The 144179-nt window shown below is 41.7% G+C and overlaps 1 non-coding gene across 1 annotated transcript; it reads right to left on the bottom strand.

Moving 5' to 3' along the window:
- Nucleotides 1–120845: 120845 nt before the first annotated feature.
- Nucleotides 120846–120952, bottom strand: LOC122063208. Its single transcript, XR_006135259.1, has one exon. It is a non-coding gene; the product is annotated as a small nucleolar RNA R71 (small nucleolar RNA).
- Nucleotides 120953–144179: the final 23227 nt, after the last annotated feature.

Genomic DNA, 144179 nt, shown 5'->3' with positions numbered 1-144179 from the left:
TAATTAGGGATTCTAAGAAGCATCAAGAAGAGAGGTGTATTAAGTAGAGAAAGAAACTCTTGCTTGTGCAAAAGTTGTCTCTTCCTCTAGAATTGGTAGGGCACATCAATGGTCTTGTTAAGAATACTTGTGAAAAGGAGTGTGACTCCTTCTGAAGGGTCGCTCACATGTATCAGTTGGATAAGCACTTTTGTCACCTCATGTTCTATGATCATGTGAACTACCTAGACGTAGAGGCAACAGAGAGTGACCCCACTCAACTCATTGCATCTCAGGACTGGTAGAATCATATGAATACCTGCACCTACAGGAAAGCCATAAGTCAAAGGGCTAAGGCCATGAGAACTCCCAAAAAAGAAGAGCCATCAGAAGAAGAATTAGAAAATCAAGCACTCACTATTCTTCCTCCTGCATCAACAGAAGCATCCACCTTACCACCATCACCATATTACCAGCCTTTGCCACATCATCAACCTCCACCATATCATCAACCTTACCACACCATCAAGGTGAAGGGACATCATCATCTTATCACCCCCTATCTTCCTTGTAATACCCTATTTGTTATGTTACATCACCTTCATATCACCCTGCCACATATCCCTCATCACCCTTATACCAATCCCATTCTCAAGGTTTGAAAAAGAAGGATTGATGGATGGGTACAACTCGAAGGATATGCTTGCATTACTAGATTCCCCAAAGATAACATCATCAACAGGATTGGTGAATGCTTTGGGAGAAGGCCAAGGTAATGACTCCACTTTAGTAATTCAGACAACCATATCTCCAAAGGATAATTCAAAGATAATTGTAGAGATCACAGATGATCTTCTCAGAGCAGTAACAACATTGGCAATAGGGGAGCAAGTCAAAGAACATACCTCCCTAATCCACATAGGGAGTGACACAGAAGATGATGAATCCAGTCTGGCTTCGGGCCAGGGAGGTCAAGTCTGACCCTATCGAAATTTTTCGATCCATACGCTCTAAATACTACGAGCATTTGGATGCAAGAGAATTTGATGGTCAAGAGGAATCTAATGAAGAACCAAGTGAGGGGGACATTAGTGAAGAAGAGGATGATGATGATGACGATGAGGATGAGAGTGAAGATGAGAATGATGAAGATGACTCTGAGTCTCATGGTGATGATGAGTACTTAGACTAGGATGACTACCAGGGGCCTTGGGACAATAATGAAGATGATGAATTAGGGCATTATTCACCCAGGGATCTAGGAGGATATTCGGTGTATGCAATCAGAGAGGATGACCCAATGGTTGATCCCACAGATGCTATTCAGTCGACACTCACAATCCACGTGGAAGGGGAAGATCCGGCATCCGATTCAGAAGATAGTGAAGGATATGATATAACTTTTGAAGGTGAAGGAAATCCTATAGCAGAACACATGGCTTATGTCTATAATCATTTGGTTGACATCAAACTCAAGGCTGACGAGATTGATCAAATGTTAGGTAAAGTAGCCATTACTGAACAATGCTATACCTAGCAGTTGAGAATCCTTAAAAAAATAGAGGGACATGCCACACTTGCAGAAATGGTAGATACAGCAGTTGCACGACTTTCCAATGTAGTTAAGAAGGTGCGAGCCAGGGCCCTTGACATTTGCGGAGGAGCTCAACTTCCCACCCCTAGAAAGGAAGAAGAATCAAAAGAGGACGATGATCCTATGGTAGGAATAATTACCATAACAAATAGTGATGATGAGGAGTGTTATCCTACGGAGATCATCGTGAAGAAACCTGTCAACGTGATGGAAAATTAAAGTGGAAGAGACTACAAGGGCAAGGCCCTAGCCATAGAATAGTCAAGGAAGAACGAGGCAGGAATTAGTGGCTTGAAAGAAAGAACCGGAGAATCCAGTCTTGGCTCAGCTCAAAAAGTCCCAAGCTAATATCTCGACTTAGGGATTGTTGATGGCCTCCCCACACACCATGAAGCAATCTTGAAGTCTCTCACCAATGTACAAGTGTAAATTAAGATAGATTCGGTACATCTCTCACACATAGTAGGGGTAACTTATGCGGTACACCCATTGATGTTCTCAGACTATGAACTCCCCAAAGGAGCCCAGCATAATGAAGCTCTACACATCAAGGTAGAATGTCTTAACAAGGTGGTTCCCCAGGTTCTCATTGACAACGGGTCTGCTTTGAAGGTTCTACCCTTGAGATCGATAAAGAGTATTGTCTTCAACCTTGAAGAGATGAGGCCATCAAACCAAACCATACGGGCATATAACAACACCAAGAGGAAAATCTGGCATCCTCACCATCATCGTAATGATTGGGCCGATGAAGTTTGATATTGATTTCTAGATCATTGATATATCGACATCTTTCGACATGCTCTTAGGAAGGCCTTGGTTACATCATGCGAAGGCAGTGTTCTCTACTCTTCATCAAAAAAATAAATTCATTCATTAGGGGAAGGTGATTACAATAGCCGGGGATCTCAAAGTTGTGAACACCTTAGCCAATATTGAAAATGGAGAAGAACAAGACCAGGAAGTTCAACTTAGTGATTTTGAAATAGAGAAAACTTGTGCAGTACTCACCAAGGAATTTCCAGATGAAAAGATTTTGGGTAACTATGAAGCTATATGGAGCCCTCCGGTGAATCAAATGATGATGAACATGCAATACTTTCCAGGGATGAGATTGGGAAAGTATCATCAGGGTATTTCAAAATTACCTACCCCGGTGGTTAGCAAAGGAAATAGTGGCCTTGGGTACATTCCTCAAACCCCCGGACCAAGGAACAATAATAGTAGCAAAGGGCAGAAGGTACTAGGATGACTAGGAAAATATCCGCCTCTTACTACCCCACTCTAAATGTATACTTCGAAAGGGAAGGAGAAGATTTTCTCTTTTGCAAAAATGTTGAACCATGGTTTGATGAAACAACTGAAAAGATGCAACCAGGATTTGTAGTATTATTTCAAGATGAGTTTGATTGGATAACTCATGAGGTAGAACAACAGAAAATGCTAGCCAAAGAAAATGATTAAGACAGTTGAATCATCGGAATAGTGGAAGTGGCACTGAATGAAGATGGGTTCTCCTCTAACAACCCCACAACACTAATCTGGTCAAAGGAATTGCCAAGTCCTCGAGTACTCTTGAAGAGGGAATTGGAAAAGAAGATAAGACTTTTCTAGAGTCTGCACTTCCTACAGATCTGAAAAGTCACATCTGTTCCCTTCTACGAAATCCACGAGCTCAGGAGTTACATAAGCTCAAGCCCAGGCCTTTCAGAGGAAGAAGCACTTATGCAAAGCAAAGGAGAGCACAAAGAATGATGGTTTGCATGCACTGTGCCTGAATCAACGGCAATGGGAAGACCTGTGATGGTGGTTAGAAATGTTACTGAGGAACAAGGATGGCTTCAATCAGTTGGCTTGAAAAATTGGACTTCATAGAAAGTGGATTGAGTAGTCTCTAGCAATCCTAACCCCTCAAGAAGTTTGGCTTTAGAGAATATGAATTGGATCATCTCATCTTTGTGAAGAAACAAGTGTGATGACAGCACCCATGAAGAGATAGCAGTGAATTTTCTAGAAGAAGAAGAAGAAGGTCCCTTGCCGCATTTGCTCATCCACCGAGCCATTGACTCACTCCTGAACTGGACAAGCATTGGAGAAGATTTCAAGTTTACTCATGCTACTAATTCAACCACCCTGAATGCCATTGATAAAAGCAATAAGCCAGTTATCGAGTCTGTAGTCGAGTCAATTGTTGAGTCTTTTGTTTATGATTGTGAGTCAGCCTTCCCTTTTGAGAAAAGTCCAGAGTCCATGTATGGCGAGTCTATTACTCCTTTTATGAATGAAATTACTGATTTTGATTATGACATGCGTCCTTTTTCTGATGATGATCTTAATAAATATCAAGAGTTAATAAAACAGTGCAAACCAAGGAAAGCCCAACCTATTTATAAGGATACTCAAGTTATTAATCTAGGAACCAACAAATGCCTACAAGAGGTAAAAATGGGTACCACCCTAGATGACAAAGAAGAAGAACAAATGATTAGTCTTCTGAAGGATTTTGCCAAAGTCTTTGCTTGGTCTTATGAGGATATACTAGGTATAGACCCCAACATTATACAACACCGTTTGCCGACCTACCATGGTGCAAAGCCGGTCAAGCAGAAGCTCAGAAGGATGAGTTCAGAATGGAGTGAAAAGATCAAGGAAGAAGTTGTGAAGCAATGGAATGCGAGGTTCCTACAAGTGGTAAAATACCCCCAATGATTGGCCAACATTGTACTGGTGCCAAAGAAAGATGGCAAGGTACGGATGTTTGTAGACTTCTGAGATCTTAACAAGGTAAGCCTTAAAGATGATTTCCTATTACCGCACGTTGATGTATTGGTGGACAACACAGCGGGGCATGCCTTGTTATCATTTATAAATGGACTCTTGGGATACAACCAAGTGAGCATGCACCCAGGGGATCAAGAGAAGATAACCTTCACCACTCCATAGGAAACCTATTATTACAAGGTGATGCCTTTTGGACTGAAGAACGCCAGGGCAACTTACCAAAGAGCAGCTACCACCATATTGCATGACATGATGAACAAGGCTATAGAAATCTATGTAGATGACATGATAGTAAAGTCAAAGGATCGACAGGGGCTCATTCCCACACTAAGGCGATTCTTTGAAAGAATCAAGAAGTATCAGTTGAAGTTGAATCCTCAAAAGTGTGTACTCGGGGCAACGACAGGAAAGTTGTTGGGAGTCTTAGTAAGTGAAAGGGGCATCGAAGTCGACCTTATCATAATCAAAGCAATCTAAGAAATGCCCATGCCTCGCACTGAGAAACAAATACTAGGATTTCTAGGTCACATTCAGTTTATCAGCAGGTTCATAGCTTAATTGACTAAGATCTGCGAACTGTTCTTCAAGTTACTAAAGAAGGTTCAACCCACAGAATGGAATGACCAATGCCAACAAACTTTTGATAAGATCAAAGGATATCTTATGAACCCGATAGTATTAACGTCACCGGTGGATGGAGAACTACTTTTGTTGTATTTATCAGTAGGAGAATATTCCACGGGCTCGTCGCTAGCACAAAAAGAGACAATAAAGGGGGTGGAACATGCCATATACTACCTCAGAAAGAAATTCTTGGAATATGACAAATGGTATACATTTTTGGGAAGAACTTATACTGCACTAATTTGGGCAACAAAAAGGTTGCGACACTATATGGTGGCTAATCAGGTACGTTTGATCTCAAGGATGGACCCAATCAAGTACCTCTTCGAGAAACCAACTCTAATAGGAAGGATGGCTCAATGGTTGCTGTTGTTATTAGAGTTTGACATCACCTATGTTACTCAAAAATCTATCAAGGGTCAAGCTATAGCCAATCATTTGGCTACCCACCCCATAGAAGATGGAAGAGCCCTGGATGATGCCTTGCCCGATGAAGAAATCACAGTAATAGAAGAAGAAGACATAGCTAATGAATGGCGGTTGTTCTTTGATGGAGCAGCTAATCAAAAGGGGTGTGGTGTGGGAATATTGCTTGTCACCCCTAATGGTCTTTATTTTCCTTTATCATTCCGCCTTGATTTCCCCTATACCAACAATATTATTGAATATGAAGCTTGTGCCTTGGGACTCGAAACTGCCTTGACCATTGGGGTAAAAAGGATTAAGGTATACGGTGATTCATCCATCATCATCTATTAGACGCAAGGAAAGTGGAAGACCAGAGATGAGAAATTGAAACCATATCAAGAACATCTAGAGGATGTGATTGGACACTTTGAGAAGATCTTGTTTGAATACTTCCAAAGGGATAACAATTGATTTGCCAATGCCCTTGCAACCTTGGCTTCCATGGTAGAGTGCAATCCCATGGCTAGGGTTCAACCATTCTTAATGGAAAAAAGAAGCAGACCCATTTATCAGAATTTGGTGAACTCTCTCACTATAGATGGTCGGTCTTGGTTTGCTCACATAGTAGATTTCATCAGGGAAAGGAAGTATTCAATTGAAGCAACTGAAAGAGAAAAAAATTCCTTAGGAGATATGCCACCCAATTTATCCTTCAAGGAGACTTGTTATACAAGAGATCCTATGATGGAATACAGTTGTTGTGTGTGGACGAGCAAGCTACAACCATTATGGAGGAAATTCATCAAGGCCTTTATAGACCCCACATGAATGCCAGGATACTAGTTAAAAAGATCCTCAAGCTAAGATATTATTGGAACACAATGGAAGCAAATTGCGTAAGCTTTATCAAGAAATGCCATAAATGTCAGATATTTGTCAATATCATACACATCCCGCCAATGAAGTGGCACTCACTTAGTTCTCCTTGGCCATTCTCTACCTGGGGCAATGTCATCATTGGGAAGATCAACCCCAAGGCATCCAATGGTCACGAATTCATTTTGGTTTAGCCATTGATTATTTCACCAAGTGGGTAGAAGCTCAGTCATATGTAGTCCTCACCTCTACTAAGGTGGCAAAATTCATCCAAAAAAATATCATTTCTCTATCACGTACAGGCCACAAACCAATAGGGCCCCTTGCCTTGTGGGCATATCAGACTTCTGTGTGATCCTCGATAGGGAAAAATCCTTTCTCTTTGGTGTATGGGGTTGAGGCAGTTCTACCAGTGGAAATACTAGTGCCATCCATAAGGGTGCTACCTGAAGGAGAATGGATGAAGGCTAGACATGATGAGCTCAACTTTCTCAATGAAAGTCGTATGAAGGCCATAGATAATCGGAAGAAGTATCAACTGAAAATGGTAAGGACCTTCAATAAGAATGTGAAGCCTCATCACATAGAGGAGGGTTAGCTTGTTCTTTGAGAACAAAGAGCCCCAATTCATGGCCCGAGAGGGAAATTCAGGCCCAGCTAGAGTGGCCCATTCACTATCAAAGAAATTCTACTATGCAAAGCTGTAAAACTCATAGACCACAATGGTGAAGAAATACCCAGACTAGTCAATATGGATCAACTCAAGAAATATTATGTCTGGAAGGGTGAATGTTCTTACTATGCTAGACCTGATTCCTCTTAAGGGATACATAGGCAACTTGATATGTGCAAATTCGGTCTCAACCATCTCAAGGTAATAAATTGGTTCCTAGATTAACAATCAAAGTATCCAAAAGATCATCATAGCTTGTGTCCCCCAAGAATTGCCATTTGGTATACAAGACCATTGGGTATCTATCATTCACCTATAGTCCTCCAAATACTTATCCAGAATTTCACACTCCAATAGTCACCACCTGGCACCAGTATGTCAAGGCCAGATCATTCCCCATCCTTGATTAGTTAATATATATATATATATATATATTTATATAAAAAGTGTTTGATGCAACAGTGGTAAAGGTTTGGTTGTGTCAATAGCTAATGAGTGATACTTAGTAAATCATTGCCTCCCCTTTTGTTTGTGATGGCTGTCGGAAAAGTCATGGACTTGCTGGATGAGACATTGAGAAAATGGACCTTGGACATAAACATGACGGCACCAGAACTACTGGAATCTATAAATATATCAATGCTTGGTCGAATCGGATGTGTAAAATTACATCACCATTTACTTTGGCAAGTGCTTCAACACTGGAATACCAATCTTAATGTGTTTTAGTTTAGATTAGTTGAGATCTTCCCAACTCTTGAAGAATTTCGAGTTTGTATGCTATCTCCACCCAAGGGCAAGTTAATACAACCATCTTTGAAGAAATATTATTCAGAGGAAATTCAGGATGTCTTCGGATGGAAGGAGGAGGAAGTGAAGCAATTCGTTAGATGTGGAAAGATTGACATTCTGAAAGGTGGCCAAGATCTTCACTTAGTATCTATCAATGGGAGGAATCCATCAACAAAGATCACAAGATGCTTATCTACTTTGTATGATAGCTCACTATGTTCTCTAAACTCCCGAACGTGGTGCACTACTCGTTCTGATAGAAGTGGAAAAGAAATTGAAGAAAGGAGGTGATATCATCCCTATGGTCATTGCAGAAATGCCCAAAGGATTTGATGACATGAGCCATAGCTATGGATTTGGATTTAATCAATATCAAGGAAGTCCTGTTATTTTTCAGATTTGGCTCCTCGAGAAACTGAAGTTGACTAGGCCAGTGAAAGAATGCCAACTCGGAGCTCTTTGCTACCAGGAAAGGAGGGAAGCCCTAAAATTCAAGCTCACTATTGATTGGAAAGAGTACCTACAAGAAATAACTACAAAGGATATTACTAGGAGATGCCCAGGGAAGTCACGAGAAGATTTTCTGATGAAGACCCCTGGATACAACTACGTCAGGTTAATGGCATTAACTCACATGTCATTTTACTTGCCTACGTATATTAGCCGATAGTATGGACTGAAAGCAGATGACCTAGAGGAGTTGGTGAACTTTTAACCACCCCAAGAATTGTCTCCCTATATTGTTACCTATCTATCTCATTTATGGTAGTAAAGTTATTTTCATGTATTTCACTTGGTAGTAAAATAAGGAAATATTTGGATTTTCGTGTTATCCTGATTATTCAAATAAAGACTTGAGTTGTGAAATTAATTTTACCTAAATGTTCCAAACCATAAACAAAAGGAGATTTTCTTTGTGCCAAAGATAGGTTTCCATTCATAAAATGCTAAAAAAAAAAAAAATGAACAAACAGGGTGAGGGAAAAAGAAAAAGAAAAAAGATATACATGTGTTTGTGCTTGCAGGAACTACAAGAACAGATCCCTAAGAGTCAAAGTCCTCATCTGAACCATACTCAGGATCACCATCATGGAATGGCGAGGAATCCATGGGTGCCAATCCTAAGTTTTCCAACCTCTGGATTAGATCCTAAATCTGTGCTTGCTGTTGGGAATTTTCCTACTGGTAGGAGCTAACTTGGCTCTCTGAGGCAACAAGCTTTCCATCCAAAGGAATATAAGAGATGGTCAAGAAAAAGAGTAATAAAAAAAAAAAACACAATAATAAATGAATGAGGAGAAATGAATAAAATACAAGGACTCACCCATTTTCCCCATACTAAGTTGCAAATATGATCTTAAGTCTCGTGAAGTATTTGTCCGGTACACCAATCCGCAGGACTCTCTTCTGCTTAAGAAGAATTCCTGCAACCATCCAGCGGGACCTCTCTGTAAGTCTTTCTCTTTCGTCTCTCAGCCATATTTCTCAAAATTACAAGAAACCCCAAGAAGTTTCACAATTTGTGAAAAACCCAAAAAGATGTTAAATTCTCCAAATGACTCCTTCCTCAAGAACTATGAAAATCTTCAAGAAGAAGATGAAGAACTTCAAGGGAAAACTTGAAGATCTTTGAACAAATTTGAAGAAAACTGAGAAAATGTAAAAAGCGTCGAATCTTTGAGAAGATTCAAAAACCCGAGCTCACTCGCTCACAAGTCATTCCCAACTCAGAAAAATCGGAATGGAGGATGAACAGGAAGGGAGGACCATTTTATGGGTAAAAAATTCGTTTTCTCAAAAAAAATAAAATTGTGATTCCAATTCCAAGGTGTAAATTAAAAGTTCTTACCACAAAATACCAAATTCAAAATTATTTCTTGTGGTAGATGAAAATTATATCACATGAAAGTGGAAGGTAAAAATTAAAGGGAAGGTGAAATATAAAGCAAATGGGTAGATAAAAAATTACATCACATGAAAAGGGAAGGTGAAATCCAAATCAAAATTTGTGTGGTAGATAAAAATTATATCATATGAAGAGGGAAGGTGAAAGTCAAATCCCATTGGCAGATGAAATTGAAGTACAAATCAAAAGCAAAAAAGTAAGATTCCAAAAGCAAAAAAGCAAGATTCCAAATAAAACGCAAGGAGCAAGAATCCAAATCAAAAGCAAAGAGCAAGATTCTAAATTAAAAAGGGTAAAATTCAAATCTCCAATCTCTGGGTTCAAAATTCAAGAATCCCAATCAAGGGACATGAAAGAAATCAAGAAAAGAAACAATCTCATTGACCCGGCCCCAGGTGGTCCAATTTCATTGAATAGGCCCCAAGTGACCTCATTTCATTGGACTGGCCCCAGGTGGCCCAATTTCATTGGGCTGGCCCTTAGTGGCCCAATTTTATTGATTCGGTCCCAAGTGTCCCAATCTCATTCAACCGGTCCCAGGTGGTGGCCCAATTTCATTGAATCGGCCCCAGGTAGCCTCATTTCATTGGACTAGCCCAGTGGCCCAATCATATTGACCTGGCCCCAGGTGGCCCAATTTCATTGGGCTGGCCCTTGGTGGCCCAATTTTATTGACCTGGTCCCAAGTGGCCCAATCTCATTGAACCGGCCCCAGGTGGACCAATCTCTTTGAATCGACGCCAAGTGGGCCGATCCCATTGATGAATTTCCTAGGATGGCACATGGAAGCCTGACCAAGGAAAAATCAGGAATCCAAATGTTTTTCTTTTGTAAGATTGAAAGAGCAGCGGATTTCTTTCTTGTAATTGACGGTCTCAGATAGCCTAGATTGTGTAAAAAGACCTAGCTTGGAGACCAAATCTCCTAGACTAGCACATGGAAGCTCAGCATAAGAAAAGACAAAGATCAAGTACTAATGACTTTAGTAAGATTGGAAGAGCAGTGAATTTCTTTCCGACAATCGGCAACCCAGGTAAGTCTCAAACTTTAAAGTAGCTAAAAGATATTACATGTTGCATTTTTCAACTCCGTCATTAATGAGCAAAATGATGGTAGTACATGCTCTGGGTGACAAAATGTGGTCATTCTTTTCTTTGCCCTTTGGCTATTGGCACAGGCCTCGGCCAAAGAGGGGCATTCTGTAGACACCCAATTTTTTCAACCCCCCTTCGGTTATGATGAATTATGGATCTTGGATGTGACTTCTTGCTTCTGATCGACAAAGATGATAATTGATTAAGGAAACCCAAAACATCCCCCGCTCAACCAAAACCCCAAAAATCCAATGCGGAAGGGAAGAGGGCCCAATTATGAATTTTCATTTATAAAGTAATCCAGTCAGAATGAACACATAGATGGATAATAATCAGAATCACAATTCTAACGATATATGGTATGTTAAAATCAGACCGTCGGATCTCCCACAATCTTTCCTGGAAAATTACATTTTTTACGTGTGTATAGCCATGCCTGCCTCATGCATGCAGCCATGCCTGCCTCGCGTGCACAACCCTGTGCATGTAATCCATTTAGCAGCATACAACCCTGTACATGTCAGCTAGCCAACCCCTGCACAGCCCCACCCATACCAGCCAGCCATCCCTACACACGGCACAGCGCACCCCCACCATCCTTCCCCATGTGCCCCCATACTCATGCCAGCCATGCCCACCAACTTCGTGTGCCCCAGCGTGCACACCACGTACCCCCGCTTACCAGCCTTGTGCCCCACCTTCCAGTCTTGAGCACCCGTTAGCCTAGCCCGTGCGCCCCTCATGCATATGTTGTGCATGCCAGCTAGCCTTCACAGGCCCCCGCATGCATGTCGTTCCCCACCTCCTGCCAGCCTCGCACCCTCACCTGCAAGCCTCATGCACCTACCAGCATACTCCTCGATTACCCACCAGATTTCTCTTACGCCCCTGCCAGTATACTCCTCGATTGCCCGCCGAATTTCTCTTACGCCCCTGCCAGCCCACCGTACAACCTTACCTGCTTGTCGTCGCACTATTCTTGCACCATGCGCCCCATACCACGTAGCGCTGCCTATCCCGTGGGCCATGTGTCGCACACCCCTGCCATCCTCCTTGCGCACACCCTACCTACCTACTGCACCCATGGCTACCCCAGCCACCCTTACCGAGCCTCGTGTGCTGCTGTCAATGGCCAGAATATGTGTTCCATTGACCTGTTGGGTGAAGAGATTTTCTCTCCACTGATTTATGAACTTTACACTACCCCTGCTAGCATACCTAACGCCGCAACCTTCCATTGGCCCAAAAGGTATCTTTTTACCTTATTGCCCCAAAAAAACTTACTTTTTTCCTATTAGCCAAAGAAAATCATCTTCCACCCATTGGGCCAAAATTCCATATTTTCATCTCATTGGTTTAGAAAAATCACTTTTTCTCCCTATTAGCTAGGAAATTTCCCCTTTCCACCCCATTGGTTTAAGAATCCTATAAATACCTCCCTCCCTTTGGTTTTTCACACCACAACAACCAAAGCCTCTTAGTGAGCATCCCTTTGTAGAGAAGCTCTGCCCTCTCTCCTTCCCTCCCCCCTTAAGGTTTTTCAAGTCTTTGGAGAGATCTTCATAAGATCCAAAGTGTTCTTCGGATCTTTGAAGTGTTTTTCAGGCCTTCGAAACTATTCAATCCATTGCCTTCTTTGAGTGATTTTTGGTAGGAAACATTTTCCCTTAGTCTCCCTCCTGCTTTTGAGGTTTGTCAAGCCTTTGAAGAGATCTTCATAAGATCTTAAAAGTGTTCTTCGGATCTTCGAAGTGTTCTTCGGGCCATCGAAGTTCCTCAATCCTAGAGAATAGCCTATTCCCAGCAGAAGCTCTACGGAGTGCCACCTTAGCCAGAGTCTAAAAATAGCTCATACTATCGAAAGCTATGTAGGAGTACTGTTTGAGATTTAAAATGTAACCGCAAGCGTACGGATCAGTGTAGCTACGGGTCGAACACAGGGAGAGCAGCCACTTTATTTTTTTTTTCTTTTAATAATGCGAAAGTGAACTGATTAATGGTTGTGATCTAATTCTAATTACCGTCCTAAAAATAACGTCCTAACCATTCGTCATCTAAGAATTTAAAGACGCAAGCCACGCAATTAAAATTAAATAAATAAATAACTGAAAATAAACAACCCACGCAATTAAAAAAAAAATAAATAAATAAAGGAAAAAAAATGCTGAAATAAAAATAAAGTAAAAGAAAGGGGATAAAGTTAGAGAGAGACTCACAAGTAGGTTTCTCTACTTAGCCCGAGGGATGCATCATAATATGAGCTTCCCTACTTGACCAGAGAGTCACTCTTACAAGGGTTTCTCTACTTGGCTTTAGGGAAAGGGAGACAATTAAAATAAAAGCAATAAATTGATGGTTCTATGGCTAGGAGGGGCAAAGCCAACACATACACTAGCCATGAACCTTGGGGGAAAGGGATAGCAATAATGTAACGACTGAAAATAAAAATCCTAAATTAAGAAAGAAAGGGTAGTCAGAAGAGGGAATGAGAGGGGAGAGAGAAGACTACTGAAGGAGCCTACTTACTTAAATCAATGCTTGAACTTGAAAAAAAATTGCTCCACGGCTCGTGATCTTGTCACCTAGATCTAAGCCTAGAACTATAACTTAAAAAATTACAACTCAATTGCATAAATCATAAACATAAAAAGAACTGAATAAAAATAAAAGAGTGCTTGCATTAATTGACATAAAAAAAAACTATTACAAAAGTGATTAAAGCAAAAATAGAGAAGAACTAGAACTAAAGAGAGAGCAAGAGAAAGAGAGAGCAACTAACAAAAAAACTAGAAGAAGAATGAATTGTGTCTCCTCCTCTTACATGAGTTGTATTTATAGGGAATGGAGAGGTAGGGTAACAATTTTCTCTTTCCTAAAAGAGAGAAACCCACAATTGATTGTGAGATCTTTTGAATCCAAAAGTGCTAAGATGGAGGAGAGAGAAGAGAGAAATAAATATTGAAAAATTTCCTATAATTTTTTGCTTATTTTCTTTCCTTTTTTTTCTAATTTATTTTTCTTCTTTTTTTTCTCTCTCCTAGGGACGATTTTTTTTTTCTTCCTTTGTGTGATTTGGACAATCTTTGGTGATGATGTGGAGGAGAGAGAAGATTTGGACAATCTTTGGTTCTCCCCTTTTTTTTCTTTCCTTTTTTTTTCTTCTCTTCTTGCTTCCACGATTTTGCTTTCCTTTTTTTTTTTCTTTTTCTTCTCTTCTTGCTTCCACGATTTTGCTTGCTTCTAATTTGATGTGGAAATCCCCTCCATGCCCTTAGTGCTTTAAGTGAGTGAAAAGCAGGAAATCTTCAACAAATTCTCTAAAAAAAAACAACCATGAGATTCGAACTTGAGACCTCTTGGTGAGCAAGGGAATTTTGTACACCATAGCTCACCAACTAAGCTAGGTAGTTGTTGTTATCAAAAACAAATCTTTAATCACTTAAAGATGTGGTCCATCGATCCTTGTTGGCTTTTGGAGTATTCCTTGTACCTCTGGGACAATTACAAACGGGCTGGTTCTGCATCTCGGTTAAGTTCTGATCCATTATTCTTTTTCTGACCCGAAAAGAATAATCATTTGTACAGGTGATCAAACGAATGTGTACTTTTAATTGAACACGACCATCTTGCTCAGAATTTCGTCCTCTTCGCAACCATGAAAAGAAATAGGACCTCTTTACGTGTAAAATTGAAGATATAGTGCTCGATAATCCTTAAGGCCTTGAAAATACAAAACTTGCAAAAAGAGAATAAAACCCAAGGTAGCTCCATTCTAAATATGTAAAATGCATGTTTTACTACCCTAGATTTCACACATAAATGTGCTCATCAAGTACCCAAAGCTTAACCCTCCCATAGCCTATCCCTAATGAAAGCTCTGCTAGAGTGCCACCTCAACTAAAACCCGGAAGTAGCCCATCCCTATCGGAAGCTCTGTCGAATCAATACCACAGTCAAAATCTAAAAGTAACCATTCCTATTCGGAACTCTATCCAATCAACATCTCTCAAGAAAGAAAGTTGGAGGTCAAGACCATCTTTCCCTGAGCCAGGAAAATCCAAAAGATAGTTCGTGCCGGCACTAATAGGGGTCCCATCCCTCTTGACCCGAAATAGGAGTCATGCTCAACTATAATTTTTCACCCGAATTAGCGTAATGTAGACTCTATATTGACTTTTTTATAGTGTACATAATCTTTTAAATTCTTCAATATACATGAGTGATAATTTAGCCATGCATGTGGAATAGGATCAATTGTGGAAAATGTTTGTTCTTATGCATCTAGTAGGAAGACCGATTGAACCGGGCAGATTGGGTGCCTAACACCTTCCCAATTCTGTAACCTAACACGTACCCTAAATCTCTGGACTAGACCAACTTCTGAACCCTCTTCTCAGGAATTGGGCCCACCCTTGGGTCCTAGGCCCATAATCCTAGGTGGAGACTCCAAACCCCTTTTCGCATGATCCTAATCCCCCTCATTGGACCATCATCAAACCCTGTCTCAATGATGAACTTTACACCCTTGCGAAATAGGCCTCCACGTATCTCCGAGCGGTGTTATGGTGGTGAGAGGCCCATAGAAAAGTACACATGACACAACCCTCCCTAACAAAGAGAAAGAGAGTAGAGAGGGCCAAATGAAAGTCCTTTCTCCCCCCCAAGGGGAAGAGAATTCTCCGACTGCTACCCTCACAGCGAGCTATCATGAAAAGTAGATAAGCATCCTGGGATCTTTATTGATGGATTCCTCCCAATGATAGATATTGAGTGATGATCTTGGCCACCTTTAGAATGTCAACCTTTCCATATCTAACGAATTGCTTCACTTCCTCTCTTTCCATCCAAAGAAGTCCTGAATTTCATCTGAGTAATCTTTCTTCAAAGATGGTTGGATTAACCTACCCTTGGGTGGAGATAGCATACAAACTCAAAATTCTTCAAGAGTTGGGTAGATCTCAACTAATCCAAAACAAAATACATAAAGATTGGTATCCCAGTGTTGAAGCACCAACCGGAGTAAATGGTGATGTAATTTTACACACCCGATCCGACTGAGCATTGACATATTCATAGATTCCAGCAGTCCTGGTGCCCTTATGTTAACATCTAAGGTCTATTTCTCAACATCTCTTCCAAAAATCCCATGATCTTTCCTGTAGTCATCACAAACAAAAGGAGTTGTGATGATTTGTCAAGTATCACTCATTAGCTATTGACATAACTAAGCCTCGACCACTGTTGCATGATTTGCATCAAACTCTTTTATATATATATATATATTTTTTTTTAACTAATCAAGGGTGGGGAATGAACTGGCCTTGATATACTGGTGCCGAGTGCTGACTATTGGGGGTGGAATTCTGGATAAGAATTTGGAGGACCATAGGTGAATGAAAGATACCTAATGGTCTTGCATGCCAAATGGCAATTCTTGAGGGACACAAACTATGATGATCTTTTAGATACCTTGATTATTAATCTAGGAACCAATTTTTTACTTTTCGATGGTTGAGACTATACTTGCACATGTCAAGTTGCCTATGTATCCCTTGAAAGGAATTAGGTCTAGCGTAGTTTGGGCTATTCACCCTTTCAGACATAATATCTCTTGAGTTGATCCATAATGACCTGTTTGGGTATTTCTTCACCGTTATGGTCTATGAGTTTCACAGGCTTACCTCATAGAATCTCTTTGATAGTTGGGATTCTTTGTTCTCAAAGAACAAGCTCACCCTCCTCTATGTGATGGGGCTTCACATTCTTATTGAAGGCCCTTGCCATTCTCAGTTGATACTTCTTTAGATTATCCATGGCCTTCATAAGCCTTTCATCGAGAAAGTTGAGCTCGTCATGTCTGGCCTTCACCCATTCTCCTTCAGGGAGCTGACTATCTAAGAGCACCCTTACGGATGGCACTAGGATTTTCACGAGTTGAATTGCTTCAACGCTATACACCAAATAGAAAAGAGTTGCCCCCGTCAAGGATCGCATAGAAGTCCGACATGCCCATAAGGTAAGGGGCAACTTTTCACCCAATCTTGGGTGTTTCAGCCATTTTTAGTAGGATGACCTTGATGTTTTTGTTAGCCACCTCTACTGTCCTGTTGGTCTGTGGCCTGTAAGTGGTAGAGCGATGCCTTTTGGTACTGAACTTTGTGCAGAGCTTATCAGTCTTACCCCAGAAATGGGATCCCTGATCCGATATCAACACTTGAGGCACTCCATATCGGCAAATAATGTTTTCTTGGATGAATTTTGCCACCTTCGCAGATGTAAGGATTGCATATGATTGAGCTTCTACTCACTTGGTAATATAATCAATGGCTACCAAGATGAACTCGTGACCATTGGATGCTTTAGGGTTGACCGTCCCTCTGATATCAATGCCCCAAGTGGAGAATGGCCAAGGAGAACTGAGCGAATGCAACTCTGTTGGCGGGATATGTATGATATTGGCAAATATATGGCATTTGTGGCATTTCTTAACAAAGTCCATGTAATTTGCTTCCATTATGTTCCAATAATATCCTGGAAATGGTCTATTTTTGATGGCATAGTTCTGGTGACATTGTTGTGTCCCAAATTTGATGAAACTTATGTTCTTGGGGCAACCCTTGTGGGTCCCCCTCAGGTGTTTTCGACACCTATTAACACCTGACTACTCTTGTACATAGGACAGGGATAACCATGTACAACGAAATCGATCGTGAGTTGATATTCGGTTAACACACTTGGACTTATTGTAGTCACCCAATTTTGTCACCCCTCCCTTAGCTATTATGACTTGCAGATCGTGGACGCAACCTCTCACTTCCAATCGACAGAGATGACAATTTACAGAGGTAACCTAACCCAGAAACATTCCGTACTCACCCAAAAACCCTAGAAATCCTGTGTGAGAGAAAAGAAGGGTCCAATTATGACTTCTCATATACAAAGGAATCCGGTCCAAAGTGATCGTATAGATGTATAGTATTCAGAATCACGATACAAACAATATAGAATACGTCAAAATCGGATCATCAGATCTCTCGTAATCATTCCCAGAAGTTACACCTTAAGCATCCAAACCCCGCCCATGCAAGCACCCACACCTTGTCATGAGCATCCAAACCCTGCCCATGCAAGCACCCACACCTTGCCAAGAGCATTCAAACCCCACCCATGCGAGCAACCACCCTGCAGCCTTGCCCGCCCTCGCGTGCACCAATCTTGCCTAGCCCTATGGGCCCTCGCATGCACCAATCGGGCTTGCACGCCCCTCATGCACTGGCCTAGCACCCCACACCCCCGCCCGTAGTCCAACGCTCCCGCCTGATGCTCAGCTCCCCAATTTAGAGTTCAACGCCATCGCTTGATGCCCAGTGCCCCTGCCTGATGCCCGATGCCCCCCATCGGTGACCAAAATCCTCATTCCAGTGAGGCTTTTTGTGAGGAGATTCCCTCTTCACCTGCTTGTGTATTCCACATTGCCCCGCTAGCGTACCCTACACTGTGACCTCCCATTGGGCCAAAAAAGTATCTTTTCATGCCATTGGCCAACAAAGCATATTTTTTCTCCATTGGCCAAAAAACTACCTCTTTCCTCCCATTGGCAAAAAAAAGCATCTTTTCACCTCATTGGCCCAAAAAGCATCTTTGCACCTCATTGGCCAAAGATATTCACCCTTTACCCCATTGACCCAAAATTTACTTTGTTACCCATTGGCTAAGAAAATCCACTTTTTAACCCCATTGGTCCAAAAAAATCTATAAATACCCCCCTCCCTTTGGTTTTTCACACTCAAGCCTCCTATTGAGCACCCCTTGTAGAGAAGCTATGTCCTCTCTCCTCGCCTGCCCCCCTTGAGGTTCTTTAAGTCTTCGGAGAGATCTTCATAAGATTTGAAATGTTCTTCGGGCCTTTAAAGATCTTGAATTACCCAAGTTTTTTTGAGTAAGCATTTTGTGTGGGAGAAACTTTGCCTTCATCCCCCCCTTTTGAGGTTCTTCAAGTCTTTGAAGCGATCTTCATAGATTCGAAGTGTTCTTCGGGCTTTTGAAGTTCCTCAATCATTCGAATTTTGTCAAGCCCTCCCGTAGCCTATTCCTAGCGGAAGCTCTGTCGGAGTTCCTTCTTAGCCTAGCCCTCCCATAGCCTATTCCTAGCGGAAGCCCTGCCAGAATGCCACCGCAGCCTAGCCCTCCCATAGCCCATCCCTAACGGAAGCTCTACCGGAGTGCCACTTTAGCCTAGCCCTCCTATAGCCAATCCCTAACGGAAGCTCTGCTAGAGTGCTATCTCAGCCTAGCCCTCCTATAGCCTATCCCTATCGAAAGCTCTGTTAGAGTGCCACCTCAACCAAAATTCAGAAGTAGCATGATGAGCACAATAATGTGTGAAATCTTAGGGATATAAGTGTACATTTTGCCCCACTTTGGATAGTACTACTTTTATTTTTCTTGTTTTTTTTTTAGTTTCCAAGTCTATAAGAGAACGTGATCAAAGTGAATCAAGAACCGGTCCAAGCATGAACTAACTTGTCCAAAGGTGGGACCCACTCATTGGTACCACATACTCCCTCCTACAAAATCCTGAAGATTATTCTCTCTCTTTGCCACCTCACAAGATTTTGAAGATGCTATCCAGAGATTCCTTTCTGATTTAATCAAGATTGTAAGATATTGGTTAATATTGCAGGGAAGGAATAGAATTTGTTAATTTTTGAAATAGATTCTCTCTTTCCTCACACAATATCTAAGAGAATAGGATTTTTACCAAGATTTAATTTAATTTTATTTTCTTTCTTTTCTTAAAGAAGACTTGTAGAAGGAAGGAGGCAAGACCAAAGCCCTATAAAAGCCCCTCTCTCCCCCCTCCTATTGATTATTATTCCCCTTAGTTTATTTTCTAGTTTATGCTTAGTTCTCTTCTCTCTCTCCCTCTCTCACTCTCTTTTTTTTTAGTTCTTCTCTATTTTTGCTTTAATCACTTTTGTAATAGCTTTCTATGTCAATTAATGCAAGCACTCTTTTATTCTTATTCAGCCTTTTATGTTTATGATTTATGCAGTTGAGTTGTAATTTTTAAAGTTATAGTTCTAGTCTTAGATCTAGGTGACAAGATCACGAGCCGTGGAGCATTTTTTTTTTTCAAGTTCAATTTTTTTTTCAAGATTTGTTTTCTCTAGTACTAGAGATTTCTGATTTGGTTTATTTCAGATCTGGTTTTTAGTACTGGTAGTATCTCAAATCACCCAACCTTTCAAGTTCAAGCATTGATTCAAGTAAGTAGGCTCCTTCAGTAATTTTCTCTCTCCCCTCTCATTCCCTTTTCTAACTACCCTTTATTTCTTAATTTAGGATTTTAATTTCAGTTGTTATATTATTCCTTTCCCTTTTCCCCAAGGTTCATGGCTAGTGTATGTGTTGGATTTGCCCCTCCTAGCCATAGAACCATCATTTTATTGTTTTTACTTTAATTGCCTCACTTTCCCTAAAGCCAAGTAGAGTAACCCTCGTAAGAGTGACTTTCTGGCCAAATAGGGAAGCTCATATTATGATGCATCCCTCAGGCTAAGTAGAGAAACCTACTTGTGAGTCTCTCTCTAGCTTTATCCCTTTTCTTTTACCTTATTTTTATTTCAGCATTTTTTTTCCTTCATTGCTTTTTAATTGTGTGGGGTGTTTATTTGTATCTTTTTATTTATTTAATTTTAATTGTGTGGCTTGTGTGTTTAAATTCTTAGATGACGAATGGTTAGGACGTTATTTTAGATAAATATGTTTAGGACGGTAATTAGAATTAGATCACAATCATTAATCGGTTCACTTTCGCATTATTAAAAGAAAAGCAAAAATATAAAGTGGCTGCTCTCCCTGTGTTCAACCCGTAGCTACACTGATCCGTACACTTGCGGTTATATCTTCAAATCTCAAACAAGTTTTTGGCGCCGTTGCTAAAGAAACAGTTCCATGTTATTTTTCGCTTTCTTTTGATAAATCGGAGTGCTTTGTTTGCTTTGTTTTGTTTTTTTTTTCTTTTATTTAATTCCTAAGAAGAATAACTTGCAATAGTAGTGTATCGGTGGAGGTCACCAAGCCTCACGGTATGATAAAGACAGGTTTTGCCCTGTAGCAGTACCTCAGGAATTGACCTGAGCAACCCCAGATCCCTGCTAGTAAGCTCTCAAAAAGCCAAAAAAAAAATCAAATAAAAAAAAGAGTTTTTCTTTCCACTCTTTTGAGTTTGTCTTACTCTAGTTGTGGGTAGTTTTCTGTTGTATGAGTGTGTGGACCCGTGATTCTACCAATCGTTTAGTAAGAGTACCTATTTTAAGAATGGCAGAACAATCTAAGCCTACTTTAAAGGATAGATTCTACTCAGCCAGGGCAGTCTAACCTTCTTGCATTAGATTACCAAGTGCCACAAGGAAAAATTATGAGCTTCAAACTCAATTCATCACTATGTTACCCCACTTCCATAGGCTATCCTTTGAAGATGCTTATTTGTTCTTGAGAGAATTTAAGGAGGTTTGTGTCCTCATTAAGATACAACAGCTCAGTGATGATGCTGTTAAACTTAGATGTATTACCTTTTCGCTCAAGGATGGAACAAAAAGATGGTTATATGGGCTTCCAACTAATTCCATTACCACATGGGATCAGTTTACGGTAGCGTTCTTAAGAAATTTTTTTCCCTTGCATAAAACAAACAAACTTAAGAGCGAGATCATGCAGTTCTGAAAAAAACCTCAAGAGTCATTTTCTAGACTCATGGAAAGGTTCCAAGACCTTCTCCAAGAGTGTCCCCATCGTGGGATTGACAAATGGCATCTTTGCCAAATAATTTATGAAGGGATAGACTACCATACCAAGCAGATGTTAGAGTCTATGTGTCCTACAGGCTTCACAGTTTATGCAGGCAAAAACGAAGCTTGAAACCTTTTGGTTGACCTAGCTGAAAAGACAAAAGAATGGGAGTCTACTCAGGAAAGTGAGAGAACTATAGGAGGTAAAGGGTACTATATCGATGGGATAGTAGCCAAGGAGGCCCATTTAGATAGCCTCATTAAGAGAATAGAAGCCCTTGTCCCTATAGCACATGCCCCAGTCCACCAAGTCCAAAATCAGGTCTCTATGTGCAATTGGTGTCACTCCCCTGGACATGTAATGGAAGAATGCCCCAACAGTTCTGGGGGCAATGAAAGTATTAATGTTCTTTACCTGAATAACCCATTTAGCAACACTTACAATCCAGGGTGGAGAAATCACCCTAATTTTTCATAGAGCCAAGGGAATCAAGGAGGTCCATCCAAATTTCATAACCAAGGGCAGCCTAGTCCCTAGAGGCCCAATTTTGCACCACTACCTAATTCTTTCCCTTGGCCTAATCTAGGTCTTCAGTTAAATTTTGCTGGGCCCCCTTTCTAAGCACCTTATCAACAAGCCCCAGGGTTTACATCCACCGAAGAGGCGACAAGAATTAGTGAGCTAGAGAAAAGCATGGCCCTTCTCATAAAAAGCCATAATAATGTGGAGAGGCAACTCATCCAACTTGTCACAATCATGCATGAGAAGGAGAAAGGAAAATTTCCTAGTCAGCCAGAGCCGAATCCTAGACATCAGGTGCTGACTCCACAAGGGCTACCTGCTCCTCAGCTCAATGTTGTACAGACTCAACAACACCAATGGCCCTCCAACCAATGTAATGCAGTATATGCCCTACGGAATGGTCGAGAGTATCTATAGAATCGTACCACTCATTCTCCACCATCTGACATTTCTGTTGACCCTCCGACTATCGAGGCTACTACTGTGCCTCCCATTCTAGGTTCGCCAGATGGACCTGAAGAGATTAAGAATGATTTGGTGGAAGCCATAAAAACTGATTCTATTAATGAGAGAACTTTTGACAGTGTTTATGTTCCTCCTGTCCCCGATCCTAGCCATTTGATGAATAAGAAGAAGACATCTTCAATAGAAAAATTTTTAGAAGTCTTCAAGAAGGTAGAGGTAAACATCCCTCTTTTAGATGTCATAACTCAAATCCCAGCCTATGCCAAAGTCCTCAAAGACTTATATACTCACAAGCGTACCATAAGTGTGCGTAAAAAGGCGTTCTTGGCAGCTAATATCAGTTCAATGATCACACAACCTATAGCAGCCAAGTATAAGGATCCCAGGTGTCTCACCATCTCTTGTGTCATTGGAAACACTCGTATTGATCATGCCTTACTTGACCTTGGTGCAAGTGTGAACCTTTTACCTTATCATGTTTATCAACAACTTGGATTAGGAGATTTGAAAGCTATAGGGACCACTCTCCAGTTGGTCGACCGTTCTGTCAAGATTCCAAAAGGGATGGTCGAAGATGTCCTACTTAAGGTAGGAGAATTTATTTTCCCAGTAGATTTTATTGTTTTGGATACCAAACCCTTCACCACTAGGGATAAGATCCCTATCATTCTTAGAAGACCATTTCTGGCTACCAGCAATGCATTAATCAATTTCCAGAATGGTCTACTAAGGATATCTTTTGGCAACCACACTATGGAGTTCAACATGTATAGGTTGGGTAAGAAACCCATAATTTCTTCTGATGATCTTGATGAAGAGGTCAATATGCTTGAGGATTTTTCTGATGATATTGTTAAAACTTTTGACATTGACTTTGATTCAGAATTCCAAGAGTGTATAAAAGAATTAGAGGATGATACTGAAAATTTCTTCTCTGATGTTTGAAGCCTTCATACACCCATGGAGCCCATTGGTCCTCTTTCAAATTCTCTTCATAAACCCTTAATTGTTGAGCCCCCTCAGCTTGATTTGAAAGAGTTGCCCTCTAACTTAAGGTATACCTTCTTAGGAGAAGATCAAACTCTATCAATTATTATCACCTCAGATTTAACTTCAAGTCAAGAGGAAGAGTTGATCAAAGTTTTAAAAGAAAATAAGGAAGCCTTAGGTTAGACCATAGAAAACATTATAAGAATTTGCCTCTCAATCGTTCAACATCATATTCACCTCATGGAGGATTCAAAACCTTCTAGGGAACCACAAAGAAGGGCTAATCCTATGATGCAAGAAGCTATCAAGAAAGAGATCCTAAAGTGCTTGGATCATGGTATCATCTACCCTATTTCTGATAGCGAGTGGGTAAGTCCAGTGCACGTGGTGCCAAAGAAGTCAGGGGTCACAGTAGTCCAAAATACTGAAAATGAGTTGATCCCTACCCGTGTCCAAACAGGATGGCGTGTGTGCATTGACTACAGGAAGTTAAATGCGGCAACTTGGAAAGACCACTTTCCTTTGCCTTTCATTGATCAATTGTTAGAGCGGTTAGCTAGACATGAGTATTATTGTTTCCTTGATGGTTATTCTGGCTATAACTAGATTCCAAATTGCCTTAGATGACCAACACAAGACCACCTTTTCATGCACCTATGGAACCTTTGCTTATCGGCGTATACCTTTTAGGCTTTGTAATGCCACTGCCACGTTCCAAAGATGCATGATGAGCATTTTCTCTGATATGGTGGAGCACTTTTTGGAAGTATTTATGGATGATTTTTTTATTCATGGCTCCTCATTTTCTAATTCTTTGCATCATCTTTCTTTAGTACTCAAATGATGCAAATCGACTAATTTAGTCCTCAATTGGGAGAAATGTCATTTCATGGTTACACAGGGCATAGTGTTGGGTCATGTCATTTCCAAAGAAGGGATCAAGGTCAATAGAGCTAAGGTGGACTCAATTTCTAATTTACCACCTCCCAAGTCAGTTAAGGACGTTCGTTCCTTCTTAAGTCATGCAGGGTTCTATTGTTGGTTCATTAAGAACTTCAATCACATGGTTAGACCTCTCACCAAACTTTTGGATAAAGAGTAACCCTTCAAATTTTCTAGTAAATGCCTCATGTGCTTTGAGCAATTAAAGAAGGTGTTGACTACAACCCCCATTATTTAAGCTCCCTTATGGATTGAGCCCTTTGAATTAATGCGTGATGCATCTGATTTTGCTATAGGGGTAGTCTTAGGGTAGAGAGTTGATAAACTTCCTCGTGTTATCTATTATACCAGTAGAACTCTCAATGATGTACAACTGAACTACACCACAACTGAAAAAGAATTTTTAGCTATTGTATTTGCATTAAAAAAGTTTTGTGCATATCTGATAGGATCTCATGTAATTATTTACACTGACCATGTAGCTATCAGATACCTTATTCAGAAAAAGGATGCTAAAGCATGTCTTATCAGATGGGTTTTCTTTTGCAGGAATTTGACTTAGAAATTAAGGATAAGAAAGGCAGTGAAAATTTGGTTATAGACCATTTGTCCTGATTACCCCAATTCTTTGACTGTGAATACTCCAATTAACTAGCATTTTCCCAATGAGCAACTCTTTGCAGCAACTAGTGAACTTTGGTTTGCAGATATTGTAAATTTTTTAGTTACAAATAAGACTTCGGATTATTGGTCTTCCTAAGAGAAGTACCGTTTTCACTTATAGGTTAAGTATTTCTTTTGGGATGATCCTTACCTTTTTAAATCATGCCCTAAACAAACTATCCAGAGATGTATCCCTAATCATGAGCACCATTCTATTCTTTCTTTTTGCCATGATCAGGCTTGTGGTGGCCATTTTGGGCCTACTAAGACTGTAGCCAAGGTATTGTAATGTGGATTTTATTGGCCCAGTCTCTTCAAGGATGCCTTTGCTTATTGTAAGATTTGTCCTTCTTGTCAGTCTTTAGGAAAAATCAGTAGAAGGAACATGATGCCTCACAACCCAATCCTCGTGGTTGAGGTTTTTGATATTTGGGGAATAGAGTTTATGGGCCCCTTCCTTAAGTTATGTGGATATGAATATATTTTATTGGCTATGGACGATGTGTCCAAATGGATTGAGGATCGTGCTTGTAAGACCAATGACCATAAGGTGGTCATTCAATTCTTAAGGAAAAACATTTTTTCACGATTTTGTACCCCTAGAACTATCATTAGTGATAGGGGAAAGCAGTTTTGTAATAAGCCTTTTGAGGCATTAGTGAAGAAGTATGGGATTACCCACAAGTTCGCTACCCCATACCACCCCCAAACCGGTTGGCAGGTAGAAGTGTCAAACAGACAGATCAAACAAATTCTAGAGAAGACAGTTAACCCAAATCGAAAGGATTAGTCTAACCATCTGTTGGATGCTTTGTGGCATATAGGACTGCTTATAAAGCCATACTTGGTCAATCCCAATACCGTTTGGTATACGGGAAAGCCTACCACCTTCCTGTTGAGTTAAAACATTGTGCCTTTTGGGCGATTAAGAAATTCAATTTTGATTTGTCTACCTCAGGAGCTCATAGAGATCTCCAACTATCGTAGTTGGAGGAATTGCGAAATGATGCCTATGATAGTGCAAAAATTTTCAAGGAAAAGACTAAAGCTTTTCATGATAGGCAACTTGTTAGGAAATCTTTTATGCCTGGTGATAAGGTTTTGTTGTACAATTCTAGATTGCATATCATTTCAGGAAAACTTTGTTCTCGGTGGGAAGGTCCTTACCTTGTGCAAACAGTATTCCTCCATGGTGTCATAGAGGTTATGAATCCATCCACTCGGGAAATTTTTAAAGTTAATGGGCACCGTTTGAAGCTAATCCTTGAGTTGCCTTCAATGCATAATACAGAGGTCATGATTCTCCATTAGCCTCTTTATGATGATATTTGATCCCATTTGATAATTTCCTCTCCTTTGTCCTTCTTGTTCTATTATCTTATCATTTTTTTTCTTTTTCTGCATTGTGGACATTGTACAATTTAAGTATGGAGGGAGGGTTTGACTGTTTAGAACTTGAGGTTACTTTTAAGAGTTTTCCGGTGCTTTATACACACCCTAAAAAAAAAAAACAAAAAAAGGAAATTGAGATCTAGGACCCATCTTGGTACTATGATCCCTATTGGGAGGATGGTAATGAATATATGTCTTAAAGTGGGACCTCACTTAAATGATTTAGAGATACTTGTCTTAAGGTGTAGGACCATTTGTTTGTTGTTGTCCTTGTTCTTAGTTTAGGAGTTGAGACCATATTCTTGGCATGGTATAAAAATATATGATATGGATATGCAAAGAAAGTGAAAATTGGTCAAAAAGTAAAAAGTAAGTATAAAATTTCTAGGAGCTAGACAGTACACTGCGCCTCATGAAGCGGGGTGTTTTGATCGAACCTCTTAGGAAAGAACACTTCCGAAAAGAACTTAGCATCACTGTCTTTGTTAGCATATGCATAAAGCGAAGCTACTTAGTAACTTAGGTTTCTGGTGTTTGCTCCACCATGTTATTCAGGCCAAATGTAGTGGAGTAGAATGAGCTCTCTACTAAAAAGAAAAAAAAAAAGATACCATTATGCCATGTTGTTTATGATTGGTAACGCTCCGAAACCCTAGTTCATGGTCCCTACCTTACAATGTGGTTTGCCTTAGGATTGGTCGTGCTTTAGAAGATACAAGGGTTGTCCCTATTTGAGATGTGTGATTATTCCTAAATCTAGATGGAGTATTAAAGTTCAAGTGTGGGGGTTCTTCAGTTGATGTGCTATAATTGAAAGAGGGTGTGTGTTTTGTAGTTATTGGAAACTTTAAATGGTAATTTTTCAAGTTAATTTGAATTTTGGGTGTATATTCACTGCAAACACCCATGAGACACAACTCGTCTACTAGGGTAACTTAGGGGTTTAAAGGCTTGTTGCACATGCTAAATGTAACAGTGATTCCTACGAAAGTGAGTTAGGCTTTTTCTTTCGTTTCTTTATTTATTTGTCTTACTCAAGGACGAGCAAAAATCAAGTATGGGGGAATTTGATGAGCACAATAATGTCTGAAATCTTAGGGATATAAGTGTACATTTTGCCCCATTTTGGATAGTACTACTTTTATTTTTCTTGTTTTTTTTCTAGTTTCCAAGTCTACAAGAGAAAGTGCTTAAAGTGAATCAAGAACCGGTCCAAGCTTGAACTAATTTGTCCAAAGGTGGGACCCACTCATAAGTACCACATCCTCTCTCCTATAAAATCCTGAAGATTATTCTCTCTCCTTGCTACCTCACAAGATCTTGAAGATGCTATGCAGAGATTCTTTTCTGATTTAATCAAGATTGCAAGATATTGGTTAATATTGCAGGGAAGGAATAGAATTTGTTAATTTTGAAAACAGATTCTCTCTTTCCTCACACAATATCTCAGAGAATGAGAATTTTTATCAAGATTCAATTTTATTTAATTTTCTTTCTTTTCTTAAAGAAGACTTGTAGAAGGAAGGAAGCAAGACCAAAGCCCTATAAAAGCCCCTTCCTCCCCTCTCTGATTGATTATTATTCCCCATAGTTTATTTTCTAGTTTATACTTAGTTCTCTTCTTTCTCTCCCTCTCTCCCTCTCTTTAGTTTATTTTCTAGTTTATGCTTAGTTCTCTTCTCTCTCTCCCTCTCTCCCTCTCTTTGGTTTTAGTTCTTTTTTATTTTTGCTTTAATCACTTTTGTAATAGCTTTTTATGTCAATTAATGCAAGCACTCTTTTATTCTTATTCAGTCTTTTATATTTATGATTTATGTAATTGAGTTATAATTTTTATAGTTATAGTTCTAGGCTTAGATCTAGGTGACAAGATCATGAGCCGTGGAGATTTTTTATTTTTTTTTCAAGCTCAGTTTTTTTTTTTCAAGATTTGTTTTCTCTAGTACTAGAAATTTCAGATTTGGTTTATTTCATATCTGGTTTTTAGTACTGGTAGTATCTCAAATCACCCAAGCTTTCAAGTTCAAGCATTGATTCAAGTAAGTAGGCTCCTTCAGTAATCTTCTCTCCCCCCTCTCTTTCCCTCTTCTAACTACCCTTTATTTCTTAATTTAGGATTTTAATTTCAGTTGTTATATTATTCCTTTCCCTCTCCCCCAAGGTTCATGGCTAGTGTATGTGTTGGCTTTGCCCCTCCTAGCCATAGAACCATCATTTTATTGTTTTTATTTTAATTGCCTCACTTTTCCTAAAGCCAAGTAGAGTAACCCTTCTAAGAGTGACTCTCTGGTCAAGTAGGGAAGCTCATATTATGATGCATCCCTTGGGCTAAGTACAGAAACCTACTTGTGAGTCTCTCTCTAGCTTTATCCCCTTTCTTTTACTTTATTTTTATTTCAGCATTTTTTTTCCTTCATTGCTTTTTAATTGCGTGGGGTGTTTATTTTCAGCTATTTATTTATTTAATTTTAATTACGTGGTTTGCATGTTTAAATTCTTAGATGACGAATGGTTGGGACGTTATTTTAGATACATATGTTTTGGATGGTAATTAGAATTAGATCACAATCATTAATCAGTTCACTTTCGCATTATTAAACGAACCAAAAAAATAAAGTGGTTGCTCTCCCTATGTTTGACCGTAGCTACACTAATCGTACGATTGCGGTTACATTTTAAAATCTCAAACATAGCCCATCCCTAGCGGAAGCTCTGCCGAATTGACACCTCAGTTTAAGCCCGAAAGTAATCGTTCCTAGCCAGAACTCTGTTCGAATATTATCACAATCAACATCTCTCAACAAAGGAAGTTGGAGGTCAAGACCATCTTCCACTGAGCTGGGAGAACCCACAAGAAAGTTCATGCCAGCACTAATCAGGGGTCCACCACTCTTGACCCGAAACAGGGGTCAAGCTGAGGTATAATTTCTCACCCAAATTAGCACAATGTTGACTTTGTATTGACCTTATTTTAGTGTACATAATTATTTAAATTCAGTTAATATATATATGTGTGATAACCTAGCCATGCATACGGAATAGGATTAATTGTGAAAAAATTTCTTTCTCAAGCATCTAGTAGGAAGACCGATTGAACTGGGTAGATTGGGTGCCTAACACCTTTCCAATTCAACAACCTAACATGTAACCTAAATCTCTAGACCAGACCAATTTTTTGGCCCTTTTCTTAGGAATTGGGCCCATCTCCGGGTCCTAGGTCCATAATCCTAGGTGGTAACTCCAAACCCTTTAGTATGATCCCAATCCCCTATAATTGACCATCATCAAATCCCCGTCTCAATGACGATCCTTATAATCCTCGAAATAGGCCCCCATGTATCTCTGAGTGGTGGTGCGGTGGTGCGGGGCCCATGGGTAAGCACACAAGACACACCTTCCCCAAGATAGAGAATGAGAGGAGAGGGGGATGAATGAAAGGACAAGTCTTTTTTCCCCTCCCAAAAGGGGGGAGAAGAGAGATCTCCGGCCGCTATCCTCATAGTGGTAACTCCACTTGGGACATGTCAAGCTTCCGACACTAGATGCTACCTCTAAATGCAAGAACATTTTCCACCACATCTATTTGAAAACATATTTAGCTAACCCCATGTTTGTAATTGTATTCGCTAACCACATCATGCATCGTGCTTGAAGTGAAATCATTTGGCGAGGGACTCCCTATCATGCCCGCACCCTCGGGGAGGTCAGTGCATGTCATGAAGAGTACTTTAAGAGAAAATGGTGGCCGCTTCCTGTACAAGGGTGTGGGGTATTGTTAAATGGTGAGGATATTCATAATTGTGCCAACACCCTCAGGGAGGTCCGTGCACTTTATGGCATTCTGAGATCGAATAATGATATTCCCTGCATTACACTTTTGCACACAATCACTCACGGTTCCACCACCCCCATAGCCAGTTGCTTAACCTCGTCTGTAGTCACGAATAATGGGCAAGGAAGTCACCCTTTGATCTCGTACCTACGTGTATATCAAAAGGATCACGTACCTTGCGTATATAGATCCTGTCAAGGAAGCCTTGTCAGTCCTATTTGCATCCACTTCATACTCGTATCATATCAGAAATAGATGGAGAATGCTAGGAATGCCACAAACTGATCTATAGAATTTGTTTGAGGTATTGAAAAGGAATCTTCCTATAATGCATTCTAATCATAAAAAAATGCTCTCCTAAGTGGGTTTCGGATAATAGGTGTTCTTCCTCCTTAAAAATAAGATATGGATGGTTTGGTATACGTGACTCTGGAGTGATTCCCGTCAAAGTCCCGTAAGATACCAAACTATCCAAAAGACCCAAGGATACTAGGAGGAAGGTCACCTAGTGGACTAAAATTAAGGAAAGTATGAATTTATTAGCAGATAATGTCTTATAGGAGTATTCTGGTCAAGCCATTTGTGTGAATCTCCCACTTATGACATTGAGTAGACTAGGGGCATCAACCCCTCTCCACTCCCTATCATTAAGTGGACTAACTTTGGATGAATCATTGGTTGAAAATTGTGTGAATGAATGAACAAAGGATGGGAATACAAGAATCCTAAAATAAACCACTTTTGGTTCAGGAACAATTCCAAATCTCAAGTATTCTCTGTAGTCCGTTTGGACATGTCAGGGTGACCGATTGACTCGCTTAAGTCTAATGTCACATCCATCGTCTCTCTGAGACTGTCTCATTCCAAGTGATTACAGTCTAGCTCACATGGATCCACTCAACACTGAATCACTTGAGCATGCATGGGTCCACCCGGTTGAGACCTTACAAGCCGAAATTGCTGAAGTCAAGCATGGATTAGCTCAAGTGTTGTATTTTTTATGAAACCTACTAGGACTGATCTTGGGGCTGACACAACTCCCCTTCCAGCAGAGCCAGAACCAACTAGGCCCATATGTCATCTAGAGGCTTCCACCAGGGATCCCCCTCAAGCTGTAACTGATGATAAGGATGAAGAGTTTGCGGCACATATTCAACAGGAACCTCTAAAGACGGAGAGGGAAAGGAAAATAAGAGAACAATTGGAGAAACTTAAGAATTTGATCCGAACAAGAAAAGTCCAGGAAAGTCAAGCAACATATTCAGATAAGATTTTTGGGGTAAGAATCCTAAAAAAATTCAAGTGTCAAATAGACAAATTTGATGGGTCAGGGGATCCTAACTCTCATTTAAGGGCATTCTTCAATATCGCGAAGATATGGCAAGTTGCTAATAAACAGATGGGGTAGGTATTCAGGTCAACACTATCGAGACCAGAATTAAGGTGGCTCACGTAGTTAGAACCCACACAGACACAGAGTTGGGTAGCAGTGGTGAAAGCCTTCACTAAACAATATCCCCACAACATTGAAGTAGATGTGGAACGTGGAGAGCTCGAAACCTTGAGACAGCAACTTAGGGAGGGGTTTACCACTTTCGTAATGAGGTTCAGGAACATGGCCACAAAAATGATAGATCAACCTTCTAAAGTAGAATATGTGGAGATGTTGATTAAAAAGTTGTCCAAACAATATTACGACATTCTCTACTATCAGCAGCCGCAGACCTTTGATCCATTGATAGCCATCGAGACATGTGTTGAGAACAATATTCTAAGGGATGCACAATATCAATGAAATTTTTAAGATATGGGAAAGAATACCAAAGTTAGGCGAGAAAAGAATCCTGAAACCAATTTGATAGGTGCGATTCAACAGTCGGTGTCACCTATCTCCTCTTCACAGTTGTTTATGGTACGATTAAATGCTCCTTCCCAAAAAGTTCCTCACCCAATAAGACAGTTTACAGAATTGGGAATGCCTTTGGCGGAAGTATAAGAAATGATGAAGAAGAAAGGACTGTTGTGAATAGTAACTCTGAGGGTACTCATTAATCCTCCCCCAGCTTGGTATAAGGATCATAACTATTGCGGTTATCACACTTAGAAGGGACATACTACTGAAAAGTGCATCACTTTACAGTATGCAATCCAAGATTAGGTAGACAATGAGACCATTGAAGTCGAGGCCAAATAGCCTCCCAATGCCATTACCAACCCACTTCCTAATCATGCAACAGTCAGTGTAATAGAGGATGAATCAACAGAAAGTAACCCCACTCAACTCATCAAGCTATGGGCTCAAAGAGATCACTTGAAGAAAACCCATGGGAAAGAAGATCCATCAAAAGAAGAGTAAGAAGATGAGGATCAGATACCCGCCTTCCCTCCTTTGTCAACGACCCTAGAAGAAGAACCCACTGCCTCATAGCATCTACTTTCACCATTGTCCTCCTTCTCACCATACCACCAGAAAGTAGAACTCCCTTTATCATCCTATCATCCACTACCTTCATCAGAATACCATACTTCCTACATCACATCCCCATCATATCACCCCACCCCATATCCCTCATCACCGTTACATCATTCCCATGGGTTAATAGACAAACCATCAAATTATAAGGGTAGCGGTCGGAGATGGATGGGATATGCATTCCCATCCTCTCTCCTCTCTCTCTCTCTCTCTCTCTTCACCTTCATGGTGAGGGGGAGGGGGCTCAAGTCATGTGTGCTTTGCTTGAGGGCCTCGCATGGCCGCATCGCTGCTTAGAGATATGTGGAGGCCTATTTCGCAAGAGTGTAAAATTCATCATTTGAGACAAGATTTTGATGATGGTCCAATTCAGGGATCGGGATCATGCAAATGGGGTTTGGAGTCACCACCCAGGATTATGGGCCTAGGACCTAGGGGTGGGCCCGATTCCTGAGAAAAGGACCCAAAATTTGGTCTAGTCCAGAGATTTGGGGTAAGTGCCAGGTTACAGAGTTGGGAAGGTGTTAAGCACCCAATCTGTCTGGTTAAATCGATCTTCTTGCTAGATGCTTGAGAACAAACATTTTCCACAATTATTACTATTTCACATGTATAGCTAAGTTATCACACATATATACATTAATTGAATTCAAATTATTATATACAGTAAAACAAGGCTTATTAGATATCTACATTATGCTTAAATGAGGAGAGAAATTATACCTGAATTTGACCCCTGTTAATGGTCAAGAGGGGTGGGCCCCTGATTGGTACTGGCTCGGACTGTCTTTCGGATTCTCTTAGCTTACGGGAAGATGGTCTTGACCTCCAACTTCCTTTCTCGAGAGATGCTGATTGTGATAGTATTTGGATAAAGTTTTGGCTAGGAACGGTCGCTTTCAAATTCAGATTCGGACAGAACTTTGGCTAGGGAAGGTTATTTTCGGGCTTGGGCTTGGGCTGAGGTGGCACTCTGGCAGAGCATCCGCTAGGGATAGGCTAAGGGAGGGCTAGGCTGAGGTGGCACTTTGGCAGAGCTTTCGTTGGGAATGGCTATTTTTAGAAATATTTCAGGGACACTTGGATAGAGGTTCGGCTGGGAAAGGCTATTTCTGGGCTTGGGATGAGGTGGCACTCCGACAGAGCTTCCGTTAGGGATAGGCTAAGGGAGGCCTAGGCTGAGGTGGAACTTTGGTAGAGCTTTCACTGGGAATGGCTATTCTAGAAATATTCCACGGACACTCGGACAGAGGTTCAACTAGGAAAGGCTATTTCTGAAAAGAAATGGGCTGACCTAAAAATGGATTGAAGAACTTTAAAGTCCCAAAGAACACTTTGAAGATCCAAATCAAGTTTCAAATCTTAACAAAGATTTCTTCGTAGACTCGAAGAACCTCAAATGGGGTGTTTGTATCTTAAGAAGGCTCAAGAATGCTTAAGAATGCTCAAGAACACTCAATAACACTTAAGACCACTCAAGGGAGGTGGCTTAAGAGCATGTTATTTTTGGCTAAAAACTGGATCTAACTAAGAATTTGGATTGAAGATCTTCAAGATCCCAAAGAACACTTCACATATCTGAATGAGTTTTTGGATCATGACGAAGATCACTCCGAAGATCAGAAGAAAATGAAGAGGGGGGGAGGGGAGGAAAATTTCACACTGAAAGGGGATTCTGGTCTATTGGTGTGTTTTATCTAAGGGAGGGGGGGTATTTATAGTCTTTTTCAACCAAATAGGAGAGAGAGAATCCCTTTATCCAGTGGACGAAAGGGGGGCTCTTGCCTAAAGTGAAGAGATAGGATTTTTGTCCAACGGGTAAAAGGGGTGGTTGAAGGAAAAAATGGGTGGGGAGGGTTTTTGTCCAGTAGGTAAAGGCAGTTTTTGGAAAAAATAGGAGGAGAGAGAAATTTTAGCTAGAAAAAGGTGATTTTCAGAAAATCCAGAGGAGAGAGAAAGTTTAGCTAGAAAAGGTAATTTTTAGAAAAGCGGGAAGAGAGAGAAAGTTTAGGCAGAAAAGATAGTTTTCAAAAAGCTGGAGGAGAGAGAAAGTTTGGTCGAAAAAGAAAGTTTTTGAACAAGTGGGAGGAGAGAAAAAGGTTAGCCAGAAAAGGTAATTTTTGGAAAAGGGGGAGGAGAGAGAAAGGTTAGCCAGAAAAGGTAGTTTTTAGAAAAGCGGGAGGAGAGAGAAGGTTTAGCTAGAAAAGGTAGTTTTTAGAAAAGTTAGAGGAGAGAGAAATTTTAGCCAAGGAGTGCGGGTGATGTCACTAGTGAGCGAATGCATGGCTATGCGGGCAAGGTGCACAATGGGTGCATGCATGATGGGTGTGCAGGCTATGTGCACGGCGTGCGACAGGGCTGCACATAGTGTGCGGCGAGGCTGTGCAAGTGTGTGGCAGGGCAGCGTAAAGTGTGCGGTGGGGCCATGCATAGTGTGTGGCTAGGCTGGCTGGGTGGCCGGTGTGCACGACATACGCGTGGAAAAAATGTGATTTTCTAGGGAAGGTTGCGGGAGATTCGTCGATCCAATTTTGGCGTACCATATATCATCGAAATCGTATTTTAGAGCACTATCTATCTGTACGATCATCTTGACTGGATTCCTTCGTATATAAAAAGCCAAAATTGGACCCCTTCCTTCCTGCTCGGGGAGTTCTAGGGTTTCAGACCCGGGGCTTTTTTGGGGTTATCTGGGTAGGTAGGAGATGAATTTTAGGGTGTTTAGGTTAGGTGAGGGATTTTTCTAGGTTTTTAGCAAGACAGTCTGTGTGCGCCGCATATGTGCTAGAAGGTATGATTTTTTGGGGATGATTACCGGAGATTCGTCAGTCCAATTTTGGCATATCATATATCGTCGAATTCGTATTTCTAAGCACTATTCATCTATATGGTCATCTTGACCAGATTCTTTCATATATGAAAAGTCAAAATTAGATCTTCCTCTCTCCCGTATGGGGATTCTAGGGTTTTGGGTAGAGGAATGTTTCCATCAGCATCTCTGTCGATCAGAAGCCAGAAGTCCAAGATCCATATTTCATCATAGCCAGCGGAGGGTGACAAAATTGGGTGTCGACACAAATCCAAGAGGATGGATTGGCAGGTATAGTTGGAAGAATATACTTGTATTGCCAGAGTCTCTAGAAATAATTCATCAACAAAGTCGATAAATGTTCTTAGGGAAAGTCAAAAGAATGATCCTACATCTTTGATTCATTCGAACACACCTCAAGAGAAGGTTCCCACAGAATTTGATCTGGAATAGTTACAAATCACAAAAGATGAGCAGGAGAGTTACGTCACTGGAATAGGAGAAATTGCATTGATTGTGAATGGGTCTTTCTCTAGCAACCCTATAAGCATTAATCTGGTCAAAGGAGGCACCAAGTCCTCGGATCCTCCTAAAGAGAGGATGGGAAAAGAAGATAGGCTCATCTGGAGTTTACAGCTTCCCACTTATTTGAAGAGCCACATTTGTTCCCTTCTATAAGAACCATGAGCTCAAGAGCTACATGAGTTCAAACCTAGGCCCTTCAGAGGAAGGAGCATGTACGCAAAGCAAAGGAGGGCACAAAGAATGATGGTTTGCATGTACTATGCCCGAATCAACTACAATGGAAAGGTCCGTGATGGTGGTCAGAGATGTGACCGAGCAGGAATAGCCTCCACCAATAGGCTTGAAAAATTGGACTTCATTGAAAGAGGATTGAACAGTCTCCACCGTCTCTCACCCCTCAGAAAGTTTAGCATCAGAGAGCATGAGGTTGATCAGCTCGTATTTGTGAAGAAGCAGGCACTTGTCTAAGAGAAAAATTGCACCACTGAAGAGAAAGGAGTGACCTTCTTGGAAGAAGAAAAAGGCCCTTTACCACATCTACTCATCCATCGAGCCATTGAGCTCCTGAACTGGACAAGCATTGGAGAGAACTTCAAGTTTACTCATGCTACTGAGTCAGTCAAATAGAATACCATTGATGAAAGCATCAAGTCAGTCATCAAGTTTGTTGTTGAGTCTTCTGTTTAGGATTATGTGTTAGTTTCCCCTCTTGAGGAAAGTCTAGAGTCTGTGTATGTCGAGTCTGTTACTCCTTCTTTCATGAATGAAATTATTGATTATGACTTGCCTCCTTTTTCCGATGATGATCTTAATAAATATCATGATCTAATAAAACAATGCAAACCAAATAAAGCCCAACCCATCCATGAGGATACCCCGATGATTAATTTAGGAACCGAACAATGCCCTCGAGAGGTAAAAATTGGTACTACACTAGATGATGACGAAGCAGAGCAAATGATTAGTCTTCTGAAGGAGTTCGCCGAAGTCTTTTCTTGGTCTTATAATGATATGCCTGGAATAGACCCAAACATTGTGCAACATCGTTTGCCAACCTACCCCGAGGCAAAACCTGTTAAGCAAAAACTCAGAAGAATGCGTCCAAAATGGAGTGAAAAGATCAGATAAGAAGTCATGAAACAATGGAATACAGGGTTTCTACAAGTGGTGGAATACCCCTAATGGTTGGCCAATATAGTATCGATGCCAAAGAAAGATGGCAGGGTATGAATATGCGTAGATTTTTGAGATCTTAACAAGGTAAGCCCTAAGGATGATTTCCCACTACCTCGCATTGATGTATTAGTTGACAATACAGGAGGGCATGCCTTGCTACCATTTATGGATGGATACTCGGGATACAATCAAGTGAGCATGCACCCAGACGATCGTAAAAAAACTGCCTTCACCACTCTGTGGGGAACTTATTGCTACAAGGTGATGCCCTTTGGGCTAAAGAATGCTGGGGCAACTTTTCAAAGAGTAGCTATAGCCATACTATATGACATGATGAACAAAGATGTGGAAGTCTATAGGGGAAACTACTTGCATAGTGGACTTCATCAAGGAAAGGAAGTATCCATTGAAGCTACAGAAGAAATTCCTAAGAAGGTATGCCACCCAGTTTATACTTCAAGGGGATTTGTTATACAAGAAATCCTATGATGGAATATAGTTGTTGTGTGTAGATGAAGACCAAGCTAGAACAATCATGGACGAAATCCATCAAGGTCTTTTTGGACCCAATATGAGTGCCAAGAGGCTAGAAGATTCTCAAACTAGGATACTATTGGAACATAATGGAAGCAAACTATGTGGGCTTTATCAAGAGATGCCACAAATATTAGATATTTGCCAATATCATGCACATCTCACAAACGGAATTGCACTCACTCAGTTCTCCTTGGCCATTCTTTACTTGGGGCATTGATGTCATAGGGAAGATCAACCCTAAAGCATCCAATGGTCACGAGTTCATCTTGGTAGCCATTGATTATTTCATCAAGTGTGTAGAAGCTCAGTCATATGTAGTCCTCACGTCTACTAAAGTGGCAAAATTCATCTAAGAAAATATCATTTGCCAATATGGAGTGCCCCAAAAGCTGATATCGGATCAAGGATCCCATTTATGGGGTAAAAATGACAAGATCTGCAGGGTGAGATTTTTCTTCGAGAACAAAGAGCCCCAATTCATGACCTAAAAGGAAAATTTAGGCCCAACTGGAGTGGCTCTTTCACTGTCAAAGAAATTCTACCAGACAAGGCAGTGAAACTTATGGATCTCAATGGTGAAGAAATACCCAGACTGGTCAACATGGATTAACTCAAGAGATATTATGTCTAAAAGGGTAAATAGCCTGAACTATGCTAGGCCTGATTCCTCTCAAGGGATACGTAGGCAACTTAACATATGCAAGTGCGATCTCGATAATCTCAAGGCAATAAATTGGTTCCTTGATTAATAATCAAGGTATCTAAAAAGATCATCATAGCTTGTATCCCCCAAGAATCGTCATTTGGCATACAAGGCCATTAGGTATCTGTCATTCACCTATGGTCCTCCAAATTCTTATCCATAATTCCATTCCCCAAAAGTCACCACTAGGCACTTGCAAATCAAGGCCAGTTGTTTCCCTATCCTTGATTAGTAAAAGAAAAAAGGGACTTTGATACAACAGTAGTAAAGGTTTGTTTGTGTCAGTAGCTAATGAGTGATATTTTGAAAAATCACATCTCCTCTTTGTTTATGATGGTTTTAGGAAAGGTCATGGACTCCTTGGATGAGACATTAAGAAAATGGACCATGGACATAAACATTAGGGCATTATGACTGCTAGAATCTATGAGTATATAGATGCTCAGCCGGATTGGGTGTATAGAGTTACAACACTGTCTACTCCGACAGGTACCTCAACACTAGCACACTGATCTTCACATTTTTTGGTTTGGGTTGGTTGAGATCTGCCCAACTTTATAAGAGTTATGAGTTTGTATGCTATCTCCACCTAGGTGCAGATTGATTTAACCATCTTTGAAGAAAGATTACTTCAAGAAAATTCAAGGTTTCTTTGGATGGCAAAAGGAGGAAATGAAGCAGTTTATTAGATATAGGAAGATTAACATTCTAAAGGTAGCTAGGATCTTCATTCGGTATCTACCAATGGGAGGAATCCATAGCAATGATCACAGGATGCTTGTATACTTTGTATGATAGCTCACTATGATCACCGGACTCCCATATGGGGTGCACCACTCGTTATGACAGAAGTGGTAAAGCTATTAACGGAAGGAGGTGATATCATCCCCACGGTCCTTGCAGAGGCACTTAAGGGATTTGAAGACATGAGCAACAGCTGTAATTTTGGAATTGATCATTATTAAGCAAGTCCTATTATCTTTCAACTTTGGCAGTTTGAGAAATTGAAATTGACTAGGCCATTAAATGGATGCCAAGTTGGAGTTCTTTCCTACTAAGACAAGAGCGAAGCTTTGGAATTCAAGCTCATCATTGATTGAAAGGAGTACCTACAAGGAAGAACTGCACAAGATATTGCATGCAGATGCCTAGGGTGTGTGCAAGATGATTTTATAATGAAGACCCTCGGATACAACTTACGTCAGGTTGATGGGTTTGACTCACACATCTTTTTACTTGCCCACTTACATCAACCGATAGTATGGACTGGAAGTAGAGGACCCAGAGGAATTGGTGAACTTCTACCCACCTCAAGAACTTTCTCCCCACATTGTTACCTACCTATCCTATCTATGGTAGGAAAGTTATTTCCATTCTCTGTAATTCATTTGGTAGTAAAGTGAGGAGATATTTGGATTTTCGCATTATTCTGATTATTCTAATACTTGAGTTGTGGAATTAATCGTGACCTAAAAATTCAAATTCATGAACTAAACAGATTTTCTTTATGCTAAACATAGATTTCCATTCATAAAATGCCAATCCTGGCAGTACAAAAGGTCAAAAAAAAAAAAAAATGAAGATGAATGAATATGGGGAGGGAAAAAGAAAATATACATATACATATGCTTGTGTTTGTAGGAACAACAAGAACAAGTCCCTAAGAATCAACATTTTCATCCACGCCGTACTCGAGGTCATCCTCAAGGAACATCGAGAAGTCATTAGGTGCCAATCCCGAGTTTGCCATCCTCCAGGTAAGATTCAGAATTTGAGGGTCCCGTCGGGCAAGCTCTTGTTGCTGAGAGCTGACTTGTCTCCTTAAAGAAGTATTCTCCCCGTCCTAGGAAATATAAGGAATGGTCAAAATAAGAGCAAATAAAGAAGAAGGACAAGGTTAAGGAAAGGATGATACCTTAAAAAGCACTACCTCACATAGACCCTGGTGCATTCACTTAAGGTCAGTGTAGGCCTCTGGAGACACTTGATGAAGAGCATGTCAGCCAAAAGAAGTTAAAGGACAATCAAATAAGAAGTGTTTGGACACACACACACATAGAGTCATAGGGGATGGGTAGTCCAAGGGAAGCATCTCTATCCAGTCTGCGTTTAAGGAGCTGTAGGATACCGGGGTTGGCTGCATTAGGATAAGACCAACCCAGGAAGCCATGAAACGGGATAGTGGCCATGTTATGAGATCCACCTACAGCAGTGGAAGGCCCAACAATGGAAAGGCCAGCAGCACCCACTTGCGGCCGAACAGAAGAAGCGGCCACACGGCGTGTCCTCCACTGAAAGAACATCAATAAGAAGGACTTGATATATGAAAAGGAAACTCAAGAAAGGAAACATCCATGGGGCCCGTAGGATCAAAAGGGATGCAGACTGTCTCCTCCTCAAGGAAGGTCTCATAACTCCCATTCATGTCTAGGAAGGAGGCATCCCATCCTCTTTTGGCCAACCCCTCGACCTAGTCCTCAGGGATGAGCTCTGGATGATGTATGGTAGGCAGAGGAAGACAAGGAGGAAAGTGTAAATCAGTATTAGACCATTAAAGAGTGACCTGCTCCCCCAAATACCAAGCATGGCCCCAAGGTCCCCTGAACAGAACCCTGTTCTTAGTCAAGTATCTAGCCCAAAAAATCTCCCCCATGAAAGGGAACTCAAAATGTCGATATGGTCTCCGGATAACTTGCACGTTCAGAAGAAGTAAGTACAACACAAGACAAAGGGAAACTCAACACCAAATATGACTTACCTCTATAAGCTCATTTAGGAGAGAACGAGCAGTGGTCCCTATAGGATAGCAGACACCCCTGAGTATCTAACCATTTCCCTATCTCGTGGGCACAGGGAAGAATGATGCCCGTGGGAGCCCTTCAGTATGGGGGCCATGATCCCCAAATGCTCATGGTATGGATGGGAAATTACCTGGAAATTACTAGGGATGATTTGAAAACTCAAAGTAAGGAAGTGCAACCAAATGAAGGGAAAGGTGTGTATGGATGGGAAATTACCTGGATAATGTAGCCTACTCCCTGGAGTCTCCATATGCTAGAAGGTTAATAGACTGCAACAGATACGCATAGGCTGCCCCACCCCAGTCTAAAGCATCTATCTACCAAAGATTCCAAAAAAGGCCACACGGATGTCAATCCCACCTTAGAGGTTGTTGAAAAGACACTGACCCATAGCATACAAAAGGAAAGAATAGGCCAATTGTGTCATTGTGTCAGGATTCACCCTCACACTGGGCCTCCACCAGCGAGCACTAATCTCACCTAGACGAATAGATTTCTGGTCAGCCAGAATGGCAACACCAATCAAGCTCGTGAAGTCCTCTGCCTCCAGGGTCTTAGGCAGTATTAGGGGCCTCCCCCCAAATGGTATACTTGTCAAGGCATAGAAGCATAAAGGCCTGATGGTGATCTTGCCTCTAGGGAGATGGAAAGAATGGGTACTCAGCTACCATCACTCAATCAGGCCTCCTACCAATCTCAGACTAAACTTTTTGGTTTCCAATGAGGCCAGTCTACTTAGATAAGATGCATCTACGGTTTGCTAACTCTATAGGGAAGTACCTTATACCAATCCCAGTTTGAATTTTGATGGCCATATCTGGCCAATGCGGGTGGTTCTTTCCCATGGGGCACCTAAAAAATAAAAAAATAAAAAATAAATAAAAAATAATAATAAAAAGTGAAAAAAAATGTATGATTTTTCAAAAATAAAGACTTACCCATGCACCCCATATGGAGTTACATATGTGACCCTGGGTCTTCTGAAGTGTCCATCCAACATACCAATCCACGAGACCCTCGTCTCATCGAGCTGAAGTACCACGACTCTCTATGCCATCTAATCAACACCTTCCAAGAGTCCTTTTCTTCTTTCTCTCGGCCATATATTCCGGGAGTCCTTCTCTTCTTTCTCTCAGCCATATTTTTTTTAAATTGCAAAGAGCCCCAAGAAATTCCAAAATTTATAAAAAAATCCCAAAAAGATTTCAAACTCTCCAAACAAATCCCTCCTCAAGAACATTGAAGATCTTCAAAGAAAAGATGAAGATCTTCAAAGAGCTTCAAGGAAAACTCAAAGATCTTCGAAGAAATTCAAAGAAAAATCAACCCAAATGCAAAGTACTTCAAATCTTCAAAGAAATACAAAACCTTGAACTCACCCACCCACCCACAACTTGCTCTCAACTCGAAAGAATCGGAAATGAGAAGTGAGTGGGGGGGACCATTTTATTGTTCAAAATTCGGATTTTAAAAAAAATCTTCAAGATTCCAATTCCAAGGTGTAATTCAAAGATTCTTACCACAAGATACAAAATGCAAATCAAATTCAAAGCACATTCAAATCAAATTCATATGGAAGGTAAAATTCAAAGCACATTCATGTGGAAGGTAAAATTAAATGCACATTCAAATCAAATTCATGAGGAAGGTAAAATTCAAACCACATTTATGTGAAAGGTAAAATTTAAATCACATTTATGTGAAATGTAAAATTCAAAGCATATACAAATCAATTTCAAAGCACATTCAAATCAATTTTATGTGAAAAGCAAAATTCAAATAAAATCCAAATCAAAAGCAAATCAAAGATTCTAATTCAAAGGTCCAAATTCAAGAATCCAAATCAAAAGGTCAAAAGACAAAAATCAAGAAAGAAAGAATTTCATTGAGCCGGCCCCAAGTGGCCCAATCCCATTGGTCAAATTCCATGGACTGACGGAACGAAGCCCAGCCTAGGAAAAGCCAAGAATCAAATACTAATGTCTATTGCAGGATTGAAAGAGCAATGAATTGCTTTCCTATAATCGACAGCCCCATTTACCATGGACTGGCGGAAGGAAGCCCAGCTTAGGAAACACCATAAATCAAATACTAATGTCTTTTGCAGGATTGAAGGAGCAACAAATTTCTTTTCTATAATCGACAGCCCCGAATTCCATGGATTGGTGGAAGGAAGCCCAGCCTAGGAAAAGCGAAGAATCAAATACTAATGTCTTTTGCAAGATTGAAAGAGCATCGAATTTCTTTCCTATAATTGACAGCCCTGGATTCCATAGACTGGCAGAAGGAAGCACAACCTAGGAAAAGCCAAGAATCAAAATACTAATGTCTTTTGTAGGATTGAAAGAGTAGCAAATTTCTTTCCTATAATCGATAGCCCTAGATTCCATGGACTAGCAGATGGAAGCCCAGCCTAGGAGAAGCCAAGAATCAAAATACTAATGTCTTTTGCAGGATTGAAAAAGTAGCGAATTTCTTTCCTATAATCGATAGCCCTGAATTCCATGGACTGGCAGAAGGAAGCCCAGCCTAGGAAAAACCAAGACTTAAAACACTAATGTCTTTTGCAGGATTGAAAGAGCAAAGAATTTCTTTCCTATAATTGACAACCCCGGATTCCATGGATTGGCAGAAGGAAGCCTAGCCTAGGAAAGCGAAGAATTAAAATACTAATGTCTATTGCAAGATTGAAACAACAACGAATTTCTTTCCTATAATCGATAGCCCTAGATCCCCTAGACTGGCACATAGATGCCCAGCTTAGGAAAGTCAATAGTCAAAGTACTAACATCTTTTGCAGGATTAAAAGAGCAGTGAATTTCTTTCCAAGAATTGATGATCCAAGTAAGATTCTAAACTGTGAGTAGTTAAAGATATTACCTGTTGCATTTTCAACTCTGTCATTGTCGAGCATGATGATGATTGTATATGCTCTGGGGCATTCTGTAGACACCCAATTTTGTCACCCTCCCCCGGCTATGATGACTTACGGATCATGGACACAGCCTCTCACTTCCAATCGACAGAGATGACAATTAACTAAGGTAACCCAACCCAGAAACATACTCACCCAAAAACCCTAGAAATCCCGTGTGAGAGAAAAGAAGGGTCCAATTATGACTTCTCATATACGAAGGAATCCGGCCCAAAGCGATCACATGGATGGATAGTACTTGAAATCATAGTTCCAACGATATATGGTACGTCAAAATCGGACCATCGGATCTTCTGTTATCATTCCCAAAAGTTACACCTTAAGCATACTAACCCCACCCATGCAAGCACCCACACCTTGTCATGAGCATCTAAATCCCGCCCATACAAGCACCCACACCTTTCCACCCCATAGCCTTGTGCACGGTGCATCAATCTTGCCCAGCCTTGCTTTCCCTCGCTCGCACTGATCGACCTTACACACCCTGCATGCACCAGCCTAGCACCCTGCACCCTCACCCAGTGCCCCCTCCTGTAGCCCGTTGCTCCCACCCTGATGTTCGGTGCGCCCACCTGTAGCCTGATGCCCGATGCCCCCACCTATAGCCCAACACCCCCGCCTATAGCTTGTGCAGCGCCCCCACCTGTAGCCCAGTGCCCCTGCCTATAGCCCGTTGCTCCCACCAACTACCCGATGCCACCATCTGATGCTCAGTGCCCCTGCCTGATGCCCAACACCCCGTTTGATGCCTAGCACCCCTGCCTGATGCCCAATGCCCCTACCTGCAGCCTGATGCCCCCGCTTGTCACCCAATGCCCCCACTGACGATCGAGATCCTCACTCTGATGATCGGATTTGTGAGGAGATTCCCTCTTCACCCGCTTATGTATTCTGCACTACCCCACTAGCGTACCCTACACTACAAACTCCCATTGGCCCAAAAAAGTATCTTTTCACACTATTAGCCAAAAATGCATCTTTTTTCTCCATTGGCCAAAAAATTACCTCTTTCCTCCCATTGGCCCAAAAATGCATCTTTGCATCTCATTGGCCAAAGAAACTCACCCCTTCACCCTACTGGCCCAAAAAATTACTTCGTTACCCCATTGGCCAACAAAATCCACTTTTTAACCACATTGGCTAAGGAAATTCCCATTTTCCCCCCATTGGTCCAAAAAATCTATTAATACCCCCCACCCTTTGGTTTTTCACACTTAAGCGTCCTAGTGAGCACCCTTTGTAGAGAAGCTCTGCCCTCTCTTCTCCCCTCCCCCTTGAGGTTCTTCAAGTCTTCGGAGAGAACTTTATAAGATTCAAAGTGTTCTTCGGGCCTTTTAGGTTTTCCAATCATCCGAGTGTTTTTGAGTGAGAATTTTGTGTAGGAGAAACTTTTCCTTTGTTCCCCCCTTAAAGTTCTTCAAGTCTTCAAAGCAATCTTCATAGAATCAAAGTGTTCTTTGGGCCTTCAAAGTTCTTCAATCATTCGAATTTTGTCAAGCCCTACCATAGCCTATTTTTGAACTTCATCAAGCGCTCCCATAGCTTATTTCTAGCGGAAGCTCTGCCAACGTGCCACCTCAGCCTAGCCTTCCCAAAGCCCATCCCTAGGGGAAGCTCTGCTGGAGTGCCACCTCAGCCTAGCCCTCCCATAGCCTATCCCCAGCGGAAGCTCTGCCGAAGTGCCACCACAGCCTAGCCCTCTCATAGCCCATCCCCAGCGGAAGCTCTACCGGAGTGCCACCTTAGCCTAGCCCTCCCATAGCCTATTCCAAGCAGAAGCTCTGCTAGAGTGCTGTAGGCACCCAATTTTGTCACCCACCTCTGGCTATGATGAAATATGGAACTTGGACGTGACTTTCAACCATCAGAGATGCTGATGGAAACATTCCCCTACCCAAAACCCTAAAAATTCCTACGCGGGAGAGAGGAAGGTCTAATTTTGAATTTTTATATATGAAGGAATCTGGTTAAGATGACCATACAGATGAATAGTGCTCAGAAATATGATTCCGACGACATATGAAATGCCAAAATTAGACCGACGGATCTTCGGCAATCATTCCCAAAAAATTACATTTTTTCGTGCGTATGTTGCGCACATCGGCCGGCTTAGCCAAGCCAACCAGCCCAGCCAGCCCTGACAGGCCGCACACCTATGCATGGGCCTGCTACACTCTATGCGCGAGTCTACTGCAAGTTGTGCATGGGCCTACCGTGCACTGTGCAGGGCCTGCTACATGCTATGCACAGGCTTACCGCATACTGTGCATGGGCCTACTGCATGCTGTGCACAGGCCTACTGCATGCTCTGCATGGGTCCACTGCACACTATGCCGGCACACCGTGCACACATGGCCGGAACAACGTGAACACATGGCCCACACACCATGAACACATGGCCCGCACAGCATGCACACTGTGCCCACACACCGTGCACATTGCCTGTACACCCATGTATTTGCGCACCCGTGATATCACTCATACCCCCGATAAAATTTTCTCTTTCCTCTCGCTTTTTCGAAAACCTTTTTTGGAAAAATTTTCTCTCCTCCCACTTTTTTGAAAATTACCTTTCCAAACTTTCTCTCTCCTCCAGCTTTTCTAAAAATTACCTTTTCTGGAAAAACTTTCTCTCTCCTCTCACTTTTCTGAAAACTACCTTTTCCAAAATTTCTCTCTCCTCTTGTTTTTTCAAAAATCACCTTTTTCTAAGCTAAAATTTCTCTCTCCTCCCATTTTTTTCTGAAAACCCCCTTTTACCCACTGGACAAAAGCCCTCCCCACCCATTTTTGCTTTTAACCCACATTTTACCCATTGGACAAAAATCCTATCTCCGCACTTTAGGCAAGAGCCCCCCTTTCGTCCACTGGATAAATGGAATGCCCTCTCCTACTTGGTTGAAAAAAACTATAAATACCCCCCTCTCCCTTAGAAAAAAATAATCAACAAACACCTGAATCCCCTTTCAGAGAGAAAATTTCCTCCCCTCCCCCCTCTTGATTTTCTTCTGATCTTCAGAGCGATCTTTATCAAGATCCAAAAACTCATTCGGATCTTTGAAGTGTTCTTCCGGATCTTGAAGATCTTCAATCCAAATTCCTAGTTAGATCCAGTTTTTAGCCAAAAATAGTATGTTCTTGAGCCACCTCCCTTAAGTGTTCTTGAGCATTCTTGAGCGTTCTTGAGATAGAAACCCCCCCTTTTTGAGGTTCTTCGGGTCTACGAAGAGATCTTTGTTAAGATCTGAAACTCTGTTTAGATCTTCAAAGTGTTCTTTGGGACTTTGGAGTTCTTCAATCCATTTTTAGGTCAGCCCATTTCTTTTTCAAAAATACCCTTTCCTAGTCAAACCTCTATCCGAGTGTCCTTAGAATCTTTCCAGGAATAACCATTCCCAGTGGAATCTCTGCCGAAGTGCCACCTTAGCCTAGCCCACCCTTAGCCTATCCCTAGCGGAAGCTCTGTCGGAGTGCCACCTCATCCCAAGCCTAGAAATAGCCATTCCTAGTGGAAGCTCTACCAGTGTGCCACCTCATCCCAAGCCTAGAAATAGCCTTTCCTAGTTAAACCTATGTCCAAGCGTCCCTGGAATCTTTTCACGAATAGCCATTCCCAGTGGAAGCTCTATCGAAGTTCCACCTCAACCTAGCCCTCCCCTAGCCTATCCCCAGCGGAAGCTTTGATGGAGTGCCCCCTCATCCCAAGCTTGGAAATAGCCTTCCCTAGCCAAAGCTCTATCCGAATCCAAAGCAGGAAATAGCCTTCCCTAGCCGAAGCTCTGTCTGAATCCAAATCCAAAAGTGATTGTTCCTAGCCAGAACTCTATCCAGATACCAACATAATCAGCATCTCTTGAGAAAGGAAGTTGGAGGTCAAGACCATCTTCCCCTGAGCCAAGAGAATGTGAGAAATAGTCTGAGCTAGTACCAGTAAGGGGCCCACCCTTCTTGCCCTGAAACAGGGGTCAAATTCAGGTATAATCTCTCTCCTCATTCAAGCATAATGTAGACATCTAATAAGCTTTATTTTAGTGTATATAATAGTTTGAATTCAATTAATGTATATATGTGTGATAACTTAGCCATATATGTGGAATAGTAATAATTGTAGAAAATGTTTGTTCTCAAGCATCTAGCAAGAAGACCAGTTGAACCCGACAGATTGGGTGCTTAACACCTTCCCAACTCTGCAACCTGACACTTACCCCAAATCTTTGGACTAGACCAAATTTTGGATCATTTTCTCAGGAATTGGACCCACCCCCAGGTCCTAGGCCCATAACCCTAGGTGGCAACTCCAAACCCCATTTGCATGATCTTGATCCCCAAATTGGACCATCATCAAAACCCCCATCTCAAATGATGATTTTACACCCTTGTGAAATAGGCCTCCACGTATCTCCAAGCGGCGATAAGCCAGTGCGAGGCCCACAAGCAAAGCACACATGACTCAAACCCCTCCCCCTCCATAGGTGAAGAGAGAGAGAGAGAGCAGAGAGGATGGGGATCCATCTCCGGCCGCTACCCTCACAGTGGCGACTCCACTTGGGACAAATGTCAAGCTTCCAATTCTAAATGCTACCTTTAAATGCAAGAACATTTTCGACCACATTTTTTTTAAAACATGTTTGGCTAACCCCATGTTTGTAATTTTATTTTCTAAACGCATCATGCATCGTGCTCGAAGTGAAATCATTTGGCGATGGACTCCCTGTCATGCCCACACCCTTAGGGAGATCAGCACATGTCATGGAGAGTACTCTAAAAGCAAATGATACCCACTTCCTATACAAGAATGAAAGGTATCATCAAATGGCGAGGATGTTGTATTTGTGCCAGCACCCTCGGGGGGGTCTGTGAACTTTATAGCATTCTGAGATTGAATGCGTCAGCAAACGATGAGGATATTTGTATTTGTGCCAGTACTCTGGAGGATGACCGAGCACTTTATGAAATTCTAAGATTGAACGATGGTTACCTTACGTTACACTTTTGCACACAATCACTCACGGTTCCACCACCCCGTGGCCAATTGCTTAACCTCGTGTGTAGTCACGAGTAATGGGCAAGGAAGTCACCCCCTTGATCTCGTACCTATGGGTATATCAAAAGGATCACATACCTTACATATATAGATCCTGTCAAGGAAGCCTTGTTGGTCTTATTCCATCCACTACATGCTCGCATCATATAGAAAATAGATGAAAAAGCTAGGAGCATCTTGTAGAACTTGTTTGTGATCTTGAAAAGGAATGTTCCTACACTATATTCCCATCATAAAGAATTGCTTTCCTAAAGTGGGTTTTGGATAAAAGGTGTCCCTCCTCCATAAGGAAAAAGTCCAGATACGTGACTCAGGGGCAATCCCGCCAGAGTCACGTCAAGTCCTGAGAAGTGCCGAGAAATTAGGAGGAAGGACACCTAGTGGGAAAAGAGCAAGGAAAGCATGACTTTATTACATGGAATGTCTTATGGGAATATTCTCGACAAGCCATTTGTATGAATCTCCCGCTTATGACATTGGGTGGACCAAGGGCATTGAACCATATCCACCCCCTATTATTAAGCGGACTAACTTTGGATGGATCATTGGTTAATAATCTAGTGAATGTGTGAACAAGGGGTTGGGAATTCAAGAATCCTAAAATAAACCACTTTTGGTTCAGGCACAATTCCACATCTCAAGTAGTCGTTGCGGTCCCTTCAGACATGTTAGGGTAATTAGTTGACCCACCTAAATCCAGAATCACCTCCGTCATCTCTTTGAGATTGTCTACTACCAGGTGATTACAGCCCAGTAAGCATGGATCCACCCAACATGGAAACACCCGAACAGGCCTAGGTCCATCTCGTGGAGACCTTATAGATAAAGATGGCTGAAGTCAAAAGAAGGATAGCTCAAATACTGCATACACTTTAAAACCCTCCCAGAGCTGATCCCATGAATTAGCCGACACCAGCAACAGGAGATGTAGATCAAAATGGAGCTACAAGTCATCGTGGGAATTCTTCCCAAGTCAACTTAGGGGAACCAGAGCATGTCCGGCCAACCATTCAGAGAGGATCTTCACCTACCCGTCCCAATGGTCAACGAGGGGCCTATTCCAAGGTCCCTACTCCTAGGGTAGCGATCGAAGATGAAGAAGAGGAATTCGTAGCACACATCCACTTTAAGCCTCCAGAGACAGAGAAGGAAAGGAAGCTCATAGAGTAGTTGGAGAAGTTAGAGAGCATGATTCGAGAGGAAAAAAACTCAGAAGGCTAAGCAGTGGATTCTGAGGAAATGATCTTCTTCTCTAGAGCGAGAATTCTAAAAAAATTTAAGTGGCAGACTGATAGATTTGACGGGTCAGGAGACCCCAAGGCTCATCTCAAGGTCTTCCACAGCATCACCAAGTCATGGTATCTTATAGATAACTAGATGGGGGCAAGCCTTCATGTTAACCCTATTAGGACTAGCACTGAGGTGGCTCACACAGTTAGAGTCATCACAAACTCAGAATTGGGTGATAGTAGTGAAGGCCTTTACCAAACAGTACCCATATAATACTGAGGTGGATGTGAAACGTCAGGAGCTTGAGACATTGAGACAATAGCCTAAGAAAGGATTCACCACCTTCTTGATGAGATTCAAAGACAAGGCCACCAAGATGGCAGATAGGCCTTCAGAAGTAGAGCCGGTAGAGATGTTAATAGAGAACTTGTCAAAGCCCTATTATGATGTTCTTTACTATCAGCATTTGTAAACTTTTGATGCCTTGATAGCCACCGGCACACGGGTGGAGAATAGAATTTTGAGAGAGGCCCAGTATCAAGGATCCTCCCAAGATGCAAGCAAGAACACCTGAGTCAGAAGGGAAAAGGGTCTAGAAACTAATATGGTAAGCGCAGTTTAGGAGTCAGTCTCACCAGCCACTTCTTCACAGCCCTTCATAGTACAAGCAGATGCACCCACCCAGAAGGCTCCTCACCCAAGAAGACAGCTTTCTCATCTAGGAATGCCCATAATGGCCGCATATGAGAAGTTAAAGAAGCAAGGATTGCTAGGGACAGTGGCTCCAAGAGTGATCAGCAACCCTCCTCCAGCTTGGTATAGGGATCATGAATATTGTGCCTACCTCGCTCAGAAGGGACACAATACTAAAAGATGTTTGGGTTTGAAGCATGTAATTTAAGACTTGGTACACAATGAAACCATTGAGGTCAAGATCAAACAACCTCCTAATGTCAATACCAATCCACTCCCCGATCATGTGAACAATCTGGATGAAGAAACTATAGAGAGTGACCCTACTCAACTCATTGTACCTAGAGCTTGAAAGAATCATATGAATGCCAGCGCTTATAGGAAAATCATGAGTCAAAGTGCTAGAGTCATAAGAACCCCCAGAAGAAGAGAATCATCAGAGGAAGAGTCAGAAGATCGGGTGCCTCCAGTCCATCCCACCTTATCAGAAGAATCCACTGCACCGCATTATTAGCCTTTGCCATATTATCAACCTCAGCCATATCATCAACCTTCCCCCCACCATCAAACTGGAGGACCCTCTTCATCCTATCACCCCCAATCTTCATATCCTAGTTCTCACATTACAGCATCTGCATACCATCCCACTTCATATCCGTCATCACCCTCATACCTATCCCATTCTCAAGTTTCGGTGTATAACCCAAAAGAAGGATGGTCAGATGGGTACTATTAGGAGGATATGCTTACACTACCAAATTCCCCAAAGATGACTTCATCAATAGGGTCAGTAAATGCATTAGGGGAAGACCAGGAGAGTGATCCCACTTCCCTAATTCAGCCTATTGTAACTTCAAAAGATAATCCAGAGGTAATTGAAGAGATTATAGCTGATCTTCTCAGAGCAGTAACCACATTGGCCATAGGGGAGCAGATCAAAGAATATACTTTCTTAATCCACATAGGGAGTGACATAGATAATGATGAGTCAAGACTGGTCCAAATTCGATCTAGTAATGATAGAACCAACCCTATGGAAATCTTTCGGTCCATACAATCTGAATACTATGAGCATTTGGATGCCAGAGAATTTGATGGTTCTATGGAATCTGATGAAGAATCAAGTGGGAGTGAAATTAGCAAAGAAGAGGATGATGACAATGATGATGAGGATAAAAATGAAGATGAGAAGGATGGAGATGACTCTGAGGATGATGGGTACCCAGACTGGGATGACTACCAAGGGCCTTGGTACAATTATTATGATGATGAGTCAGAATATTACTCACCAGAACATTCGACATGTTTCTCAGTCTACGCCATTGGAAATGATGACCTAATAGCCGATCCAACATATAGCATTTACCCTTCCTTGTGCATAGAGGGAGATGATTCTACATCAGATTCAGAAAATGAGGGGGAATCTGGAGAGCCGACATAATTTATATGGACGAACAATACTCCACATCTGAGTTGGAAGATAAATAGTGTGAAGTGCATTCCAACACATTGAGGATGCAGGAAAAGGTAAAAGAAATTGATAAAATGTTAGGGGAAGTAACCGTCAGTGATCTTTACTATCAGGAGCAATTGGATGATCTGGAGGAAATAGGACCAGTTGAAAAAATCTCAAAGGTGATAGATGCTACATTCCAACAGCTTTCTAATGCAGACAAGAAGCTACGAGCCAGGGTGGTGGAAATTTGTGGAGGTCCTTGGCTTCCCACCCCAAGCAGGGAAGGAGAACAAAAGAAGATGATTCTATGGTGGGGATAATCACCCTAACCAATAGTGATGATGAAGATAATTATCCCACAGAGATTATTGTGAAAAAACCAATCAATGTGATGGACTAGAAGTGGGAAAGACTACAAGGGCAAGGCTCTAGCAGTAGAGCAGTCAAGGGCTAATGAGGCCAGAACTAGCAGCGTGAAGAAAGAGCTAGAGAACCCAGTCTTAGCTCAACTCAAGAAGTCCCAGGCAAACATCTTCATTTGGGGATTGTTGATGGCCTCCCCTTCACACCGTGAAGCAGTCTTGAAGTCTCTCGCTAATGTGCAAGTGCCAATCGAGATAAATCCGACACACCTCGCATAAATAGTAGGAGCAACATATACAATGCAGTCCTAATGTTCTCAGATTCTGAGCTTCCTAAGGAAACCCAACACAATTAGGCTCTCTACATTACAATTGAATGCCTTGACAAAGTAGTTTCCCAAGTTCTTATCGACAATGGGTCCACTTTGAATGTGCTGCCATTGAGATCAGCAAAGAGTATCGGTGTCAACTTGGAAGAAATGAGGCCAACCACCCAAACTATAAGGACATATGATAATACAAAGAGGAAGATCCTTGGCATCATTACCCTTCCTGTAAAGATTGGCCTGGTGAAGTTTGATGTTGATTTCCAAGTCATTGATATACCGACAGCTTTCAACATGCTCTTGGGAAGGCCTTGGTTGCATCCTGCGAAGGCGGTGTCCTCTAGTCTCCATAAAAAAATGAAGTTCATTCATGAGGGGAAGGTGGTCTTAGTGGCCGAAGATCCTGAAGTGGTTAACACTTTGGCCAACATTGAAGATGGGGAAGTACAAGATCAGGAAGTCTAAGTGGCTTTGAAATAGAGAAGCTCCAAAGGAGAAAATCCCGGCTAACTATGACGCCATTTGGAGTCTGCCAGTGAATCAGATGATGAAGAACATGCAGTATTTTCTTGGCATGGGACTGGGGAAAAATCACCAAGGAGTTCCAAAGCAGCCTAGTTTGGCGATGAACAAGGGAAAGAATGGTCTCGGGTACACTCCTCCAACTGTCAAGGGGTAGAAAGTGCTGAGGATGACTAGAAAGATCTCAGTTTCTAACTACCCTGCTCTCAATGGGTATTTTGTGAAAAAAGGAGAGGATTTCCCCTTTTGTGGAAATGTGGAGCTATGGTTTGATGAAACCGCCGCTAAGATGCAACAAGGACTTGAAATTTTCTGCCAAGACATGTTCGATTGGGTGACTCATGAAGTGGAACAATAGAAAATGCTAGCCAAAGAAGGTGACCAAGACAGTTGCATCACTGGGATAACAGAAATTGCACTGATTGAGACTGGGTCTTCCTCTGATGATCCTACAACATTGATCCAATCAAAGGAGGCACCTAGTCCTCGAGTTCTCATGAAGAGATAATGGGAGAAGAAGATAAGGCTCACCTGGAGTCTGCCACTTCCCATTGATTTGAAAGGTTTTATTTGCTCTCTCCTACAAGAGCCAAGAGCCCGAGAGTTGCATGAGCTCAAGCCCCATCCTTTCAGAGGAAGAAGCGTATATGCAAAGCAGAGGAGAGCACAGAGGATGATGGTTTGTATATACTATGCCTGAACCAATTGTAATGGTAAGGCTCGTGAAGGTGGTCAAAGATGTGAACGAGGTATCACGATGGCATCCCTCGACAGGCTCGAAAAGATAGACTTCATAGAAAAAGGATTGAGCAGTCTCCATCAATCTTCACCCCTCAGAAAGTTCAGCTTCTGAGAGTACAAGATTGGTCAGTTGGTATTCATGAAGAAGCAGGCACCTATCCAGAGGAACCATTGCTCCACTAAAGAAATGGCAGTAACTTTCTCAGAAGGGGAGGAAGGCCCTTTGCCATATCTCCTCATCCATCAAGCCACTGAACCACTTCTGAACTGGACAAGCATTAAAGAAGATTTCAAGTTTGCTCATGCTATTGAGTTAACTAGCCTGATTACCCCTGGTGAAAGCTTTAAGCCAGTTATCAAGTCTATAGTCGAGTCTGTTGTTTATGATTCTGTGTCAATCTCCCCTTTTGAGAAGAGTCCAGAGTCCTTTTATGACAAGTCTGTTACTCCTTTCATGAATAAAATTTCTGATTCCGAGTATGACTTGCCTCCTTTTTTTGATGATGATCTTAATAAATATCAAGAATTAATAAAACAATGCAAATCAAAGAAAGCCCAGCCCATCAGTGAGGATACTCGGGTTATTAGTCTAGGAACCAACCAATGACTTCGAGAGGTAAAAATTACACTACCCTTGATGACAAAGAAGCAGAACGGATGAGTAATCTTCTGAAGGAATTCACCGAGGTCTTTGCTTGGTCCTATGTGGCATGCTTGGTATCGAACCCAACATTGTACAGCATCGATTACCGACTTACCCTGGGGCAAAGCCGGTCAAACAGAAGCTCCGAAGAATGCAGCCAAAATGGAGTGAGAAGATCAGAGAAGAAGTTGGGAGGCAATGGAATGTGGGTTTCTTATAAATGGTAAAGTATCCCTAATGGTTGGCCAATATTGTACCAGTACCGAAGAAAGATGGAAAGGTACGGATGTGCATAGACTACTGAGATCTTAACAAAGTAAGGCCTAAAGATGACTTTCCATTACCTCACATTGATGTATTGGTGGATAATATGGCAGGGCATGCATTATTATCAATCATGGATGGATTCTCAAAATACAACCAAATAAGCATGCACCTAAAGGATTGTGAGAAAACAGCCTTCACCACTCCATAAGGAACCTATTGTTACAAGGTGATGCCTTTTGGACTGAAGAACGCTGGGGCAACCTATCAAAGGGCAGCTACGACCATATTGCATGACATGATAAACAAAGATGTGGAAGTCTATGTGGACGACATGATAGTAAATTCTAAAGATCGACAAGGGCATATTCTCGCACTAAGGTGATTCTTTGAAAGAATCAAGAAGTATCAGCTGAAGTTGAACCCTCAGAAGTGTGTATTCGGGATAACGACGGGAAAGTTGTTAGGATTTTTGGTGAGTGAAAGAGGCATTGAAGTCGACCCTATCAAGATCAAGGCAATTTAGGATATGCCCACACCTCGGACTGAGAAGCAAATATGAGGATTTCTGGGTCACATCCAATATATTAACAGATTCATAGCTCAGTTGACTACAATCTGTGAATCAATTTTCAAGCTGCTGAAGAAAGATCAACCCACAGAACGGAATGACCAATGCCAACAAGCCTTTGACAAGATCAAGGAGTACCTTATGAACCCACCAGTATTGATACTGCCAGTGGAAGGAGAACCACTTCTGTTGTACTTGTCCGTAAGAGAGTATTCCATGGGCTCTTTGCTAACATAGAAGGAAAAGGAAAAGGGGGCAGAGTATGCCATATATTACCTCAACAAGAAGTTTTTGGAATATGAAACTTGGAACACATCTTTGGAAAGAACTTGTGCTGCATTGATTTGGGCAACTAAAAGGTTACAACACTACATGGTTTCCTATCTGATGCATTTGACCTCAAAGATGGATCCCATCAAATATCTCTTCGAGAAACCAGCCTTAATAGGAAGGATGGCCCGTTGGTTGCTCTTGCTATCAAAATTTGACATCATCTACGTTACTCAAAAATCTATTAAGGGGCAGGCCATAGCCGATCATTTAGCTGCTCACCCCACAAAAGATGGAAGGTCCTTGGATGATGCCTTTCTCGATGAAGGAATCGCAGTTGTAGAGGAAGAAGATACAGTTAATGAATGGCAGTTGTTCTTGATGGAGCAGCCAAACAGAAGGGATGTGGTGCAAGAATATTGCTTGTCACTCCTGACAGTCTTTATTTGCCTTTGTCATTCCACCTCGACTTCCCCTGTGCCAATAACATTGTTGAGTATGAAGCTTATGCTTTGGGGCTCAAAATTGCTTTAACCATTGGGGTGAAAAGGATCAAGGTTTATGGTGATTCATCCATTGTCATCTATCAGACACAGGGAAAGTGGAAAACTAAAGATGAAAAGCTGAAGCCATATCAAGAGCATCTGGAAGAGGTGATTGAATACTTTGAGAGGATCTCGTTCGAATACTTCCAGAGGGATAATAACAGGTTTGCTGATGCCCTTGCAACCTTGGCTTCTATGGTAAAGTTCCACCCTATGGCTAGAGTCTGACCATTCTTGGTAGAACAAAGAAGCAGGCCCATTTATCAAAATTTGGTGAACTCTCTCACTGTAAATGGTTGATCTTGGTTCGCTCACATAGTGGATTTCATCAGGGAAATGAAGTATCTAGTTGAAGCAACTGATAGAGAGAAGAAGTATCTAAGAAGATATGCCACCCAGTTTATTCTCCAAGAGGATCTGTAATACCCTACTTCTTAAACCCAGTCTGATTACACGGTTGACCCAGTTTAACCATGCAGGACCCAAACCGAAGAGAGTTAAAGCGGGTTCCTTATGGACTATGATGGCAAGGGTGACCTTAAACACCAGCTAGCCCGACAAGTCTGAGCCAGTGCCAGAAGAGACAGGAATACCTAAGCTGTGTACCTGCACCTATCATAAGGCCATGTATGGATAAAGCAGGTATGTAGTCGTATATTAAGGCGCATAAGTATATTACATCGTATGCCAAGAGTGAGATTCGTGCCGAGGGCCGAATTCTGTCAAAATCCCAAGTTTTGGCCCTCAGGTAGGCTTACAGGTGGGCGCATTCACCCACCTGAGTGACCCACCCATGTGAATACTTAATTATTTTAAGAAGTATATATAGCATTTATTTCCCTTTTTCTTTTCTCATTTATGACACTCATACGTTGGTGAGAAGAGTAAAGAGGAGAGAGAAAAGAAAAGGGAAGAAGAAGAGAAGAGAAGGAAGAGGAAAAAGAGATGGATTTCAGTGACACCGAGGCTTGATCTTCCCATTCCGACGCCAGAAGAGAGATCTCCAACATTAGATCTACGTTTGGAGGTGAGCAAAGGTTGGGTTACTTAAACCTTCACCATACCCAAGTAAAACCCTTGATTTGGGTAGGGTTTCTTGAGATCTTGTAAATTCCCCTTGAAATGATGAATCTAAGGTTTAATAGATGATTTATATGTTGATCTTGAAGGATTTGAAGAAGTATTTACAAGGTTGGAGAAGCATTGTGGGTTTGAGGTGATTTTTGGGGTTTGAAGGTGTTCTTGAGCAAAGAAGGTAAGATGGCTTTCCATTCCTTAAATCTAACCTAGATCTAGGTTAGAACCATTTTATGAGACCTTGAATGAGTGAAGAATGGGTTTGGAAAAGCCCCATTTGAATCCCTAAAGGTTGGAGGAAGTTTGGGAAGAAACAGCAATTTCCCACCAAGATCAGTGGGCCAGACTGATGGGCCACTTGGCCCACCTATGGGCACCCGCCTGAGAGGGCAGGGCCTTCGGGCCCAATCAACGGGCCAAACCGACGGGCCGATCGGTGGGCCACCCTGCCCACTGGTCTTAGCAGGACACTCTGACCCAACCGGCAGGCCAGACCGATGGGCCAACCGACGGGCCGACCTATCCACCGATCCAGACCGATGGGTCAGACTGGTGGGTCAGATAGGTGGGCTGTCCGACCCACCCGAGAGGCTCTGAAGGTGATTTTTACGTCCGATTGGACCCAAATCGGACGTGTGACCTTCTTTTAGGATTCTAAACATGATCTTGTCATTGGATCTTGTTAACCTTGATCCCAAAATGGTAAAATACTAACCCCGCTCACTTATGTTAGGTTCACCAAAGCATACGCTTCTCGCACCTGATCTCACCCATACCGAGCGTGAGTCCTTGTACACTACAGGTAAGTGGGGAGAGGACGTTTGGCCTTGTTTCAAGGCATTGTTTGGCATTCATTTAATCGTATCTAGTCTAGCCATGTCATCATGAAAATGCTATGTAGATTAGTCATCCTCACATGGTTATGCATGGGTGTTGTGTTTATTTTCTAAATGCCAAGTGATAATATGCTTCTGTGATGAATGTGGACATCATTGTGCATGATGCATTAATAGACTAGATGCCGTAGTTGGCTTGGAAATGAGTGCATTGGTGGCCGTGGTATAGGACACGGTGGCACTATGTAATTGTACTATGTCATATAGGAGCATGCGGTTTAGGATAATCATCTACCCGTGCTACGACCCTTCCCAGCAGGGGTTAAGGTGTTGGGTTACCATTTGGGGGGAAGCAGTGGTCACGGTTGTCGGGTCACTGTGGCGGTTAGACATTACGCTCGGCTGGTCATTAGGACAGTCGGTAACCCCGGTGGTATATTCAAGAGGGCCAATCGTACTGCTTTTAAATTGCTGGAGTCAACACCTTTAATTTTCAGTCATTTACTTCATGTTGAGAGCCGGTGGTCGGCATATTTTTATTTTTCTGAGTACTCACTATGGGCCTTCTCCGACAACCCTATGGGCGTATCGCGGGATGGAGTTCGTGGCTCATACTCGGAGTATACGCGCACTTTGTTTGTAGTAGCACTAAACCAAAGACTTAGTAATGTTGCTTAGGTGGATGTGATTTAAAATGTATTGCATAGCATATAGTGCATATGGTTGTGATCGCTGTGTGGACTGCTGTGTGGTCCATCTTTCCACTTACTGAGCTAGTGAGCTCATCCCACGTGTGCACCTCTTTTAGATGATTTTGCAGGTCATCAACCAGATGAGCACGGGGCGGGTCCCACAGTTGAGTTCCCTGAAGAGGACTGGTGGGCCCCTGAGGAGTTAGAGCATGGCACTGATTGCTCATGCGAGAGTTGTGCTGCGGGACCGCAGTTCTGATGCCGAGCTGAGCTCTACCTTGTGATGCCGAGCTGGGCTCAACCTTTGATACCGAGCTGAGCTCTAGGCTTTGATACCGAGCCGAGCTGTATACTCTAATTTTTGATGATTTCTTTTATGTACTTGATATGTGAATTGTACTCTTATTGTGTAAATATCATGCCCTCGGGCCCACATGTATTTAACTATTGTATCACAATTCGGGTATCAAGTATTATGGGAATATTCACAGGTAAACCAAGTCTTCCGCTAAACTAATGAGCTTATTCTTAGTTGTATGTATGATGTGGTGGAATACTATATCAGATGATCCTGGTAGGTTTGGGTTGACCGGTGTTAACCCGGTCACTGGCCCGGTTCTGTGTGAACGGGGTGTGACAGGATTTGTTATACAAACGGTCCTATGACAGAATATAGTTGTTGCTCGTAGATAAGGAACAAGCTACAACCATCATAGAAGAAATTCATTAAGGTCTTTGTGGACCCCACATGAATGCCAAGATGTTATCTAAGAAGATCCTCAAGCTAGGATATTACTGGAACACAATGGAAGCAGATTGCATGGACTTTGTCAAGAAATGCCACAAGTGTTAGATATTTGATAACATCATACATATCCCACCAACAAAGTTGCATTCACTTAGTTCACCTTAGCCATTCTCCACTTGGGGAATTGATATCATTGGAAAGGTCAACCCTAAAGCATCCAATGGCCACGAATTCATCTTGGTAGCCATTGATTATTTCACTAAGTTGATAGAAGCTCAGTCCTATACAGTCCTCACATCTACTAAGGTGGCCAAGTTCATCCAGGAAAACATCATTTCCCGATATGGAGTACCTTAGGAATTGAAATCAGATCAGGGATCCCATTTCTGGGGCAAGACCGATAAAATCTGCACAAAATTTGATATCAGAAGGCATCACTCTACCACTTACAGGCCACAGACCAATGGGGCAGTAGAAGTAGCTAACAAGAATATCAAAGTCTTCTGCAGAAAATGGCAGAAACACACAAGGATTGGGCTGATAAGTTATCCCTTGCCTTATTGGCATACCGGACTTATGTACGATCTTCGACAGGGGCAACCCCTTTCTCTTTGGTATATGGGGTTGAAGCGGTTCTACCCATGAAAATCTTGGTACCATCCCTGAGGGTTCTTCTTGATAATCAGCTACCTAAAGGAGAGTGGGTGAAGTCTAGACATGACGTGCTCAATTTTGTTTATGAAAGGCACATGAAGGCCATGGATAATCGGAAGAAGTATCAACTGAGAATGGCCAGGGCCTTTAACAAAAATGTGAAGCCCCACCACAAAGAGGTGGGTGAACTTGTTCTTCGAGAACAAAGAGCCCCAATTCATGACCCAAGAGGAAAATGCAGGCCTAACTGGAGCGGCCCATTCATTGTTAAACAAATTTTACCAGGAAAAGCTGTGAAACTCGTAGACCACAATGGTGAAGAAATACCAGGACTGGTTAACATAGATCAGCTCAAGAAATATTATGTCTGGAAGGGTGAATGGCCTGAACTACATCAGACCTGACTCCTTTCGAGGGATACGTAGGCAACTTGACATGTGCAAGTGCAGTCTCAACTATCTAAGGCAATAAATTGGTTCCTAAATTAATAATCAATGTATCTTAAAAGATCATCATAGTTTGTGTCCCCCAAGAATCACCATTTGGAATGAAAAGCCAATAAGTATCTATCATTCACCTATGGTCCATCCATTCTTATCCAGGATTCTATCCCTTAAAAGAAAATCGCCACCCGGCACCAGTTTATCAAGGCCAGTTTATTCTCCACTCTTGATTAGTCAAAGTCAAAAGCAAAAAAGAAAATCTTGATGCAACAGTGGTAAAGACTTGTTTGAATCATTAGCCAATGAGTAATGCTTTGATAAATCATCATATCTCGTTGTTTGTATTGGTTTCAGGAAAATTAATGGGCTCGTTGGATAAGACGTTAAGGAAATGGACCTTGGACATAAATATGAGGGCACCGGGATTGTTGGAATCCATGAATGTGTCATTTCTTAGCCAAGTTGGTTGTGTGAAGCTACATCACCAATTACTCTGACAGGTGCATCAACACTGGGATGCCGACCTGCATGTATTTCGGTTTGGATTAGTGGAGATTTTCCCAACTCTTGAAGAATTTTGGGTTTGTACGCTATCTCCACCCAAAGGCAGTTTGTTCCAACCCTCTTTAAAGAAGGATTGCTTAGATGAAATTCAGGATTTCTTCAAATGGAAAGAAGAAGAAGTAAAGCAGTTTGTCAGGTATGGGAAGATCGACATTCTAAAGGTGGCTCAGATCTTCATCCAATATCTACCAATGGGTGGAATCCATCGGCAGCGATCCTTGGATGCTTATTTACTTTGCATGACAGCTCGTTATGTTCTCCACACTTCCGGGCATGGTGCACCATCTGTTTTAATTGAGGTAGTAAAACAGTTGAAGAAGGGAGGTGACATCGTCCCTACGGTTCTTGCAGAAACGTTCAAGGGATTTGGTGACATGAGCTATGGCCATAAATTTGGACTAGACCATTATCAGGGGAGTCCTGCTATTTTTTAGATTTGGCTCCTCAAGAAACTAAAGCTCACCATACCATTAAATGGAAGCCCACTCAGAGTTTTTTGTTACTGGGATAAGAGAGAAGTTCCGGAATTAGACCTTATCACCGATTGGAAGAAATACTTGTAGGAAAGGACTATGCAGGATATCGCATCGAGGTGCCTAGAGAAGCCACAAGAAGATTTTTTGATGAAGACCCTTGGCCACAACTATGTCAGACTGATGGGACTAACACACACATCCTTTTATTTGCCTATGTACATCAGCTGACAATACGGGCTCGAGGAGACGGACCCATAAGAGTTAGTAAACTTTCACCCACCTTGTTATTCACTTATCTCATTTGTGGTAGGAAAGTGGTCTCCCTTTTCATGTAATTCACTTGGTAATGGAATGAGGAAATATTTGGATTTTCGTGTTATCCCGATTATTCTAATTATGACTTGAGTTATGGAATTGATTGTGCCTAAGCATTGTAAGCAAACAGAAAAAAAAAAAAAAAAAAAAAAAAGAGGAAGAAAGATTTTCTTTTGTGCCAAAAGTAAGTTTTCATAGAGATGTTGAAATAAAATAATGAACAAACTAGGAGAGGGAAAAAGAAAAAAGAAAGAAAATATCTAGGTGTTTGTGTTTGCAGGAAATGCAGGAACAAATCCCTATGGGTTAGATGCCATCATCTGAACCATACACTGAACCATCCTTATGAAGCATCACGGAGTCCACAGATGCTACTCCAACCTGCTCCAACCTTTGGGCTAGGTCCTCGATCAGTGCACCCTGCTGAGTAATCTCCCGATCCTTGGTAACTATCACATAGCACAGGCCATAGTGCATCCTCCTATTCTCTGCATAGACCTTCGGAGACACCTGAGAAAGATCATATCAGCCAAAGGAAGTCAAGAGTTAATTGGAAAATGATCAGATACTCACATAATCATAAGGAGTAGGAGGCCCAATTGCATTGACCTAGCCCCAGATAGTCCAATCTCATTGACCCAGTCCCAGATAGCCCAGCCCAGCTTGAAAGAACCCTCCTGGATGACCAGATAGCCTAGCTCAGTTCGAAAGAACCCACCTAGAAGACCAGATAGTGTAGCCCGATTTGAAAGAACCCACCTGGAAGACCAGATAGCCCAGCCCAATTCGAAAAAACTAGCTTGGAAGACCAGATAGCCCAACCCGGTTCGAAAGAACCCACTTGGAAGACCAGATAGCCCAGCCTGGTTTGAGAGAACCCGCCTGGAAGACCAAATTCCCTGACCTGGCACATGTGAAGCCTAGCTAAGGAAAATAAAAAAATAAAATGTTTTTTATTTGTTACAAGATTGAAAGAACAGAGAATTTCTCTCTCATAACCATCGGTCCCAGATAGTCCAAATTGGCTCAAAAGACCTAGCCTGGAGACCATATTTCCCTGAACTGGCACATGCGAATCCTAGCTAAGGAAGGATCAGGATCGAAGTACTAACCTTTTTACAGGATTGAAAGAGCAGCGAATTCCTTTCCACAATTGGCAGCCACAGGTAAGTCCTCAACTTCAAAGTAGGTAGGAGATATTATCTGTTGCATTTTTGAACTCCATCATAACTGAGCAAGATGACAGCAGTACATGCTCCGGGTGACAAAATGTGGTCGTTCTTTTCTTTGCCTTTCAGTCGTTGGCATAGGCCTCGTCCAAAGAGGGGCATTCTGTAGACACCCAACTTTGTCACCCTCCTCTGGCTATGATGAAATATGAATCTTGGACGTGACTTCTGACTTCCAACCGACAGAGATGCTGATGAAAACATTCCCCTACCCAAAACCCTGGAAATCCCCACGCAGGAGAGAAGAAGGTCTAATTTTGACTTGTCATATGTGAAGGAATCTGGTCACAAAGACCATACAGATGAATAGTGCTCAAAAATATGATTCCGCTGATATATGAAATGCCAAAATTGAACCGACGGATCTCTGACAATCATTCCCAAAAAATCACATTTTTCCACGGCGCATGTCGCGCCTTCCCACACATATGCCGCACGCATGGACAGTCCCGGGTCTGAAACCCTAGAAATCCCCACGTGGGAGGGAAGGGGTAAAATTTTGACTTTTTATATATAAAGGAATCCGGTCAAGTTGATCATATAGATGGATAGTACTCGAAAATACGATTTCTACGATATATGGTACGCCAAAATCGGACAGACGAATCTCTGGCAATCATTCCCAAAAAATCACGTTTTTCGACCAGCATGTCGTGCACACCAGCTGGCCCATCCAAGCCAGCTAGCCCAGCCAAGCCAACCTGCCCAGCCAGCCCTACAAAGCCCTGCCTGGTCGCACACCTGTGCATGGGCCTATTGCACGTTGTGTGCGGGCCTGCCGCACACTGTGCAAAGGCTTGCTGCAGGCTGAGCGCAGGTCCGCTGCACGTTGTGCGCGGGATTACCACACACTATGCGTGGGCCTGCTGCACGCTGTGCATGGGCCTTCTGCGCGCTATGTGTGGGCCTGCTGCAAGCTGTGCGTGGGCCTACTGCACGCTGTGCGCGAGTCCATGGTACACTGTGCATGGGCCTCCCGTATAGTGTGCGGGCCCCTGCCGCACACCATGCAAACTATGCCCACACACCATGCACACATGGCCCGCACACTGTGCACATTGCCCGCACAACCATGCATTCGCGCACCCGTGACATCACCCGCACCCCCGTAAAAGTTTTCTCTCTCTTGCTTTTTCAAAAACTATCTTTTTCATAAAAATTTTCTATCTCCTCTCGCTTTTCTGAAAATTACCTTTTTTGACAAAATTTTCTCTCTCCTCTTGCCTTTTTGAAAACTATCTTTTCCGACAAAACTTTCGCTCTCCTCCTACTTTTTTGAAATTACCCTTTCCAAACTTTCTCTCTCTTCTTGCTTTCCTAAAAATTACATTTTCCGATAAAACTTTCTCTCCTCCCGTTTTTCTAAAAACTACCTTTTCCAAACTTTCTCTCTCCTCCCACTTTTTTGAAAATCACCTTTTTCTGAGCTAAAATTTCTCTCTCCTTCCATTTTTTCTGAAAAGCCCCTTTTACCAACTGGACAAAAGCCCTCCCCTCCCATTTTTGCCTTCAACCCCCCTTTTACCCATTGGACAAAAATCCTATCTCTTCACTTCAGGCAAGAGCCCCCCTTTCATCCATTGGATAAAGGGATTCCCCCTCTCCTACTTGGTTGAAAAAAAATATAAATACCCCCTCTCCCTTAGAAAAAACACACCAACAAACACCTAAATCCCCTTTCAGAGTGAAATTTTCCTCCCCTCCCCTCTCTTGATTTTCTTCTGATCTTCAAAGCGATCTTTGTCAAGATCCAAAAACTTATTTGGATCTTCGAAGTGTTCTTCGGGATCTTGAAGATCTTCAATCCAAATTCCTAGTTAGATCCAGTTTTTAGCCAAAAAAAGTATGTTCTTAAGCCACATCCCTTGAGTATTCTTTAGTGTTCATGAGCGTTCTTGAGCGTTCTTGAGATAGAAACCCCCCCTTTTTTAGGCTCTTTGGGTCTACAAAGAGATCTTTGTTAAGATTTAAAACTCTATTCGGATCTTCAAAGTGTTCTTCGGGACTTTGGAGTTCTTCAATCCATTTTTAGATCAGCCTGTTTCTTTTTCAAAAATAACCTTTCCTAGCTGAACCTCTGTTCGAGTGTCCTTGGATTCTTTTCAGAAATAGCCATTCCCAATGGGAGCTCTACCAAAGTGCCACCTCAGCCTAGCCCTCCCTTAGCCTATCCCCAGCGAAAGCATTACCGAAGTTCCACCTCATCCCAAGCCTAAAAATAGCCATTTCTAGTGGAAGCTCTGCCAGAGTGCCACCTCATCCCAAACCCAAAAATAGCCTTTCCTAGTCGAACCTCTATTTGAGCGTTCCTGAAATCTTTCTAAGAATAGCCATTCCTAGCAGAAGCTTTGCCGAAGTGCCACCTTAGCCTAGCCCTCCCTTAGCCTATCCCTAGTGGAAGTTCTGCCAAAGTGCCACCTCATCCCAAGCCCAAAAATAGCCTTCCCAAGCCGAAGCTCTATCCGAATCCAAAGCTAGAAATAGCCTTCCCTAGCCGAAGCTCTGTCCGAATCCAAATCCAAAAGCAGTCATTCCTAGCTAAAACTCTGTCCAGATACCATAACAATCAGCATCTCTCGAGAAAGGAAGTTAGAGTTCAAGACCATATTCCCTTGAGTTAGGAGAATCTGAAAAATAGTCCGAGCTAGTACCAATCAGGGGCCCACCCCTCTTGACCCTAGACAGGGGTCAAATTCAGGTATAATCTCTCTCCTCATTCAAGCATAATGTAGATATCTAATAAGCCTTGTTTTAGTGTATATAATAGTTTGAATTCAATTAATGTATATATCTATGATAACTTAGCCATACATGTGGAATAGTAATAATTATGAAAAATGTTTGTTGTCATGCATCTAGCAAGAAGACTAGTTGAATTGGGCAGATTGGGTGCTTAACACCTTCCCAACTCTGTAACCTAACACTTACCCCAAATCTCTGGACCAAACCAAATTTTGGGCCCTTTTCTAAGGAATTAGGCACACCCCTGGGTCCTTGGCCCATAACCCTAGGTGGTGACTCCAAACCCCATTTGCATGATCCTCATCCTCGAATTGGACCATCATCAAAACCCCTGTCTCAAATGATGAATTTTACACCCTTACCAAATAGGCCTCCACGTATCTTTAAGCGGCGATATGGTGGTTCCAGGCCCACAAGTGAAGCACACACGACTCAAACCCCCTCCATATGAAGGTGAAGAGAGAGAGAGGGCGGGGATCCATCTCTGGCCGCTACCCTCACAAGTGCCACCTCAGCCTAGCCTCCTATAGCCTATCCCCAGTGGAAGCTCTTTCGGAGTGCCATCTTAGCCTAGCCCTCCTATAGCCTATCCTTAGCAGAAGCTCTATCAGAGTGCCACCTTAGCTAAAATCCAAAAGTAGCCCATCCCTAGTTGAAACTCTACCAAATTGACACCTCAGTCTAAGCCTGAAAGTAATTGATCCTAGCCAGAACTTTGTCTGAATATTACCACAATCAGCATCTCTCGAAAAAGGAAGTTGTAGGTCAAGACCATCTTCCCCTGAGCTGGGAGAACTCACAAGAAAGTTCGTGCCAGCACTAATTAAGGGTCCACCCTTCTTAACCCGAAATAGGGGTCAAGCTTAGGAATAATTTCTCACCCAAATTAGCACAATGTAGACTTTATATTGACTTTGTTTTAGTGTACATAATTATTTAAATTTAATTAATGTATATATGTTTGATAACCTAGCCATGCATACGGAATAGGAATAATTATGATAAATGTTCATTCTCAAGCATCTAGTAAGAAGACCGGTCGTACTTGGAAAGGACACCATGGAAAATAACTTACAATTTTAGAGAAGGGAACTCGTTGGCAGATTTTCTAGCTAAGAAAGCTGCTAAGGCGAGATGCTCTTGTTTCAACAAAGGATTCCCACTTCATATTTCAGAGTTAATGGCGAGAGATGAAGCGTCTAGGCCCTATTATAGATTTAAGTAGTGGGTGGTCTATGTTCCTACTGATGGCAATATCGAAGGTGAGATCCTATGACTCGTAATTTTTCTTGGTGCTTGCAATCGTTGGTTTATTTTTCCTTCGCTTTTAATAATATCATCTTCTAGCAAAAAAAATTAGTAGGAAGACCGGTTGAACCAATTAGATTGGGTGCCTAACACCTTCCCAGTTCTACAACCTGACACGTACCCTAAATCTCTGGACCAGACCAATTTTTGGGCCATTTTCTTAGGAATTGGTCCCACCCCCAGGTCCTAAGCCCATAATCCTTGGTGGCAACTCCAAACCCTTTTGCATGATCCCAATTCCCTATATTGGACCATCATCAAATCACCATCTTAATGATGGTCCCTACAATCCTGCAAAATAGGCCCCCACATATCTCCGAGTGGTGGTACCGCGGTCCGGGGCTCGCGAGTAAACACACACAACATGCCCTCTCCAAGAAAGAGGAAGAGAAAAGAGAGTGCCGAATGAAAGGACAAGTCTTTTTTCCCCTCCCACAAATGGGGGAGAAGAGAGATTTTTGGCCACTACCCTCACACTTACGTTCATCTAAGTACAACCAAGGTGATGGATGGTTAACTTTTATTTTGTGGAGGGTCTCATAATTTTAGAAATTGCTCATATGTGTTAGAAATTATGAATGCACTTAATTGCTAATTGTATATGTGAATATTATGACATATTATGTCCATTGAACTATTATGTTTATGAAATTGTGAAATATGATATGTTATGTATGTTGAGATGTGTGATGGGATTCGGTGTGGCTGAGGTAGTTCTGGTACCATGATTGCTGTATGGATGTTGCATTTATGCATTGAGTATATGAATTAGATTTATATATAATCATGGGTTGCACTTTGTGGCTGATGGTGATTCCGGTATCATGAACTCTAGGACTATACCTGGAAATGAGTATGCTTTGTGGCCAATGGTAATTCTGGTATCACGTAGTCCATACTCAAACTGCTTGTATGCTAGATAGGCTTGGAAATGGATGTGATGCAGTCGATGGCTGATTCTGGTATCATATTCTATACTAACTATATCATTATGCAAGGCATGTAGTACATTGTGGCTAGGTGACATTCCCTATACTATGTCCTTATGCCAACAAGGGGTAAGGTGTTGGATAAACCAACTATGGTATATTCGATGAACTTTTCTGGAATGCCACTCTAGCGATACGATGTGATTGTTGTCAGAGGTGGGAAAAATTTGGTATGGCCAATGATAATTCCAGTGTCTTGACTGCAAAGAAAAGGTTATCAGGGGTTTACTGGGTGATCGATGGTTGCATTCCAGGACCGACAGGCTCCTAATCATGACTAGAGTTTGTATCGCTGGGTGACTGATGTGCAAGCTCTGGGACTAGGGATACAACCTAATGTGTTATAGGAGCATGAACCTGACTTAGTTGTATGTTAGGTAGTTATATAATCAAATGGATTGCATCATTCGCATCATAGACTATGTGTTTATTTTTGTACTCATGACATCACGATATATTATTGTTTATGTGTGTGCATGAACTATACCCTCACTGAGCTAGTTGGAGCTCACCCCACGTATATGTTGTGTCGAGCCCTGCTCTTTAAACCCGATTTATTGATCAGTTGATTTAGTTTGGTCTTGCAAGGTCTGAACCAGAACGAGTTGATGCCGGTGCCTTGTGGTACATGAGGGCAAGGGTGATATCAAATGCAGGGTGGCCAGATGAGATTGAGCTGGTACCCGAGATGATCCGCATGCCTAAGTTGTGCCCTTGCACATATCACAAGGCCATGTATGAGTAGGAAAGGTACGTTATCGTATTTGAATGATAGGAACTTGATCCACAATACATGGCGAGAGTGAAGTACATGTTAAGACTCCATTTTCCTCCAAAATACAGCAATTTTGGCTTGTTTGGCTAACTGGTGGGTGTCACTGGTAGGTACGAGACCCACCAGTGTGACCCACTTGTTGGGGTATTATGGACCCCAGCATGCCTAGCTTGGATGTGCACATGTGTCTCGGCTTCCTCATCGTAATGAGGTCTTATATGCTCAATGATGTTGGCTACCTCACCTGAAAATGCGGTTTAATGCGATTCGGTCCATAAATGGCCAAAACCAAATGGACCCTAGAAGATATTTATAATAGTAGGGTATAAATAGCCTTATAAAAATCTCTCCCTCATTTACTGTTCTTAGCAAAGTGGGTGAGAGGAGTAAAGAAGTGGGCGAAAAGATGAAGAAGGAGAGAAGGAAGGGGAAAGAGGCTCACCCCTTGGATTCCAGAGTCTCACATCGCCTTTCCGTAACGGGAATAGTGTCCGATGACTTGAGATCTTCATTTTGAGGTGAGTAACACCATAAACATTGAGATTTGATGAAACCCTCTTTGTATATGTTTGAATCTAGAGGATGATAAAGCTATTGTGTGATTTCCTTGAAGTATTTGAGGAGGGAAACAAAGATTTGGTGATTATTGAAGTGGCATTTGAGTTTGGAAAGAGGATTCCAAGATTTGGGGTTTTTCCAAGTAAAGTTATGATTTCTTCCCCCAAATATTGTTGTTGTCTTAGATCCATGGTACAATCAAGTAGATGAAAATTAGAATGTGTGGAAAAATATGTGGGAATCACCCTATTGGGGTTCCAAGAGTTGGAATGGAAGAAAGAAGGAAAATAGCAAAATCTGAGAGAACCGGTGGGTAAGATCGACTGGTGTCTAACCCATCGGTGTGACCCACCAGTCACATCTGCTCCCTCGGGTTCTACCATTGGGTAAGATCGGTGGGTTCCTGACTCGCTTGTATGACCCATCGGTCTAGGCAGACTACACAGGTGAGTTCTCCTACCCACCTGTATGACCCACCTGTAGCCCAAATAAGCTCCGATTGAACTCAAACTCGTCGACAACCTTCTTCACGCTATTATACGCGTCATGTCTATATCCTACATCAATTATAATCCCAATTTGGATGCATTTCTAAACCCTTTATCCATGCTAGGTTTCAAGAAACTCATCCTCTCACTCCGAATCTTACCTGTACCACGAGTGCTGATTCTTCCACAAGAATAGGTAAGTCGGAAGAGGACTTTGATTCTTAATTTTTGGAGTGTTTTTGGCATCCTATGCATTCATGGACTATATTAACATACTAATTTCCATGCTTATGCATATGATTGATGAATGACTAATGCATTAGAACTGAACTTGTATATCTTAAATTCTATATGCACTGTTTTATGTTGAAATCTTGAGAATGGATTTATCATGTGATGTTTATGATGCCGGCTTGCCAAAAATGTATAGGATTTCTAGATTAGATGACGTAGTTGGGTTGGAAACAAATGCATTGATTCACCATGGAATGGGACATGGAAGAACTATGTAGTTGTATTATCTCATGTAGGAGCATGTGGTTAGGATTTCATATTCCCTCATGCTATGACCTTTCCCAACAGGAGCTTACGTGTTGGGTTGTCACTGGGGGGAAGCATCGGTCACGGACCACTGTGGTGGTTAGAATTATGCCTAGCTGATCATTAGGACCGTTGGAAACCTTGGTGATATATTCAGAGGGCCAATCATACTGCTTTTAATTTTTGCTGTGGTTTGGCCATGATTTACTTTTTTGAGTGCTCACGATGGGCCTTCTCCGATAACCCTATGGGCGTATCATGGGATGGATAATGCATCTTGGACTCGGGGCATACATGCACTGTGATTATGAGTAGCACATTATCTATGGCCTAGAATGATTTGTTTAGGTGGAATAAGATTAAAATGAATCTCATGCATATAGTGTCATTTACTTTGCATTTGCTTGTGTGCGTCTTTCTTTCCATTTACTGAGCTAGTGAGCTCACCCCTCATGTACACACCTTTTTAGATGATTTTGCAGGATACTCTATAGAGGAACGCATATCGGGTCCCACTGATGAAACTCCAGTGGGGGATTGGTGGGTCCCCGAAGAATTCAAACATGGTGACTGCTACCTGTGTGAGGGTTGTGTTGCAGGGCAACAATGACAGATTCTATTTACTGCACTTTTTTGATTCTTTTGGTATATTTTCCTTTTTGTGCTCTCGATATTTAAATTGCTATTTCTTATGTAAATATCATGCCTATGGGCCCACATGTAAATACTTTATGTATAACAATTTGGGTATCAAGAGTATTTGTAAGTACAGGTAATCATTTTGACGAGACTTCTACTATAGTATATTATCATATTCCATTGATCACGTGTGGCTTACTATGCTGTGGTTACTGTATCAGATGATCCTAGTGGTTTTGGGTTACCCGGAGGAACCCGGTCACCTATCCGGTTCTATGTGAAAGGGGTGTGACAATGGTGGTATCAGAGCGCGATGCTCTAATCGCACACAGTTTGTAAGAATTAAATTCTTAGAAACCCAAATTTAGACAAGGGGTTGGGGAGAATGATAAAAGACTTCAAATAAAATTAAAAGTACACAAAAATTAAAATTTTTCCATGAAATATTTGTAATTTAAGAGTACCAAAAGTTTCATACAAAGATAATAGATTACATAACCATAGAGAATTGCCAATATATAAGAAGAGAATTGACAACATAAACACATCCAAAAATTTCTCTACACACTCGAGAACTGTTCTAATAATTTTAGATAAGAAAAGAGAATAGAAAAAAAATAAAAATAGGAACAGTATCACTAGTCCTCATCATGAATGTCATCCAAGTCAATGACCTCCTCCACCTGCTCTCTTGAGTTAATACCCAAGCGGCAATCACAGTAGTCGAATCGATGGTTCACCAAGTCCATGTCGTCCTGTAGATGTCTGAGACCCATCATCATGTTCCTAGAAGCTAAGTCCAAGGTATGGTCTATGTCATTGATGTATGTGATCATTCTCACATGAGTTTCTTTCATCTCTACCTGCCCTCTCAGGAGCTTTTCCTGACCCTCCTGAAGTGCCTTCAAACTGGCCATCATACCTTGGAAATCAAACCCTCTGCCTGGAGATGGTGGAACTGCTCTGAGGGGTATCTCGTCCTCCATCTCCACATCCATCTCTATATCCTCCTCCTCTTGGGGGATATAGTCCTCATCCTCCTCATCGTCACTACCCTCCTTCTGGGCTGCCTCCCCCACCATTGGCTCCATTAGATGGAATAGCTCCATCTTATGTAAGATGCCTCAGGCAAATCAGTCTGAGGGGGCACTACCCACTTCACCCTCTAGGTCAACATGAAAGTACTCAAAAATCTTTGTAAGAGACTGAGAGTAGGGGTAGTTACCATCTGCCGAATGGGCTACGTGGTACTCCATCATCTTTATGATCACATATGGAAGGCACAAGCGTGGAGGACCATCTAATATAGTGTAGAGGTAGTAGGCTATATAAGCAACCATGAAGTTCACTTTGTTCCTGTGCCCAGCACGAGGAAGTAGGTTGAACTAGGCCAGGCGACTGAAAACTCAAACCTCGGTATAATAGGAAGTCTTGGACTCAGGTCGGGCCTCGCTACCACAGTTGGCCTGGTAGACTTGCTTCTAGAAGTTCTCGATCATATGGGGACCCAAGGCCCTACCCCTAGAAGAGCAATAATACGACATACCCTCTAATGAGATGCCCAGAATCTCCATTAACAAATCGATAGGAAGCTTGATGTTTCGACCCTTGACCTGATTGGTGAGGGTGTACATCCTATCGTCATAGACCACCTCCAAGTTACAATAGAATAGCCTCACGAGATTGGGATAGCCACGATGGTCAAAGGATAACATGGATTGCCAACCAAGGGCGGTGAATCGCTCAAGTAGCCGAACCCGAACGAAGTCCTCCACTACAACATTTTTCTCCAACAAGACGGGTCTCTTCTTGAACTCAACCCAAGAACATGCAGCCTTGAGACTGTGAAACAGACTGTTATCATAATCCTGAAACTCCTTGGATAGGTTTCTAATGGGTCGAGCTTGGGAAGCTGAGGAGCTAGAAGCAGAACCCCTCCTTCTCCTGCTAGAAGCTTGCCTGCTCCTAGAAGAGGAAGCTACCCCTTTGCCTTTGCGGGAAGACATCCTGCAATAGATGGAAAAGAGTATGTAAGAAAAACCGATAAGATGCTAAGAGGAAGATGTAAAGCAAAGGGTGAAAGAGAGGACACAAAGCATTATGATCCCAAGGAAAGGATTAGTGAAAATGATGCAACCTATGATAATCAACATTGGATAAACAATGCATGTAGCATACAAATGAGGAGAATAACTCTATGAGTATAATACCATTGACATAATGAAATTACATGGGAATGACAAATGAGGAGAACCATAAAAGAATGAATGAACATTATAGAGATTCTAATATTAAGGTAATACACCAACAAAAGACAAGCAACGAGACAGTATTTAAAGTATGGATAAATAAATATCAAGATTCCCTATCACTTGAAAAAAATTGATAGATTTTTCCAAAAAGAACAGTAAATGGGAAAATTTCACAAAGCGTAGCATAACCTAGTATATCCAAATCATGGTGGAATGATGACAATAATATCTGAGGAAAGGGTCAATTTCATGAGAATGTGAATATTATGGTATAATGAAGTTGAAATGAGTGAAAGCCCCAAATTTCCAAAAACATTAACCCATAAAATGGGGAAGATCCCTGCCAAAGTGAGAAAAAATGAAGTATATGTGCAATGTAGCACTCCTACCACTATTATGCAATAAAATGTGAGTGTGTAGACTCACCGAATCAAACATTTCACAAGAAATAAAAGAAAAATGGGAAAACCCTAAAACAACAAGAATTTTGAGAAAATGGGGTTAAGTAATCCATAGAGATGGCATATGTAATGCTAGAAAGGAGGAATATCAAGGAAATGACCATTCCACATACCACATTCAATTTAATGGGAAGAAATTTAAAAGAAAATGGAATATTTGAGGTTATTGAGCAAGGACAACCGAAATCCCAAAGAGGAGAAGAGGTAAATCCTACTTACTTGTGGTTGAATGGAGTATAGAGACTCTAGATCCAAGGGAGAGGTGTGAGTAGGGCTGGAAATGGTTCTCTTGGACACTCCATGGGTGCCTTGGGCGATTTGGAGAAGAGAAGACGAAGAGGGAAATGAAAGGTTTTGAAAATGTGGGCTTTTCTGGCCTTAAAACAGAATCCGCGACAAGACCGGCATGTCATAAAAATGACCCACCCACCGGTATAACCCATCGGTGTAGGTTTTTGGACCAAGAATCCCCAAAGTTTTTGGGATTTGATTTTTAAGCCTTGTAGACCCCATTTTTATGAGAATTATAAACTAATGCAAAACGAATTTTCATGCATGCTCATGTGGGGTAATTGTGATACAATGTAGAACTTAATGTTTGGGAATACGTGCTATGATGATGAAATGCACTACGACTGCGTGATGGGAGGCATGACATGATTTGATCTTGTGCTTACATGAAGTGAATGTGGCACTTAATTGTACCAAATGTTGATGCAATCTAGGTATGAAGCATCATGGTACGTACTAGATCTGACAGTAATGCAAGAGGGGCCCCATGTGGTTCCCGTCCTATTGGACAACCACCTAACCTTCGGGAACCTCGACCACGGGTGAGTCCTGGACTAGGAGATATAGTTGGGGGCTCACCTACCCCTGAAATTTTAGATCCTCCTCCTATTGTTACTCCCAATGATGTTGCGGCTCTTATCCAATAATCACAATAGGCTTTCCAGCAACAGCTACTCCAGCAATAGCAACAGTTGCACCCTATGTATATGGATCAACATCCTCGTGGGTTACCTTACCCACAAGATCCTCTTGTTGTACCTGGAGTTGGAGTTCAGTCGAGGGGTGCTTCTCCTCAAGCACCACCAGTTGAGACACAAGGGAGCGCATTACCTACGGTACCACCATAGGACCAGCCTGGAGGTACTCCAATTGGGGTTACTCCACGGTTTCCTCCTCATGGCACACCTCCATATATGGTACCTCCCTCATACCAGTATTATCTAGCATATCCTTCATACTATCCACTGGCTACCACTACTGCAAGGTAGGTGGAATCATTTAAGAGGCACTTGCCACCTATCTTCACTAAGGTGGGGAGTGATGTCACACCCCGTTCACACTGAACCGGGCCAGTGACCGGGTTAACATCGGTTAACCCAAACCTGCCAGGATCATCTGATACTGTATTCCACCACAGCATACACACAACTAATAAAAGATTATCAGATCAGCGAAAGACTTGGTTTACCTATAAATATCCCTATAATACTTGATACCCGAATTGTGATACAATAGTTATATACATGTGGGCCCGAAGGCATGATATTTACACAATAAAAGTACAATTCATATATCAAGTACATAAAGGAAACCATCCAAAAAATCAGAGTATACAGCTCGGCTCGGTATCAAAGGCTAGAGCTCAGCTCGGCATCAAGGGTTGAGCCCAGCTCGGCATCACATGGTAGAGCTCAGCTCGGCCTCAAAAGTGGAGCTCAGCTCGGCATCAGAACTGCGGTCCCGCAGCACAACTCTCGCACGGGCAATCAGTGCCATGCTCTAACTCCTCAGGGGCCCACCAGTCCTCTTCAGGGAACTCAACCGTGGGACCCGACCCTTGCTCCTCAGATGGATGACCTGCAAAATCATCTAAAAAGTGGTGCACACATAGGATGAGCTCACTAGCTCAGTAAGTGGAAAGATGGACCACACAGCAGTCCACACATCAAAACACAATCATATGCACTACATGCTATGCAATACATTTTAAATCACATCCACCTAAGCAATATTACTAAGTCTTTGGTTTAGTGCTACTACAGCCACAGTACACGTATACTCTGGGTACGAGCCGCGAACTCCATCCTGTGATACGCCCATAGGGCTGTCGGAGAAGGTCCACCGTGAGTACTCAGAAAAATAAAAACATACCGACCACTGGCTCTCAACAGAAAAGTAAATGACTGAATTTAAAGGTGTTGACTCCAGCAATTTAAAAGCAGTACGATTGGCCCTCTTGAATATACCATCGGGGTTGCCGACTGTCCTAATGACCCGTCGGGTGTTATGTCTAACCGCCACAGTGATCCGACAACCGCGACCACTGCTTCCCCCCAAATGGTAACCCAACACCTTAACCCCTGTTGGGAAGGGTCGTAGCACGGGATGGTGAAAATCCTAAACCGCATGCTCCTATATGACAATAGTATGATTACATAGTGCCACAGCGTCCCATACCACGGGCCACCAATGAACTCGTTTCCAAGCCGACTATGAAATCTAGTCTATTAATGCATCATGCACAATGATGTCAACATTCATCACATAAGCATCACATCACTTGGCATTTAGAAAGTAAACATAGCACACAGGCATAACAATGTGAGAATGACTAATCTACATAGCATTTTCATGATGGCATGACTAGACTAGATACAATTAAATGAATGCCAAACAATGCCTTGAAACACGGCCAAACGTCCTCTCCCCACTTACCCGTAGTGTACAAGGATTCCCGTCCGGTACGGGTGAGATCCGGTGCGAGAAGCGTAGGATTTGGTGAACCTAATATGAGTGAGCAGGGTTAGTACTTCACCATTTTGGAATCAAAATTAACATGATCCAATGACACGATCATGTTTATAATCCTAAAAGAAGGTCACACGTCCGATTCGGGCCCAATCGGACGGAAAAATCACATTCGGAGCCTCTCAGGTGGGTCAGACAGCCCACCTGTCTGGCCCACTGGTCTGGACCGACGGGTAGGTTGGCCTGCCGGTTGGGCTAGGGGGGTCTGCTAAGACCAGCGGGCAGGGTGGCCCATCGGTTAGCCTGCCGGTTGTGCCCGAAGGCCCTGCCCTCTCAGGCGGGTGCCCACCGGTCTTGGCGGGAAACCTGCTATTTCTTCCCAACTTCCTCCATTCTTTGGGGATTCAAATGGGGCTTTTCCCAACCCATTCTTCATACTTTCAAAGTCTTATAGGATGGCTCTAACCTAGATCTAGATTAGATTTAAGGAATGGGAAGCCATGGCGCCGGAATGGGGAGATCAAGCCTCGGCGCCAATGATATCCATCTCTTCTTCCTCTTCCTTCTCTTCCCTTTCTTTTCTCTCTCCTCTTTACTCCTCTCACCAACGTACGAGTGTCATAAATGAGAAAATAAAAGAAAGTATAAATGCTATATATACTTCTTTAAAATACTAAGCAATTCACATGGGTGGGTCACTCAGGTGGGTGGATGCGCCCACCTGTCTGCCCACCTGAGGGCCAAAACTTGGGATTTTAACAGAGTTCGGCCTCAATGCGAATCTCACTCTTGGCATACGACGTCATATACGTATGTACCTTAATATATGGCTACATACCTGCTTTATCCGTACATGACCTTATGATAGGTGCATGTACACGGCTTGGGTATTCCCGTCTCTTCTGGCACTGGCTCGGACTTGTCGGGCCAGCCGGTGTTTAAGGTCACCCTTGCCATCATAGTCCATAAGGAACCCGCTCTGATTCTCTCCGGTTCGGGTCCTGCATAGTTAAACTGGGTCAACCGTGTAATCAGACCGGGTTTAAGAAGTAGGGTATTACAAGTGATCTATTAGAGCCGGACCAGTGGATCTAAGAAGTGGAAAAGATATTCGAGGTGGTGGAATGTATAGAATCTTAGAAACTCATCTATGCTGGGTTATAGTTAAGAAAAGAAGTTGATTCATGGTGGAAGGCTTTTAAGCCTATCTTGCTGGCAACACATCCAGAACCAACATGGGAATAGTTCAAGGAAATTTTCCTATCGAATTATTACCCCCAACCTTTAGAGATTGCAAAGAGATTGAATTCTCAGCTTGGACTTAGGGAAATAAGTCTGTCCTTGAGTACCAGTAATAGTTTGAGGAGTTGTTTTACTTTGCCCCTCCACACATGAAAACAGTAGAGGAAAAGGTAAAGAATTTTTTAAAAGGCTAAAAGTATCTATTGGCACAATTTTGGGGGCTATGGACTTGACTGATTTTGATCAGATTGTCCAGAAAGCCAAGATTATAGAAGACAAGCAGAAGGGAGAGCCCTCCACTACACCTGACCTTTGGAAGAGATCCAATCCCTATACAGATTTAGGCAACCCAAACAAGAGCTTCCATGGGCCATATAATTATGGTCCATCATATCAACAGTCCTATAGATCATTGGGTTACATGCCCCGAATAGCTAGTAGATCGGGTACTACCTCTTTTCGCTCAAACACTAGAACAGTGCCCACGGCTCCCCGGCCACCTTGACCTCCTACTACATAGGGCTAGATATAGAGGGCACCATTACCAGTGCTAGCCTCTTAGAACAGGTGCTATGTATGCCATTCACTTGGGCATTTTGCAAAGGATTGCCTATACAAGCCAGCTGTGGTGGAGAATCAGCCTCCTATTCCTAGACCTACCTTGACTCAAGGTGGTCCACCTCAAGGAAGAATATATGCTTTGTCAGCTAAAGAAGTTGAGGCAAGCCCCGTTGTTGTAGCAGGTACCCTATCTATCTCGGGAATGCCAGCTTATGTATTATTTGATTATGGTGCATCACATTCTTTTATATCTAAAAGATTTGAAAGTAAGATTGATGTGATGCCCAAGGCTTTAGAAAGTAAATTGATTGTTAGTACACCTACAGGTAAGGTAACACAGTTGAATGAAGTGTACGGGCCATATTCCATTGAGATAGGTGGGAAGAAGCTGGATGCTCAACTTATTAAATTTAATATGCAGAAATTTGATGTTATATTGGGCATGGATTGGTTATCTACTCACCAAGCAAATGTCATGTGTGCCAAAAACCAAATTAAACTACTGAGTGATGATGGTGAAGAGCTTGTGTATCAAGCGGATAAAATAAAACAACTTAGAAAGATTCTTACCTCTGCATTACAGGTGGTAAAGTTATTGGAAGATAGATGTCTGGGCTACCTAGCTTCAGTACAAGATATAGAAGAAAAAGTCACACCATTAGAAGAATCAAATGTAGTTAGGGAGTTCCCTGATGTCTTTCCAGATGATCTAACTCGGCTTCTGCCTGACAGGGAGTTAGAGTTTGCCATTGATTTGGTTCCTGAAGCGACACCAGTAGCTAAAGCTCCATACAGAATGGCACCACCTGAATTAAAGGAGTTACAGACTCAGTTGCAGGATTTGTTGGAGAAAGAGTTCATATGCCCAATTGTTTCTCCTTGGGGTGGCCCAGTTCTATTTTTTCAAGAAGAAGGATGGGAGTTAGCGTATGTGCATCAATTACCGAGAATTGAACAAGTTGACCATCAAGAACCCTAACCATTGCCACGTATAGATACTTTTTTCGATCAGTTGCAAGGTGCTAAAGTATTCTCAAAGATTAATCTTAGGTCTGGTTACTACCAGCTCAAGATAAAGAGCAGTGATATACCCAAGATGGCTTTTAGGACCTGATATGGTCATTATAAATTCCTAATACTATCTTTTGGTTTAACCAATGCACTAACAGCCTTTATGGATCTAATGAATCGAGTATTTTATGATGTTCTTGATAAATGGGTCATCGTTTTCATTGATGACATCTTGATATACTTGAAAATAGAAAAAGAGCATGCACAAAACTTGTGAATGGTACTTCAAAGATTAAGAGAACAACAGTTATATGAAAAATTCAGCAAGTGTAAATTTGGTTAAAACAAGTTGGATTCCTAGGGCATATAGTGTTTGAGAATGGGATCAAAGTTGACCCGAGGAAGGTAAAAGCAGTTGTAGAGTGGGAAGCTCCCAATAATGCCATCGAAATCAGAAGTTTCTTGGGATTAGCAGGCTACTATCGACGGTTCATTGAGAATTTTTCCCGAATCACTGCCCCAATGACCAAGTTGACCAAAAAAGGGTTGAAATTTGAATGGTCAAAGGAGTGAGAAGACAGTTTTCAAGAACTAAAGAAACGATTGGTGTCAGCCTAGTGCTGATGATACCAGAAGGTACAGGTAGGATGACAGTCTACACGGATGCCTCCAGAATTGGGTTAGGTTGCGTTCTTATGCAACACTACAAGGTAGTGGCCTATGGATCTAAACAGTTGAAAGAATATGAGAAGAATTATCCCACTCATGATCTAGAGTTGGCGGCAATTATCTTTGCCTTGAAGATCTGGCGCCGTTACTTGTATGGGGAAAAGTGCAAGATATTCAGTGATCATAAAAGTCTCAAGTACTTCTTTACCCAGAGGGATCTGAATATGAAAAAGAGAAGATGTCTAGAACTCATAAGAGATTATGACTATGATATACAGTACCATCCAAGTAAGGCTAATGTAATTGCTAATGCACTGAGCCAAAAGGCTCAAACTGTATCACTTGCTTATTTGGCCACCAGCCCTTGGCTTAAGCAAGAAGCCATGTTAATGGATGAGATCATTTTGAATGAGGGATCTACCTTAGTGCTTGATCAGCAGCCAGAGGATATTAAGCAGTTAACCCTATCTTTGGCAGCCCCACAGGTGCAACCATCCATTAGGTATGAAATAATCATGAAAAAACCCATGGATCTTGACTTGCAGAAAATAAGAGTTAAAATCCAAGAGCATAGGATGGATGATCCTGATTTCACAATAGCCGATGACAGAGCACTATTGTTTCGGGACAAATTGTGTACCCAATAACATGGGGATCCAAGACAAAATAATTAAGGATGCACATAGTTCTGAGTACACGCTTCACCCCAGAAGCGCTAAGATGTACAATGATCTTAAGCAAAGTTATTGGTGGCTAGGGATGAAGATCACAGTAGCCTTAAATGTTGCACAGCATCTTACGTGTCAGAAAGTCAAGGCAGAACGGCACTGACCATATGGCACTCTTCAACCACTCCTAGTACCGGAGTGAAAATGGGATATGATTACTATGGACTTTGTCACCGGGCTACCCCATTCACCCAAGGGAATGGATACAATATGGGTGATAGTTGATAGGCTTACTAAGACTGCCCATTTCATTCCAATTAAGACTACCTACACTATGGATAAGCTAGCGCAACTTTACATAGAGAATATTGTTCGCTTATATGGAGTACCATCAGTATAGTATCGGATAAAGATCCAAGGTTCATATCTAAATTTTGGAAGAGCCTCCAGTATGCTATGGGAACATAGGTGAATCTAAGTACGACATTCCATCCATAGACTGACGGGCAATCTAAATGAACCATACAAATACGAGAAGATATGCTTAGAGCCTATGCAATGGAAATGAGTGGTAGTTGGGAAGAAAACATACCTCTTATGGAGTTTTCATATAATAATAGTTATCAAGCCACCATCAAAATGGCTCCATATAAGGCATTGTATGGCAGAAGTTGCAGAACTCCCTTATATTGGGATGATGTAGGAGAACGGAAAATGCTTGGGCCAGAGATGATACAGATGACTTATGATAAATTTGATGTTATTTGTGAGAAAATCAAAGCAGCCTAGTCCTGGAAAAAGAGCTATACGGACAACCATAGAAAAGACATTGAATTCCAAGAAGGGAAGAAAGTATTTCTGAAAATCTCTCCCACCAAGGGCTTAAACAGGTTCCATAGGAAGGGAAAGATGAGTCTAAGATATATTGGCCCGTTCCAGATCTTAAAATAGGTTGGCTCAGTAGCATATATGCTGGCCCTTCCGCCATCTTTTAGTAATGTGCACAATGTATTCCATGTTTCAATGCTGAAATGGTATGTACATGATCCATCACACGTGCTAACCATGGAACTAGAGTACTTAGAGGCTAATATGACTTATAAGGAGCAACCTACTGAAATCCTGAACTGGAAGATAAAGACTCTTCATAATCGATCTATTGCTTTTGTAAAGGTGCAATGGGCCAATCGTTCACTTGAGGAAGCATCCTAGGAGAAAGAAGCTGATATCTAGGCTACATATCCTCATCTTTTCGAACTACCAGGTAACTTCAATTTTGAGGATGAAATTTTTAAAGAAGGGGGTAGATGTAGAGCCCTTCTCTTTAAACTCGGTTTAGTGATCGGTTGGTTCAGTTTGGTCTTGCAGGGTCTGAACCAGAACGGGTTGATGCTAGTGCCTTGTGGTCCATGAGGGCAAGGGTGACGTCAAATGCAGGGTGGCTAGATGAGATTGAGCCAGTACCCGAGATGATCCGCATGCCTAAGTTATGCCCTTGCACATATCACAAGGCCATGTACGAGTAGCTAAGGTACGTTATCATATTTAAATGATAGGAACTTGATCCACAACATGTGATGAGAGTGAAGTACATATTAAGACTCCATTTTCCTCCAAAATACAGCAAGATTGGCTTTCTTGGCCAACTGGTGGGTGCCATTAGTAGGTCCGAGACCCACCAGTGTGACCCACCTATTGAGGTATTATGGACCCAAGCATGCCCGGATTGGATGAGCACATGTGTCTCGGCCTGCTCGTCATAATGAGGTCTTGTATGCCCGATGATGTTGGCTACCTCGCTCGGAAATTCTGTTTAATGCGATTCGGTCCATAAATGGACAAAACCAAATGGACCCTAGAAGATATTTATAACACTAGGGTATAAATAGCCTTATAACACTCTCTCCCTCATTTATAGTTTTTAGCAAAGTGGGTGAGAGGAGTAAAGGAGAGGGAGAAAAGAGGAAGAAGGGAGAACAAAAGGGAAAGAGGCTCACCCCTTGGATTCCGGAGCCGCACGTCACCTTTCCGTCGACATAATAGCGTCTGGTGAATTGAGATATTCATTTTGAGGTGAGTCACACCATGACCCTTGAGATTTGATGAAACCCTCTTTGTATATGTTTGAATCTAGAGGATAATGAAGTCATTGTGTGATTTCCTTAAAGTACTTGAGGAGGGAAACACAGATTTGGTGATTATTGAAGTGGCATTTGAGTTTGGGTAGAGAATTCCAAGATTTGGGATTTTTCCGAGTGAAAGTATGATTTCTTCCCCCAAATCTTGTTGTTGTCTTAGATCCATGGTACAATCAAGTAGATGAAACTTAGAATTTGTGGGAAATGATGTGGGAATCACCCTATTGGGGTTTCAAGAGTTGGAATGGAAGAAAGAAAGAAAACAACAAAATCCGAGAGAACTGACGGGTAAGACCGATGGGTGCTTGACCCGTCGGTGTGACCCACTAGTCACACCAGCTCCCTCAGGTTCTACTAACGGGTTCTTGACCGGCCTGTATGACCTGTTGGTCTAGGTAGATTGCACAGGTGGGTTCTCCTACCCATCTATATAACCCACCTATAGCCCAAATGAGCTCCGATTGAACTCAACTCACCGACAACCTTCTTCACGCTATTATACACATCATGTCTATATCCTACATCGATTATAATCCCGATTTGGACACATTTCTAAACCCTTTATCTATGCTAGGTTTTGAGAAACTCATCTTCTCACTCTGGATTTCACCTGTATTGTGAGTGCTGATTCTTCCACAAGAATAGGTAAGTGGAAAGAGGACTTTGATTCTTAATTTTTTGAGTGTTTTTGGCATCCTTCTCATTCATGGACTATATTGACACACCAATTGCCATGCTTATGCATATGATTGATGAACGAGTGATGCATTAGAACTGAACATGTATATCTTAAATTCTATATGCATTGTTATATGTTGAAATCTTGAGAATGGATTTATCATATGATGATTATAATGCTGGCTTGCCAAATATCTATGGGATTTCTAGATTAGATGCCGTAGTCTGCTTGGAAACAAATGCATTGGTTCACCATGGAATGGGACATGAAAGAACTATACAGTTGTACTATCTCATATAGGAACATGTGGTTCGGATTTCATATTCCCTCGTGTTATGACCCTTCCCAACAAGGGTTTACGTGTTAGGTTATCATTGGAGGGAAGCATCGGTTGCGGACCGCCTTGGTGGTTAGATGTATGCCTGGCAGATCATTTGGATAGTTGGAAACCTTGGTGATATATTCAGAGGGCCAATCGTATTGCTTTTAATTTCTATTGTGGTTATGCCATGATTTACTTTTCTGCTGTGGTTCGGCCACGATTTACATTTCTGCTATGGTTCGGCCATGATTTACTTTTTTGAGTGCTCACGGTGGGCCTTCTCCAATAACCCTGTGGGTGTATCACAAGATGGAGAACGCGTCTTGGATCCGGGGCACATGCGCACTGTGGTTGTGAGTAGCACGTTACCTATGACCTAGAATGATTTGTTTAGTCGGAATAAGATTAAAATGAATCTCATACATATAGTATCATTTGCTTTGCATTCGTTTGTGTGCGTCTTTCTTTCCATTTACTGAGCTAGTGAACTCACTCTCGTGTACATACCTTTTTAGATGATTTTGTAGGATATTCTATAGAGGAACCCGTGTGGGGTCCCACTGATGAAACCTCAGTGGGGGATTGGTGGGTCCCTAAAGAATTTGAACACGGTGACGGCTGCCCCTACGAGGGTTGTGTTGCAAGGCAACAGTGACAGATTCTATTTACTGCACTCTTTTGATTCTTTTGGTATATTTTCCTTTTTGTGCTCTCGATATTTAAATTGCTATTTCTTGTGTAAATATCATGTCTATAGGCCCACATGTAAATACTTTTTGTATAACAATTTGGGTATTAAGAGTATTTGGGGAAGTATAGGTAATCATTTTGATAGGACTTCTGTTGTAGTATATTATTATCATATTTCATTGATCACGTGTGGCTTGTTGTGATGTGGTTACTGTATCAGATGATCCTGGGGGTTTTGGGTTACCCGGAGGGAACCCAGTCACTGGTCCGGTTCTATGTGAATGGGGCATGAAATATTACTTTTTAGATAAAGATGCAGGTACCATGGTGCCCTTGGGATGTGACTCTACTTCTTCCAGTCCTGAGTATGGAGTCAGTGACTAGTGGATGCCAGAGGCCGAGAAGGACAACCCAGATTGTGCTTGCGGCATCTTGAGAGACTTGGTGGTCTTTTTGACATTTTGATACCGAATTATAGAATGGTATTCTTTTGGGCTTATTACATGTAAGTCATGAAACAAATGTAATTGAATAACATGGTTATGATTATATGTTATCACTAGATGTTACCCCATTTAAGATAGGGTAATTTATAGTGCCACCCCCTAGAGAATGCCACAATTATAAGACCACCCCCTCTATTTCACCAAATTAGACTCAGACCCCTTACCCTCAGTCACTATTAAGGAATATACTATATATGTTGATGTCAGCAATTATATTTTATTTTAAATACCAAAATGCCCTTATTAAATATGAAGTACCTAAAATACCTTTGTAGTAATTTTTATTTATTTTACGATGGAACTCGTCATATTGCTCACACTAGAATCCATATCTTACTTCGCAAAGCATCGACACACCATTGGATTCGATTTGCTCTTCGGTGACTGAATCGACTGGGAACCTACCAAAATGGCAATCAAAGCTTCGATATCAATTTCCTTGGCGATTTGATATCAGGTATCTTACACCGGTGATTCTTAGAAGACACTGGATTGTCATTGATCTGCATCTGGATGATCTCATCCATCATCTTCTCATCGAAATGAAATTGGTTGCAGGCCACAAGGCAGAAAATGGCTTGCACCATTCACCCACAAGACATAGGCAGCAGGCCCTACTGAGCGAGATCGTAGCTGCTTCTTCCCGAGTTGTAGCCGAGCTCCCTGTCCTTTTTCTCCTCTTCTTCTACTTCCTATGGCCCTCTTCTTCTCCCAAGTAGCCTCCACCGGTCTATAGCCGCAAAGATGTTCTGCTACCCGAACTCTACAATCAGCATCATATCTTTTTATGCCTTTCATAAATATGAAAAATCTTCAAGTTTAATCATAGAATCATTGCTCCAGTATATCTCTGACAAATCTTTTGTGAAATTGGCTCCCAATACATCAGGTATAGGCTTTTCCAAGGCTCTATCCAATGATTCAGCTAAATTAGATTCCCATAAACCTAATATACATAATCTCTTATATAACTCATAGCTAGCTCCTCTAAGACCTTCTGAAATCATTTCCTTTAGACAACTAGAACCAACTACCCCAGAACCCAGCACATTAAGTAAGACCTCAGCTGAACCAGGTGTCTAGAAAACTACAATACACAACTTTTGTCGTGACCTATGGTTTGGTCACAAAGAAATTGCTACCAACATGATTGGCCACTCCGCTTCTCATCACTGCCTTGAGCTCCTCTACATTTCCCTGTACCTCCTTTTGAGGGGTGAAGCTGCAAATCTCCGATTTTTTTTTCTAAGGTATTAATGACTGACTATAAATTTCATTCCATAGATGTGCCTCAATCGGCTGGAACTCATCTAAACCCTTGGTCACAGGTATGGAGAGAAGGAGAGAAGGATATAAGGAGAATGAAATGGTAAAATGGTAAAGAGGGGTATTTTTGGGATAATGAAAATGGGTAACTTACCAGTGGTTTACTCATAAGGGTAAGAATGTCATTTCATAACATTCCTTAACAGTGACTGACAGTAGGGGATCTAAGTCTAATTTGGTGAAACAAAGGGGGTGGTCATATAATTGTGGCATTCTCTAGGGGGTGGCGCTGTAAATTACCCTTTAAGATATATTCCGCTCTATTATACTCTAATTCCGCTGCAATTCTTCTTGTGGTTCGGTGTGGTGTGATTGTGAATGTTTAGGTTGTACCAAAACATGTCACACCCTGTCCTCCATATAACATAGACATGAAGCATTGGAATTTCCAATCCAGTCTTCCAACCAACACCTAGGATCCGGATACAGGTAATAACCAAACCCACATCTAACTCACAGTAAAATTAGGGTATATATAGAATTCCATAAAGGTCATGATGTATATATGTGGTGATCAGCTACAATCATAACTTTACAATATTACAGGCCCATATATTACATCCACAAGTTACAGTAAAATTCATAATACCACTTACACTTAATTTACAATATAAAACACAAAGTATCATAGTCCTTGTCTATAATCAGTCTCTGTCCATAACTTCATCTGCAACCAATCGCCTCATCATCTTTACATCAACTTCAAAACCTATGGAGGAGGGAGGATGAGGGTGAGTACGAGTATGCTCAGTGAGGGGTGGGGGCATACAAGCACACAAGCATGTAGAAATTATAAATAATAAATAATTTAAGCATTTCATTTCATGTCTACAATCACATAATATCACACCCCACTGCCGGTAGACCCAACTTACCATTAGGAATTCCAATAGTGCGAGTAAGACACGTACCTGTCTTACAAACCTACCAGGATCTCTGATAGCAGTACCTTAACATTTTCACAATCTCACAACACAAACCAACATAAGCAACGGAATCAGAGTATAGTAGAGAAATTATAAATAAAATGGGGAAACATCTAATGGTAATATAATAGCAATTACTGAGTTATTCTGTTACATTCATCCCTGACATATAATATAATCTCAAGAAAATATACAATCCACAATTATATCCAAAAGTATCAAAATATGATGTACAATCTCATGGTGTGACGTAAACACAGTGATCGCAAGCACAATCCCGATCGTGCTCCTCCACTTTTGGCATCCACTAGTCTCTCACACCATACTCCGACCCAGAAGATACTGGGTCACCTGCCATGGGCACCATGATACCTGCATTATCATCTAAAAAGGGGTGTATACGTGGGGTGAGCTTTTCAACTCGCTCAATGAGGGGTGGGATCAAGTAAACCCAAGCAAGTCAATAGCAGTAGTAATTTATGATGCATGATTGTGGAAATTAAACACATAGTCCATGATGCTCGTGATGCAATTCATTTGTTTATTATCCACATAACAATACAATCTAAGTTTGGTAAATACTACTATGGCGATACAAACCTAGTCATGATTAGAAGCCTGTCGATTCCCGTATGCATCCATGGGTCACCCCAGCAAACCCTTGATAACCCCCTCCCGGAAGTCATGGCATTGGTAACACATTGGCTATGCTGGATAGGTTCCCGCCTCTGACTACAATCACATCATACTGCGGGTGTGACACTTTAAAAAGGCACATCAAACATACCACAATAGGTTATCCAACACCTCAACCCTTGTTGGCAAGGGCGCATAGCATAGGGAGTGATACCTAGCCATATGTATACTATATGCCTTCATAATGATACAGTTAGTATGGATTACACGATACCAGAGAGACCTGGGCCACAAAGTGTAACCCATCTTCAAATACATTCCCAAGTACACAATACCAAAGAGACCTTGGCCACAAAGTGTAACCCATCTTCAAATACAGTCCCAAGTACACTATACCAAAGAGACCTTGGCCACAAAGTGTAACCCGAGACTGTTTATCTAATTTAGCATGCAAATAGCAATTGAGTATGGACTATGCAACACCGGAAAGACCTCGGCCATGAAGTGTATCCATTTCCAAATGTAGTCCTAGGGTACACGATACCAACGAGATCTTAGCCACAAAGTGTAACCTGCGACTACAACTAACTCTAATGCACATAATCAATGCATAAATGCAACATACATAAGGCAATCATGGCACCGGTACCACCACGGCCATGTCGGATTCTATCTTACACACACACACACATCCAAACACATGACAAACACGGTATCGATACCACCATGGCCACATCGGATCCCGTCATACAATTCATATCAAAATCATAAAATGATAATGTAGCATATCATAATCGTATTTGAATAATTAAAATTAAACATATAATTCTAAACATGTAAGCAATTTAATGATAATAAAAATTTTAGAAATAAACACAGTCCATCCCTCACCTATTTTATGATCGGGTGTGTTCAGGTTCAAGCATGGCCACCGATCGATCAATTCAGTTCTGGCTTTGAGGCACGTGCACATCATTGTCCTAGACACAAGGGAATTGTAAATTAGCACATGTCAGAAACATCAGGAGAGACCCACACAGGTCACCCCCAAAGGGTACAGACACAGCTCCTAGGTGACAGTACTGTCATCGGAAACACCCACCAGAAACAGAGCATTTCCACTGAAAATATCAGTCCTATTTCTGGTGGAGGTGGCAAAGAGCACTTAAGGCTCATTTTTCCATCGAAAACAGCTATAGTGTTTCCTGTGCCATATTTTTGGTGGACACTGGAAGGTCCAACTCGAATTAGGGCTTTTCAGCTCGAGCCCGATCATCGAGATTTGTTCCATGGAGTTTGTAGGGGATGTTCCTAGCATCATTCTAAGTCAAGAAAATTCTAATTCCACCAAGCCATTTGGGAGATACGTCGATCGAACGATTGAAACCCTAGTTGGTCTTTCGGTATTACATGTTGTTGGAGCTCATCGGGCTTGGTTCGAGCTCGACAACAACACCAGGAGGCTAGAACACTCATTCTACAACCTTGACATGGTTTGTAAATCAAGATTCCATCCATACCTAGCTTTGTCTAGGTCAAAATGAAGAGAGAGAGAGAGTGGCATGGGAGGTTGTACTTACCTTTGGCAGTGATTCCGGCAACAAGGCGGCAACTGGCACCGAGGTAGGCCTCCAATCTTCTCCTTCTTCCTCTTCTTCTTCCTTCCTCTCCTCTTTCTCTCCACTCCTACATTGGGAATAAGGGAAATGAGGAAATGAATCCTCATTTCCCAACTTATAACTTAAGTGGGCCTTAAGGGTCTGTTTGGTTTGGACCTCTTTTGAACAAATCGGGTTAAATTGAAATTCAGGGCACGAGAACCCACACATTTAGGTCCATAAGGTATCCACATCAAGAGGAAAATGTGGAGGATGATTTGGATCATCCGAATTCATTTACGATGCGAGTGGCGGGAACCACGGGCATCGAAACCTCGACAGCAGACTATCAACCCACCGCAAATAGGCACCAGATTCAGGCCCAGGCTGCTTTCAATGGCTAGTTTCCAGTGGCCAAGACAGCTTGCTATCCCATGGTTGGCCTCACATGGGTGGCTACCCTCGGACATGCTCACGGCCTTTCGGTAGTTATGATGCGTACCAAAAATCAAGTGTGGGGAGTCGGGTCACTTACCATCTAGGATCGAAAGGTATGAATCCCCTCTAGTTAGATAGGCATGCAATGCACGAACATGTGGGGTCATCTACACCCCTTCAGAAATGAGTAGCCACGAGCCAAAACTTGATTGTACTTTCAATCTCCGATCTGAGGCCTATCACAATAGTTCAAATTAGACCGGATTGGGGCACGGCTGCAACACGTAAGTATACAAGAGTCATAATGATAAATAATGTCAGCATACTGCAACACATGTCTACATCACCAACCCATCCAACATACAGTATCTCAAACTACATATCATCAACTCATTTATCACACCACGTTTCCAGTTCATAACAATTAACTCATAATGCAGCATCCACATGGTTCATTTATTAATCTAATTCCATTATAATTACTAAGTCTTATCCTATAGGTTAAGTGTTATAAGCAACGTAGGTGGCATTGCCTATCCTATACATTGGGCCCTTAGGAATACAAGCTCATTGAAGGTAGGAGCCAACCAATCCCGGTCAGAGCCTCAGTCCCTTATGTGTCCGACAACCATGCATATGTTACACCATACTATGCTGTGCCCTCTTAGAATATAATATGTTGTATCTGGGCATAGTAGTCTTACACGACATACCACCAAGTGGGATTAGCAAATACCTTACCCCTATTGGAAAGGGGTTATAGCACTAGGGTTATGTGCCTAACCATATGCAAACTACATGCAAGAGTCATCCAATATGTATTTGTGATTATAGCTGTAAGACTGACCTCTGAGCCCATGGTACCGAAAACGCACCTTGGCCACACCTTGCCACAAACCGTCAATATTGAATCTACTTCCACAAACACACACATATGTGGTTCTAGTAGTAAGACTGACCTTAGAGCCCATGGTACCGAAAATTGATCTCGGCCACACTGTGCCATGGATCGTCAATATTACATCCATCACCACGCACAATACACATCTGTGATCCAAGATGTGAGAGTGACCTCTGAGCCCATGGTACCGAATGCCATAGACCATCAATATTACACCCAAAATCACATCCACAACTCATCATATCATTTATACAGTAACACATGCTTCAACAATTAGGTTCCATACATTTTCATCAAACACATATGCATTACCACAGTAAATTCAGCAAGAATAAGAGTAAACTACAGGCAAGCACATTAAAGTATAATAAAATAATAAAATATAACATATCACAACAAAATATAGCAAAGCATATAGAATATAACAAAACACAAAAGACCCCTCACCTGAGATTTCATATCTGAAATCCATCACCAAAGTCCTAGCTTCTCGTATCCTCAACAATGTGGTCATAAGATTCCTAATCGACAAGGTACATGTTCATATGGGTTAATCATCAATGTAATTAACCCTAAAAATAGTTTTCCTAAATTACATGCATTGGTGTAATAGGGGTAAATCTATTTGGCTCATCTTTGGGTTACTGGGCTGATCCTAAAAGTTTCCAACTTCTAACCAACTCCTTGGATATACTAAGATTGTTTTTACCCCAAAAAATTACATGCATTGGTGTAATAGGGGTAAATCGGTCATTTTTCTCCTATATTTTCTCTCTCTTCTTTGCTACCCTTTTCTTCTTTTTAACCAAGTCAAACTTCATGGTTATAACTTGTTCTTAGTATTTAAATTAATTTGGAACCCTTATGGTTAGGTTTGATCAATTACAAGCCAAAGAACTCAAAAAATTCCATTCTGCCTGGCTCTTACAGGCAGGCCTGTCGGGCCTGGTACTCTCCAGTCGGTTGGACTAGCAGAATAGGTTTTTCTACAGTTTTACAGACCTATTTTGATGATAGATTTATTTTAGTAATTCTTCTTCCTAAAACATGTTTATATTGCTTAATTTCATCCATAAAACTCTTTTCCCTACTCAATTTAGACTTCCATGCTTTATATCAACTTCAAAATCCTTACTTTAATCCATATTTTGCTTCTTAGAGAAGAACAATTGGGGTATTTTCTATCCCAAGTGAATTTAACACCTTGCATGTGAAAGTGCCCCCTTATATTAGTTTTTCTCACCTTCAATTTCATCTTAACTTAATTTTTAAAAACTCCATGGATTTAGGTTTCTTAGAACAAATCCTAAGCCAAATCAGGTTCTAATTGGGTCCAAAAATTTGGGGATTCAGTTGTATAGAGCTATTTTAGCTTCCACAAGCAATTTCCCACCATGTATTTCATCTATACCATGTCCCTATACCAACCGATTGTTACCCTAACTACATTTACAAGTTTAAGTTCAGATTTACTAACCTTTTGTACTCTCTTGTTGATGTATGCATCTTGATCAGCCATCTCTCTCTTCAGTTCATCAGCTGAACAAGACTAAGGCAGCACCTTCTTGAAGTGGAGAGAAATGGACACTTGCATGCATCCATATCAGCAACCATGGCTACAAGAACTGTAACTGTGGTAGCATGCAGTGGAAAAAAAGCTGCTGCACTCTCTCTTTCCCTCTTCTTCTTTCTTTCTCCTTCCTTCCCCTTCTTCTTTCTCTTTTTCCTCTCCATCTTTTCCTTTCCCATTTCGTTTCTGTTCACGGAAAATGGGAGGAGAGAAATAACTCTCCCTCCAATTTATAGGCTAAATAGACTAAGGTCTGTTTGGATGGGCAGATTTAAAATTTAATAACTTAAAATAGGAAATGTGTATTGATATAAAACAACCTGCATAATCACCCCCAAACATTCCTCTATCTATGGTAAAAAGTGGGTGGAATGCCCCTTTCAATTGGTGGGGCCCACAGAAGAAAAACTCAATTTTTGGGCATTCTGTCCCCAGGACAGGCAGACTGGTTGGATAGAACTTTTCCAGCCAGTTGTGCTAGTTTAGCCGTTGCTGCCCAACTTCTGCCCCTATTTTACTCACCTTATGTGGGACCCTTTTTACCATTATGGGCACTCCCAAGCCCCTTCAAAACTTTCATTTAAATTCCCAGTTCATTTTCTCTCACCTACTCCATTAGTTTATTATTTCTTTCCACCAAATACCCTTCTTCATAAAATTCCATCTCTAAGACTAGAGGTTATGAAACCAGGGTTTTATATAAGTACTGCTATCAAAAATCCTGGTAGAGGTGTAAGACGGGTAAGCGTCTTACACACACCACTGGTATTCCTATTATGGGAAGCGAGGTGTGACAGCTTGGTATCAGAGTGAGATGCCCTCCCTTTACTCACAATCTACCTGAATCTTGATTTTGGGGATTAGGAGTAAAATAAAAATCTCAATACAATTAATAATAGTAATGCACAAATTAGGAGACAAGTCTAGTTGTAAAAAGTTGTTTCTTTATATAAAGAACTTGAATACTTGGGGTTTACACACATTTTTCCAAATAAAAAGACTGAAAATAGGAAATCCTAAGCTAGCCTAAATTTTTAGGAACTCATAACTGATCTAAGAAAAAATAAGAAATAACAGTGCATAACCAAACCTAGAACATTTTAACTGGAATGTAAAGCTGACTGTGTCGGAAAGCATAGAAAAAAGGAAAATCCTAACACTACTGACGAACTCCAATGCCACTCCTCTCGGTGATCTATCTGATCTTGATCTTGGTCCTAACCCTGACCTTGGTTCCAATTCTGATCCTGTGTCTCAGACCCTGGCATTGGAAATCCAAACTATAGAACCATCTGCCTCATCTGCCTCCCCACGGTAGCAACTCGACCATTAGGGAGACAATAGCTCCTATCCACGCTCTCTAAGCAGTTGTCCATCCTCCTCAAGATGTTGTTTGTGGCATCCAAATGAGCCATCATATCATTCTTTCCATAATCTCTCGATCCCCTAGAGAAGAAGCAATTGTGGACCCTATAGTCCTCGGTGGTGGTGGTGGGAACACTCCTGGAGCAAGTGGGTTAATATCATCCTAACCCACTGGCCCACCCTCTTAATCCCCTTCTTGACCATCTCCCTGATTGTGCTCCACATCCATGGCTACTGACCTACCTCCCCTTCCCTTTTAGTGACCTTATCCATATCAATGCTCATTTTCTTCAAGGACTCTTGGTTGAAGTCAATGCCATCAACCCCTAGTCTCTCCTCATCCTCTAACTTCACCCCAAAGTGACTGAACACTGCGGTTAGCAACAATCTGTAGCAAAATTTCATGGCCTTACGGTCTTCAGCTTTCACCACCATGGTCCACATCACTAGGTAGGGAAGATGGAGTTGTACCCCCATATAGGCACAATTGGTGACGTATGCTTGCAATATGGACAACTCATCATACTGCCCACTTGTAGGGAGGATATTCAGCTGCTAAATCATCTGACAAATCACCTTAGCAGTAGCACAATAATTGACTGTGCGGTGCCACCCAAAGGCATTCTTGGTTAGAATACGATCCATCTCCACCTGGACCTCAGAAATTTGAAACTCATAAGATAAAGTCCTCGGACAATAGGTCAACTCCCCCTCGTTGGAGATCGTCAAGATCAGGGCCAACTTTGACATATTGAATGAGATGTCAACCCCCTTTACTCTTGAGGTGATCCTCATGTCCTCAATACTGCGGTTCTCACATTGAAGGTTGCAGTAGAAATATCACACCAGTCGGGGATAGTATAGCCTATCCGACTTTAGTATGCAATACCACCCCAGAGCATCAAATTGTTGATGGATATTGAACCATCATAAGTCCCTCACACGCACATTTGTTAGGATTGACATTCTTGTATTCGAAGGATTCCCAACGATCTTGCTTAACCAGGGATCGAAACTAGGTGTGATCATACTATTCCTCTGCTGGGAGAGCCCCTTGTTGTTGAGTAGCGGCATAACGGGGAAGGGCTCGACGTCCAGACATAGTCTCTAGAAGCAAGTACCTAGGGTTTTGGAAATCAAAACCTAGGTTAGGGAATGAGAAAAGAACCAAAAATCTCAAAAGATAGGTTAGAGAAGAAGAGAAACTCACTGTGAACTCATAGGCGGTGGCAATCGGGTGAGAAAACACATGCAAAAGTTGGGGAATGGCTGGTGGAACCTTCCTTGGCCATTTCCTCTCCTTCTTCACAAGAAACAATAGGGTTTGGGAAGAGAAGGAGACTGCCACACCTATTTATAGCGTGTTCCAATCCACTGGAAACACTGGGCTGAATCCAGTGGTTGTTTCCGGTGAACTTTTCCAGGAAAGGTCAGTCCCTGTTTGTCCATCGAAAACAGGACTAATATTTCTGGTGGAATTGTCCTGTTTCCAGTTGCTTGTTCCCCTATTTTCGGTGAGGGTACAATGTGGATTAAACTATTTTTATTTATTTATTTTGTTATCATTTATTATTATTTTTTTTTTAATGGTGTAGTGCATGTGAGTATATGTACTACCATGTGGGGCCCCTCTATGCATGTTAATTTTAACATGCTAATTGCACATGTGTGATCAACTAATGGATTCCTCAATAGGAATCATATCACACCGGAACACCCATTCCAATTCCAATGCATCACCTCCTGCCTGCTCTACCCGAAACCGAGGCAGGCCACTTAATGCACCATTGGCCCCATCCATTCTCATGGCCCAAGATGTTGCTACCATAATGGGCAACATGATACAAGGAATGGAACAATGACAAGCTTAGTTTATGGCCAGGATTGTGTTTGAGATTTAAAAGTAATGGCAAGCGTACAAATCAGTGTAGCTAACAGGTCGAACACAAGGAGAGAAGCCACTTTATTTTAGGCTTCTTCTAGTAATGTGAAAGTGTATAGATTAATTATGGTGATCTACTTCTGACTACTGCCCTAAAAAAATGCATCTAAAAATGTCCTAACCAACACATCTAGGAATTTAAATACTTCAAACCACACAGCTAAAAAGTAAATAACTGAAAGTAAAAGTGCTGAAATAAAAGGTAATAAAGTAAATGTGCTGAAATAAATAATAAAAGTGCAACTAAAAGGGAAGAAAGATAGAGAGAGGCACACAAGTAGCTTTCTCTATTTAGCCCGAGGGATGCACCACAAATAATGCAAGCTTTGCTACTTGACTAGAGAGTAACTCTTACAAGGGCTTCACTACTTAGCTTTAGGGAAAGGGAGGCAAAGTAAATAACTAAAAGTAAAGGCAATAAAATGATGGTTCTATAGCTAGAGAGGGGCAAAGTCAACACATAGTCTAGCCAAGGACCTTGGGAGAAAGGAAAAATAATAAAGTAAAACTGAAATTAAAAACCTAAGTTAAGAATGAATGGGTAGCCAAAGAGGGAATGAGAGGGGGGGGGTGAGAAGACTAATGTAGAAGCCTACTTACCTGAACTTCAATCCTTGAACTAAAGACTTGATTGATTTGAGATACCACTAGCCCTAAAAACCAAATCTGAAATTGCTAGGCTTGGAGAAAACAAATCTTAAAGTGAAACTTGCACTTGAACAGAGATGCTCCAAAGCTTGGTTCTTGTCACCTAGATCTAAGATTTGAACGAGTAAATTAAAATTATTACAACTTTGAATAACTTGAATAGAATGAACAATAAAAGTGATGACTTTGCATTAATTTAATGAAACCAAATACAAAGTCGATTGAAGTAAAAAAAAACTAAGAGCTAGAACTAAAGGGAGAGCATAACTAAAGTTGGAGAAGAAAAAGAGAACAAGAGAAGGACTAGAGAGGACGCCCTCCTTACTTGGGAATTGGTGGGTCCCTCTTGAAATCATGTGTGATGAGGTGGAGGTTAGGAAAGAGGAGAAAAAAGGAGAGAAAATAAGGGAGAAAAGAAAAAGGACGCCCCAGGTGGATCTTCTAGGATTGTTTGTGATGAGGTGGAGAGGAGAGAAGAGAGAAAAGGAGAGAACGTATGGGAGAGAAGAACTCCCACGATTTTGGTCTCTTTCTTTTCCTATATTTTCTCTTTATTTTCTATTTTCTCTCTCTTCTTCATGCTTGGCAGCCACTCTTGGATGATTTTCTTCTCTTTCTTTGATCAATTTGGACATCTTCTAATTTAATTAGAAATTTCATTCATGCCCCTTGTGCTTTAAGTAAGTGGAAAGTAGGAGATCTTCAACCAAATCTCCTAAAAAATAGCAGAGAGAAAGTCTTTAATGCACAAGGGGGAGAGTGTGTCACCCAAGGTGGGTATCTCTTGCTTTGTTGGCATCTGAAATATTCTCTTGTACCATTGGGACAATTGTAGAAGGGCTAGGCCAACATCTCGATTCTTTTCTAGTCAATTATTCTTTTTCTAGCCTAAAAAGAATATTCACATGTACGAATGCCAAAACAAATGTGTACTTTTAATGCAACACGTCCATCTTGCTTAGAACTTCATCCTCTTTGCATCTACAAAAAGAAATGGACCTTTTTACATGTAAAATTAGAGATATGGCTCCCGATAGTCCCTAAGGCCTTTTAAATACAAAACCTGTAAAAAGAAAGAAAAATCCAAGGTAGCTCCATTCAAAGTATATAAAATGCATGCATTACTACCTAAGATTTCACAAATAAATGTGTGCATCAGATTGACACCTGGATCCAAGCTGCTATTTAGGCCCAAAATGCACCACCCGCACCCCCTACTCCATCGGCACCAGCCCCGGTACTTGCTAGCTCGGCCACCCCACAAACACCCGATGAGGCACAAGGGAAAGCATAAAGGCAAGCACAGGGACAAGACTAAGTATGCATGGAAGGGTGGACCGATCTCACTAAGATGATGAAAAATTTTCACAGGCTTCAGCCCCGATACTTCTCAAATGTGAGCCAAGATCAATTGTTGCCATCAAGATGGATCAGAGGTATAGAGAAAGTTTTTAGCATGATGGGCTGCACTGACGAACAAAAGATACTATGTGTTGGATATCAACTTCAGAATGAAGCGGACGCTTGGTGGAGGTCCACTGAGACCATTCTGGGAGCCGCCAACCAAAACGCCACTTAGGAAGACTTTAAAGAGACGTTCTTTGGGAACTACTTTCCTGATAGCTTCAGAGGCAGAAGGGAGAGTGAGTTCTTACACTTGGTTCAATGGTCTCATTCAGTACTGGAATATCAAAAATGCTATGAGGAGCTATTTTACTTCACTTTTGAACACATCCAAAGTGATCGGGCCAAGGCCAAAAATTTTGAGAAAGGGTTAAGCCCAAGTATTAATTCTACAATGGTTGGGCTAAGGTTACAAACTTACACTGGGGTGGTCCAAGTGGCTATGTCCATTAAGGACCGGCACAGAGACAACTTAACAGCACAACAAGGGATGGGGAAGAGATCTATGGGGTCAACTAATTTTATGGGAGCGAGCAAGCTTTCCAGGGGCCCCGTATCTCAACTCGGTTCCGGTTTAGTTTAGAAAGCCCAAAACAAGTCAGGCCTCCCAATCCACCCATTCCAGTGGTAGATCTCAGTCAGGGGGTAAACCCCCGATGCTTCCATTATGATCAACCAAGTCACTTAGCCAAGACATGCCCCACCATTGGTCGAGTGATGCACCTTATACTCTGCCTCTTAGACCCCAGCAGACCTACCCAGTCAGCAGACCAGTACAGGCCCAGTCGGGTAGAAAACCTCAGGAAAGGGTATTTTCCATGACAACAGAGGATACAGAAGCAACACCAAGTGTGGTGATGGGTACCCTGTTGATTTCATTATTACCTGTACATGTGTTGTTTGATTCAAGAGCCTCTAATTCATTTATGTCACCGACATTTGCGAGAAAGATGAAAATTCCACCCAAGAGTTTGACTCAGTGCTTGGCAATTAGTACACCCACCGAAAGTGTGATGGGTTTGAATTATGTATATGAACCATGTCCGATGACTATTAATGGACATGACTTGAATGCACACTTGATCGAGTTGGACATCTTTGATGTGATTTTAGGGATGGACTGGTTGTCCACCTATAAAGCCAATGTACTATGTGCAGAGAAGATGATAATCTTCAGACCCCATGATGAGGGAGAATTCACCTTTGTGGGAGACAAACCCAAGAGGATTATAGAATCAACCCTCCTGATGAAGAAGCTACTGGATCAAGGGTGTCATGGCTACTTAGCATCTATAACAGATACTGAGATAGAGGTCAGACCATTGACCGAATTGGATGTGGCAAGGGAATTTCCTGATGTGTTCCCGGATGATTTGATGAGATTGCCCCCGAACTAAGAAATAGACTTTGTGATAAACTTATTTCTATGGTCAGCACCTATGTCAAAAGCTCCTTACCGCATAGCCCCCACAGAATTTAAAGAATTACAAGTACAACTTCAGGATCTTTTGAAGAAGGAATTCATTAGACCTAGTGTGTCTCTATGGGGAGCAGTGGTACTATTTGTCAAGAAGAAGGATAGAAGTATGAGATTGTGTATTAATTACTGAGAGCTTAACAAGCTAACAATCAAGAACTGATATCCTTTGCCAAGGATTGATGACCTATTTGACCAGTTGTAGGGTGCTAAAATGTTTTCCAATATTGGCCTTAGATCAAGCTACAACTAGCTCAGGATCAGGGATAGTGATTTCAGCAAGACAACCTTTAGTTCTCGGTATGGCCACTACGAGTTCTTAGTGATGTCATTTGGGCTGACCAACGTAGCAACTGCATTCATGGATTTGTTGAATCGGGTATTTTAGGATGTTTTGGACAAGTTCATGATTGTATTGGTTGATGACATCTTGGTAAATTTCAAGAGTGCAGAGGAACATGCTGCCCACTAAGACTGGAATTACAACGTTTGAGAGAGAAGCAACTCTACACTAGGTTCAGAAAGTGTGAGTTCTGGCTTTCACAAGTGGCATTCCTAGGCCACATTGTCTCGGATAAGGGTATAGAAGTCGATCCACGAAAAGTAAAGGAAGTTTTAGAATGGGACACTCCCAAGAATGTGGTAGAAATTCATAGTTTTTTGGAATTGGACGGATACTACAAAAGGTTCATTGAGAACTTCTTCCGTATTTCTGCACCAATGACCTGACTTACACGAAATGGTGTGAAATTTGAATTGTCCGATGCTTGTGAGAAAAGCTTCAGAGAGTAAGGCAAAAGTTCGTATCCACCCTGATTTTGACTATTCCAACTGGTACTGGTGGTATGGTTGCGTATAGTGATGCCTCCAAACTGGGATTGGATTGTGTGCTGATGTAGAATGGGAAAGTCATTGCCTATGCATCCCGCCAACTGAAGGAGTATGAAAAGAACTACCCTAACCATGATTTAGAGTTGGAAGCCATGATTTATACCTTAAAGATTTGGCCGCACTACTTATATGGTGAGAAGAGTGAGATATATAATAACTACAAAAGCCTCGAGTACTTCTTCACCCAGAAGGAACCCAACATAAGGCAAAGGCATTGGTTGGAACTGATGAAGGATTATGACTATACTATCCACTATCATCCAAGGAAAGCTTTGATGCACTTAGTTAAAAATCTTAGGCATTGACTCTTGCATCACTGACCTCCAATGAGAACTTTATTAAAGAGGCCAGGAGATTTGATTTAGAGCTACTAGTGGAAGGTGTCACCTTGTCACTATCAACATTGGTGGTGCAACCTAGCCTAGTAGATAAAGTCACTATAGCTTAGGTCATTGATATAGAGTTGCAGAAACTGATAGCAGACTGCAAAGAAGGGAAAGAAAGGGACTCGAATTTCTCTCTGATGGAAGGGGGAATTCTTAAGTTAAGGGAAGATTTTATGTGCCCAGTGATGGTGACTTGAGAGATACTATTTTGAGAGAAGCACGCAGCTCTCCGTACTCCATTCACCTTGGTAGTACCAAGATGTACAAGGTCTTGAAAGGTTCCTACTGGTGGAAGGGAATGAAGAATGATGTAGCCACACATGTGTTGTAGTGCCTCACTTGCCACCAAGTCAAGGCAGAGAGACAGAGACCCCATAGTTTACTACAGTCACTATCCATTTCAGAGTGGAAATGGGAGAATATCACCATGGACTTTTTTATAGGGTTACCTTGCACCAGTAAGGGTATAGATGCCATTTGGGTAGTTGTGACCTCTTGACCAAAGCATCTCACTTCATCCCAATTAAAGTCACATTTTCTATGGACAAGTTGGCCAAGTTGTACATTGACAACATTATCTGGTTGCATGGTGTACCATTTAGCATCATCTATGATCTAGTTCCCAGATTTACTTCTAAATTCTGGACAAGTGTGCAAAAGGCTATGGGTACACAACTGAATTTCAGCATGGCATTTCACCTACAAACCGATGGACAGTCAAAGAGGACTATCCAGACCTTGGAAGACCTGCTCCAAGCATGTGCTATGGATATGAGTTACAGTTGGGATGAGCATATATCTCTTATTGAGTTCTCCTACAACAACAATTATCAGGCCACCATCAGTATATCTCCATTCGAAGCATAGTATGGTAGGAAATGCCAGACTCTTCTATATTGGGGCAAAGTTGGTGAATGACATATCCTAGGTCCAGACTTGATACAGAGCACTAGTGAGAAAGTGGGAGTGATCAGAGAGAGAATCAAGCCAGCTCAGTCCAGACAGAAGAATTATGCAAATGTCAAGAGAAAGCATCTGGAGTTCGATGTGTGAGACAAGGTATTCTTGCAGATCACCTTAGTGAAAGGGGAGATGTTGTTTGGCAAGAAGGGAAAGCTGAGTCCTATATATATGGGACCCTATGACATATTGGAAAGGATAGGACTGGTGGCATACAAGATAGCCTTACCACCGGAATTGGAGGGCACCCATAATATCTTCCATGTATCCATGCTGAGGAAGTACACGTCTGACCTGACTCATGTTCTGTCATATGTACCCCATAAGTTGGATGAGGATTATACCTATATAGAGTTTCTGAAGAAGATTGTTAATCGAAAGGACCATACCCTTTGCAATCGCACGGTTTCATTCGTTAAGGAGAAATGGACAAACCATCCAGAATAGGAAGCTTCATGGGAGTGAGAAGATGAAATGAAGAAGTAGTACCCTGGGTTATTTGACCTACTAGGTATGTTCAATTCGGAGGACAAAATTTTTGTAAGGTTAGGGGGAATGCTTCACACATGCCCTAATCCGGTCAAAATTGGACTTTTGAGATAGATCTCGAACTGGAGCTATAAAGCACTAATGGGTTTTGGCTCATGGTAGCTCATTGTAAAAATGGAAAGGATGATCCCACTTGCTTGTGCTGGAGGGGATTCAAACCTTCCGATCCCAGACGGGACATAGATTCTCACTCCTACACCCGAGTCCCAGCACGTACCAAAATTTTTGGAAGACCATGCACATAACCTAGGGCAGCCCCCTATGGAATGAACAAGAGGGGACAGTAGGCAGTTAAGGCAGCACTACCTTGACCACTGAAAACAAGGCCATCAGAAACACCTAGGCTGAATCTAGTGGCTTAGGGTGTTATTGGATGGGTTTCGATGCCCATGGGTCCCACCACCCGCATTGTGGCCAGTCCTGGATGACCTCACATACTCTTCCACACCTTCCCAATGATTGTTACACCATATGTGTCTAAGGGGGTGGACCCGCATGTTTCAAATGATGGATTAACCAACTTGAACCGAACAAGGGTCAACCAAACAGACCCTAAGCATTTCACTTACTATAAATAGGAGAAGTGAGATCATTTCTCACTTCTCACTTGTCCAAAATGTGGGAAGGAGAAAAAATAGGAGAGAACTGAAGAAAAAGGAAGGAGAAGAAGAAGAGGGAGAAGGAAGGAGCTTGACCTAGCTCCCAGCCTTGCATTTTGTTGCCAGATTCTTGTCGGAGGGAAGTGCTACCCTCCTTTATAATCTCTTTTCTCCATTTTTATCTTGTACCTTTGAGCAAGGGAGTGAACCACTGGGTTGGAGGGGTAAGCCTCGACCCCAGCACCTTCCGGAGGTCGGGTGAGTGTGCATTTCACTCTCCTATATGATTGCCGAGCTCAAACCAAGCAAAGTGAGCTCTGGCAACACTTATGACCAAATGTGAAGTTAGGATTTCAACCATTCAGTTGCCATATCTCCCAAATCGCTTGGTGGAATCAGAACTTCTTCGGCTTAAAATGGAGGTAGGAAGATACCCTATAAACTTCATGAAAAAATCTTAGCGATGTGACCCGAGCCAGGAACCCCCAATTTCCTTACTCATTTATGGAATTCCACTGGAAATAGTCACTGGAAATACCTGGGCTGGATTTGGTGGCAAATTTTTGATGAAGTCCCAGACCTTAGGAGCCCTTTTCCATGGCCACCGAAAATCAGACTGATATTTTTGATGGCACATGTCCGGTGACATTGCTGTTGTGTCCTAAATTTGACAGAACTTGTGTTCTTGGGGCAACCCTTGTGGTCCCCCTCCGGTGTTTTTGACACCCTTAACATAGGACATGGATAGGCACATACAAAGAGACCGATCGTGAGTTGATATCCAATTGGCACACTTGGAATTACGTTCATCCAAGTACAACCAAGGTGAGGGATGGTTGACTTTTATTTTATGGAGTGTCTCATATTTTTAGAAATTACTCATGTGTTAGAAATTATGAATGCTCTTAATTGCTAGTTGTATATGTGAATATCATGATATGTTATGTCCATTGAACTATTATGTTTATGAAATTGGGAAATATGATATGTGATGTATGTTGAGATGTGTGACGGGATCCGGTGTGATCAAGGTGGTTCTATTACCGTGGTTGCTGTATGGATGTTGCATTCATGCATTGAGTATGTGCATTAGACTTAGATATAGGCATGGATTGAAATTTGTGGTCGATGGTGATTCCAGTATCGCGTAGCCCGTACTCAAACTGCTTGTAGGCTAGATAGGCTTGGAAATGGATGCGATGTGGCCAATGGTTGATTCAGGTATCATATTCCATACTAACTATATCATTATGCAAGGCATGTAGTATATTGTGGTTAGGTGATATTCCTTATGCTACGTCCCCTTTCCAACATGGGTAAGGTGTTGGACAATCCAACTGTGGTATGCTCAATGAACCTTTTCGGAATGCCACTCTAGCAGTACGATGTGATTGTTTTCGGAGGTGAGAAATAGTCCGATGTGGTTGATGGTAATTCTGGTGCCGTGACTACTAGAAGCGGGTTATCAGGGGTTTTCTGGGTGACTAATGGTCGCATTCCAAAATTGGCAAGCTCTTAATCATGACTAGGCTTGTATCACTGGGTGACCGATGTACGAGTTTCAGGACCAAGGATACAACTTAATATGTCGTAATAGCATGAACCCAACTTAGTTGTATAGTAGGTGGTTTAATAATGAAATGGATTGCATCATTCGCATCATAGACTATGTGTTTATTTCTGTACTCATAACATCATGATATATTATTGTGTATATGTGTGCAAGAACCCCACCCTTAACTGAGCTAGTTAGAGCTCACCCCACGTATATGTTGCTTTTTAGATGAAGATGTAGGTACTGTGGTGACCTTGGGATGTGACTCTACATGTCACACCCCGTTCACACTGAACCGGGCCAGTGACCGAGTTAACACCGGTTAACCCAAACCTGCCAGGATCATCAGATGCTGTATTCCACCACAGCATACACACAACTAATATAACTCATCAGATCAGTGGAAGACTAAGTTTTACCTGTGAATAATCCCATAATACTTGATACCCGGATAGTGATACAATAATTATATACATTTGGGCCCGAAGGCATGATATTTACACAATAAAAATAAAGTTCAAATATCAAGTACATAAGGAAATCCACCAAAACAATCAGAGTACACAGCTGGGCTCGGTATCAAGGCTAGAGCTCAGCTTGGCATCAAGGGTTGAGCCCAGCTCGGCATCACATAGAAGAGCTCAGCTCGGCCTCAGAAGTGGAGATCAGCACGGCCTCAAAGGTGGAGCCCAACTCGGCCTCAGAACTGCTGTCCCGCAGCACAACTCTCGCACGAGCAGTCAGTGCCGTGCTCTAACTCCTCAGGGGTCCACCAATCCTCTTCAGGAAACTCGACTGTGGGACCCACCCCATGCTCCTCATATGTATGACCTGCAAAATCATCTAAAAAGGGGCGTATACGTGGGATGAGCTCACTAGCTCAGTAAGTAGAAAGATGGACCACACAGCAGTCCACACATCACAACACATCATATGCACTACATGCCATGCTATACATTTTAAAACACATCCACCTAAGCAACATTACTAAGTCTTTGGTTTTAGTGCTACTACAACCACAGTGCGCGTATACTCCGGGTACGAGCCGCGAACTCCCTCCCGCGATACGCCCATAGGGCTGTTGGAGAAGGCCCACCGTGAGTACTCGGAAAAGTAAAGACAATGCCGTCCACCGGCTCTCAACAGAAATGTAAATGACTGAAAATAAAGGTGCTGACTCCAGCAATTTAAAAGCAGTACGATTGGCCCTCTTGAATGTACCACCGGGGTTGCCGACTGTCCTACATGACCCGTCGGGCGTTATGTCTAATCGCCACAGTGACCCGACGACCGCGACCACTACTTCCCCCCAAATGATAACCCAACACCTTAACCCCTATTGGGAAGGGTCGTAGCACAGGATGGTGAGAATCCTAATACCGCATGCTCCTATATGACAATAGTACGATTGCATAGTGCCTCCGTGTCCCATTCCACGGGCCACCAATGCACTCGTCTCCAAGCCGACTACGGCATCTAGTCTATCAATGCAACATGCACAATGATGTCCACATCCAACATATAAACATCTCATTCAATTGGCATTTGGAAAGTAAACATAGCACATATGCATCACAATGTGAGGAATGACTAATCTACATAGCATATTCATGATGGCATGACTAGACTAGATATAATTAAATGAATGCCAAACAATGCCTTGAAACAAGGCCAAACGTCCTCTCCCCACTTACCTGTAGCGCACAAAGATTCCCGTTCGGTACGGGTGAGATCCGGTGCGAATCGGGTAGGATTTGGTGAACCTAACATAATTGAGTGGGGTTAGTACTTCACCATTTTAGGATCAAAATTAATGAAATCCAATGACAAAATCATGTTTAGAACATCAAAAGAAGGTCACACGTCCGATTTGGGTCCAATCGGACATAAGGATCACCCTCGGGGCCACACGGGTGGGTCAGATAGGTGGGCTGTCTGGCCCACCGGTCCTACCCACCGGTTGGGACCGGCGGGTAGGGGCCCGCCGGTTCCACCCTCCGGTTGGGCCAGGGGCCCCTGCTAGGACCGGCGGGTAGGATGGCCAGCCGGTTGGCCCGTCGGTTGGGCCCGCCGATTGTGCCCGATGGCCCCCCTGCCTTCTCAGGTGGGTGCCCACAGGCCGGTAGGGGCCCACCGGTTGCACCCACTGGTCTTGGCGGGAAACACCCTATTTCATCCCCATTTTCTCCATTCTTTGGGGAATCAAATGGGGGCTTTTCCCCACCCATTCTTCACACCTTCAAGGTCCTATAGGATGGTTCTAACCTAGATCTAGGTTAGATTCAAGTGATGGGAAACCATCTTACCTTCTTTGCTCAAGAACAACCTCAAACCCTCCAAATCACTTCAAACCCACAATGCTTCTTCCACCTTGTCAATATCTCTTCAAATCCTTCAAGATCAACACGTAAATCATCTATTAAACCTTAGATCCATCATTTCAAAGGGGATTTACAAGATCTCAAGAAACCATACTCGAATCAAGGGTTTAAAGCTTGGATATGGTGAATGTTCACAAAACCCAACTTTGCTTACCTCTAACTGTAGATCTAGAGTTGAAGATCACTCTTCCGGCGCCGGAATGGGAAGATCGAGCTTCGGCGCCGCTGAAATCCTTCCCTTCTTCCTCTTCCTTCTCTTCCCTTCTTCTTCCCTTTTTTTTCTCTCTCCTCTTTACTATCCTCACCAACGTACGGGTGACATAAATGGAAGGAAAGAAAAAAACATAAAGCTATATATATAATTCCTAATTAAGTGAATAGTGCACATGGATGGGTCACTCAGGTGGGTGGGTGCACCCACCTGTCCGCCCACCTGAGGGCCAAAACTTGGGATTTTGATAGGGTTCGGGCCTCGGCACGAACCCCACCCCTGGCATACGATGTAGCATACGTATATACCTTAAAATACGGATATAATACCTGCTTTATCCATACATGGCCTTATGGTAGGTGCATGTACACGGCTTGGGCACTCCCGTCTCTTCTGGCACTGGCTCGGACTTGTCGGGGCAGCCGGTGTTTAAGGTCACCCGTGCCATCATAGCCCATAAGAAACCCGCTCTAATTTCCTCTGGCTCGGTTCCTGCATGGTCAAACCGGTTCAACCGCGAAATCAGACCGGGTTTAAGAAGCAGGGTATTACACTACACCTTCCGGTTCTGAGTATGGAGTGACTGACTGGTGGATGCCAGAGGTCGAGGAGCATGACTCGGATTGTGCTTGCGACACCGGTTCTTACTTAGCACCTTAAGAGACTTGGTGGTGTTTTTAATAATTTGATACCGAATTATAGAATGGTATTCTTTTGGGCTTATTATATGTAAGTCATGAAACAAATGTAATTGAATAACATGGTTATGATTATATGTTATCACTACATGTTATCCCATTTAAGATATGTTCTGCTATATTATACTCTAATTCCACAGCAATTATTCTTGTGGTTCGGTGCGGTGTGATTGTGAATGTTAAGGTACTGCTATCATAGATCCTAGTAGAGGTGTAAGACGGATAAGCGTTTTATTCACACCGCTGGTATTCATATTATGGGGAGCGGGGTGTGACACAATGTGTATCATTTTGTTAAATATTTATACACCTAATGTGACTACATTCAGGTTCATTGCTGAACCCAAAACAATTCCTAAAGTCCCATATATTACCCAATTAAAGTCTTGAAAAAGCCCTCGAACTGCCCCTACTCTTAGGGTTAAATTTTTGTAAATAGGTAAGGGACATAACCCACAAGGGGCAGGGCATAATTCATCCAAACAGAAGCTTATTGGGCTTAAAACACCCTAACCGGTGGGTCTCAACCGGCTGGCCACTTGTCCAACCAGCAGGCTGGTTTCAGCAGCAATTTCTGCGCTCGTAGAGGCTCTTCTACGGATTCCCTTGCCTTGGGCTGCTCATGGCCGATGGCAAATGTGCATGGAAGCATGGGGAAGGTTCCCTAATGCCTCTAGGGTCATTATTTATTCCCCAAAACTACCAATTATAGTAATTAAAAACTGTATAGCAGTACACTATCGCGTTCTTACAAAAATTCAGAATTAAACTCAAATTAGTTAAATTGATGGGCTGATTCAATTTTCCCCCAAAATTCTTCATTACCAAGTAAATTGTGTGGAATACAGTAATTATAACTCAATAATAGGCGTAGGGAAGATATTAAATCAGTAAATCTTAATTTCCCCAAATCTGAAATCAATTAAAATTCTGCCCACACTTTTTCTGCAGAATTTTACCATATACTACGTTGCTTCAGTCTCAATTTGCATAAATTCCCAAGGAATACTAAAATCCCTTTGTTTTTAGGATTACAGGGATGGACTTCATGCCAACTGGGACCTAGAACCCTTCCTAAAATTGGGTATTCACTTACTGGGTTCTAAATTCAGCTCATAGGGACTCAATTGCAGTCCCCACAACACTGAAACCCTAAACCCTATCTGCCTACTGCTACTAACCTACCCCAAATCATCAAATTAGAAGGGCAGCAACCTTACCTGAGGTGCAACAGTCCCACTTCAACCTCCTTCCTTCTCCTTTTGCTGTTGTTCACCGAATTTTGCAGCAGCAAAATGAGGTGAATAGTGGTGGTGTAACCTTTTTAAGTTCAGCCTTATGGGTCCTTTGGGCCTTTTTGGCTGGAATACTTAAAACTGAAAATTGTTTCTCAAAAATACTTTTAAAATATAAAATTGATTAAAGCTCAATTCCCATTGATGGACCCACCGAATACTGACCTATTGGTTGGGTTTGGTCAGAATTATGACCTCTACATGTTGGGTAAGTACGAGGCTTAGGGTGTAGGCATGTGGGCCCCACATAGGAAAATAAAATTTTCCTGCATTCTGTCAGCCCAACCTATTGGGCGGTTGGCAGCAAGGTAACCTACCAGTTGGCACATTTCTACACCATCTGCTATCCTAACTTTTGGGTTCTTGAGTCCATCCATTATAGGACTGCTCCCACTCCTATTTTGGCCATTTGAACCTATTACTAACTAGAGGATTGCCAAACTTCCATCTATTCCACTGTATAAGTGAATCCACCACAGCAAGGCAGCCAATCTCTTGTTCTAGCTAGGTCCTAACACTGAGCTCATCCGCTTCCATTTTAGGGTGTTACGCCTAGGTATTTTGAGTGACCTATACAAGAGAAGAGATAGGGGAGATCCGGGCTGTTCTAAAGGGGGACCCTCTAATGCCTAAGTTAGATTTCTTTAACAATAGATACTCAAAGAGAGTTTCAGAATGAAAGGATCGATCCCCTACAAGAGAGCTTATATTAGTATTTATAAGCAATGGCCGATGAATGATCTTCGGATTTTTTGACCCATGGTGGTTGGTCTTCTTGCCATATGATCGTAAGGTCTTCTCTTTAGATTTGGGGACACATGGTCTTCTCTTATGAACCTTCGGTGTCGAACTCTTCTTTCCTCACGGATGAGGTATTCTCGTTTTGACCATTGAGGTCAGCCCTTTTTTCCTCATGGATGAGGTCTTCTCTTTTCGAACCATTTGGGGCACCCTTCTATCCTCTCGAATGAGGTCTTCTCTTGTTGACTATTGAGGTCTGCCCATCTTTCCTCATGGATGAGGTCTTTTCTTATTCTTCTCGGCTGCGCTCATCCTTATTTTTTGATTCGGTCTCATTGTTACATAAGGGGCAATCATCATGCTGACCACCTTGTTCAAGGCTTTATGAATGGGGCTGCTATTTATCCCCCAAGGTGGGTCACGATGGTGGTAGGCCACAGCCAATTCCTTAACCACCGTTGCGGCTAGTTCCACTACTCATTCGTCCTCACTCCATGAGATGTTAGTCTTGAAGCTTTTTTAAGTTTTTCCCATGGATGACGCCAATCTGTTGTGGAAAAAATGCTCATACACACTTCGAGTGACCTGCACAAGAGACGAGATAGGGGAGAGCTGGGCTATTTCGGTGGGGGACTCTCCGATGCCTAAGTTAGATTTCTTTAACAACAGATAGTCAAAAATATTTTCACTATGAAGTGATCATTCCTCTGTAAGGGGGTGTACCTTACTATTTATAGGCAATGGCCAGTGGGCTGGTCTTCTTATTGATCGGTGGTCAGTCTTCATGTCGATCAGTGGGTCAATTTTCTTGCCTTAGAGCATAAGGTCTTTGATGCCGATTGATAGTCAGTCTTTTTGCCAATTGGTAGTTGGTCTTCTTACCAACCAATGGGTTAATCTTCTTGCCTTAGAGCATAAGGTATTTGATGCCAACTAGCTGTTGATCTTCTTTCTGACTGGGAGGTCAGTCTTCTTGCCTTGGAAAATAAATTCTTTGATGTCAACCGGTGGTTGATCTCCTTGCCAACCGGTGGATCCATCTTCTTGCCTTAAAGTGTAAGGTCTTTGATGCCAACTAGTGGGTCAGTCTTCTTACTTTAGAGCATAAGGTCTTCGATGCCGACCAATGGCTCGATCTTTTGCTTTAGATTATAAGGTCTTTGATGTCGACCAATGGTAGGTTTTCTATTTGATTAGTGGGTCAGTCTTCTTACCCTAGAGCACAAGGTCTTTGATTCTAACTTATGGCTGGTCTTCTTTCCGACCGGTGAGTCAGTGTTTATCCTCAGAGCATAAGGTTTTTTATGCCAACCAATGGTTAATTTTCTTGTCGACTGGTGGTCGTGAGGGTAGCGGCAGAAGGCGGCCCTCGCCTTTTGGTTTTTCGGCACCTGTGGGGCCCACACCACCGTATCACTATTCAGAAATACGTGGGGGCCTACTTTGTAGGTCTCCTATCCTTTTGGGAATCGCTGCCAGGCTGTATTCCCCAGATTTCAGTATGATGGTTATGACTTCTGTGGGTGATTACAAGAGATCTAATGGTCTGATTTTGGCATACCATATATCATCGGAATCATCTCTCTAAGCACTATCCAATGGTTTGGGTTTCAAGATCCTTACTCACTCAAAAAAAAGTCAAAAATAGTAAAGAGAGTGTTTGTGCCCTTTTGCCGTAATCCTTATTCATGCAGTTCCTACACCTTTGAAGAGTACTAAGAATTAATTTGTCAATATATAGCATGCTATAATCAGGTGCCACAAGATCGGTCTGAAATTGGCCCAAGGCTAGGGTTTTAGGTAGTGTTAGGATTCAGGTTTTTTTAGGGTTTAGGGTTTGGAAGGAGTGTTCTAGGGTTAGACCATCTTAGTCAATTTATCATCTCATTTGATTGGAAGCAAGTGGTTATGTCCACTATCCATGAGTCATCGTAGCTGGGGAAGGTGACAAAATTGGTGTCTACAGAATGCCCCTCTTTGGTAGAGGCCTGTGCCACAGCTGAAGGGCAAAGAAAATAACAACCACATTTTATCACCCGAAGAATGTACTACCGACATGTTGCTTATGATTGAAAAAATTGCAAATGCAACAAATAATATCTTTTAACTGCTCAAAGTTCAGAGTCTTACCTGATTCATTGATCGTAGGAAAGGAATTTAAGCCCTCCCAATCCTACAAAAGATGTTAGTAAACATAGAATTTGATTTCCCTAGTCTAGGTCTCCACGGATTAGTCTACGGATTTGGCCATAGTCTCTTAGGACTATAGGACTGGGTGTCTTAATTTTGGACATATCTTGATTTTCCTAGGCTAGGTCTCAACAGACTAGTCTCTGGATTTGGTCTAGGTCTTTTGGACCATAGGACCAAGAATCTTGATCTTGATTTTCCCAAGCTAGGTCTCCATTGAATAGTCTAGGGATTTAGTCTAGGTCTTTTGGACCATAGGACTAGGCATCTTGATCATGATTTTCCTAGGCTAGGTCTCTATGGCCTAGTCTAGGGATTTGGTCTAGGTCTTTTGGACCATAGGACCGGACATCCTGATCTTGGTCGCTTGGGACTGATACAAAGAGTCTAGACCACTTGGGGCCGACGCAAATGAAATTGGGCCTCTGGGGCTGGTGCAATGGATTTGAGCCATTTGGGGCCGATGCAAATGAAACTAGGCCCCTAGGGCTGGTAACAAGTAGTCCAGGCTGCGAGGTTGGGCCGTCAATATTTTGGGTTTTTGAATTTGAATTTTTGAAATCAGAGTGGGAGATTATTCCCTCCAGGGGAGACAACTGGGCCGTAAATCACGCAAGATTTTAGGATCAATTACCGAGCATCATGTGAGAATTTTTTTTTTGTGGGGCCACCAGGGACCTGGCGTGGTCACTGGGTATGGGTCCTCTTTATAAAAAGGGTAGTCCCCCCACCCTTTGACTCATTCCACTCCTGAGTCCTTCTAAGGTCTGAGTTGATTTGAGTTCTTCTAAGTCTTTCGAGTCTTTCTAGGTCTTTCTGAATTATGGCTGAGTGGGGGAGGAAAAGGACCCAAGGAGGTCACATCCTGAGGGGAATGTCCGACCGTGATCCATCAGCTGAGGGGGCAGAGGGGTTTGCTGTCTAGTACACGAGGCAGACACGCTTTAGGGCACCCAGAGGCATATTTGTAACTTGGCCTGGAATATGTGGGTAAGTCAATTCAATTTTATTATTATTTTTTTTATTTTATAATTTATTTATTTCCTAGGTGCCCCCTAAGGATATCTGAGAATATTAAATGGTTAGTTATCTTTTTATTTATGATAGTAAATAGAATATAATTTGATTATATTTCACCTATAATAAGAAAGATATCAATCCCTTTTAGATTCTACCTCTTCCCAGTTTAAAAGCAAAGTAGTTCAATTTTGAAAACTATTCTCTACCATCAAGATTTGGCTTTCTCCATTAGGAAACAAAGATTTGACCAGAATAGAAAACCCCAAAAGGGGTTTTGTTATATAAGGGACAAGGGAGAGAAAGATTTAGTCTTTTGGAACCTCTTCTCTTCCCTCCCACCTTTTCTCCCTCCATTAATTCTCTCATTTGAGTGTGTTTGTGAAGGAGAAAACTTTAATGGTGGATTGTTCTTCTCTAATTGAATTTGGATTGTCGTCTCAAAGTGTTGAGATTGTCGTCTCAACATGTTGAGATTGATCCCTACGTTTGCTTAACTATGGAACAACTATTATTTGGAGGATGAATTTCAATTGCGGTTCTAAAAGTAATCCATTTCGTCCCCATGTAGTTAATTTTTTTACAATGATTTTGAACGTTGGAGATCCCAATCTGATCCTTCCACTGCGCGATTGTGTTTTTACCAACAATTGGTATCAAAGCCTCACTCTGCTTTTCGAAATCATTGATTTGCATATAATAATGATGATTTTAATTGTTTTTTATGGTTCAGATCAGGTGGTGTATTGTTCTCGGATGGGCAACACCCATGACGATTTGAATATTGATTCAAAAATATGGTTTGATGATAATTGTCACACCCTACCTTATTTATCTAAGATATACGACTTTGGACACCTTACCTTATCTAGTCAGCCTGACTCTCCAAGATCACAAAGTTGGGAATCTTGCTCTTTGCTTTTGATTTGGATTCTTGCTCTTTACTTTTGATTTGCTTTTACTTTGAATTTTGACTATGAAAAATTCTTTACCTACCAATAGAATTTTGACCTTTATCTTCCTCTTTTCCTTGTGATATAATTTTCACCTTCCACATGAAATTGAATTTTACTCTCCCTTTGATTTTTACCTTCCATTTCCATGTGATATAATTTTCACCTACCACATGAATTTGAATTTTACCTTCCCTTTGATTTTTACTTTCCATTTCCATGTGATATAATTTTCACCTACAACAAAATTAATTTTGAACTTGGTATTTGGTGGTAAGAACTTTTGATTTGTGCCTTGGAATTGGAATCTCAATTTTTTTTTTTTTTGGAGATGAATTTTTTGCCCATAAAATGGTCCCCCCCATTTATTCCTCATTCTGACTTTTTTGAGTTGGAAATGATTTGTGAATGAGTGAGTTCAGGTTTTGGAGTCTTCTTGAAGATCCAAACCTTTTCGCATTTTCTCGGGTTTCTTTAAATTTTTTCAAAGATCTTCAGGTTTTCCTTGAAGTTCTTCATCTTTCTTTTGAAGATCTTCATAGTTCTTGAGGAAGGAGTCATTTGGAGAATTTGACTTCTTTTTTGGGCTTTGTGCAAATTGGGGAACTTTTTGGGGTTTTTTATAATTTTGAAAAATATGGGTGAAAGAAGAAAGAAAAAGACTTGTGGAGAAGTCTAGCTGGATGGTTGTAGCAATTCTTCTCAAAGGGACGAGGGCCTTGCAGATTGGTACTCCAGACAGACTCTCCATAACACACGGAACCATATCTGTAACTCAGTATGGGGATCTTGGGTAAGTCTTTACATTTTATTCATTATTTGCTCATTCATTTTTTTATTTTATTTTATTTTCATTTATCATTTTTATTGTTACCTTTATTAGCATGAAGGGGGGTACCACCAACCTTGGCCCTGTATGGCCATCCGAACATGGTTCGGGCATGGTACAAGATACTTCCCCGCAGAGTAAAGGAGATGGTTGACTCATCTTACCTGAGTCAATTAGCTTTCATAGAGACCAGGAAATTCAGTATGGCATTGGTAGGGCCCTTGATGGAGCGATGGTGGCTGAGTCCCACTTCTTTCATCTTCCTATTGGGGAGATCAACATCACGCCCCTGTGCTTCTATGCCTTGATAGGCATACCATTTGGGGGGAGACCCTTGACCCTTCTTGAGACCCCGACAGTTAAGGAGTTCGTAGACTTGACAGGCATTGACATTACAGCTAATCAGACACATATTAGCCCTGGTGAGATCAGTGCACGGTGGTGGAGAACTGGCCTAGGGGTAAACCCTGAAAACATTGCATAGGTGGCCCGCTCTTTCCTTTTGTTTGTTATGGGTCAATGTCTCTTCAGTGATCTCTGAGGAGGGGTAGATATTCGCCTGGTAGCCTTCTTCCAAAATCTTTGAGAGATAGACTTGGAATTGGGGCTGGGCTGCCAATGCATACCTCTTACGGACCCTAGACCTATTATCATATGGAGACCGAGGCCTCAAAGGAGTAGGCTACATTCTCTAGGTAATTCTTGTACTCATTTCCTTTCATTTGGTTGCATTTCATTAATTTCATCTTTTAAATTAGCCTTGGTGCTTTCAACATCTGGAGATTATAGCCCCCCGGCTGAAGGACCCTCAAGCATTGCCCATTCCCATAGTCATGAGATGGGGAAACAATCGAGTACTTTGGGGCCGATGCCATCCTCCAGGGACCACTACTCCTTCTCTTCTAAATGGCCTTACACAGGTATGCCATATTTTTCATTAAATTTCCTTCTATCCTATGTTGTACTTACTTCTTCATGGATTCACAGGTTACTTGGAGGCCGTTCTAGCCTCTTACATTCCTAAACCTTGATGAAGTCACTTTGGCTAGGTACCTATCTGAGAACCGGGTCCTATTCAGGGGCATATGGGGCCACACCTAGTACTTGGGGGAGAGAGTTGTACCCCAGTGGTCTGATTTCAAGGCATGCCTTTCTCCTTGTCTACCTCCTCCCACCATGCAGTATCGGGAGTGCATTCCTGTGGACCAGATTGATAGGCTAGCCAATAGAGTATGGGATGATTCATTCCTTGACTGGGATAGGGACTGCAAAACCTTCCTTGAGGAGGAGAGAGAAGGCACCCCTCTTAGCCCTGATGGTCCAGTGGTATGTTGCCCTTTCTTGAGTATTTCCTTTATGCTTTAATTTCTTTTTGCATGAGTCTTGACTGATGTTCTTTCAGGGGAGAACACAACGTGTAGATCTTTCTACAGTTCAGTCACACATCAGTGCTGCTGGTCCATCGCAAACTGGACCCTATACTGGTGTGGGTTGGTCTCTCAGGATAGCCACCATCCCCTTCCATGGCTTCCCAGGTAGGTGCTACCCCAACGCAGCCAATCCAGCCTCCCTCATCTTTTGGAGTGCATGTAGATGCTTCCCTTGGGCTGCCCATTCCTTATGACTATGTAAGTATCCTACCATGCCTTAATTGACTTTCGACCTCCTTCAGCTGATACACTCCTTCTCAGGTGTCTCCGGAGGTCTATTCTGAGATCAGGAGGATGCATCATGGTTTGTGTGAGGTGATGATCGCCAAGGTATTTTCTTTCTCTGTTTTATTTTTTCCCTTCTTCTTTCATTACTCTTCTTCTTGATCCTCTCCTATATTTATTAGGACGGAAGGATTGTTGCCTTGGAGAGCCAAGTTAGCTCCTACCAGTAGGAGAATGCCCAACAACATGCATTGATTCAAGAATTGACCCAGAGACTTGAGAATACTAGACTGGCATCCCTGAGCTCCTCGTCATTCCATGAGGGTGACTCAGAGTATGGTTCAGATGAGGATTTTGGCCCTTAGGGATTTGCCCTATAGTTCCTACAAGCACAAACACATGTATATTTTTTCTTTTTCTTTTCCCTCCCCCTGTTTGTTCACTTTTTTTTTATTTTAGCATTTTATGGATGGAATTCTATCTTTGGCACAAAGAAAATTTTCTTTTATTTATGGTTTGGGAATGTTTAGGCAAAATTAATTCCACAATTCAAGACTTCAATAGAACAATCAGGATAACAAAAAAATCTAAGTATTTTCTCATTTTACTACCAAGTGAATTACAAGAAAATGACTTCCCTACCATAAACGGGATAGATAGGTAACAATATAGGGAGACAATTTTTGGGGTGGGCAAAATTTCACCAACTCCTTGGGGTCACCTGCTTCTAGTCCATATTGTCGGCTGATGTAAGTGGGTAAGTAAAAAGACGTATGAGTCAATCCCATAAACCTGATGTAATTGTATCCAGGGGTCTTCATCAGAAAATCGTCCTGTTGCTTCCCTGGGCATCTCCATGCAATGTCCTTTGTAGTTATTCCATGTAGGTACTCTTTCCAATCAACAATGAGCTTGATCTTCGGGGCTTCCCTCCTTTCCTGGTAGCAAAGAGCTCCGAGTTGACATTTGATGAGCACATTTATGTGTGAAATCTAGTATAGTAAAACATGCATTTTACAAATTTAGAATGGAGCTACCTTGGGTTTTACTCTCTTTTTGCATGTTTTATATTTTCAAGGCCTTCAGGACTATCAGGCGCTATATCTCCAATTTTACACGTAAAGAGGTCCTATTTCTTTTCATGGTTACGAAAAGGACAAAATTCTGAGCAAGATTGACCTGTTCAATTAAAAGTACACATTCGTTTGGTCAGCCGTACAAGTGATTATTCTTTTCAGGCCAGAAAAAGAATAATGGATCAGAACTGAACCGAGATGCAGAACCAGCCTATTTGCAATTGTCCTAGAGGATATTTCAAATGCCAACAAGGATCGATGGACCACATCCTTAAGTGATTAAAGATTCATTTTTGGTAACAACAACTACCTAGCATAGTTGGTGAGTTGTGGTGTGCAAAATCGCTTGCTTATTAGGTCTCAAGTTTGAACCTCTTAGCTTCCATTTTGTTGAGGTTTTTTTTAGAAGATTTTCTTTCTCCTACTCATCACTCAAAGGAGGTCGGCCAAAGGGTTTCTTATGCAAGAGGAGAGAGAAAGAAGGAAATAAAGAGAAAAATAGAAAAAAGGGAGAAAAAATAGGAAAGGGAAAAAAAAGGAAAAAAATAATTAAAAAAATCTTCCAAGATGCTGCCCACGTTTGAAGAAGAGAGAAAAAAATAAAAAAGAAGGAAAAATGAAGCAAAATCGTTGGAGATTCCCGACTTCCAACAATTCTCTATCTTCTCTCTCCTCCACCTCATCAACAAGATAAAAAAAATCTTTTTTTTTTTTTAAGTTAAAATTGTTAGCTTCCCTCCCCTGTTTTCTATATAATAGAATTAACACAAGGGGAGGAGTCACTTCATTCTTCTTCTAGTTAGTTGCTCTATCTCTTTCTCTACTCTTCTCTTTCTCTAGCTGTAGTTCTAGGTTTATGCTTCAAACACTTTTGTAAGTTCTTTTATTCAATTAATGCAAGCACTTTTGTTTTTTATTCAGTCTTTTATTTTTATTGTTTAAACAATAGAAGTTCTAATTTTCAAGTTCTAGTTCTAGGCTTAGTTCTAGGTGACAAGAACAAGCTATGAAGCATGTCTTTCATGTTCAATTTTTTTCTTCAGATTTGTTTTCTCTAGTATTAGAAATTTCAGATTTTGTTTATTCCAGATCTGGTTTTTAGTACTGATAGTATCTCAAATTGATCAAGTTTTCAGTTCAAGGGTTGAAGTTCAAGTAAGTAGGCTCCTTCAGTAGTCTTCTCTCCCCCCTCTCATTCCCTCTTCTGACTACCATTTCTTTCTTAATTTAGGATTTTAATTTCAGTCATTACATTATTGCTATCCCTTTCCCCCAAGGTTTATGGCTAGTGTATGTGTTGGCCTTGCCCCTCCTAGCCATAGAACCATCATTTTATTATTTTTATTTTAATTGTCTCCCTTCCCCTAAAGGCAAGTACAGTAACCCTTGTAAGAGTGACTCTCTGGTCAAGTAGGGAAGCTCATATTATGATGCATCCCTCAGACTAAGTAGAGAAACCTACTTGTGAGTCTCTCTCTAGCTTTGTCCCCTTTCTTTTACTTTATTTTTATTTCAGCATTTTTTTTCATTGCTTTTTAATTGCGTGGGGTGTTTATTTTCAGCTATTTATTTATTCAATTTTAATTATTTGGCTTGCATATTTAAATTCTTAGATGACGAATGGTTAGGACGTTATTTTAGATACATATGTTTAAGACAGTAATTAGAATTAGATCACAACCATTAATCGGTTCACTTTCGTATTATTAAAAGAAGCAAAAAAAAAAAAATAAAGTGGCTGCTCTCCCTGTGTTCGACCTATGGCTACTCTGATCCTATGCTTGCGGTTACATTTTAAAATCTCAAATAAGTTTTTGGCGCCGTTGCCGAGGAGACAGTTCCATGTTATTTTTTGCTTTCTTTCGGTAAGTCGGAGTGCTTTTTTTGCTTTGTTTTGTTTTTCCTTTTCTTTTATTGAATTCCTGAGAAGAACAACTTGCAATAACAGTTGTATCGGTGGAGGTCACCATACCTCACAGTATGGTAAAGACAGGTTTTACCCTATAGCAGTACCTTAGGAATTGACCTGAGCAACCCTGGATCCCTGCAGGTAAGCTCCCAAAAAGACAAAAAAAAATCATAAAATCATAAAAAAAAAGTTTTGCTATCCATTCTTTTGTGCTTGTCTTACTCTAGTTGTGGGTAGTTTTCTGTTGCTTGAGTGTTAGGTGGGTACGTAATACTAAGAATCGGTTAGAAAGAAGAGATCCAACAAGTGATGACCTTATACGTTTTCTCTCTTTAAAACCTTTCAATATGGGAGATCAACATCAAAACCCTTCACTTAAATCTCTAAAAGATAGGTTCTACCCTGCCAGAACAGCCCAACCTGCCTGCATAGTTCTACCACAAGACTAGGGCAATAATTTTGGACTCAAATCTCAATACATCACTATGTTGTCCCACTTCCATGGGTTTACCTCTGAGGATGCATACCTATTTCTAAGGGAATTTGAAGAGGTATGTGTTCTAATTAAGATCCAACAACTTTCTGTTGATGCTGTTAAGCTTAGGTTTATCACTTTTGCATTGAAAGACCAAGCTAAGAAGTGGTTGTATGGGTTACCCACAAATTCCATAACCTCATGGGAACAGTTCACAGTTGTCTTCCTTAAGAAGTTTTTCCCAACTCACAAGACCAATAAGCTTAGAAGTGATTTACTTCAGTTTAGACAAAAGCCTAGTGAGTCCTTTTCCAAACTTATGGAGAGATTCAAGGATCTACTCCAAGAATTCCCTCACCATGGCCTAGACTTATGGCATTTATGTCAAATAATTTATGAGGGTATTGATTACCCAACTAAACAATTAATAGAGTCTATGTGCCCAGAGGGATTCACATGCTTTTACAAATGAAGGAAAGTCATGGGAATTCTTACTTGACTTAGCTGACAAAACTCATGAGTGGGAATCAATCCAAGAGTGTGAAAGAACCATAGGAGGAAAATGATATTTTATGGATGGGATAGTAGCCAAGGAAGCCCATTTGGATAGCCTAATCAAGAGGATTGAGGCTGTTGTTCCTAGAGAGCCATCATCAGTCGATTTGCTTAAGATTTGTGCTTGGTGCCAGCCCCCTAGACATGTCATAGAAGAATGCCCCAACACATCTAAGGGCACTTCTAATGATTGTGTTAATGCCTTATACTAGAATAATCCATCTAGTAACACCTACAATCCAGGATGGAGAAATCACCCAAATTTCTCTTGGAATCAAGGCAACCAAGCAGGGCCTTTCAATTTTCATAATCACGGTCAACCTAGACCCCAAAGACCTCCCTTTGCACAACAATCTTTTTCCTAAAATACTTTTCCTAGGTCAAATGTAGGACCTCAGGCTAGTTTTCCTAAGGCCACTCACCTATCATCTTATTAGCGACCCCCTGGGTTTACCAACACTGGAGAGGCAAGTAGAATAAGTGACTGGGAAAAAAATATGGCCCTCCTCATGACAAGCCACCAAAATCTTACGAGAAAACTCACCCTAGTTATCTCAATTATGCGTGAGAGGGAGAAATGAACTTTACCCAGTCAACCAGAGCCTAACCCTAGGCATCATCAGCTTGTTAGTTCATAAGTACCAACTAATGCACCACTGAATATAGTACAAGGTCAGACCCAACAAGGGCCCTCTAACCAATGTAATGTTGTTTATACCCTTAGGAGGGGTAGAGAGTACTAACAGAGCGTTCCTAAATCTTTCCCATCTATTACTCCAGTTAACTTTCTTTCAGTTGAGGATACAAGTGTGCCTCTTGTTCCAGGTTCGTTGATGAATCTAAAGATTCTTTTGAAATTAAAGATGATTTGGTTGAGGAAACCAAAAAAGACTCTTCTGAAAAAGGGCAAATCCCTAACGGTCCTTATGTTCCTCCTGTCCCATTTCCTGATCGCTTGGTAAACAAAAAGAAGATTGCTTCCATGGATAAAATTTTAGAAGTCTTTAAAAAGGTAGAAGTGAACATCCCTCTTTTGGATGTCATATCCCAGATCCCCGCCTATGCAAAGGTACTGAAAGATTTGTGTACTCACAAACGTATCACTAGTGTGCCCAAAAAAGCATTCTTGACAGGTAACATTAGTTCCATAATTACTCAGCCTATAGCAGCCAAGTATAAGGATCCAGAGAGCCCTACCATATCTTGTGTCATAGGCAACACCTACATTGAGCATGCCTTACTTGACCTTGGTGCAAGTGTGAATCTTTTACCTTACCATATGTGTAAGAAACTAGGATTGGGAGAATTGAAAACCACTAGAACTACTCTTTAGTTGGCAGATAGGTCTGTTAAGATTCCTAAAGGGATGGTTGAGGATGTCTTACTAAAGGTGGGGGAATTTATTTTTCCTGTTGATTTCATTGTGTTAGATACCAAGCCCTTCTCAACCAAGGATGAGATCCCAATAATTCTAGGAAGACCATTCTTGGCTACCAATAATGCATTAAATCAACTGTTAGAATAGTTTCCTAAGGTTATCTTTTGGCAACCAAACTGTTGAGTTTAACATGTTTAGGATAGGCAAGCAACCACATATGAAAGAAGAGATCAATATGCTTGAGGATTTTCTGGATTTTTCTGATGATTTAACTATCAACTTTGATATTGATTTTGATTCAGAATTCCAAAAGTGTATAGATGAGTTAGATGATGATAGTGAATATTTATTTTCTGAAGTCTTGAGTCTTCACACACCTGTGGAGCCCTTAGGACCCCTTTCCAATTCCATTCCCAAAACTTCTATAATTGAGCCCCCTAAGTTAGATCTTAAAGAGTTACCATCTAATTTGAGGTATGCTTTCCTAGGGCCTGACCAGACTCTTCCTGTAATAATTTCTTCAAATTTGACTTTTAGCCAGGAAGAGGAGTTACTTAAAGTGTTAAAAGATAATAAGGAAGTCCTAGGTTGGACTATGGCTGATATCAAGGGTCTTCTATTGTGCAATATCATATACATCTTATGGAGGATACCAAACCATCCACGGAACCCCGAAGAAGAGTTAACCCAGTGATGATGGAAGTCATTAAGAAAGAGATCCTAAAGTGCTTGGGTTATGGAATAATTTATTCTATTTCTGATAGCCAATGGATAAACCCAGTTCACGTAGTTCCTAAGAAGTCTGGTGTGACTATAGTTCCTAATGCCAATAATGGACTAATTCCAACTCGTGTCTAATCAGGGTGGAGAGTGTGCATAGACTACAGAAAACTTAATGTGGTAACCTGGAAGGACCACTTCCCATTGCCATTCATTGACCAGATGTTAGAGAGGTTAGTTGAACATGAATATTATTATTTTCTTGATGGATATTCTGGCTATAACTAGATCCCAATTGCTTTAGAGGACCAACATAAGACCACTTTTACATATCCATATGGAACATTTGCTTACAGGCGTATGCCCTTTGGGCTTTGCAATGCCCCTACTACGTTCCAATGATGCATGATGAGCATCTTTTCTGACATGGTCAAAAAATTCTTAAAAGTATTTATGGATGAATTTTTAATTCATGAGAATTCCTCTTCTGAATGTCTTCATCATCTTTCCCTAGTTTTGAAAAGGTGCATATCTAAGAATTTGGTTTTGAATTGGGAGAAATTCCATTTTATGGTTAAATCTGATATTGTTTTAGGCCATGTAATATCCAAGGAGGGAATTAAGGTAGATAGAGCCAAAGTGGATTTAATTGATAATTTACCACATCCTCAATCTGTTAAGGACATCTAATCTTTTCTAGGTCATGCGGGCTTCTACAGAAGATTTATTAAGAACTTTAGTCAGTTAGCCCGACCTTTCACTTCATTACTTGCCACAGATCAAACTTTTGAGTTTTCTAAAGAGTGCCTAGAATCCTTCAAACAACTTAAGAAGGAGTTGACCAATGCACCCATTGTTCAACCACCTGTTTGGACTAAACCTTTTGAACTGATGTGTGATGCTTCGGATTTTGCCATAGGAGCGGTTTTGGGTCAAAGGATTAATAAGTTACCCACTATTATTTACTATACTAGTAGGACCTTAAATGATGCACAACTCAATTATACAACCACTGAAAAAGAATTTTTAGTTGTTGTGTTTGCATTAGAAAAGTTTCGATCTTACTTAGTTGGTTCACATGCGGTGGTGTATACTGATCATTCTGCTCTCAGATACCTAGTTCAGAAGAAGGATGCCAAAGCCCGTCTCATTAGGTGGGTTTTACTTTTGCAAGAGTTTGATTTAGAAATTAGGGATAAGAAAGGAGTTGAAAACCTAGTTACAGACCATTTATCCCGGCTTCCCAATTCCTTGACTGTTGATTCTCCAGTCAACGAGAACTTTCCAGATGAACAATTATTTGCAATGTCCAGTGAACCATGGTTTGCTAACATTGTCAACTTCTTAGTTTCAGGTGTGACTCCGGATCACTGGTCCACCCAAGATAAGTATAGGTTTCATTCCCAAGTTAAGCACTTTTTCTGGGATGATCCTTATTTGTTTAAGATATGTCCGGATTAGATTATCCGACGATGTGTTCCTGATCATGAGCAACATTCTATTCTCTCTTTTTGTCATGATCATGCATGTGGTGGACACTTTGGACCTAAGAAGACTGCCGCAAAGGTTCTCCAATGCGGATTTTATTGACCCACTCTTTTTAGAGATGCTTTTGATTTTTACAAGGCTTGCCCCACCTGCCAGTCTTTTGGCCGTATCAATAAAAGGAACATGATGCCTCTCAACCCCATTTTAGTAATTGAGATCTTTGATGTTTGGGGCATCAATTTTATGAGACCATTCCCTAATTTTTTTGGGAATTTATACATACTTTTGGCCGTTGATTATGTTTCTAAATGGATAGAGGCCATACCTTGTAAATCTAATGACCATAAAGTGGTGGTCCAATTTCTCAAAGAGAACATTTTTTCCCGCTTTGGTGTACCACGTGCAATAATTAGTGATAGGGGTACTCATTTTTGTAATCGGCCTTTTGAGGCCTTAATGAAAAAGTATGGGATCACCCATAAGTTATCTACCCCTTATCACCCCCAAACTAGTGGCCAAGTGGAGGTGTCTAATAGGCAGATCAAACAAATATTAGAGAAAACTGTTAATCCCAACCGTAAGGATTGGTCCCTTAGGCTCATTGATGCCTTGTGGGCCCATCGTACTGCATTCAAGACTGACCTTGGTCAGTCTCCCTACCGTTTGGTGTATGGGAAAGCTTGTCACTTACCAGTTGAGTTGGAGCATAAGGCCTTTTGGGCCATCAAGAAGCTCAACTTTGATTTGTCTGATGCGGGAATTCATCGTAGGCTCCAACTATCTGAGTTGGAGGAACTTAGGAATGATGCCTATGAAAGTTCTAGGATTTACAAGGAAAAGACCAAAGCTTTTCATGATAAGCACATTCTGCGCAAATCTTTTGCAATTGGTGATAAGGTCTTATTGTATAACTCTCGATTGCATCTTTTTCCTGGTAAGCTTAGATCCTGATGGGATGGCCCATTTATTGTTCATAATGTATATCCCCATGGGGCTGTGGAGATTTTGAATCCAGGAACAGGGGTAATTTCGAAGGTTAATGGTCGGCGTTTGAAGCCATTCCTCGAGTTTCCTACTACTAGTAGTGAAGAGGTCATGGATCTCCATGAACCTCTTTACACTGATGACTAACTTTTAATCAGGTATGACCCCCTTGCATTGTCTTTGCTTTTAATTCTTTCCATCCATTGAGGACATTGCATGACTTAAGTGTGGGGGAGGGAAACCAGTTTCTGCTTTTTTTTCCACTTTGTTTTATTTGTTTTTCTTTTTGTTTTTTTCCTACTTTGGCTTTTGGCTAATGATCATACCATTCGGTTGCTTGATGTATGAAAATAAAAGTTTTGATTAAGGTACCCATTTTGAACGTATAAAAACCCTGTTGAGAAGAAAGAAACAAGCCTGTGTCTTGAGATGGGACTTTCTTTTGAAAAATAAGAGACCCCTGTTTTACGGTGTTGGACCATATATAAGTCTGTGGATTCCTTGTACTTTTGAATTGGAGTTGAGACATTTTTTTTTTTAATTTAGCATGAATTGACATATTCACAATTTTAAATGAAATGTGAAATGTGGTATAAAGAAGAATGAGAGTTCATTCCCTTAGAACTAGACAGGTCATTGCGCCTCAGGAAGCGTGGTGTCTTGATCAAAATTCCCTGGGAGGAAACTTCTGAAGGAACTCTAACATCATTGTCTTTGTGGGCATATGCAAAAAGCGAAGCCACATAGTAACTTAGGTGTTTGGTGTTTGCTCCACCATGTCATTTAGGCCAAAAATAGCGGAATAGAATAGAGTTTATTAAGCGAAAAAAAGAGAAAAAAATGTGCAAATGTCATTAAGGCTTGGTAATATGTTTTGGTAAAAAATACTCCAACGCCTTAGTCATTGGTTTCCTATTTCTTCACAAGTGGTTTTACCTTAAGATAAGGATGTTTTGGAAGAGACGAGGTGAGTTCCAAATTAATAAATATGCTAGTGCCTAGAATTGATAAAGGGTAATAAAAGTTCAAGTGTGGGGGTCCCTTGTAAGAAGAATTATCATTGCTCCGGATCGGTATGGGCCTTAGCTTTAGCTAAGGTTGGGATTTGTTTATTCTAAATTTTAGGTGTATATTCACTACAAACACCCACGAGACACAACTCATCCACTAAGGGTGACCTAGGGGTTTTAAAGGCTTGTTGCACATGCTAAGTACAACCGTGATTCCTACGAAAGTGAGTTAAGTTTTTTATTTTTATTCTTTTTCTTTTTGTTTGCTCGAGGACTAGCAAAGTCTAAGTGTGGGGGAATTCTGATGAGCACATTTATGTGTGAAACCTAGTGTAGTAAAACATACATTTTACATATTTAGAATGGAGCTACCTTGGGTTTTACTCTCTTTTTGTAGGTTTTATATTTTCAAGGTCATAAGGACTATCGGGCGCTATATCTCCAATTTTACGCATAAAAAGTCCTATTTCTTTTCATGCTTGTGAAGAGGACAAAATTCTGAGCAAGATGGACATATTCAATTAAGACTACACATTCATTTGGTCAACCATACAAGTGATTATTCTTTTCAGGCCAAAAAAAGAATAATGGATTAGAACTGAACCAATATGCAGAACCAGCCCGTTTGCAGTTGTCCCAGAGGTACAAGGAATATTTCAAATGCCAATAAGGATCGATGGACCACATCCTTAAGTAATTGCATATTCGTTTTTGGTAACAACAATAACCTAGCGTAGTTGGTGAGTTGTGGTATACAAAATCCCTTGCTTATTAGGAGGTCTTAAGTTCGAACCTCTTAGCTGCCATTTTATTGAGGATTTTTTTTAGAAGATTTTATCTCTTTGACTCATCACTAAAAGGAGGTCGGCCAAAGGGTTTTTTACACAAGAGGAGAGAGAAATAAGGAAATAAAGTGAAAAATAGAAAAAAGGGAGAAAAAGTAGGAAAGGAAAAAAAAGGAAAAAAATAATTAAAATAAATCATCCAAGATGCTGCCCAAATTTTAAGAAGAGAGAGAAAAAAATAAAAAAATAAAACGAAGGAAAAAGGAAGCAAAGTCGTTGGAGATTCTCTACTTCCTACAATTCTCTATCTTCTCTCTCCTCCACCTCATCAACAAGATAAAAAAAAAATTTTTTTTTTTTAGAAGTTAAAATCGTTAGCTTTCCTCCCCCATTATCTATATAATAGAATTAATACAAGGGGAGGAGGTACTTCATTCTTCTTCTAGGGTTTTTTCTTAGTTGCTCTATCTCTTTCTCTACTCTTCTCTTTCTCTAGCTCTAGTTCTACGTTTATGCTTCAAACACTTTTGTAAGTTCTTTTAATTCAATTAATGCCAGCACTTTTATTTTTGATTCAGTCTTTTATTTTTATTGTTTAAACAATTGAAGTTGTAATTTTCAAATTCTAGTTCTATGCTTAGTTCTAGGTGACAAGAACAAGATATAAAGCATGTCTTTCAAGTTCAATTTTTTTCTTCAGATTTGTTTTCTCTAGTACTAGAAATTTCAGATTTGGTTTATTCCAAATCTGATTTTTAGTACTGGTAGTATCTCAAATCGATCAAGTTTTCAGTTCAAGGGTTGAAGTTCAAGTAAGTAGGCTCCTTTAGTAGTCTTCTCTCCCCCCTCTCATTCCCTCTTTTGACTACCCTTTCTTTCTTAATTTAGGATTTTAATTTCAGTCATTACATTTTGCTATCCCTTTCCCCCAAGGTTCATGGCTAGTGTATGTGTTGGCTTTGCCCCTCCTAGCCATAGAACCATCATTTTGTTGTTTTTATTTTAATTATCTCCCTTTTCCTAAAGGCAAGTAGAGTAACCCTTGTAAGAGTGACTCTCTGGTCAAGTAGGGAAGCTCATATTATGATGCATCCCTCGGGCTAAGTAGAGAAACCTACTTGTGAGTCTCTCTCTAGCTTTATCCCCTTTCTTTTACTTTATTTTTATTTCAACATTTTTTTCCTTCATTGCTTTTTAATTGCATGGGGTGTTTATTTTCAGCTATTTATTTATTTAATTTTTATTGCGTGGCTTGCGTATTTAAATTCTTAGATGATGAATGGTTAGGACGTTATTTTAGATACATATTTTTAGGACGGTAATTAGAATTAGATCACAACCATTAATCTGTTCACTTTCATATTATTAAAAGAAGCAAAAAAAATAAAGTGGATGCTCTCCCTGTGTTCGACCCGTAGCTACATTGATCCATATACTTGTGGTTACATTTTAAAATCTCAAACAATATTCTCTTAATGGCTTGTTTAGCTTCAGCTTATCAAGTAGCCATAATTGGAAAATGGCGGGGCTTCCGCGATAATGATCAAGTCCGAACCTATGGCTATAGCTCATGTCATCAAGTCCTTTGAATGTCTCTGCAAGGTCTGTGGGAATGATATCTCTTCCTTTATTCAATTGCTTTATCACTTCTATTAGGATAGTTGGTGCACCACATCCTGGAGTTTGGAGAACATAGCGAGCTATCATACATAGTAGATAAGCATCCTATGACCTTTGCTGATGGATTCCCCCCCAGTGGTAGGTATTGACTGAAGATCCTAGCCACCTTCTGGAGACACCCAATTTTGTCACCCCCCTTTGGCTATGATGAAATATGGATCTTAGACGTGACTTCTGGCTTCTAACCAACAGAGATGCTGATGGAAACATTCCCCAACCCAAAACCCTGGAAATCAGTGTGCGGGAGAGAGGAAGGTCTAATTTTGACTTTTTATATATGAAGGAATCTAGTCAATATGACCATACAGATGGATAGAGCTCGGAAACACGATTCTGAAAATATATTACACGTCAAAATTGGACCGACAGATCTCCCGCATTCGTCCCCAAAAAATTATGTTTTTTCGTACGTATGCCGCTCACACTGACAAGCCTGGAAAAATTCCCTAGCCTAAACACCCTAAAATTCACCCCCTACCTACCCAGATAACCTAGAAACACTCCCAAGAGAGAAGGGGGTCCAATTTTGGCTTTTTATATACAAAGGAATCCAGTAAAGATGATCGTACAGATGGATAGTGCTTGAAAATACAATTTCGACGATATATGATACACCAAATTCGGACCAACGGATCTCCTATAATCATTACCAAAAAAACTCATAAATCACGTACGTGCTTACTACCTATGGCTGCGACGCATGCTCTCTGCCCATGGCGGTAACCCATGGCTGCTGCCCTTGGCAGCAGTGCATGGCTGCTGCCCGTGGGCTGTAGCATATGCCAAGCCCCTTGCCGCACACATCCCACTTGCCTACCTGCCCTATGGCCTGCTGGCCTGCACCCCCACGGGCACAGACCAGTGCCCCCGCAAGCACTGGCCTGCTCCCCCACGGGCACAAGCCCACGGCCCCACTGCTACACCCCATGGTTCTGCTTCTATACACCCCTGCTGCTGCACCCCACGGCCCTGCTGCTGCACATCCCCTTGCCCTGCTGCATGCTGGCCAGCAGGCCAGCCTGCACACCTGTGTGCACTGGCTGTTTCCCATGCATGCACGCGCCTACTTCCTATGCGTGCACGTGCTTACTACTCATGCATTCACATGCCCGCTGCCCATGCCCGTACCCCCTAGGCCATTACCCGTGCGACATCTGTCGTGCACCCGTGACATCGCTCACATTACCTACCTAAAACTAACCATACCTCGGGCATTTTGGTCGGGTCTCGTGAGCCACTGTCAATAGCCGGGATTCGTATTCCCCTAACCCAATGGGTGAAGAAATCCCCTCTTCATCAACTCGAAGCCAAAAAATCCTTCCTTTTGCTGGTATTTCTCTCCTTCAACTCCCCTCTTTACCCAGTGGACAAAAGTCCTCCCCACCCATTTTTGCCTTCAACTCCCCTCTTTACCGAGTGTGTAAAATCCCTATCCCCCACCTTAAGCAAAACCTCACCCTTTCATCCATTGAATAAAGAGGTGCCCCCTCTCTTATTGGTCGAAAAAAACTATAAATACCCCCCTCCTTTGATTTGAACACACCAGAATCCCTCTCCACTCTTTCATAGTGAAAATTTCCTCCCCTTCCCCTCTTGATTTTCTTCTCATCTTTAGAGCGATCTTTGTCAAGGTCCAAAAACTCATTCGGATCTTCGAAGTTTTCTTCGGGATCTTGAAGATCTTCAATCCAAATTCTTAGTTAGATCCAGTTTTTATTCAAAAATAGTATGTTATTGAGCCATCTCCCTTGAGTGTTCTTGAGCGTTCTTGAGTGTTTTTTAGCGTTCTTGAGCGTTCCTAAGATAGAAACCCCCCCCTTTTGAGGTTCTTCGGGTCTACAAAGAGATCTTTGTTAAGATCTGCAACTCTGTTTGGATCTTCAAAGTGTTCTTTAGGACTTTGGAGTTCTTCAATCCATTTTTAGGTCAGCCCGTTTCTTTTTAGAAATAGTTGTTCCTATCCAAGCCCCTATCGAGTGTCTCTGGAATCTTTTCAGAAATAGCCATCCCCAGCGGAAGCTCGGCCGGAGTGCCACCTCATCCTAAATCCAAAAATAGCCTTCCTTAGTCAAAGCTCTGTCAGAGTGCCACCTCAGCCAGCCCTCCCTTAGCTCATCCTCGACGGAAGCTTTACTGGAGTACCACCTCATCTTAAATCCAGAAATAACCTTCCCTAGCTGAAGCTCTATCTGAATCCCAATCCAAAAGTAACAGTTCCTAGCTAAAATGATGTCCGAATACCATCACAATTAGCATCTCTCAAGAAAGGAAGTTGGAGGTCAAAACCATCTTCCCTTGAGCCAAGAGAATCCGAAAGACAATCTGAGCCGGTACTAATTAGGGGCCCACCCCTCTTGACCCGAAACAGAGTTTAAGTTCAAGTATAATTTCTCAACCAAAATGTCATAATGTAGACTTTATACAGACCTTGTTTTAGTGTATATAGTAGTTTGAATTCAATTAATGTATATATGTGTGATAACTTAGCCATACATGTGGAATAGTAATAATTGTAGAAAATGTTCGTTCTCAAGCATCTAGCGAAAAGACCAGTTGAACCGGGTAGATTGGGTGCCTAACACCTTCCCAACTCTGTAACCTGACACTTACCCTAAATCTCTGGACCAGACTAACTTTCGGGCCCTTCTCTCAGGAATCGGGCCCACTCCTGAGTCCTAGGCCCATAACCCTAGGTGGCGACTCCAAACACCATTTGTATGATCTCAATCCCTGAATTGGACCATCATCAAACCCCCGTCTCAAATGATAAATTTTACACTCTTGCGAAATAGGCCTCCACATATCTCCAAGCGGTGATACGGCGATGTAAGGCCTGCAAGCAAAGCACACACGACATGAGCCCCTCCCCTCATATGAAAGAGAAGGAGAGAGGATGGGATGCAAGTTCTTTTCCCCCCCAAGGGAAGGAAGCCAATATCTCAGTCCATCTCCGGCCGCTACCTTCACAGTGGCAACTCCACTGGGGATAAATGTCAAACTTTCGATAAAAGATGCTACCTTTAAATGCAAGAACATTTTCCCCCATATTTTTTTGAAATCATTTTTGGATAACCCCATGTTTGTAATTGTATTCACTAACAGCATCATGCATCGTGCTCGAAGTAAAATCATTTAGCAAGGGGCTCCCTGTCATGCCCACACCCTCAGGGAGGTCAGTGCATGTTATGGAGAGTACTCTGAGAGCAAATGATACCCGCTTTCTATACAAGAATGAAAGGTATCATCAAATGGCAAGGATATTGTACTTGTGCCAACACCCTCAGGGAAGTCCATGCACTTTATAACATTCTGAGATCAAATGCGTCATCAAATGGCGAGGATGTCCATATTTGTGCCAGCACCCTCAGGGAGGTCCAAGCACTTTATGATATTCTGAGATCTAATGATGGTTACCCTACGTTACACTTTTGCACACAATCACTCACGCTTCCACCACCCTGTGGCCAATTGCTTAACCTCGTGTGTAGTCATGAGTAATAGGAAAGGAAGTCAGCCCCTTGATCTTGTACCTACAGGTATATCAAAAGGATCACGTACCTTGCGTATATAGATCCTGTCAAGGAAGCCTTATTGGTCTTATTGCCTCCATCGCATGCTCGCATCATATAGAAAATAGATGAAGAAGCTAGGAGCGCCACAAGCTAACTGTAGGACTTATTTGTGGTCTTGAAAATGAATGTTCCTATATTATATTCCCGGCGTAAAGAATTGCTTTCGTAAGTGGGTTTTAGATAAAAGGTGTTCCTCCTCCTTAAGAAGAATATCCAAATACATGACTCAGGGGCAATCCCATCATAGTCATATCAAGTCCCGAGAAGTGCCGAGAAAAATTAGGAGGAAGGACACCTAGTGGGAAAAGAGCAAGTTATGCATGACTTTATTACATAGACTGTCTTATAGGAATATTCTCAACAAGCCATTTGTATGAACTTCCCGCTTATGACACTGGGTGGACCAAGGGCATCAAACCCTATCCACCCCTACCATTTAGCGGACTAACCTTGGATGAATCAATGGTTGTTAATTCAGTGAATGTATGAACAAAGGGTTGGGAATTCAAGAATCCTAAAATAAACCACTTTTGGTTCAGGCATAATTCCATACCTCAAGTATTCTCCGCGGTCCCTTTGGACGCATCAGGGTAATCGATTGACTCGCCTAAGTCCAGAATCACCTTCGTCATCTCTTCGAGATTGTCCATTACCAGGTGATTATAGCCCAGTAAGCATGGATCCACCCAGCATAGAAACACCCGAACAGGCCAGGGTCCATCCTGTGGAGATCTTGCACACAAAAATGGCTGAAGTTAAGAGAGGGATAGCTCAGATATTGCATACATTTCAAAACCCTCCCAGAGCTGATCCCAGGAATGAGCCGACACCAGCTATGGGAGATGTGGAATAGAATGAAGCTATAGGTCATCGTGGGAATTCTCCCCGAGTTGACTCAAGAGAACCAGAGCATGTTTGACTAACTGGTCAGAGAGCATCTTCACCTACCGATTTGAATGGTCAACAAGGGGCCTATTCTAGGTTCCCTCCTCTTAGGGTAGTGATTGAAGATGAAGAAGAGGAATTTGCAACACACGTCCGCTTTGAGCCTCCAGAGATGGAGAATGAAAGGAAACTTAGAGAGTAGTTAGAGAAGTTGGAGAACATGATTTGAGCGGGAAAAGGCTCAGAAGGTCAAGCAGTGGATTCTAAGGAAATGAGTTTCTTCTCAAGAGCAAGAATTCTAAAAAAAATCAAGTGGCAGATTGATAGCCTTGATGGGTCAGGAGACCCCAAGGCTCATATCAAAGTCTTCCTCAGCATCACCAAGTCGTGACAACTTATAGATAACCAGATGGGGCAAGCCTTCATATTAACCCTATCGGACCAGCACTGAGGTGGCTCACACAGTTGGAGTCATCACAAACTCAAAACTGGGCAACGGTAGTGAAAGCCTTCACCAAGCAGTACTCCTACAATACTGAGGTGGAGTGAAGCATCGGGAGCTTGAGACATTGAGGTAGTAGCCTAAAGAAGGATTCACCACCTTCTTGATGAGATTCAGAGACAAGGCTGCCAAGATGGCAGATAGGCCTTCAGAAGCAGAGCAGGTAGAGATGTTGATAGAAAACCTTTCAAAACCCTATTATGATGTTATTTACTATTAGCATTTGTAAACTTTTGATGCCTTAATAGCCATTGGAATATGTGTGGAGAACAAAATTTTAAGAGAGGCTCAGTATCAAGGATCCTCCTAAGATGTAAGCAAGAACACCTAAGTCGGACGGGGAAAGGGTCCGAACACTAATGTGGTGAGTGCAGTTCAGTAGTCAGTCTCACCAACCACTTCTTCACAACCCTTCATAATACAAGCAGATGCCCCTACCAAAAAGGCCCCTCACCAAGAAGGTAGTTTTTTGATTTGGGAATGCCCATAATGGCCGCATATGAGAAGTCAAAGAAGTAGGGGTTGCTAGGGACAGTGGCTCCAAGAGTGATTAGTAACCCTCCTCCACCTTGGTATAGGGATCATGAATATTGTGCTTACCACACCCAAAAGGGGCACAACACTGAAAGATGTTTGGGTTTACAACATGTAATTTAGGACTTGGTAGACAATAGGACCATTGAAGTTAAGATCAAGCAATCTCCCAATGCAACACCAATCCACTCCCTGATCATGTGAACAATCTGGAGGAAGAAGACACAGAGAGTGACCCTACTCAACTCATTGTACCTAGAGCTCGAAAGAATCATACAAATGCCCGTGCTTATAGGAGAGTCATGAGTCAAAGGGCTGGAGTCATAAGGACCCCCAGAAGAAGAGGATCATCAAAGGAATAATCAGAAGACCGGATGCCCCCCATTCATCCTTCCTAATTAGAAGATCCACCGCACCATATTATCAACCTCCACCATATTATCAGCCTCCGTAAGATCATCAGCTTTCCCCCCACCATCAAAGTGAAGGAACCTCCTCATCCCCTCACTCCTAATCTTCATATCCTATTTTCCACATTACATCATCTTCATACCACCCGCTTCTTATCCCTCATCTCCCTCATACCAATCTCATTCTCAAGGTTTGGTGTGTAACCCAAGGGAAGGATGGACTGATGGGTACGAATGGAAGGATATGCTACCAGATTCCCCAAAGATGACCTCATTAATAGGATCGGTGAATGCTCTAGGAGAAGAATAGGAATAATTCAGCCTACTGTAACTTCAAAAGACAATCTAGAAGTAATTGAAAAGATTATAGTTGATCTTCTCAGAGTGATAACCACATTGGCTATAGGGGAGCAGATCAAGGAATACACTTCCTTAATCCATATAGGAAGTGACATTGAGGATGATGAGTCGGGACTAGACCAACTTTGAGCCAGCAATGATACGACCAACCCTATGGAGATCTTCCAGTCCATATGCTCTAAATACTACAAGCATTTGGATGCCGGAGAATTTTTTGGTCTTGAGGAATCTGAGGAAGAATCAAGTGGGAGTGAAATCAGTGAAGAAGAGGATAATAACGACGATGATGAGGATGAGGATGAGAATGATGGAGATGACTCCAGAGTCTCAGGAAGATGATGAGTATCCAGACTAGGATGACTACCTAGGGCCTAGATACATTGATTATGATGATGAATCAGAATATTACTCACCAGAACATTCGACATGTTTCTTAGTCTATACTATGGGTGGTGATAATCTAATAAGCTGACCCGATAGGTGGCATTTACCCTTCCCTCAACATGGGAGGAGATGATTCTACGTCAGATTTAGAAAGTGATGAAGGATCTAGAGAGCCGATGCAAGTTTATCTGGATGAACCCGAATCTGCATTAGAGATGGAGGAAAAGTTGTGTAAAGTGTACTCCAACACATTGAGAATGAAAGAAAGGGTGGAAGAAATTAACAACATGCTGGGTGAAGTAAATGTCAGTGATAGTTACTACCGTGAGTAGTCGGATGATCTGGAGGAAATAGGGCCAGATGACACTTTCGCAGAGGCGGCAGACACTACATTTCAACAGCTTCCCAATGCATTCAAGAAGCTACGAGCCAAGGCTATAGATATTTGTGGAGGTCCTCGACTTCCCACCCCAAGTAGGGAAGGAGAATCAAAAGAAGAAAATGATTCTATGGTGGGGATAATCACCCTAACTAATAGTGATGATGAAGAAAGTTATCCCATGGAGATTATTATGAAAAAATCAATTGACGTGATGGAAACTAGAAGTGGGAAAGACTACAAGGGCAAGGCTCTAGCAGTAGAACAACCAAGGGCTAATGAGGCCAGAACTAGCAGCATGAAGAAAGAGCCAGAGAACCCAATCTTGGCTCAACTCAAGAAGTTCCAGGCAAATATCTCAATTTGGGGATTATTGATGGCATTCCCTTTGCACCGTGAAGCAGTCTTGAGGTCTCTCGCTAATGTTCAAGTACCGATCGAGATAAATCCGACATAGCTCACACATATAGTAGGAGCAATATGCAGTGCAGTCCCTGATGTTCTCGGATTCCAAACTTCCTAAGGAAACCCAACACAATCGGGCTCTCCACATTACAGTTGAATGCCTTGACAAAGTGGTTCCCCAGGTTCTTGTTGACAACGGGTCCGCTTTGAATGTGCTACCATTGAGATCAGCAAAGAGTATCAGCATCAACTTGGAAGAAATGAGGCCAACCACCCAAACCATAATGGCATATGATAATACCAAGAGAAAGATCTTTGTCATCATTACCCTTGTTGTAAAGATTGGCCCGGTGAAGTTTGATGTTGATTTCCAAGTCATTGATATACTAATAGCTTTTAACATGCTCTTGGGAAGGCCTTGGTTGCATCCTGCGAAGGCGGTGTCCTCTAGTCTTCATCAAAAAATGAAGTTCATTCATGAGGGGAAGGTGGTTTTAGTGGCCGGAGGTCCTGAAGTGGTTAACACTTTGGCCAACATTGAAAATGGGGAAGAATAAGACCAGGAGGTGCAACTAAGTGGTTTTGAATTAGACACCACTCGCACAGCCATTGCCAAAGAAGCTCCAAAGGAGAAAATCTTAGCTAACTATGAAGCCATCTGGAGTCCACCAGTGAATCAGATGAAGAATATATAGTAGTTTCTAGGCATAGGGCTAGGAAAATATCATCAAGGAGTTCCAAAGCAACCTAGTTTGGCTATGAACAAAGGGAAGAATGGTCACGGGTACACTCCTCCGACCACCAAAGGACAGAAAGTGCTGAGGATGACTAGGAAGATCTCTGTCTCTTGTTACCCTACTCTCAATGGGTATTTTGTAAAAGAAGGAGTGAATTTATGCTTTCGTGGAAATGTGGAGCCATGGTTTGACGAAACCGTAGCAAAGATACAACTAGGATTTGAAGTGTTCTTCCAAGACGAGTTCGACTAGGTGACTCATAATGTTGAACAATAGAAAATGCTAGTCAAGGAAAGTGACCAAGATAGCTGCATTACTAGGATAGCAGAAGTTGCAATGATTGAAGATAGGTTCACCTCTGGTAACACCACAACACTAATCCTATCTAAAGAATTTCCAAGTCATTGAGTCCTCCTGAAAAGGGAATGGGAAAAAAATATAAGACTCACTTAGAGTCTACCACTTTCCCTTGATGTGAAAGGCTTCATTTGCTCTCTCCTACAAGAGCCAAAAGCTCGAGAGTTGCATGAGCTCAAATCCCATCCTTTTGGAGGAAGAAGCACGTATGCAAAACAAAGGAGAGCATAGAGGATGATGGTTTGTATGTACTATGCCCGAACCAATTGCAATGGAAAGGCTCATGAAGGTGGTCAAAGATGTGACTGAGGCATCAGGATGGCATCCCTCAATAGGCTCAAAAAGATGGACTTCATAGAAAAAGGGTTGAGTAGTCTCCACCAATCTTCACCCCTTAGAAATTTTGGCTTCCGGGAGCACGAGATTGATCAACTGGTATTTTTGAAGAAGCAGGCACCTACCAGGGGAACTACTGCCCCACTAAAGAAATAGCAATAGCTTTCTAAGAAGGAGAAGAAGGCTCTTTGGGACACCTCCTTATCCATCAAACCACTGAACCACTCCTGAACTAGACAAGCATTGGAGAAAACTTCAAGTTTACTCATGCTTTTGAGTCAACCAGCCTAAATACCCCTGGTGAAAGCATCAAGCCAGTTATCGAGTCTGTAGTCAAATCTGTTGTTTATGATTTTGTGTCATCCTCCCCTCTTGAGAAGAGTTTAGAGTCCTTATATGTCAAGTCTGTTACTCCTTTCATGAATGAAATTTCTTATTCAGTGTATGACTTGCCTCATTTTTCCGATGATGATCTTAATAAATATCAAGAATTAATAAAACAATGAAAACCAAAGAAAGCCCAATCCATCCGTGAGGATACTCAGGTTATTAATCTAGGAACTGACCAATGCCTTCAAGAGGTAAAAATTGGCACTACCGTTGATGACGAAGAAGGAAAGTGGATGATTAATCTTCTAAATGAATTCACTGAGGTCTTTGCTTGGTCTTATAAAGATATGCTTGGTATCGACCCCAACATCGTGCAGCATCGATTGCCAACTTACCTTGGGGCAAAGCCGATAAAATAGAAGCTCTGAAGAATGCGGCCAGAATGGAGTGAAAAGATCAGAGAAGAAGTTGTGAAGCAATGGAATGCGGGGTTCCTACAGGTGGTGAAGTACCCCCATTGGTTGGCCAATATAGTACCAATACCAAAGAAAGATGGGAAGGTACGGATGTGCGTGGACTTCCAAGATCTTAACAAAGTGAACCCTAAAGATAACTTCCAGATTCCCCACATAGATGTATTGGTAGATAATACGACGGGGCATGCTTTGTTATCATTCATGGATGGATTCTCTGGATACAACCAAATAAGCATGCACCCAGAGGATCATGAGAAAACAGCCTTCACCACTCTGTGGGGAACCTATTATTACAAGGTGATGCCTTTTGGACTGAAGAATGCCAAAGCAACTTATCAAAGAGCAGCCACGGCCATATTGCATGACATGATGAACAAATATGTGGAAGTTTATGTGGATGACATGATAGTAAATTCAAAAGATTGGCAGGGGCATATTCCCGCACTAAGGCAATTCTTCAAAAGAGTCAAGAAGTATCAGCTGAAGTTGAAACCTCAGAAGTGTATGTTCGGGGCAACAGTGGAAAAGTTGTTAGGCTTCTTGGTGAGTGAAAGAGGTATTGAAGTCGACCCTATCAAAATCAATGCAATTCAGGAAATGCCCACACTTTGGACTGAGAAGCAAATACGAGGATTTCTAGGTCACATCCAATATATTAGCAGATTCATAGCTCAGTTGACTACAATCTGTGAACCAATTTTCAAGATGCTGAAGAAGGATCAGCCCAAGGAATGGAATGACCAATACCAATATGCCTTTGACAAGATCAAGGAGTACCTTATGAACCCACTAGTATTGACACCACCAGTGGAAGGGGAACCACTTCTATTGTGTCTGTCTGTGGGTGAATATTCCACGGGCTCTTTGCTAGCATAGAAGGAAACAGAAAAGGGGGCAGAGCATGCCATATATTACCTCAGCAAGAAGTTTCTGGAATATGAGACCCAATACACATCTTGGGAAAGAACTTGTGTTGCGTTGATTTGGGCAACTAAAAGGTTATGACACTACATGGTTTCCTATCCAGTGCATTTGATCTCAAAGATGGATCCCATCAAATATCTCTTCGAGAAACCGGCCTTAATAGGAAGGATGGCCCATTGGTTACTTTTGCTATCAGAGTTTGACATCACCTATGTTATTTAGAAATCTATCAAGGGTCATTTTGTAGCTAATCATTTGGCTGCTCACCCCATAGAAGATGGAAGATCATTAGATGATGCCTTTCCCGATAAAGGAATCATCGCGGTAGAGGAAGAAGATACAGTTAATGAATAGCAGTTATTCTTTGATGGAGCAGCCAATCAGAAGGGATGTGGCATGGGAATATTGCTAATCACTCCTGATGCCCTTTATTTGTCTTCATCATTTCGCCTTGACTTTCCCTGTACCAACAATATTGCTGAATACGGAGCCTATGCTTTACGGCTCGAAACTGCTTTAACCATTGGGGTGAAAAGGATCAAGGTTTACGGTGATTCATCCATTATCATTTGTCAGACGCAAGGAAAGTGAAAACCTAGAGATGAAAAGTTGAAGTTATATCAAGAACATCTAGAAAAGGTGATTGAACACTTTGAGAAGATCTCATTCGAATACTTCTGGAGGGATAACAATAGGTTTGCTGATGCCCTTGCAACCTTGGCTTCTATGATAGAGTGCAACCCTATGGCTAGTGTCTGACCATTTTTTGTAGAACAAAGAAGTGGGCCCATTTATCAGAATTCTGTAAACTCTCTTACTGTGGATGATCGATCTTGGTTCGTTCATATAGTGTTTTTCATCAGGGAATGGAAGTACCCAGTTGAAGCAACTGACAGAGAGAAGAAGTTTCTAAAGAGATATGCCACCCAATTTATTCTCCAAGAGGATTTTTTATACAAGAGATCCTATAACGGAATACAGTTGTTGTGTGTAGGTGAGGCATAAGCTACAACTATCATGGAAGAAATTCATCAAGGTCTTTGTGGACCCTACATGAATGCCAAGATGTTATCTAAGAAGATCCTCATGCTAGGATATTACTAGAACACAATGGAAGCATATTGCATGGACTTTGTCAGAAAATGTCATAAGTGTCAGATATTTGCTAACATCATACATATCCCACCAACCGAGTTGCATTCGCTTAGTTCACCTTGGCCATTCTCCACTTGGAGCATCGATATCATTAGAAAATTCAACCCTAAAGCATCCAATGGCCACGAGTACATCCTAGTAGCCATTGATTATTTCACCAAGTGGGTAGAAGCTCAGTCCTATGCAGTCCTCACATCTGCTAAGGTGGCCAAATTCATCCAAGAAAATATCATTGCACGATAAGGAGTACCTCAAGAATTGATATCAGATCAGGGATCCCATTTCTGGGGCAAGACTGATAAAATCTACACAAAGTTTGGTATCATAAGGCATTGATCTACCACTTACAGGCCACAGACCAATGTGGCAGTAGAAGCAGCCAACAACATCAAAGTCATCCTACAGAAAATGGCAAACACACATAAGGATTGGGCTGATAAGTTACCCCTTGCCTTATGGGAATATCAGACTTCTGTACGATCCTCGACTGGGGCAACCCCTTTCTCTTTGGTATATGGGGTGGAAACAGTTCTACCCATGGAAATTCTGGTACCATCCCTAAGGGTACTCCTTGATAGTCAGCTACCTGAAGGAAAATGGGTGAATTCTAGACATGATGAGCTCAACTTTCTTGATGAAAAGCGTATGAAAGCTATAGATAATCTGAAGAAATATCAACAAAGAATGGCCCGAGCCTTCAACAAGAATGTGAAGCCCCATCACATAGAGGTGGGTGAACTTGTTCCAAAGGAACAAAGAGCCCTAATTCATGACCCAAAAAGAAAATTCAGGCCCAACTGGAGTGGCCCATTCACTGTCAAAGAAATTCTACTAGGCAAGGCTGTGAAGCTCATAGACCACAATGACGAAGAAATACCCAGACTGGTCAACATGGATTAACTTAAGAAATATTATGTCTGAAAGGGGTGAATTGCCTGAACTACATCAAACCTGATTCCTTTCGAGGGATACGTAGGCAACTTGATATGTGCAAGTGCAGTCTCAACCATCATAAGGCAATAAATTGGTTCCTAAATTAATAATCAAGATATCTTAAAAGATCATCATAGTTTGTGTCCCTCAAGAATCGCCATTTGGCATGAAAGGCCATTAGGTATCTGTCATACACCCATTGGTCCATCACTTCTTATCCAGGATTCTATCCCCCAAGAATCGCTATTTGGCATGCAAGGCCATTAGATATCTATCATTCACCTATGGTCCATCCATTCTTATCCAAGATTCTATCCCCTAAAAGAAAATCGCCACCTAGCACTCGTTCATCAAGGCTAGTTTGTTCTCCACCTTTGGTCAGTCAAAGTAAAAAAAAAAAAAAAAGAAGTGCTCAATGCAACAATAGTAAAGGCTTGTTTGAATCATTAACTAATGAGTAATGCTTTGATAAATCATTACTGTGTTGGTTTCAAGAAAATTCATGGGATCGTTGGATAAGACGTTGAGAAAATGGAACTTAGACATAAATATGAGGGCATGAAGATTGCTGGAATCCATAAATGTGTCATTTCATAGACGAATTGGATGTGTGAAGCTACATCACTAATTACTCTGACAAGTGCCTCAACACTAGGATGCCAACCTGCATGTATTTCGGTTTGGATTAGCGGAGATTTGTCCAACTCTTGAACAATTTCAGGTTTGTATGCTATCTTCACCCAAAGGCAGTTTGTTTCAACCCTCTTTGAAGGAAGTTTTCTTAGAGAAAATTCATGATTTCTTGAGATGGAAAGAAGAAGTAAAGCATTTTGTCAGGTATGGGAAGATTGACATTCTGAAGGTGGCTCAGATCTTCATCCAATATCTACCAATGGGAGGAATCCATCAGCAGAGATCCCTAGATGCTCATTTACTTTCCATGATAACTCATTATGTTCTCAGCACTCCCAACCAAGGTGCACCATCTATTCTGATTGAGGTAGTAAAATAGTTGAAGGGAGGTGACATCATCCCTACGGTTCTTGTAGAAACGTTCAAGGGATTTGATGACATGAGCTGTGGCTATAGATTTGGACTAGATCATTATTAGGGGAGTCCTACTTTTTTTTAGATTTGGCTCCTCAAGAAATTGAAGCTCACCACACCGTTAAGGGGAAGCTCACTCGAAGTTTTTTGTTACTGAGATAAGAAAGAAGTTCCAGAATTCGACCTTATCGCCGATTGGGAAAAGTACCTGCAGGAAAGGACTATGCAGGATATCACATGGAGGTTCCCGGGGAAGCCATAAGAAGATTTTCTGATAAAGATCCCTAGCCACAACTATGTCAGATTGATGGGATTGACTCACATGTTCTTTTATTTTCCTATGTACATCAGCCGACAATACAGGCTCGAGGAGAAGGACCCAGAAGATTTAGTGAACTTTCACCCACTTCAAAAATTGTCTCTCAACCTTTTTATTCACCTATCCCATCTGTGGTAGGAAAACTGTCCCTCTTTTCATGTAATTCACTTGGTAATGGAATGAGGAAGCATTTGGATTTTCATGTTATCCCGATTATTCTAATTGTGACTTGAGTTATGGAATTGATTGTGCCTAAGCATTGCAAGCAAACAAAAAATATAAAAAGAGAAAGATTTTCTTTATGCCAAAAGTAAGTTTTCATAATATGCTGAAATAAAATAATGAACAAACAAGGGGAGGGAAAAAGAAAAAAGAAAGAAAATATCCATGTGTTTGTGTTTGCAGGAACAAATCCCTATAGGTCAGAAGCCATCATCTGAACCGTACTCTAAACCATCCTCATAGTCAAGTCCTGAATTAGTGCACCCTACCGGCAATCTCCCGATCCTTGGCAACTATCACCTCACACAACCCGTAGTGCATACTCCTAATCTCAGCATAGAGCCCCGGGGACACCTGAGAAAGAGCATACTAGCCAGAGGAAATCAAGAGTTAATTGGAAAATTATCAGATACTCACATAATCATAAGGAATAGGCAGCCCAAGGGAAGCATCTGTATCTATGTTTGGCTCCAGAAGATGAGGGAGACTGGGGTTGGCTGCGTTGGGATAGGTCCAGGTAGGGAAGCCATGAAAGGGGATGTTAGCATCCCTGAGAGACTTGTCGGCACTGGTAGAGGGCTCTGCTTGTGAAGGATCGGTAGCACTGGCATACGATCGAACAACTAAAGGATCTTCACGTCTCACCCTCCCCTTGAAGAATGTCAGTTAAGACTAATACAAGAAAGAATCTATAGGAAATACTCAAGAAAGGGCAACATACCACTG

Source organism: Macadamia integrifolia, unplaced genomic scaffold, assembly GCF_013358625.1.
Source record: "Macadamia integrifolia cultivar HAES 741 unplaced genomic scaffold, SCU_Mint_v3 scaffold125, whole genome shotgun sequence".
Classification (NCBI taxonomy): Eukaryota; Viridiplantae; Streptophyta; class Magnoliopsida; order Proteales; family Proteaceae; genus Macadamia; species Macadamia integrifolia.
This window is presented reverse-complemented; position numbering and strand designations above follow the sequence as displayed.